The sequence below is a fragment of the Mobula hypostoma genome, chromosome 20, assembly GCF_963921235.1.
Source record: "Mobula hypostoma chromosome 20, sMobHyp1.1, whole genome shotgun sequence".
NCBI lineage: Eukaryota > Metazoa > Chordata > Chondrichthyes > Myliobatiformes > Myliobatidae > Mobula > Mobula hypostoma.
Genome location: NC_086116.1, coordinates 33091509 through 33222622, shown reverse-complemented (window position 1 = coordinate 33222622; position 131114 = coordinate 33091509). Strand labels below are relative to the sequence as shown.

Below are 131114 nucleotides of genomic sequence, written 5' to 3'. Positions count from 1 at the left end.
TAACATGAAATACTTAACTTTTATCAAGAGACTTATTGCAAAGAAGAAATTCCTGTTGCATTTGGTCTGGATTCACAAGGAATGTTACAAGGAAAACATTGCTTTATAAAATCACATCACATCTGATTACGAAGGAGGAATTTTCCTCAGTGTGTGTCACGTAAAAAAGCTGCAAATAGATTTATGAGAAAGTCTGCAGATGCTGGAAATCCAGAGTAACACACACAAAATGCTGGAGGAACTCGGCAGGTCAGGCGGCGTCTCTGTAAATGAATAAACAATCGACGCGGTAAGCCGAGACCTTTCTTCAGGACTGGAAAGGAAGGGGAAAGACGCCAGAATAAAAAATGCAGTGGTGGGAGGAGGATAGCTAGAAGGTGATAGGTGAAGCCAGGTGGGTGGGAAAGGTCAAGAGCAAGAGAAGAAAGTATCTGATGGGAGAAGAGAGTGGACCATAGGAGAAAGGGAAGAAGGAGGAGGGGCACCAGGGGGAGGTGAGAAGAGGCAAGAGGTCAGAGTGGGCAATAAAAGAAGAGCGGAGGGAAAGGGACAATTTTTTTTTACCGGAAAGGGAGATCAATATTCATGTCATCAGGTTGGAGGCTACCCAGACGGAATATAACCCTGGAGGGTGGCCTCATCTTGGCACAAGAGGAAGCTACGGACTGACATGTCGGAATGGAACTGGGACTCAGAATTAAAATGTTCGGCTGCATTTGAAATATATTCATTGTGAGCAAACTGATCATTTAATTGTGCCTACAGTGGAGAGAATCTTTTTCCCAGCCAGATCAATACTCAGAAGCTTCCAGACTGAGTGTGATAAGTGGCTACTTCATTGTGCTGCTGATTTGCATGATTACTGTGTCGGGCCTGCAATGACTATCTCATTGAATGATTGCATGTTTGCCTCAGTGATGAAGTAATATTGCAAAGTGCAAATACCAGTCAAAGCCAGCCTGTCCCATATGAAGGCAGGGTGTACTTTTAGATACTGGTGTTGCATGAACAGGTGAAAGCTATCTGCAGGCATTCTGGAATCTGGCATGAAAATGAGGGCAAAGAGAGCATTTAACATGTTGACTTTCATCAATGGAGACATGATGCCTTCATATAAAATTTTGGTTAGGCTGTAGTTGGAGTATTGCAATCAGTCCCATTACAGAAAGGAATTAGATCAGGGGTTTTCAACCTGGGGTCCACGGACCACTCAGTTAATGGTAAGGGTTCCTGGCATAGCAAAAGTTTGGGAACCCATGATAAGCTTTAGAAAGGGTTCAGAAACGGTTTGCTAGGATGCTGTCTGGATTAGAAAGTATTAGCTATAAAGAGAGGTGAAACAGACTTGGGCTGTATTCTCTTCAACTTCAGAGGCTGAGTGGAGACCTGACAGAAGTTTAAAAATTATGAGAGATTGAGACATAACACGTTCTTTCTCTCACTCTCCTTTTTCTCCCTCTGTCCCTCTGAATATACCCCTTGCCCATCTGGGTCCCCCCCCACTTGTCTTTCTTCCCGGACCTCCTGTCCCATGATCCTCTCGTATCCCTTTTGCCTATCACCTGTCCAGCTCTTGGCTCCATCCCTCCCCCTCCTGTCTTCTCCTATCATTTTGGATCTCCCCCTCCCCCTCCCACTTTCAAATCCCTTACTCACTCTTCCTTCAGTTAGTCCTGACGAAGGGTCTCGGCCTGAAACGTCGACTGCACCTCTTCCTACAGATGCTGCCTGGCCTGCTGCGTTCACCAAATACCGGAGGATTTTAGATCTTGAGCAGGGAATGGAAGGATATTTTTCAGAGACCTTTTAGCACAAGTGGTCTAAAAGCTTCTGTAGACAGAGATCCAGGTACTTACAGTTAATGCTGTGAAGCTATCTTCCTGAGTACACAAACCTTCCAACTATTAACACATCGGCTATGTGCTAAGTGAGAACATTCATCCGGTCTGCAAGCTCTCTTGAACGAAACAACTTAGCCAGGTTTTCTAGTTTGAAATAAGTCAAATTAAATAGCCTATGGCCTTACATTATACCTCTTGAGTAATAATCCCAGGTGCTATGGAGCCAGCAAGTCTGTGCTAGAATAAGTGTTTGTTTGCAAAGCTGCCCTTCAAATTCAAACCAATCACTACTTGCCAGTTACATTAAGAAATGAAGACTGGCTCCTGTTTACAATAAGAAAGTAAACAGCGAATATGAGTTAGAAGTTTAACATATCAAAGTCAACACTCTGGTCTTTAGAAATGTCAGCTGTTGTGTTTAGAAAGCTGAGCTTGGTAAAAAGAAATGGTCCTTGCTCTGGACAGTGAATATCCATCACATAGAGACATCTTCATGTCGCAATGAGCTGAAATCCATCACGCCACTTCTCAATGTGAGCATTAAATTTACGGTGTAGTACAGATAAGGTGGCTCTAAATTTCAGACAAAGAGATAGCACCTCTAATGGATACCTATGGGAAAGGTTCATTGATCAGATAAGAAATAAGAACTATGGGACTGGGCAGGACAATGAAGTTGAGCCAAAAGATCGGAGAAGCAATGATCTTACAGAATGCCAGATCAATCACATTTCTTCTGCCACCTATACTTTGTAGTTGTGTTCTTGCCAATGATGAGAGTTGAAAATCTGCCCTAATCCAACCTCCTTGTTGTTTCATTTTCATTTTGCAACCTTATGTGTCAGGTTTTAATTGTTGCAGACCTTTAGGATGTGTGAGCAGAACAGGGGTGTTAATATCATATGTTCATAGCATAGTAGTTTGGAAAATGTCAGAATCAAAATATGGCAGGCAAGTTTGTAAATCACAAAGAGAGGATAGTTTAAGTTCAAGTTTAATTGTCTTTCAACTATGCATGAATACACCCAAATGAAACAACGCTACTCCAGGGCCAAGGTACAAAACACAGTACCAACAGCCATACACAGCACAAGGTACATATAGCACATATAAGATAGCAGTAAATATAGAGTCACTTAAAAAATATATGTAGCCCAAGTTTCTGAGTGACATGTCCTGTAAATTGATGGTGTTGTGGGCAAGAACAAGCAGTTCTCAGCAGTTCACAGATGAATGTCAGCATGCAGCTTGTCTTCCACTGAATGAACAGTAGAGGGCAGCACTGACAAGAGGGGGCCATTTCCCAATCCAGTGTGAATGCCAGGCCATACTGCCTCTGATTTCTCCCTTCCTGGACTGCTGCAATAGGCAAGCTCGTGGCGTGAGGCCCAGTACTCACTTCAACCAAGGCGACGCAGCTCCCGCACCATCAGTCTCACCAATAAATCAGTGAACCGGACTTGCAGTGTTTTACATTACCAATGTCCAACAGGGTCTTGCAATTGCAAGAAAAACATCCAAGACAATCACTTGCTGTTAGACTGCACACCGCCTTTGTGCATCAACTCAGATGCCTCTCTGAAGCAGGAAGTAACACGGTCCACAACAAGTCCAGCTCCTCCATTATCAAGCAACTTGCTGATGGGGTGAGCCTGCAGTACTTAAAGTTCTTAATGTCTAGCATTGGCTTGCAATCATAAAAAGATGTTTAAAAAAGACAAAAACACCTTTGGTTGGTTCCAAAGAGGCCACTGCGGCCAAGTATGCTGCCATCTTGCCAGAAGTTTAAGGCACCTTCGTGTTAAATCTTCATGAACCACAAGAGTCATCTCATGTACATTCTGGAACTTGGTTGGAGGGCTTTGGGAGAATAATAACCATCCTCTCATTTCTGCATGAATAATAATTGGAAGGTTTATTCTTGGAAAGAAAATGTTAGTGAAAAAGGCACAGGAAGATACAAAGGCAACAACTTCCCTTTCAACAGCTTGAAAATATTGCATCATAATTATTTCTACTTGGAATTAATTGGTCAGATGTCCAAATGAAAGTATGTGTGGAATTCCAAAAAGTTATGGTAATCAGGATGGTAGGTGGGTGGGGCTTTACCCTTGTAGCCATGTTATATTAAATTTTGTAATACATTGAATGAATATCTGAACAGTTCAAAATGACAATTTAACTCTTTGTGAGCTCACAGCATAAAGAGCATCTCTACAAGGTAAACATGGTAGGTCTGTTAATGTCTAATGTTTGTTGATAGCAACTGCATTCTTTCAGTCTCAGGCACCATTAACATGAGGATGTCTGTTAATGACTAAATGTCTGTTGGTTATTTTGAGAGCTAGGTTGGTGGATTCTTTCTTAGTGTCTGTCAAACCAGCTTGACGGTTTTTTTCTATTGCACTCAGGCTTATCACTTATATGTAATATTAATGTCCTTTTGTAACTAAAGGAATGTTAAATGCAAAAGACTGGTGTACTGATGGATAAGGAGTGACCATTAAGGTGTCTAATTGATTAGTAAGGGTATGCTGAACACTGTTAATGAACATGAGCTGCTTGAATGAAAAATAAACAGGCTGAGTTAATGGCATGAGAATAGAAGATTAAAAAGTTTGTCTATCTCTGTGTGTCCCTCTATGCTTGTGGAATTCATATTTATTGGGGTGGGGTACCTTCCCCCGTTCGTTGGACTTCATCTAGATTGGGAATTGCGATCGGTGTCTGGGACCAGGGGTGTTTCACGAGTGAGTCAGAATTCAGCGTTCCCCTGACAACAGCAACAATCAAGTGGTGACTAAGAATCATGAGCCCTGAAACCTTTGTGGAAATCTTTGCTACTTATTATGTAATATTTTGTGTGCTTTATTTGTGCTTTCTATTTTAAGATAATAAATTAGGATTGAGTTACTTTGCTGTGCTTGTATGCATGTTACCTCATCTCCTGGATGCTCAAATTGGTTTGGGTTTAACCAGCCCAGCCCATTACAGCAGCCAGTGTCAGAGGGCAATGAAAAGATAACCCATTGGTTCTGGAGGTAACTTTATTCACACGATGTAGCTGGGACTTTTAGGATTGAGGTGTATCTGCCCTGAATCACTCCAATTCAAAGAGACCAAGATTATGCCATTCTCCCAGGTACACTACCAACAAGGATTGTAAAAGTGGGTCTACTTCATCTTGGCCAACAGAGCAGTAACTGGAATAAACCAAAATCTATAGGACAGAATATTGCAAGGGCCCCTCCCTAGAAGATGTCTCAGTTAAAACAATTGTCTGGTGAAGCTAAAGGTTCACATGTGAAATACTAAATTGAGATCTGCTATTTGTGGTTGATGTGACAGGTGATACCAAATGGTGTCCCATTTGGAATCAAGGAAATGTGTGGAGAAATGAGTGCTTTAATTTCCCAGGAGTTTAATGTGGCAGAGGTTGTCCATCCAGTGACAAGGGCAGGACTATAAAGATTTAAAGATTCAAAGTACATTTTTTTATCGAAGTATGTACACAGTATACAACTCTGAGATTTGTCTTCCCACCGACAGCCACGAAACAAAGGAACACCATGGAACCTGTTCAAAGAAAACATCAAACACCCAACGTACAAGAAAAAAGAACAAATCATGCAAACGGCAAAAAATGGGCAAATAACGCACAGAATGTTAAACATCGAACTGTAGACTCCTTGAAAGTTCCGGAATGATCAGTTCAATTTAGCGCTGTGTTGTTCGTTGACTTCGAGCCGCAGATCCAGTCCACCCCGATCAAAATAGTAATAAAAAAAAGTTAACCAGAAACAGATATAACATGAACTGCAGAGTCCTCTCGAAATGAGTCCAATCCACAAACCGTGCTGATCAAACCTTAAGATTAGTATTTGTGTAGTACCACAACTGCGAGCTTTATCACCAAAATGCCTACAACTGGCCGTGCAGTGCTGACATAGCTGCCAAACTCAGAAGCCCATGTGCAGGCTCAGTAAGTACACCGAATGCAAGTGGAGTGTGAAAGAGAAACAATTTTCAAGTCAAGAACCTTTCATCAGGGACGGCAGAGTGGGGCAGCGGTTAGTGCTGCTGTCTCACAGCTCATATGACCCAGATTCAACTCTGACCTCCGTGACATGTGATTTTCCCTGGGAGTGGGGTACACCTTTGGAAAGTGCCATGAAAATGGAGTACCCAGAAGAAACCCATACAGTCGAAGGGAGAACATGCAAACTCCTTGTATCTCACTGCAGAGTTCTTTACTGCTTAAGGCAAAAGTGCTATTCACTGATTTTCTCCAGGTCTTCTGTCAACTCAGTCAGATTCAGGGTGCCTCGCTGTGACCAGTTCACAGACTTGTCTTTCTGTTGTTGGGGTTCCCCTGGTCTGTAATCCAATTCTGTCTGGTCTCACTGTGGTGGTTAATTCCTAGGGGCAATGGCAGGGAGTTATTATCAAATTAGCAATGGCCAAGCACAGAACATCATAGAAGGGTTGTCCTCCTTCACCCTCAGTGACCTGAATGACAGGTTCAGGGAGATATCTCCTGTAAATATACAGGTTGATTCAGATAATGTCTCACACTTAATATTTGTTATTATATATAGTTCAGAGTTCAAAGTAAATTTATTATCAAAGTACATATATGTCACCATATACAAACCTGAGATTTATTTTCTTGCGGGCATACTCAATAAATCTATAGAATAATAACTATAACAGACTCAATGAAAGACTACCCAGTTTGGGAATTCAACCAGAGTGCAGAAAACAACTGTGAAAATACAAAAGGAAAGAAATAATAATAATAAATAAACAATAAATATTGAGAACATTAGATGAAGAGACCTTGAAAGTGAATCCATTGGCTGTGGGAACATTTCAATAATGGGGCGAGTAAAGTTATCCCCTCTGGTTCAAGAGCCTGATGGTTGAGGGGTAGTAACTGTTCCTGAACCTGGTGGTGTGGTCCTGAGGCTCCTGTACCTTCTTCCTGATGGCAGCAGTGAGAAGAGAGCATGACCTGGGTGGTGGGGGTGCCTGATGATGGATGCTGTTTTCCTGCAACAGTTCTCCATGTAGATCTGCTCAATGGTGGCGAAGGCTTTACTTGTGATGGACTGGGCCGTATCCATCACTTTTTGTAGGATATTCTGTTCAAGAGCTTTGTTGTTTCCATACCAGCCTGTGATGCAGCCAGTCAATACACTCTCCACCACACATCTATAGAAATTTGTCAAAGTTTTAGATGTCATGCTGAATCTTCGTGATCTCCTAAGGAAGTAAAGGTGCTGCCATGTAATTGTCTTTGTAATTTTCTTCATAATTGTCCTGGGCCTAGGACAAGTCCTCCGAAATGATAACACCAAGGAATTTAATTTAATCTCCACTTCTGATCCACCGATGAGGACCGTCTCATGGACCTCTGGTTTCTTCCTCCTGAAGTCAATAACCAGTTCGTTGGTCTTGCTGAACTAGGATATATGCATGTGTGTAAAGGCAACAGCTAGCAGATATAGACCTCGTAAGATTGTCTACCTGAAATCACTGACTGAAATCGGGATCTGCATATCCTCGAAGGGCTAAACCACAAACTAATATCAAAATGAACCACAAAACCAAAAACGTCTCTGTAGAAAACCCTGATCACCTTTCTTTTAGATGCTCCCTCCAGCTTGAATGTCCTTATATACTGGATGATTGAGGCCTTGGGCAAGGTCCAAAGCTGCTAAACTGTGGAATTCCATACTCATATCTATAAGAGATCCAGACTCAGTTGACACTTTTAAACATCAACTCAAAACCTATTTATTTAAAGTTCAAAGTAAATTTATTATCAAAGTACATATATGTCACCAAATACAACCATGAGATTCATTGTCTTGCAAGCAATCTCAACAGAGGATACTCATGGAACCTTGCTTTTAACTAACATCTTTTTTTAAATTTCCATGATTTTTAAAATTTTAATTTTAATATTTTTAAATATTTGTGCTTGAACGGAAAGCCTACAAAAAGTCATGGATACGGCCCAGTCCATCACGGGTAAAGCCCTCCCAACCATTGAGCACATCTACATGAAACACTGTGGTTTCTTGCAAGCCTGAGGACTAAAGAGCAGTCACTACCCCTCAACCATCAAGCTCTTGAACAAAAGGGAATAACTTCACTCACAAAGTAATCTGCAGATGCTGAGGTCAAAGCAACACTCACAACACTCTGGAGGAACTCAGCAGGTCGGGCAGCATCCATGGAAACGATGAGTTGACGTTTCTGGTCGGAACCCTTCGTCAGGACTGTAGAGGGAAGGGGCAGAGGCCCTATAAAGAAGGTGGGGGGAGGGTGGGAAGAAGGCTGGTAGGTTCCAGGTGAAAAACCAGTAAGGGGAAAGATAAAGGGGTGGGGGAGGGGAAGCAGGGAGGTGATAGGCAGGAAAAGTGAAGAAGGAATAGGGAAAAACACAATGGGCAATAGAAGGAGGCAGAACCATGAGGGAGGTGATAGGCAGCTGGGGGAGGGGGCAGAGTGACATAGGGATAGAGATATGTCCATACATGGCCTCCTCCACTGCCATGATGAGGCTAAACTCAGGTGGGAGGAGCAACACCTCATATACCATCTAGGTAGTCTCCAGCCCCTTGGCATGAACATAGCGTTCTCCAGCTTCCGGTAATTTCCTCCCCCTCCCTTCCTCTATCCCTATGTCACTCTGCCCCCTCCCCCAGCTGCCTATCACCTCCCTCATGGTTCCGCCTCCTTCTACTACCCATTGTGTTTCCCCTATTCCTTCTTCACCCTTCCTGCCTATCACCTCCCTGCTTCCCTTCCCCCACCCCTTTATCTTTCCCCTTACTGGTTTTTCACCCGGAACCTACCAGCCTTCTTCCCACTCTCCACCCACCTTCTTTATAGGGCCTCTGCCCCTTCCCTCTACAGTCCTGATGAAGGGTTCCGACCCGAAACGTTGACTCATCGTTTCCACAGATGCTGCCCGACCTGCTGAGTTCCTCCAGCGTGTTGTGAGAATAACTTCACTCAACTTCATTTACCCCATCATTGAATCACTTTCAAGGACGTTTCATCTCATGTTCTCAATACTTATTGCTATTATTTATATTTGCATTTGCTCAAATTGTTGTGTTCTGCACTCTGATTGAACACCCTAGTCAAGCTGTTTCTCATTGATTCTGTTTTGGTTACTATTCTATAGATTTGTGTGGGCACGTGGCCAAGTGGTTAAGGCATTGGACTAGCTACCTGAAGGTCGTGAGTTCGAACCCCAGCCGAGGGAACTTGTTGTGTCCTTGAGCAAGGCACTTAATCACACATTGCTCTGGACGACACTAATGCCCTTCCCTTGGACAACATTGGTGGCGTGGAGAGGGGAGACTTGCAGCACAGGCAACTGCTGGTCTTCCATACAACCTTGCCCAGGCCTGCGCCCTGGAGAGTGAAGACTTTCCAGGCACAGATCCATGGTCTCGCAAGACTAATGGATGCCTTTCTATGTGTATGCCCACAAAGAAACGGTTGTATATAGTGATATATATGTACTTTGATAATAGATTTATTTTGAACTTTGAACTTGTATTCCATTGTAAAGCACTTTGAACTAAATTATCTGAATGAAAATTGCTCTATAAATAACATTGTTATTATTAATTAACTATATTAATAAACTATTCTCAGAGAACTGAGTTTCATTCTGAAATGACTTCAAAGAAGTACACTTGATTTTTAAAAAATTATGTAAGAATAAGATTTGCTTACATGGATGGATTATTAAAACTGGAATATGGAACTTGAGTATATATTACGCAGGTGGAGTATAGATAGTACCCATTTCAAAGGGTTAACCCAGGAATCAATCTACTAACGAGTGTGGTGGGTGAAATCCAATGCAAACATTTCACATTGAACTTGATGTTTTGTTAACTCTGTGCAAAATGACTACTGAAAAATCAAACTGCTTCGAAGGAACCTCCTTAATTGTAACAGAGTTCAAAGAGGAATTCCCTTGTGTTTATTTTAATTCGATCGGATCAAGGATAATTTTCCTCCAACATTGATCCCTCTCCCTGGATGTTATCTGACAGGGAAATGGAAGAGCGAGGCACATGGCTCTGGAGAAATTACAAGTTTGATAAGCCAACTGGCATTTTTTCTGTCCTTGGTTTTTTATGTGCTTGTAAAATTAAATACATGGTGCAAATTAAAGCTAATAAACAGACAACTGCTGTTTCCTTCAATGCATTGCAAATTTAAATGACTGTAATGCATTCAAAAGTTGAAAATATTTTAAAATACATATGATGACAGTATTCCAACTCTTACCATTCACTGCTAATTGACTGTGAACTGAGGAAACAGAAAAAAGTCAACAACGTTCTGACGCAGTAAAGATGTCAAATTTCCTCCTCTAAAGAGTATTAGTGAATCTCATGAGTTTTACAGAGATCAGATAGTTTCATGCTTGTCAATATTAATACTAGTTTACTTTTTCTGCTAGCTCCCAAATGACTAATTTGAATTTAAAATCCCCATGTGCTGTGGTAGTTTCAAAATCAAATCACTGGATCAATGCTGTTGTTCTCTGAATGCTAGCCCAGCAACATGATCAGTACATTACTATAGTCCTCTTCAACTGCAGCAGCATTGCTAAAGTGCCATAATAGTACTCTAATGCTGAAAATTTTCACCTCAGAATCAAAATTCCTTGTGCTCTACTGCGAGTAACCGGGCTCTCAGTGTGTCTGCTGCAAAGATCTTCCACTTCCAAAACATCTCCACCTTCAAAAGGTGATGCCTCTGAAAGATGGCATCTGTCATTCACGACTGCCATCATTCAGGACACCACCTTTTCTCATTGCTTCCACGACTGACAAACCCCATCTGCCTGAAGCGATTGGTTTTACGCCGCCAGTAATCTACCTTTGCCCCTTCTCCTGTCAGTAGAAATGGTTCTGTCGAGCTTAGCAACTAAGCCACACGTGAAGGCCAGGACCTGGACTTGTTTATCAGAGGCTATTTGAGACACACACAATTGAGAGCATTTAATAGGTAGTGGGAGTTTATCCCCACTACCCCCCTTGGCTATAACAACCTTAAGGAACCTGGATTATATATGTACTGATTTATCTCAGGACTTCAGAGAGTTGTCGATAGCGTAGAAGACTGGCAAAGAACACTGCACGATATGGATCAGTTGCAGCTAGGGGCAGAGAAATGGCAGATGGAGTTTAACCCAGATAAGTGCGAGGTATTGCACCTTGGTAGGACAAGCGCAAGAGAGACAGTAAACTGTTAAGGGCAAGATACTTAGCAATATTGCTGAGCAGAGAGATCTTGGGATCCAAGTTTAAAGCTCCTTGAAAGTGGCTAGACAGGTCGATAGGTTGTTGAGAAGACTTATGGAATGCTTGCTTTTATTAGTTGAGGCACTGAGTTCAAAAGTCATAAAGTTATGTTACAACTTTATAAAACTCTGGTAAACCTCTTTTTCACCATCTCCAAAGCCTCAACATTTTTCCTAGTGTGAGACAACCGGAACTGTATGCAATACTCCAGATATAACCGAACCAGAATTTATAAAATTGCAACCTAACTGGTGATAGGCTGGATAAACTTGGGTTGTCTTCTCTGCTGCACTGGAGGCTGAGGGGAGATTTGATAGAGGTTTATAAGATCATGAGAGTGGACAGAGAGTATCTGTTTCCCAGGGTTGAAATGTCTAATACTAATGGGCTCTGAACGTGAAAGTGGGTGGGTTCAAAGGGGATGTGAGATGTACTGTAGCTTTTGTCCTCAGAAGGTGGTGGATGCTTGGAATGCACTGCCTGATATGGTGGTAGAGGCAAATACATTAGAGGCTTTTAAGAGATGTTTGGATAGGCACATGAATGGAAGGATATAAACATAGTGTAGGTAGGAGGGATTAACATTTGGGTGTTTTTTTGATGTGTTTTTTAGCTGGTTTGATACTACATTGTGGGCCGAATGGCCTGTTCCTATACTATACTGTTCTATGATCTATGTTGACCAAGAAAAATCCCCATTGAAACTGTGATCTGAGGTCTAGTTGAGTACTTTTCCACTGACAAATTGTCAACGTATCTGATGTGGTTACCTCATTCCTGTTGGTGCTTCAACAGCATAGAACACCCACTAGTTCCAGGGATGTTTCAGGTCATTTCCAAACAGATTAACGTTTGCCCATGACCTCTCATATGGCAAGACTGCAAAAAACTCAAGTTGCTTACAAATGTCACCTTGACTGGGTATTTTTACAATTGTTGCTGCTGCATTCAGCTGATGGTATTGGGCTCTTTGAAACTAATTGAAGTTTTATGATGCTTAGTCATGTTGAAATACCAACAGGACTGGAGTAGTCGCAATAGATACATTAACAACTGGTGAATGGGAATTTACATAATGGGACCTCATAACATAGTTTCAATGGGGATTTTTCTTGGTCAAATTCCTGAAGCTATGAAACACTGAGCATTAATTTTTGGAGATGGCAGTCCCTTATGTCTTTTAGTCTTCACTAAATTTCAAAGAAGTCCTGAAAAATCCAAATCACGAATGGAAATAACAGACCCAAAAGTTTAGAGAAGTTAAATAGTTGGCACTTCTGTAAAAATGCATTCATGTTTTGGCACCTTTCTCCCACCAACTCCCATGTCACCAACAAGTGCGGGGTAATGGTTGATGGGGTCGTCATGAGAGCCTGACCTGGGTGATGGGGGTCTCTGATGATGGATGCTGCTTTCCTGCGATGGTTCATGTAGATGTGCTCACTGGTGGGAAGGGCTTTACCCATGATGGACTGGGCCGTATCCACTACTTTTTGTAGGATCTTCCGTTCAAGAGCAAGATTTCATAAGTATTATTGAGACTCTATAGTTTAAATATAATTCATCTAGTTGTTATTTTAGTTAATTTGTAAATGTTTTAGTGGTGTTGGCTTATGCTGCGCTAGTGGAGCTGAGGGAGGAGATGTATCGGCAGGTGTAGCACTTTGGACGCTTGCCGGGAAGGAGATGGTGGGAAGGGACGAATGGACAAGGAAATCGCAGAGGGAGCGATCCCCGTGGGAATCGTGTAGGGAGGGGGTGGAGGTAGAAATATGTTTGATGGCAGGATCCCTTCGGAGGTGGCGGAGAATGGTGTGTTGGATGGGGGGGACTGATGGGGTGGTAGGTGAGGACAAGAGGAACTCTACTGAGGCGGCGGGAGGAGGGGGTGAGCGCGGATGTTCGGAAATACAGGAGATGCGGTGAGGGCTGCATCAATGGTGGAGGAAGAGAAACCCCGTTTCCTTGAAGAAGGAGGACATCTCTGATGTCCTGGAAAGTAAAACCGCATACTGGGAACATACACGGCGGAGAATGAAGGAACTGAGAAAAGGGAATCTCGAGTTTATTAAATGCAACACCTTTTTTTTTCAGTCGCTGGCTTGTAGTGACGGGCTATTTCCATTAGAGGGCAGCCTGCGATCCAGCTGCTGATGTTTACACAAACCTATTGAAACACCTCCTCACTGCTAATATTGATCAGCCACGTGATTTAAAAAAGTTCAAAGATTTTTTTTAAGGAAGCAATTGCATGTCACAGTGCGAGTACGCGAGGGAGCAGTTGCAATCCGAACAAAGGAGGGTGCCCCAGGGGTATACCAGGTCGAGCTGCGTTCATTCATAGTCAATGAAGGCAGCCCATTCAATACATTCAGACCAGCCTTGAAGTGAATGGCGGAGGAGAGAGCGTCTGGAACTTACTGTGCAGGAACCTCCAGCCTTGGTGTTTCTGGTTTTGGGACATCGGCGTGAGATCCGAAGTTTGATGCGATGGCGACGAGGAAAGGATTCTCCCAGCAGGAGATAAACAAAACGGTGTGGGAAGTGTTGGACCGATACACGGATCTGAATCCCGTGGGCTCAGGAGCGTATGGCACCGTTTGGTAAGTCGGTTTCGCTTCGTCCCGATCTTTTCCCTAGGATTAGATATTGCTGAAACTTGTTACTGGCAGGTCTGTTCCTTCCAAGGGTTTATATAAACGAAACGCGGATGCTGGCTCAGCACGTTAAAAGTTTCTAGTGATGAGGGGTATTTGCAACCTGTAAGCGGGTTTACACGCTTCCGGGTTTTCAGGAAACCCAGCGTTTACCTTTGTCTCCTGTTCCACCGCTTCAAGTTCTGATGCAGGGAACCTTCAGATTTACCTTCTGCCCACTGTGATTCTGGCCAACAGCTCAGCCATTGACAAGCGAACCGGAGGCAAGGTGGCGATCAAGAAACTGTACCGGCCCTTTCAGTCCGAGCTCTTCGCAAAACGGGCTTACCGGGAATTGCGGCTGCTGAAGCACATGAAACACGAGAATGTGAGTGAATTGTTTCCCTCTCCCAGAGAAAAGAATCCAAACTCATTGAGATTACAGCCCTTTATAATAGATTTTAGGGCCAAAGATTTCAGGATGTTTTTGTGTTAATCAGGGAGTGTCACTACGCTGTCATTCTCTCGATCGGAAACCGACGCCTTTACTAATCCTGGTTTCTGGAGGTTTCGCTTCCACTCTGCTTTCGCTTTTGTAGATGGTTGTGCCTGTTACGTGAATGGAGCCTTGGCTTGGAGCAGGAGAAAGGCGGGCGTCATTAGAAAATCACTGAGGATGCTCAGCCCGCCTTTTTCATTCAAGATCAACGTTCAACTTCATCCTCTGCAGCCTCCATTTCAAAGTTCAAAGTAAACGTATTGCTCAAGTTTGCCACCATGCCCTGCTCTGCGACGGGTTGGCTTGCGGGCAATACAGAAAGGCGGGCAGACAACCAATGTGCAAAAGAAGGCAAAGTGCAAATACAAAAATAGACAAAGCAAATAATGCCGAGAACGAGTTGCAGAGAGAGCCCTGTGAGTCCAAAGCTTGTGGGATCAGTTCGATGTTGGCGTGAGTGAAGTTATCCACCCTGGTTCAGGCTGTAGGGGAAATAACTATTCCTGAACCTAGTGATGTGGGGACCTGAGGCTCCTGTGCACCATTTATCTTTATTTATTTACTTATTTATCTGTCTATTTATTAATTTACTCTCTTACTTATATACCTATATATAGGCCTTTCTGGCCCTTTGAGCTGTGCTGCCCAGCAATCCCCCGATTTAATCCTAGCCTAACCACAGGACAATTTACATTGACCAATTAACCTACCGACTAGTACACCTTTGGACTGTGGGAGGAAACCGCAGCGGTGGGGAAGAAACCCTGGTGGCCTGTACTGTAAAGTGTTGTGCTAGCCAGTAAGCTCCTATACTTTCTTCCTGATAGCAGCAGCGAGATGAGAGGGTGGACTGGGTGGCGGGAGTCCCGGATGACGGATGCTTCTTTCTGGCGGCAGCGCTCCTTGTAAATGTGCTTAATGGTGGGAAGGGCCTTTCCTGTGATGGGCTCCTCTGTATCCATTACTTTTTGTAGGATTTTCTGTTAAGTAATTCCATAAATTTCCACACCTTTGGTTTATCTTGAAATCCCCCCCATATGGTGACACCTCATGTGGAGAAGGTGTGAATATCAGACATAACGTACAGCACAGAAACAGGCCCTTTGGCCCATCTAGTCCATGCCAGAACTGAGAATGCTAGAAACAGCCCCGGCCATGTCAGTGGAAAGAGAGACGTTTAATATTTCAGGTGGAAGCCGTTTACTCGGCGTCAGGCCCTGCTAGCATCACAGTGTAATTAACAGAATGCCTGCTTATCTTGTTAACCTTTTAATTTGCACCTTTGTAGCAGTAAATGGTTATAGCTGCACAGTGGTTTCACATAATCTGCCCACTCTCTGGGTTTCAGTTGCTTAAACTGCGTGATCTTCCTGGCTGGAACATGAATTTTCTTTTTGATAGGAAAGGTTTAGAGCAGAGGTTCCCATCCCGGGGTCCACAGACCCCTTTCTTAATGGCATCAAAACCTGATTTAGCAGGATATGGGCCAAATGCAGGTTAATGGAATCAGTTTGGGAGGGTAACTTGATTAGAATCAGAATCAGGTTTAATATCACTGTCATGAAATTTGTTAACTTAATGACAGCAGTACAATGCAGTCCATGATAATACAGAAAAAATAAGTAAATTATTTACAGTAAGTATGTGTATGTATGTATGTGTGTGTGTGTATATATATATATATATATAGTATGTGTGTGTGTGTGTATATATATATATATATATATATAGTATGTGTGTGTGTGTGTATATATATATATATATATATATAGTATGTGTGTGTGTGTGTAAATATATACAGTGGCATGAAAAAGTTTGGGCACCCCTGGTCAAAATTTCTGTTACTGTGAATAGTTAAGTGAGTAGAAGATGAACTGATCTCCAAAAGTCATAAAGTTAAAGATGAAACATTCTTTTCAATATTTTAAGCAAGATTAGTGTATTATTTTTGTTTTGTACAGTTTTAGAGTGAAAAAAAGGGAACGAGCACCATGCAAAAGTTTGGGCACCCCAAGAGATTTGAGCTCTCAGATAACTTTTACCAAGGTCTCAGACCTTAATTAGCTTGTTAGGGCTATGGCTTGTTCACAGTCATCGTTAGGAAAGGCCAGGTGATGCAAATTTCAAAGCTTTATAAATACCCTGACTCCTCAAACTTTGTCCCAACAATCAGCAGCCATGGGCTCCTCTAAGCAGCTGCCTAGCACTCTGAAAATTAAAATAAATGATGCCCATAAAGCAGGAGAAGGCTATAAGAAGATAGCAAAGCGTTTTCAGGTAGCTGTTTCCTCAGTTCGTAATGTAATTAAGAAATGGCAGTTAACAGGAATGGTGGAGGTTAAGTTGAGGTCTATGAGAAAACTGCTCATAGGATTGCTAGAAAGGCAAATCAAAACCCCCGTTTGACTGCAAAGGGCCTTCAGGAAGATTTGGCAGACTCTAGAGTGGTGGTGCACTGTTCTACTGTGCAGCAACACCTGCACAAATATGATCTTCATGGAAGAGTCATCAGAAGAAAACCTTTCCTGCATCCTCACCACAAAATTCAGCATCAGAAGTTTGCAAGGGAATATCTAAATAAGCCTGATGCATTTTGGAAACAAGTCCTATGGACTGATGAATTTAAAATAGAACTTTTTGGCGGCAATGAGCAAAGGTATGTTTGGAGAAAAAAGGGTGCAGAAATTCATGAAAAGAACACCTCTCCAACTGTTAAGCATGGGGGTAGATCAATCATACTTTGGGCTTGTGTTGCAGCCAGTGGCACAGGGAACATTTCTCTGGTAGAGGGAAGAATTAATTCAATTAAATACCAGCAAATTCTAGGAGCAAACATCACACCATCTGTAAAAAAGCTGAAGATGAAAAGAGGATGGCTTCTATAACAGGATAATGATCCTAAACACACCTCAAAATCCACAATGGACTACCTCAAGAGGCGCAAGCTAAAGGTTTTACCATGGCCCTCACAGACCCCCAACCTAAACATCATCGAAAATCTGTGGATAGACCTCAAAAGAGCAGTGCATGCAAGATGGCCCAAGAACCTCACAGAGCTAAAAGCCTTTTGCAAGTAAGAGTGGGCGAAAATCCTCCAAACAAGAATTGAAAGACTCTTAGCTGGCTACAGAAAGCGTTTACAAGCTGTGATACTTGCCAGAGGGGGTGTTACTAAGTACTGACCATGCAGGGTGCCCAAACTTTTGCTTCAGGCCCTTTTCCTTTTTTGTTATTTTGAAACTGTAAAAGATGGAAATAAAAAAGTAATCTTGCTTAAAATATTAAAGAAATGTGTCATTTTTAACTTTATGCCTTTTGGAGATCAGGTCATCTTTTATTCGCTTAGCTATTCACAGTAACAGAAATTTTGACCAGGGGTGCCGGGACATTTGCATGCCACTGTGTGTGTGTGTATATATATATATATATGTATGTATGTATGTATGTATGTATGTATATATACATATATACTGTTTGCTTAGAAGTTTGACTGCTCCAACTACACCAGCTGAAATGAGCGTTGCTGATATTATGAAAGTAATACAGGAACATTTAGAGCCAAATCCTTTGTTGATTGCAGAACACTTTAGGTTTCATATGTGGAATCAAAAGGAAAGGGAATCCATTTCAACTGAACTGAAGAGATTGTCTGAGCATTGCCATTTCAGTGATGGGTTTAATGATGCAATGAGAGATTGTTTAGTTTGTGAAATCTTACAAGAAAGCATTCAAGAATGGTTCATAACTGAAGCACTAACATTTAAAAGAGTAATTGAAATACTGTAGCTGTATCAATAGAAACAGCAGACACAGTTAGGAATGAAAGAGCATGAACAAAATTGCAATGTTTAAACAGGAACCAACCTGGCTGATCAAATTGTGTTACCATTGCAGCAGGGGCTCACATACACCAAACCAATGCAGGTTCAAAGGTGAAACTTGCAGAAAATGCAACAAAGTAAGACAGATACAAGGAGCTGTACAGGGAAGAGAAAAAGATAAAATGTCAGGTTGCGGTTTCAAAAAGGGCACTAATCTGCATGCTGTTGATGAAAAATCTGATAACCATGAGAGTGATTCAGGACTGGGTGGCCTTGAGATTAACATTTGTGAAAACTAGTAATAGGCAAGCAATATGGCTTACACCAGAAGTGAATGGCAAACTAATTAAAATGCAATTGGGCACTGGCTCGGCTGCTTCAGTCATTTTACAAAATGATTTGAACAGCATTTCAAAGATATTGAACTGAAGCTTGCAGATATCCAACTAAGAATTTAACTGGGAGAAAATATAACTCCTGTGGGAATGATATTCATAACTCTGAGATTCAACAACCAACAAGCCACATTGGGCTTGTATGTGGTAAAAACAGGACGGCCAGCATTGTGGGGACATGATTGGCTGAGAAAACTACAACTTGATTGGAAATTCATTCGCCATTTGCATGCCACGTCCTCTGAAATAGAGCCAACTGAAAGAGAATTAAGAACGACACTGGATGTGCCACAGCAGTGTTCAAGGATGGCACTGGAAAATACAAACATATTAAAGGTAAAATTGTGTTAAATTAAAATGCCTCAACCAAGTTTTACAAAGCCCATCCAATTCCTTATACCATACACGATAAGGTAGACAGTGAGCTGGATTGCATGGCGGCTGAAGGAATTCTTTCCAAGGTTGGGTGGAGTCCATGAGCAATGTCAGTGGTCCCAGTAGCCAAGAGGAATGGGATTGTCAGGATTTGTGGTAATTTCAAGGTCAGCATCGACCCAGTACTGAATGTAGTTCAATACCCTCTGCCTAGAATCTTTACAAACCTGACTGGAGGAAAATACTTCAGCAAAGTGGAATTGGCTGACGGATGGAGATGGAACAAGAGTCCAAAGTGTTTCTCAACATAAACACTCAGAAAGGGCTTTATCGCTATGATAGGTTTATTTTGGGAGTAGCATCTGCGCCTGCGCTCTGGCAGAAAGCTATGAACCAGGTGTTGCAAGGCAGCCCAGGCACCAGTGTTACCTGGATGACATCATTGTTACTGGTAAGGATGACAAGGAACATCTCCAAAATCTCAAAATAATGCTAAAATTATTCGAAGATTAAGGGCTTGGAGCTTGACACAAGAAGTGCAAATTCTATCAACCAAGCATCACTTACTGTGGTCACACCATGGATACACAAAGATTACACAAGTGTGCTGAGAAAATTCAAACAGTAGTGGATGCCCCAAGGCCAAAGGACGTGTCACAGTTTTGGTCCTTTTAGGATTTGTCGATTACCATAACAGGTTACTGCCAAACCTGGCTACTGCATTCCACCCCTCCAACACACTACTACGGATCAGGAAGAAATGGCAATAGACAAAGCAGTGTGAGGTGGCTTTCAAAAAAACAAAGACCCATATCATCCAATGAAACTTTCCTGTGACACCTTGCCTTATGGTATAGGTGAAGTCATGTCACTTGTTACAAGTGATACAAGTGAACGTCCCATACCCTTTGCATCACGTTCTCTTGCCACTGCAGAGAAAAATTACACACGGGTTGACAGAGAGGCCTTGAATCTGTTTGGGATTTCCACCAGTACTTGTAGGGAGAGAACTTACTCTCATTCCTGATCATCAATCACTGGTGTCCATTTTCAATCCACAGAGGAATGTTCCATTAAGAGCAGCAGCATGAATGTAGAGATGGGCTCTGTTTCTTGGAGGACACAATCACAAGATCGAATTCAAGAGGACATCTAATCATGGAAGTGCTGTTGGATTGTCCCGTTTATCCTTGGGAAAGGAATTACGCGAAAATTTAGAAAACAGGACACCCCCCTTGACGTATTCTCCCTAATGCAAGTCGAAAGTCTCCCTATCATGGCAGAGGTGAACCAAAGGGAACCCAGAAAAGACCCCTCACTGTCTCAGGTCTATATGGCCATGGAGAATGGCCGGAATGTGCAGCAGAAATTCCAGTTCCCCAATTTTTACCAGGGTCAGGGTGAACCTGCCCTTGACAGTGTTTGCCCTATGTAGAGATTGAGAGTTGTTGTACCATCCAAGCTGAGAGAGATACGAGTGTTGGAGGAGCTACATGCCGGTCATCTTGGCGTGATCGAAACAAAAGCATTTGCTCGAAGCTTTGGCTGATGGCCCAAGGTAGACCAGCAGATCGGGCAGCTTGCCATGCACCATTCGGGATGCCAACATGTCCAGAACCAAGGTGTCCAGAGCTGTCAGAACCACCTCCTGCAGACTCGGAGTCAAGTCCTAGAACCACCACAGAGGAGACTCCAGAATCTGAGATAGTTTCACAACCATATGTGCGCGCCTCGCTTGAAGTAAAAACAAAGTTGGACATATTATTCCCGGCTCCGTGTTTTTATTTCAATTCACTTTTCGTTTTGGAGTTATAAAACATAAGTTTCTTCTTATTTAGCAACACATGAAAATGCATGCAGGAGCTCAGCAAGTCAGACAGCAGCTATGGAGGGGAATAAACAGTCAAGGTGTTGGGCTAGGGCACTTCATCATGAAGTCATTTCGTGTGTGTTGCTTAAGGTTTCCAGCACCTGCAGAACCTCTTGTGCTTGTGATTCTTCTCAGTTATCACAATTTGCCTGTGGTTCAGCGTTCTACTTATCCTACGTATTCGTGGGATATATTAAGTTGTCTTTTGTACACTGGATGAATGCGCAGGTTGGTTATTGGATTTGTATAAAACACTGGGTCATGTCATCTGCAGAAATTCTCTGATGACTCAGCAATAATTGGGTACATAAAAGGAGGAAGGGAGGATGAATACAGGGCTCTGGTGGAGGACTTTGTCAAATGGTGCAAGCTGAATCATCTGCAGCTCAACATCAGTAAGACAAAGAAGATGGTGATGGACTTTAGGAAGACCAAGCCTGCACTGCTCCCTGTTACTATTGATGGTGAGGACATGGATGTGGTGAGGACCTACAAGTACCTGTGGTGCACTGGATGATAGATTTGAGTGGAACACCAACACAGAGGCTGTGTACAAGGAGGGCCAGAGTCGCCTCCACTTCCTGAGGAGACGGAGGTCCTTTGGAGTATGCAGGACTCTCCTTCACAAGTTCTACCAGTTTGTTGTTGCCAGTACAATCTTTGATGAGTGTGCTGGGGCAACAGCATCAACGCGGGCTCAATAAACTGATTAGAAAGGCTGGCTCCGTAATAGGAGTCAAACTGAGCGGACTGGAGTTTGTGGTAGAACAAAGGACCCTACTGAAAGTCCTGGCAATTCCGGACAACGTTTCTCACCCTCTGCATGCCGCCGTGACTGAACAGAGGAGCTTACTTTTAGTAATAGACAAAGACAACTACACTGCTCCAAAGAGCGCAAAATGAGGTCATTTTTACCCTCGGCCATTAGGCTCTATAATGAGTCAACCAATAGCCGGGGAAGTGATGACCCCTTCCTACTAGACTGTTTGAAGTAACTTATTTTTTATTCTTTCTTACTTCTCTTCTAATATTTGTATATCTGTGCACTTGTAATGCTATTGTGACACTAATTTCATAGAAACATAGAAAACCTACAGCACAATACAGGCCCTTCAGCCCACAATGCTGTGCCGAACATGTACTTACTTCAGAAATTACCGAGGGTTGCCCATAGCCCTCTATTTTTCTAAGCTCTATGTACCTATCCAGGAGTCTCTTAAAAGACCCCATCATATCCGCCTGCACCATTGTTGCCGGCGGCCCATTCCACGCACTCACCACTCTCTGCGTAAAAAAACTCACCCCTGACATCTCTTCTGTACCTACTTCCAAGCACCTTAAAACTGTGCCCTCTCATGTTAGCCATTTCAGCCCTGGGAAAAAGCCTCTGACTATCCACACCATCAATGCCTCTTATCATGTTATGCACCTCTATCAGGTCACCTCTCATCCTCCGTCGCTCCAAGGAGAAAAGGCCGAGTTCACTCAATCTATTCTCATAAGGCATGCTCCCCAATCTAGAAAACATACTCGTAAATCCCCTCTGCATCCTTTCTGTAGTTTACACATCCTTCCTGTAGTGAGGTGACCGGAACCGAGTACAGTACTCCAAGTGGGGTCTTACCAGAGTCCTATATAGCTGCAACATTGCCTATCGGCTCTCGAACTCAATCCCACGATTGATGAAGGCCAATGCACCGTATGCCTTCTTAACCACATAGGCAACCTGCGCAGCAGCTTTGAGTGTCCTATGGACTCAGATCCCAAGATCCCTCTGATCCTCCACACTGCCAAGAGTCTTACCATTAATACAATATTCTGCCATCATATTTGACCTACCAAAATGAACAACCTCACACTTATCTGGGTTGAACTCCATCTGCCACTTCTCAGCCCAGTTTTGCATCCTATCAATGTCCCACTGTAACCTCTGGCAGCCCTCCACACTATCCACAACACCCCCAACCTTTGTGTCGTCAGCAAACTTACTAACCCATCCCTCCAGTTTTGCATCCAGGTAAGTTATAAAAATTACGTAGAGAAGGGGTTCCAGAACAGACCCCTGAGGCACAGCACTGGTCACCCACCTCCATGCAGAATATGACTGGTAGTCATGAACCTTGGGCCTCAGGCTGTTGGCAGCCACACAGCCATAAGGCTGCAGGGCTAGCAGAGGTGAGCACGGGCATTGCGTTGGATCGGGTGCTCTCCAGCCCTGTAATTCCATGTCATTTACTGTTCCCGTAATACTTCCAGATTACTCTTGCACTTTGCGTCAGTAAGGTTTACAATACAGCTGTGTATAACGCCAGTGCAGTAAAATTAATCATAATTCAAGAACCATATCATGGTAGCGTAGTGTTTCACCACGGTCGTGTAGCAGTTAGCGTGATGCTGTGGCAGCTCGAGGTGTCGGAGTTCGGAGCTCAATTTGGCGTCCTCCGTAAGGAATCTGTCTAGATCCTCCCCATGGAATATGTGGTGTTTTCTCCAGTCCTCTGGTTTCCTCCCACAGTCCAAAGATGTACCAGAAGAGTTAATTGGTCATTGAAAATTGTTTCGTGATTAAGTTAGGGCTAAATCAGGGTTGTTGGGTGATGCTGGGCAGTGCGGCTCGAAGGACCATGAGGGCCTATTCTACCTTGTATCTAATGTTCCCTCTAATCTTTAGTAGTCAGTGTGTGCAAAAATCTTATGTTGTGCAAATTTTTTTCCTGTGACAAAAGCATGTGCGCACTGAATGCACACATGGCCCAGTTTATGTAGGTTTACAAACTATTTGCCATAAAACTGCACAGAATAACAACAAAATAACATACATATTTAAGTCACTCAGTTATTAACACAATACTCAGCTGTCTGGGAGTTGAACATACTTTTCCATATGTTCATTAATGTGTTGAACTGAATGTAAAGAGTTATTCATTCTAACACACTGTCGATAAGAACTTTGTTCTCCACTGGGTTTGATCGTTTTCACTCTCGCTCATCTGCACTCAACCGTAACATGCGTAGCACTCCTGTAACGAGTTATGACGGGTTCTGTTGTCTGAGTTTTTGTACACTGTCCAAATGCGATTTACTTGCCAAGTCAAGTTTCCAAATATCATCCCACTTCTTTCCACTAGCAAATTCTCCAGCAACTTTCGCATCACGACAATACAAACAAATAACTCCATTTTCTGAATCATACATAAATATTTCTCGTAGCTGAACGTTCATGACTTCATGAGCTTTCGGTGTAGCAGTTTCTACTGTTCTGTTAAGCCATTCAACTTTAAACAAATTTGCAGTTCTTTTGCGCTTCACGCCTTTCGCTTCTTTTGAATTTGACATAGTGAATCAATATTTTTTTCAATAAAAACTTAGTAAGCTACCTACAGGATTTGAAACAGATCTTTGTAAACTTTACGATATGAACACTGTCCGCCAAAGATGGCTGCCGCCGTGATGCAGCTGTACAAACCGGAACAGGAAAGGTGAGGTGACGTAAATTAGTGACGTGCATTGTGGTATTTGAAAAACCGACCAACTAGTTAACAGAAACATTTAGCTAAAAGATTATTTTCAATAAGTATAATTATTAATTACTACATTATTTTAGGTAACTAACCTTTTGTGCGCACATTAATTTCCTTTGTGCACTGGTTGAAAAACGTTTGTGCGCGCACATACACACAGCTTAGAGGAAACATAGCTTGTATCTCTAAATAATTAATAAATAAATACATATTGAGTTGCCTCAACCTTCAACCTAAAGTGCATCAATAGACTATTAATCAGTTATTCATACTCTGAACCCCCACAGAGTGAATATGGGTAATTTCTTAAGCTAGAAATTGTTGCTGGGTTCAACTATGCCTGGTAACTTTGAATTGTGTGTCGATCTTTCTAAGTGATAACTAAAATTCATTTTTGACAATCTAAGAACCGTTTTCAGTGAAGGAAGCTTCTATGATGATATAGTAACAATCAATGAACCTAATCTGAACCAAGCCATTGGGGCCATGTGGGTATTGAAGTCATTTTATAAAGACAGTGCAGTTTCTTTGTTCTGTCCCACGTTAGGGTAACAGTGTTCAACATCCAGACACTGTTACCATAGTAACACACCAGTGTTGCTCCAGGCTGTTCCCACACTTGGTGCTCACATGCCCACAGTGACATACAGTTTTAAACAATGACCACGTTTGCTGTATTCATGTGAAATGCACCTTGTCAACAATATTTCTCGGATAAGTATTTTCACTATTTTGTATTTATTTAGAGATACAGAGTGTCACAGGCCCTTCTGGCCCCATGGGCCAACACCACCAAGCAATCCATCTAATTTCAATCCTAGCCTAATCACAGGACGATGTACAATGACCAATTAGCGTACTGAACAGTACTGTCTTTGGACTGTGGGAGGAAATTGGAGCACTCGGAGGAAGGCCGTGCGAACATGGGAAGAACGTAGAAACTTTCTTTCAAAGGATGCTGGCATTGAGCTCCAAACTTGGACGCCCAGATCTGTAATAGCATTGCGCTGACCTTTATGCTACCGTGGTGCCCCTTGTTCATTCGCCTCATACATGGGTTTCATTTCTTTTACATATTAATGTGATTTCAAACAAATTAATTATGCATATTATTTCCTTTGATAGCGCAGCTTGCATTAATTATTTATCTGACAGCCAGTTTCAACTGACATTACATGAACTTGTGTGCTAACTGTTATATTTAGTAACCACAAAACATGAAACTAATTCAAAGAAAAACATGGGAGTCCAGGAATGCAGGTCGAAACTCCATCTTTACTTTAAGTGAGGCACGCACATTATCACAATTAATGTATTTTACATATAACCTGCAGTTAATTATTTAAATGAACAAGAATAGTACATTAAATTATATATATATATAGTTACTTGCGTGGGTTCCATCTCTATACATGTACATATATGTACATATGAGGGGTAATTGATTAAGTTCGTGGCCTAAGGTAGAAGGAGTTGACTTTAGAAAACCTAGCACATTTATTTTTCAACATAGTCCCCTCCTACATGTACACACTTACTCCAGCGGTTGTGAAGCATAGGGATACCTCCTTTGTAGAAGTCGGCATCTTGGACCTCCAGAAAGTGGTCCACAGCAGGGGTGATTAATAAGTTCATGGCCTAAGGTAGAAGGAGATGAGTTATACAGCTCTTGATAGATGCACATGCAGTTCAACTCTTTGAGTGATTATGCAGAAAGTTTGAAGTTAATAACAAGTTAATAACTTGAAGTTGGACCACTTTCTGGAGGTCCAAGACGCTGACTTCTACAAAGAAGGGATCCGTATGCTCCACGATCGCTGGACTAAGTGTGTAAATGTAGGAGGGGACTATGTTGAAAAATAAATGTGCTAGGTTTTCTAAAATTGACTCCTTCTACCTCAGGCCAATAACTTATCAATCACTGTGTGTGTGTGTGTGTGTGTGTGTGTGTGTGTGTATGCATGTATATATATAAATTCTTTGAGGAAATAACAGGCAGGATAGACTAGGAAAGTTAGTGGATGTTGTTTATTTGGATTTTCAGAAGGCCTTTGACAAGGTGCCACACATGAGGCTGCTGAGCAAGTTAAGAGCTCGTGGTATTACAGAAGAGGTAGTAGTATGGATAGAAGACTGGCTGACTGTCAGGAGGCAAAGAGTGGGAATAAAGAGAGTCTCTTATGATTAGTTGTCAGTGACAAGTGATGTGCTACAGGGGTTGGTGTTGGGGCCATTTTCACATTATATGTCAATGATTTGGATGAAGGAATTGATTGGCTTGAGGCCAGGTTTGTGGATGAGGAAGCAGGGTGTCTTCAGAAGGACTAGAGAGGTTGGGGGAATGGGCAAAGAAGTGGCAGATGGAATACAGTGTCAGGAAGTGCATGGTCATGCACTTTGGTAGAAGGAATAAAGACGTGGAATATTTTCTAAATGGGGAGAAAATTCGTAATGTAGAGGGCTGGTGAGGAAGGCAAATGCAATATTAGCATGCATTTCAGGAGGACTAGAATGTAAAAGTAAGGAAGAAATGCTGAGGCTTTATAAGGCATTGGTCAGACAGTCTATTTAAAATGGAGGTTGATAGACTCTTCAGAAATCAGGTTGTTAAAGGTTACAGGGAGTGGTAGAATGGAGTTGAGAGGGTAATAAATCAGGCATGATGGAATGGCGGAGCAGACTCAATGGGCCGAATAACAACTTGTACTTGGCAAAAACAGAAACTCGTCTCTACAGGCAGATGAAGATGTTCGAGAAATTAAATGGCTACCAACCACTTCCAAACAGAGGTGACTTCATCTGTAGGTGGTCTGTGATCAAAAACATTGAGGGAAAAGATGTGTTTTCACTGGCATAGGAGTAGTCCCAGAAGATTGGCGGATGGCAAATGGATTGAAATCAGAATCAGGTTAAATATCACCGGCATATGTCGTGAAATTTGTTGTCTTTGTGGCAGTAGTATGGTGCAATATATAATAATAAAAACAGAATTACATACATAAAAAATATATATAGTTAAATTAAACAAGTAGTGCAAAACGAGTGGTGAGGTAGTGTTCATGGGTTGAAAGTCCATTCAGAAATCTAATGGTAGAGGGGAAGAAGCTGTTCCTGAATCATTGAGTGTGAGCCTCTTCCCTGATGGTAGCAATGAGAAGAGAGCATGTGCTGGGTGATGGGGGTCCTTAATGACGGATGCCACCTTCTTGAGGCAATGTTCTTTGAAAAAGTCCTGGATGTTATAGAGGCTAGTGTTATTCCTTTGTTCAAGAAAAGTATTAGAGATAACCCTGGGAATTACAGACCAGTGAATCTCATGTCAGTGGTGGGCAAACTATTGGAGAGGATTTGTAGAGGCAGAACTTATGAGCATTTCTTGAAGCATAGTTTGATTAGGGATAGTCAGCATGGCTTTGTGAGGGGCAGGTCATGCCTCACAAGCTTGATTGAATTCTTTGAGGAAGTGACAAAAACAAACTGACGGTAGAGCAGTGGATGTGGTGCGGATAAATTTTAGTAAGGCATTGACAAGTTTCCCAATGGTAGGCTCATTCGGGATATCAGGAGGCACGGAATCCAGGCTTACATAGATTCAGAACTGGCTTGCCCACAGAAGACAGAGGGTGGTAGTAGATGGAGTGTATTCTGCCTGGGGATCAGTGACCAATGGTGTCCTGCAGGCATCTCTTCTGGGATCCCTGCTCCTTGTGATCTTTGTAACTAACTTGGAAGAGGAACTGTAAGTGTGGGTTAGTAAATTTGCAGCTGACATGTATTTTGGTGCGTTGTGTAGAAAGTTGCTGTAGGTTACAACAGGACATTGACAGGATGCAGAGCTGGGCTGAGAAGTGGTAGATGGAGTTCAACCCAGAAAAATGCAAAGTCAAATTTGAAGGCAGAGCACAGGGCTAATGGCAGGATTCTCAGCAGTGGGAAGGAACAGATGGATCTCGGGGTTAATATCCATAGCTCTTCCAAGTTGCCACACAAGTTGATAGGTTGGTTAAGAAGGCAATATGGTGTGTTGGCCTTAATTAGTCAGGGGATGAGGTTCGAGAGTCATGAGGTAATGTTGCAGCTATATTGTTAATTCGTTACAAGCCGTGTCGTATGATGTGGTTGATCAGGGTCTTTCGTCTTTGTTCATGACTATGATTGTTCTTGGCAAATTTTTCTACAGAAGTGGTTTGCCATTGCCTTCCGGGCAGTGTCTTTACAAGATGGGTGACCCCAGCCATTACCAATACACTTCAGAGATTGTCTGCCTGGTGTCAGTTGGTGCATAACCAGGACTTGTGATACATATCAGCTGTTCATATGACCATCCACCACCTGCTCCCATGGCTTCACATGACCCTGATCGGCGGAGTGGGGGAGTGCTCGGCAGGTTCTACACCTTGCCCAAAGGTGACCTATAGACTAGCGGAGGGAAGGAGCACCTTGCACCTCCTTTGGTAGAGATGAATCTCCACCCTGCCACCCATGCAGCTTTATAAATGTGTTACTTTTAAAAGTTATGTTAAAAGCCAATGAACAGTTATTGTTGCTTCTGTAGAAGTAGGGTTCAGTGGGAACTGAAGTTTCAAAGGCTATAAACCTAAGGGCAGTGCACAGAATTGAGAGTAATTCAAAACACACCGTTTGTAAGGACAAGGTCATGTAAACTCTAAAATATTTTAATAGTGCTCTTCAACGATATATTTATTGTAGAACTCTTTACTTTGATAACAATGAGCACTTAAGTATAAATAACTTCAATTGTAAATTCTGATTATCACTATTATTGACAGTCACTGATACTAATGCAGATTTACATTGATATATTAAATTACAGGTACCACCACTACCACTAGTTTAGAATATTTCTGTACTATATTGATGGATTGCTTCAACGACTTAAAGAGCACAATTACATCTCTTTCTGGTTACTGCTCCACTTTAATATTTAATGTTGTTGATATGCGGCTGTTGGTGCTGATTTCATTCAGTGGCTTTTTTCATGATTGGGCAAGGAAATGTTTATCCATTCGCTTTGCATTTTGTGAGCTTCCTAGCTAAAGGGCAAGAAGAGAGTGTAATTTGGATCGAAGCTGTTGAGATATTTCAGGATTCAGAAAACTGACTTGGCCACTATACAACAGGAATTCTGCAGATGCTGGAAATTCAAGCAACACACATCAAAGTGGCTGGTGAACGCAGCAGGCCAGGTAAAAATCACCTGTCCAGCTCTTGGCTCCATCCCTCCCCCTCCTGTCTTCTCCTATCATTTTGGATCTCCCCCTCCCCCTCCCACTTTCAAATCTCTTACTAACTCTTCCTTCAGTTAGTCCTGACGAAGGGTCTCGGCCTGAAACGTCGACTATACCTCTTCCTAGAGATGCTGCCTGGCCTGCTGCGTTCACCAGCAACTTTGATGTGTGTGGCCACTATACAGTTCTGGTGCTAATCTGAATTGCAACTTGCATAGTGATTCCTTGGTGCGGTATACAAGATGTCTATGAAAGATTCATCTTGTTCTGTGCTGTATAATAACCAAGCTACTATACCTTAATAATATGTCCAAGATCAACAGATATACAACTAAACTCAACAATACTCTCTTTAAAATCCTTCATGTATTGTCTCCTACTTCCCTGACCCAATCTCTTCAATTTGGGACAAAGAAATGGTGGATGAACTTAATAAGTTCCTTGCATCAGTCTTCACTGTTGAAGACACTGGGTGTGTGCCTGAGGTCTGTGAGTGTCAGGGAGCAGGAGTGAGTGCCATTGCTATTACAAAGGAAAAAGTGCTAGGCAAACTGAAAGGTCTTAAGGTGAATAAGTCACCTGGACCAGGTGGACTACATCCCAGAGTTCTAAAAGAAGTCGCTGAAGAAATGGCAGATGCATTGGTTATGATCTTTCAAGAATCACTTGATATTGACATGGTTCCGGAGGTTTGGAAAATTGCAAATGTCATTCCACTCTTTAAGAAGGGAGAAAGACAAAAAGAAAGGAAATATAGGTCAGTTAACCTAACCTCAGTGGTTGGGAAAGAGTTGGAGTCTGTTATTAAGGATGAGGTTTCGAGATACTAAGAGACTTGGAGACTTATGATAAAATAAGCCAAAGTCAGCATAGTTGCTGTAAAAGGAAATCTTGCCTGACAAATCTTTTAGAGTTCTTTGAGGAAGTAACAAGCAGGGTGGACAAAGGAGAGGCAGTGGATGTCATTTACTTGGATTTTCAGAAGGTGTTTGATAAGGTGGCACGCATGAGGCTGTTTAACAAGATAAAATCCCATGGCATTACAGGAAAGATACTGGTATGGATAGAGGAATGGCTGACAGGCAGGAGGCAGTGAGTGGGGATAAAAGGGGCCTTTTCTGGTTGGCTGCCAGTGACCAGTGGTGTTCCTCAGGAGTCAGTGTTGGGACTGCTACTTTTCACATTGTTTGTCAATGATTTAGAAAACAGAATTGATGGCTTTGTGGCAAATATACGGATGACACAAAGATAGGCAGAGGGGTAGGTAGTGCTGAGGAAGCAAAGGAATTGTAGAAGGACTTAGACAAATTGGAAGAATGGATGAAAAGTGGCAGATGGAATACAATGTTGGGAAATGTATGATAATGCATTTTGGTAAAAGGAACAAATGTGCAGAATGTTATCCAAATTGGGAGAAAATTCAAACATCAGAGGTGCAAAGGGACTTAGGAGTCCTTGTGCAAGACTCCCAGAAGGTTAATTTACAGGTCGAGTCTGTGGTAAAGAAGGCAAATGCAATGTTGGCATTCATATCAAGGGGAATAGAATATAAAAGCAAGGAGATAATGCTGAGGCTTTATAAGACACTAGTCAGGCCGCACTTCAGTATTGTCAACATCCCGACAACCCCAATTTAACCCTAACCTAATCATAGGACAATTTACAATGACCAGTTAACCTATCCGCTGTATCCTTAGGTTGTGGGAGGAAACCAGAGTACCCGGAGGAAACTCACACATTCCATGGGAAGGATATACAGAGACTCCTTACAGAAGATTCTGAGATTGAACTCTGAACTCTGATGGCCCAAGCTGTAATAGCGTTACGCTAACCGCTACACCACCGTAGGTCCTAAAACTCACCCTTTAATGTGCATTCTTTATAAAAAAAAACTATGTTTAGACATGCAGGCAAATAGTTGTCAATAACTTATTTTGGTCAAGTTCCCAATATATCAAACGTGCAAGATCATAGGCTAAATGGCCTGTTCAATCCTGCACTGTTCTAAATTTTGTATATTGTCAATGTTTGGAAACTTAAGGAGATCCAAGAGCAAAATTATTCCCTGAAATTTGGTTGTGGTTTGAAAATCCTTTCCCTGTTGCTTTCATGGAAATTTGATGGCTAAAAATATTGTGAACATTGTTAAGGAAGGTACATCATGGATTGTATCAATGCCAAAAGACATGGTAACAAAGTTGGTCCAATCTGCCCATCGAGTCTATACTGCCATTCCATCATGGCTGATTCATTATCCCTCTAAATCGCATTCTCTTGCCTTCTCCCCGTAACCTTTGACACTCGGACTAATCAAGAACCTATCAACCTTCGCTTTAAATATACCCAGTGACTTGGCCTCCACAGCCATCTGTGGCAATGACTTTCACTGGCTAAAGAAATTCCTCCTCATCTAAGTTCTAAATGGGCATCCCTCTATTCTGAGGCTGTGCCCTCTGGTTCCAGATTCCCCAACTATAGGAAACACCCTCTCCACATCCACCGTATCTAGGCCTTTCAATATTCGATAGGTTTCAGTGAGATCCCCTCATTCTTCTAAACTCCAGTGAGTACAGGCCCAGAGCCATCAAATGCTGGTCATATATTAACCCTTTCATTCCTCGGGATCATACTCACGATTCGTCTCTGGACCCTGTCAAGTTTTGACAGACCAAATGTAATAGTTTGGGGTTTGCCTATTGAATCTGACAAAAAAAACTGATAAAAATTCAGCCTTTTAAAATAAGTTGTTAAACACTGCCACTGGTTGAATTGCCTTTCAGTGTCAAAGTAAATAATTCAATTTTCCCATTACTGTGCATTCAATTTATTGTTCAGCTTGTTCGGAATGCTTCACTTTAGGTTTTGGTTTTTTTCTGTGAAGTATGCAGTAAGAGAGAATGCAGATATCCAGAAATGTAAATTACATTTGTGTTCTGCTGGTTATTGATTAAAGTTGCAGTCTTCAGAGACATTTACAATTTCTTTCTTTGTTCTCGATGGGAAAGCGTTCAGTTGATATGGCTGTCAGGCTGCTCCACCGCACAACTCATCGGCTTGGCATCCGTTCAATAAGTGCTTACAAAGAGGAACTGGCAAAATGCAATGTAGGGACAGGATCCTGTTGAACTGGACTAGGTCACTACCTTTCCTGTCCCAAAAGTATGTCAGATCAGAATTGGAATCAGGTTATATATAGAATATAGAACACAGAACTTAGAAAACCTACAGCACAATACAGGCCCTTCGGCCCACAAAGCTGTGCCAAATATGTACTTACCTTAGAAATTACCTAGGGTTACCCATAGCCCTCTATTTTTCTAAGCTCCATGTACCTGTCCTGGAATCTCTTAACAGACCCTATTGTCTCTGAAGACTCTTAAGAGACACTATTGTATCCACCTCCACCATCATCGCTGGCAACCCATTAATTGCACTCACCACTCTCTGCGTAAAAAACTTACCCCTGACATCTCCTCTGTACCTACTTCCAAGCACCATAAAATTGTGCCTTCTCATGTTAGCAATCTCATCCCTGGGAAAAAGCCTCTGACTATCCAGACCATCAATGCCTCTCATCATCTTATGCACCTCTATCAGGTCACCTCTCATCCTCCGTCACTCCAAGGAGAAAAGGCCAAGTTCACTCAACCTATTCTCAAAAGGCATGTTCCCCAATCCAGGCAACATCCTTGTAAATCTCCCCTGCACTCTTTCTATGGTTTTCACGTCCTTCCTATAGTGAGGCGACCAGAACTGAGCACAGCACTCCTTGTGAGGTCTGACCAGGGTCCTATATAGCTGCAACATTACCTCTCAGCTCCTAAACTCAATCCCACGGTTGATGAAGGCCAATGCACTGTATGTCTTCTTAACCACAGAGTCAACCTGCGCATCAGCTTTCAGTGTCCTATTGACTCAGATCCCAAGATCCCTCTGATCCTCCACACTGCCAAGAGTCTTACCATTAATACTATATTCTGTCATCAAATTTGACCTACCGAAATGAACCACCTCACACTTATCTGGGTTGAACTCCATCCGCCACTTCTCAGCCCAGTTTTGCATCATATCGATGTCCCGCTGTAACCTCTGACAACCCTCCACACTATCCACAACACCCCCAACCTTTGTGTCATTAGCAAATTTACTAACCCATCTCTCTACTTCCTCATCCAGGTCAATTATAAAAATCACAAAGAGTAAGGGTCCCAGAACAGATTCCTGAGGCACATACATGGTCACCGATCTCCATGCAGAATATGACCCGTCAACAACCACTCTTTGCCTTCTGTGGGCAAGCCAATTCTGGATCCACAAAGCAATGTCCTCTTGGATCCCATGCCTCCTTACTTTCTCAATAAGCCTTGCATGGGGTACTTTATCAAATGCCTTGCTGAAATCCATATACACTACATCTACTGCTCTATCTTCATCAATGTGTTTAGTCACATCCTCAAAAAATTCAATCAGGCTCGTAAGGCATGACCTGCCTTTGACAAAGCCATGCTGACTATTCCTAGTGATATTGTACCTCTCCAAATGTTCATAAATCCTGCCTCTCAGGATCTTTTCCATCAACTTACCAACCACTGAAGTAAAACTCACTGGTCTATAATTTCCTGGGCTATCTCTACTCCCTTTCTTGTGTAAGGGAACAACATCTGCAACCCTCCAATCCCCCAGAACCTCTCCTGTCCCTATTGATAATGCAAAGATCATCACCAGAGGCACAGCAATCTCCTCCCTCGCCTCCCGTAGTAGCCTGGGGTACATCTCGCCTGGTCCTGGTGACTTATCCAACTTAATGCTTTCCAAAACTCCAGCACATCCTCTTTCTTAATATCTAAATGCTCAAGCTTTTCAGTCCGCCGTAAGTCATCCCTACAATCGCCAAGATCCTTTTCCGTGGTGAATACTGACGCAAAGTACTCATTAAGTACCTCTGCTATCTCCTCCGGTTCCATACATATTTTTTCACTGTCACACTTGATTGGTCCTATTCTCTCACATCTTATCCTCTTGCTCTTCACATGCTTGTAGAATGCCTTGGGGATTTCCTTAATCCTGCTGAGGCCTTCTCATGACCCCTTCCGGCTCTCCTAATTTCATTCTTAAGCTCCTTCCTGCTAGCCTTATAATCTTCTAGATCTCTATCATTACCTAGTTTTTTGAACCTTTCGTAAACTTTTCTTTTCTTCTTGACTAGATTTTAAACAGCCTTTGTACACCACAGTTCCTGTACCCTACTATCCTTTCCCTGTCTCATTGGAACGTACCTATGCAGAACTCCACGCAAATATCCCTTGAACATTTGCCACATTTCTGCCGTACATTTCCCCGTGAACATCTGTTCCCAATTTATGCTTCCAAGTTCCTGCCTAATAGCCTCATATTTCCCCTTACTCCAATTAAATGCTTTCCTAACTTGTCTGTTCCTATCCCTCTCCAACGCTATGGTAAAGGAGATAGAATTATGATCACTATCTCCAAAATGCTCTCCCACTGAGAGACCTGACATTTGATCAGGTTAATTTCCCAATACCAGATCAAGTACAGCTTCTCCTCTTGTAGGCTTATCTGCATATTATGTCAAGAAACCTTCCTGAACACACCTAACAAACTCCACCCCATCTAAACCCCTTGCTCTAGGGAGATGCCAATCGATATTAGGGAAATTAAAATCTCCCACCACAACAACCCTGTTATTATTACACCTTTCCAGAATCTGTCTCCCTGTCTGCTCCTTGATGTCCCTGTCACTATTGGGTGGTCTATAAAAAACACCCAGTAGAGTTATTGACCCCTTCCTAACTTCCACCCACAGAAACTGAGTAGACAATCCCTCCATGACTTCCTCCTTTTCTGCAGCTGTGCCACTATCTCTGATTAACAGTGCCACGCCCCCACCTCTTTTGCCTCCCTCCCTGTCCTTTCTGAAACATCTAAAGCCTGGCACTTGAAGTAACTATTCCTGCCCCTGTGCCAACGAATTCTCTGTAATGGCCACAACATCATAGCTCCAAGTACTGATCCACGCTCTAAGATCATCCGCTTTGTTCATAATACTCCTTGCATTAAAATAGACGCATCTCAAACCATCAGTCTGAGCGCATCCCTTCTCTATCATCTGCCTATACTCCCTCTCACACTGTCTACAAGCTTTCTCTATTTGTGAACCACCTCTTCCACCGTCTGTTCAGTTCAGTTCCCACCCCTTAGCAATTCTAGTTTAAACGCTCCCCAATAGCCTTGGCAAACCTCCCTGCCAGGATATTGGTTCCCCCTAGGATTCAAGTGTAACCCGTCTTTTTTGTACAGGTCACTTCTGCCCCAATAGAGGTCTCAATGATCCAGAAATCTGAATCCCTGCCCCCTGCTCCAATCCTCAGCCAGGCATTTATCCTCCCCCTCATTCTATTCACTTCAACATATATCTGTTGTAGAATGTGTTGTTTTGCGGAGGCAGTACATTACAGCACATAATAAATTACGGTAAGTATAAATATAAATTTTTAATTAAATAAGTAGTGTAAAAGAGAGGGAAAAGTGGTGAGGTAGTGTTCACGGGTTCAATGTCCATTCAGAAATTGGATGGCAGAGGGGGAGAAGCCGTTCCTGAATCGTTGAGTGTGTGGTTTCGGGCTTCTGTACCTCCTCCCTGATGATAGCAATGAGGAGAGAGCAATTTGAGGCATTGCCTTTTGGTATTGTGCTGGATGCTGGGGAGGCTGGTGCCCATGATGGAGCTGGCTGAGTTTACAATTTTCTGCAGCTTTTTCCGATCCTGTGCAGTTCCCACCCCCCCCCCCACACACACCAGACTGTGATGCAATCAGCTGGAACGTTCTCCAGGGTACATCTGTATTATATACAGTCTTGTGCAAAAGTCTTAAGCACCCTAGATTTTTCATACGGTTTCAGATGGTGTGGCCTCCACGGAGCCCTGATCCCAACATCATCGAGGCTGTCTGGGATTACCTGGAGAGACAGAAACAAGTGAGACAGTCAAAGCCTGCAGTAGAACTTTGGCAACTTCTCCAAGATGCTTGGAACGACCAACGAGCCAATTTTCTATTAAGACTGCATGACGGTGTACCTAAGAGAATTGATGCAGTTTTAAAGGCAAGGGGTGGTCGCACCAAATATTGATTAGTTTTTTTAATTGTTTACTGCTCTTCATAGTAATTGTTTTGATATTTCAAAACTATTCATTTCATTATTTTTGAAAGCATCTTCACTTTACAGATTTTTTTACATGTGCCTCAGACTTTTGCACGAAGTATATAGGTATAAATATACGATACTGTGAAAGTTAGGCACATATATATAATTAGGATGCCTAAGACTTAGGTAATTGTATTGTACTGTACTGCTACAAACAAATTTCATGACATATGTATAGGCATCCGTTAGTCTCGTGAAACCATGGATTTGTGCCTTGGAAGGTTTCCAGGGCGCAGGCCTGGGCAAGGTTGTATGGAAGACCAGCAGTTGAGCCCATGATGCAAGTCTCCCCTCTCCACGCCACCGATGTTGTCCAAGGGAAGCGCATTAGGACCCATACAGCTTGGCACCGGTGTTGTCGCAGAGCAATGTGTGGTTAAGTGCCTTGCTCAAAGACACACACACTGCCTCAGCCAAGGCTCGAACCAGCGACCTTCAGATCACTAGACGAACGTCTTAACCACTTGGCCACGCGCCAACACATGACATATGTGAGTGATGATAAACCTGATTCTGATATGGGACTGAGAGTGGGAAGGGGGCAGGGAGAGGGGAGAGAGCGGGAAGTACCAGAGATATTCTGTAAAGATCAATAAACCAATTGTTTGGAATCAAATGACCTTGCTGTGTGTCTGCACCTGCGCCACCCACTCCGTCTCTGGCGCTCCTTCTCTCCCACCTGTCACACACCCCTCCTGTGGTGCTCCACACTCGCCATTCCCAACATCCTTCGACCTCCAGATTTACAACCTCACTCTCCGCTCCACATTGACAAATACAGTTTTGTGCAAAAGTCTTAGGGACCCGAGCCATACACATGTGCCTAAATCTTTTGCACAGTGCTACATATGTAAGTCATGGTACATCAGTGAACATGGTAAAGAAAATCAAGAGTACATTTAATTCTACTACTCTAATACACTAACGTGATCCTCTGTTTTATTGATCTTGCATGATGTGGTATTGTGACCAGTCTCAAATACCTGCCAACTTTACAGTCTGTGCAAGTGATGGGAGCAGTCAGGAGACAGTCAGTTAGGTAGCTCCTTTATTCGACAGCTTATAACATTTCTAAACCAGGATATCTTCTTCCAACCAATTTCCATTAATCACTGACTGTAGTGGGAGTTAATAGCGTCATTCCTATGCCATTCATTTAAGCCACGCCCACATGGGAGGAGTTCCCATACTGTACAAGCAGGGTTATCAATAAAGTTCAGTTGAATACCCTGCATGCTGGCATCCTGGTGTGCTCTGCACCATCCCTCAGTAATGAACACAACCCTGATGAGATATGATTTGGGAGACCCAACTGTGAATAAGTTTGGGCCATGGGATATACAGTACCCCTGAACAGCAAACCCCCATGCTCCCAATCCCAGATAAGAACTACTTATTTTTAAATGTTGCCCTAAACAGTGCTACCTTGGGCGGTGGGGGGTGGGGTGGGGTGGCCTCTTCCACAGAAGTCAATGGAAAAGACGCAGGCAGAGTTTTAAAACAGGCTGCTATTTCACAATAGGCATTTCTTGGCTTAAGAAAAAGGACATACATCATGTTCAATAAATCTTTGCAAATCAAAAATGCTGAACAAAAAGTATTAGGAGCATTTTGCTACATTGCATTTCTTTTGTACGGATAATGGCAGTCTGTTCATTATAATCAATCATAACTTTGTAAATCAATAACACAAGAGATTCTGCAGATGCTCGAAATCTAGAACAACACACTCAAAATGCTGGAGGAACTCAGCAGGTCGGTTATCCTCGATGGAAATGAATAAGCAGTCGGTGTTTTGGGCCGAGACCCTTCTTCAGGAGTGAAAAGGAAAGGGGAAATCGCCAGAATAAAAAGGTGGGGGGAGGAGAAGGAGGATAGCGAGAATTTGATAGGTGAAGCCAGCCAGGTGGGAAAGGTAAAGGGATGGAGAAGGAATCTGATAGGAGAGCAGAGAGGACCAAGGGAGAAAGGGAAGAAGGAGGGACACAAGGAGAGGTGATAGGCAGGTGAGGAGAAGAGGTAAGAGGCCAGAGTGGGGAATAGAAGAAGAAAGACGAGGGAGGAAAATTTCTTTTTTACCGGAAGGAACAAAAGGCATGCATGTGCACTCCAAAGGGCCAATAGTATAATTGTGAAAATACACAAGAAGACTATCCATTAATCAAGAAATTTCTGCCTCTTTGAAAGTCAAAGTGCAAATTATTATCATCTGCACAAGTACATGCACACATCAAGTATAACGGAAAACTTTTTTGCAGCAGCATCACGGACACATAGCATCAGATAGGCAGCATTCACAGGAAAAAGCAAAGTATGCATACAATACTGTACTAAAGTCTGAGGCACATTTACAGTATATAACTATGTGACCTAAGACTTTTGCACAGTACTGCAGTAATTTTTTGCCTTTATCAAAAGAAAAATGTTTTACACTAACTGTGCCAGAGCCGTGTTCTTCCTACACTGTTGTACGGGTCAGAATGCTGGCGCCTGACAGAGAATGAATTTGTCAAGCTGTTGTCATTCCACACCATGCCTCTGTAAGATCCTCCATGTTTTATGGCCAAGAAAAATCTCCAACCACACCCTACTTCTTCAGTGTCATCAAGAGGACATAGCCACAGTCATCGTGAGGAAACGTTGGAGATAGATTGGGCACATGAAGAGAGAGAGTCCAACTCCTTCTTGTCGTAAACGTAAGCGGTGTAATGGGCAGTAACTAACAGTTTTATGTATCAGAAAAAGAACCCAGAATATCTAAAATACTATATATCTTTCTTTTCTGCCAGCAGACTAATATATTCAAACTACGGTTTGCATTTCTGATTTAGACATGCCAAGTGGCCAAGTGGTTAAGGCATTCGACTAGCTACCTGAAGGTCGTGAGTTTGAGCCCCATCCGAGGCAGCATGTTGTGTCCTTGAGCAAGGCACTTAATCACACATTGCTCTGCGACGACACTGGTGCCAAGCTGTATCGGCCCTTGCCCTCCCCTTGGACAACATCGGTGTCGTGGAGAGGGGAGACTTGTAGCATGGACAACTGCTGGTCTTCCATACAACCTTGCCCAGGCCTGCGCCCTGGAGAGTGAAGACTTTCCAGGCGCAGATCCATGGTCTCGCAAGACTAACGGATGCCTTATTTCATTGTATCTTATTGCACGTCAATCAAATACTTCTTGTTTATTAACAGAAACCACCAGGTTCAGGAATAGTTACTACTCCTCAACCATCAGTCTCTCAAACAAAAGGGGGTAACTTCGCTCAACTTCATTTGCCCCATCATTGAAATGTTCCCATGACCCATGGGCTCAATTTCAAGGACACATAATTTCATGTCCTCGCTATTTATTGCTTATTTATTTGTATTTCTGTTTCTTCCTTTTGCATTTGCAGTTTGTTGTCTTCTGCACTCTGGTTGAACGCCCTAGCTGGATGGTCTTTCATTGATTCTGTTAAAGTTACTATTCTATAGATTTGTTCAGTATGCCCACAAGAAAATGAAACCCAGGGTTATATATGGTGACATATATGTACTTTGATAATAAAAATTTACTTTGAACTTTGAGAAGCATTTTGGTGAGCCCCTTTAGGAGCCACAAAAGTAAAAGTAGTTCAGATATTAAATAATTCTAAAAAATGAAAATAATAACTCATGATTTGTTTTTATTTTCTATCCTTTCCAGCTGTATGGGTAATAATCATAAATCAAGTGTAAAACTATTATGTTTTCTTTTCCCTAGGTTATTGGGCTGTTGGATGTTTTTACACCAGATCTGTCTTTGGAGAAATTTCATGATCTGTAAGTTTTTAATTCCATAATTTGTTTGGAAATAACAATATTATCTGTTGTCAACACAATGTAGAAGACATAGATACACATGTAAAATGAAGTTTCTTACACCAAAGACCATCTGTCCAGGTACCATATCTGATGAGGACTTTGGTGACCATGGTTTTCCATATACAGGTTTCCTCTGCCATCCGAAGGTAGAGCGTTCCTATGAAACGGTTCGTAAGCCGAAATGTTGTAAAGCGAAGAAGCAATTACCATTAATTTATATGGGAAAAATTCGTGAGCATTCGCAGACCCAAAAATAACCTACCAAATCATGCCAAATAACACATAAAACCTAAAATAACAGTAACATATTATAAAGCAGGAATGATATGACGAATACACAGCCTATATAAAGTAGAAATACTTTTCCACAATCATTGCCGCACTGTACTCCATAGCGAAAATCTCACACAAGCACTCTCGGCAGAAACACGGCGCAAGCGTTCTCCAGTAACCTTTAAGCTATGAAGCTGCCAAATCATACCAAATAACACGTAAAAATACACAGCCGATATAAAGTAGAAATAATGTATATACAGTGTAGTATCAATTACCGGAATTGGGACTGCGCCGAGCACACTGATGACGGTGTGTTAGGCTGAGTCATCGCAGGTTGGGGTGGAGCAGTGGCCCCCACCCTCCGGGCAGCGACCCGATCCTGGTCCGCGAAGAATGCAGGGGTACAGTGGTAGCTGGGATGCACCCAGCACATCTTTAAGAAAAAAGCCGAAGCAAACAAGCTAATTAATTAGGTGCCACCCGGCACATAAATGTTGGCGCAGATCAGAGGCGACGCGATCGGGCAATCATCTCTGATCTGGGCCGACATTTACGTGCCAGGCGGCACCTAATTAATTAGCTTGTTTATTTTGGCTTTTTTTAAAAAAGATGTGCTGGGTGTGTCCCGGCTACCGCTGCATTCTTTGCGGATCGGTATCTGTCCGCAGTTCGGGGGTTGGGGTGGTGGGACACTAAGGTGTCGTCTGTTTCCATCAGGGCAGGCAGGTCATCTTCTTCTATGTCTGCCTGCCTCGATGTCGAAGGTCGAGGTTCGTCGTCTGCTGTGGCTGATGTGGAAAGCTTGCTTGACTGCTTAGCCTCGCGCATTTTTCTATCATACAGTTCTTTGTAAGCACCCAAACCATCCTGCAAATATGCTCTAAACTGACATACCCTTTTGCAGTGAAAATCTCACGCAGTTGCCTCATGTTCAGTTCCTAGACAACTTCACTTTCGGTCCATTCACTACTACATTCGGTTTCAATTGTTATCCTTTCCTCTTCCAATTGCATCAGCTCTTCATCTATCAGTTCTTGGTCATGGGATGCCAAAACCTCTTCAACATCATCTTCGTCAGCTTCCACAAGCCAAACTCACTTAGTCCTTACTTCGTTCACCACAATCAAAACGCTTAATTATGTCTAGTTCTACACTAAGTGTAACACCCTTACGAGCTCTTTCAAGCTTTTCCGATACCTTAGAACTCATCTTGCTAACGGCTGCTCACAGGCACGTGTTTACGCATTGCCGGCGAGAATGCAGTGCCGAATCTCGGGGGAGGAGTGGCTGTTCGGGGCCTGCGCTGCTTTTTATCACACGCTACTTTTTTATCGCGCCCTGCTTTTTTTCGTAACAGTGAAAACACCTTCTGTTAGCGAAAACAGGTCACTAATGTAGGTCTTTCATAACAGTGAGGTTTCGTAAAGCGAACATTCGAAAAGCGGGGGACACCTGCAGATCTATCCTTTGTTTTTTGGATGACTTCCATTTCCTCGATGTGTAGCCACCTGGCTATGATTTTGATGTACATAAGCCGAGGTCTTCCTCTAGGTTTACTCCCCTCAATCTTTCCAGAGAGTATGAGTTTTTCTAGTTCATCTTTCCGCATAATGTGTCCGAGGAATCTGACTTTCTCTTATTGTTGGTATGAGTGATCGAACTGCTTGGGCTCTTCTGAGAACTTCTTCATTTGATGTGTGCGGTCCATGATATTTTTAACATTCTCCTGTAGAACCATAATTCAGCTGTTTCTAGTCTCTTTTCCATTGCTGGAGAAATGGTCCGGTATTCACTTCCATAAGTCAGGATAGAATAAATATAGCACTGCAGTATTCTGTGTTTAGTGTACGTGCTCATCTTTCTGTCTGTTAATATGGTCTTCATTTTTTGGAAAACTTCTTTCACCATTGCTATTCTGTATTTGATATCTGTGTCGTACCTGCCATTACTTGTTATTAGGCTGCCAAGATATCTGAATTTGTTGACTTGTTTGATGTTTGTATTTCCGATCTTGATCACACATTGTGGGATGTTTGTCTTTCTGGAGATGACCATGCTTTCTGTCTTCTTGGTATTGATTGAGAGGCCTCTGCGATTACTTTCTGCTGCCACTATAGTGAGTAGGTCTTGAAGGTTTGTTTCTGAGTCAGCTATTAGTACGATGTCATCAGCATATCTGATGTTATTTATATTATGGCCTCCAATTGTGAATCCTTTCATGTCTTTGATACTTCTCAAGATATTTTCACTATACAGGTTGAATAAGTCTGGTGAAGACACAACCTTGCCTGACTCCTCTCATGATATTCACATACTCACTCATTTCTCCTTCTATTCCGATGGATGCTGTCTGGTCCCAGTATAAGTTTCATAAGAAACGTATATCTTTCCCATCTATGTCAAGATCTTGAAGCATTTCCAGAAGATCTTGCTGTCTGACAGTGTCAAAAGCTTTTGTATAGTCAATGAAACATAAGTAGATGTCTTTTGTACCTGGATGGCTCGTTCACAGATCATCCATAGCATGAAAATTGCATTTCTGGTTCCAGTGTTTTCCACAAAGCCGCATTGTCCTTTACGGATTTCTGGTTTTATACAGCGTCTTGCTCTTATCATGATTACTCTGAGAATAATTTTTGCCACGTGGCTCATTAGACTTATTGTACGATGTAACTCACATTCTGTTGCTCCCTCTTTCTTTGGAAGTGTGATGAACACTGATTTACTTAAATCATCAGGTATCTCCCCATGATCATAGATTTCATTTGCTATTTCTGTTATTTTCTCTATTCCAAAATCTTCTAAGGCCAGTATCATTTCAACCGCGATGTTGTCTGGACCAGTTGCTCTGTTATGTTTTGTTTTATTTTATTTATGGCTGCTCGAATTTCTGATTTTAGAATGCTAGGTCCTTCAAGATTCTTCTTTATGTTCGGCTTTTCTCCTCTTTAGTCTTCAAAAAGTTCTTTTATACTGTCCATCTGTTTAGGATTTCCTCTTTGTTCATAATTAAGCTGCCATCTTTTGCCTTGATGCAATCACTTGCTGAGCAAGGTAATTTCCCCGTTAGTTCTTTAATCTTATTGTGCATCAACTTTGTTCCAGGGTTATGGGTTTGTAGCATTTCTATCTCTGAGCATTTCTCATTTAGCCATCTGTCTTTAGCTTCTCTGCATTTTCTTTTTATTGTCTTATCAAGTTGTTTGTATTCTTCACTGTCTCTTAGTTTGATTGTCTGTTTTTGTTGCATCAATTGTATTATATCTTCAGTTATCCATTTCTTCTTACTTTTCCATTCTTTTCGTGGGATGGTTTCTTTTGCAGCTTCAACCACGGATTCCTTCAGTATGTCCCAGGAAGATTTGCCTCCTTCATCCTGCAGCAATTGAAAATGGTTTTTCACCTTGATTGTGTATTCTGTTTTCAGATGAGGGTTGTTTTGTAGTTGTTGATAATCCAGTGGTTCTGATCTTTTTGGTTTCTTTAATTTTCTCATCTTTATTTTCATTTTGCAAATGACTGGTATGTGGTCGCTTCCACAGTCTGCTCCAGGGTAGCTTTTAGATTGAGTTATCTAGTTTTAACAAAGACTAAACAGTGAATTTCAGGATATTTTTCATCTTTAATGAAAATGTATGCCCAGGACAGCCAACATTTTCTATCCTTAACCAGCATCACACTGGACTTCATTGCTAGACACAGTTTTTTAAATCAATTGAAATGCAGCAGGCTTACAAACATGTAGTGATGGGGTGGCAGAGGATTTGATCATCTATGTCAGGGGTTCCCAACCTTTTTTAAGCCATGAAGCCTTGCCATTAACGAAGGGGTCCATTGACCACAGGTTGGGAACCCCTAATATGTAGCTTAATGTCAAAATCCCTTGTTCCCTGTTTGTGCACATTGTTTTGATCTTAGTGAGAGTGGTAATTAAGGTATTACATTTGGCCATAGCACCCTGAGCTCATGAAATCCAACATTCCTACTTTTGAGTCTTACACCAGGGGAGACATTGAGAAGCAGGGAAGAGATGGTCAGGTGGACCAGTCACACTTACTATCAAGCTTTACAAAACAAAGTTGTCACTTGACAAATTGTAGAGGTAGATGTATTGGGGAGGAGACATGTCTATACCAAAGGAGGTGTGGGGCACTCCTTCCCTCCGCTAGCCTGCAGGTCACCCTTGGGCAAGGTGTAGCACCTGCTTAGACCCCCGATCAGGGTCACGTGAAGCCATGGGAGCAGGTGGTGGATGGTCGTATGAGCAGCTGGCACATATCACAAGTCCTGGTTAAGCGACCACTGACACCAGGCAGACAATCTCTGAAGAGCATTGATAATGGCTGGAGTCACCCATCTTGTAAAGGCACTGCCCAGAAGGCAATGGCAAACCACTTGTGTAGAAAAAGTTGCCAAGTTATGGAAAGACCATGATCGCCCACGTCATACGACATGGCACACAATGAATGAACAAAAAGGCTGGAAGTCTACCAAGCCGAGGCAGAAAAAAGTGCAAAACTATTGTGAAGACAATTCCACACCAAGCTTTAAATTGTTTTAAATCAAGAAGAATCAATGAAGTCATGTTTGTTTTAAATCAAGGACAATGGGACTGAAATCCTTTATTTACTTTACTGTTGGGAGAACAATGGGACGGCATCAGCTACCTGCACTCCATCCTGTCCACACCCTGTTGGACTGGGCAGGGCCTGAGCAGAAATCTGCATACAGAGGTGGGGCCAGGAATGTGGTGCTCAGTAATTGTTGAGGTCCCTGTCTCTGGTCACAGTCAGGGCAAATCTTAGCAGGGCTGAGCTTATTGGGCAAAATCATTATTTCCAAATCTACAGGAGGTGTAAGTATTTCACTTCAGTAGGAACAACCAGGGTAGGTCTTACACGGTGAATGGTAGGGCACTGAGGAGTGCGGTAGAACAAAAGGATCTGGGAATGCAGGTCCATAATTCATTGAAAGCGGCACCGCAAGAAGATAGGGTCGCAAAGAAAGCTTTTGGTAGATTGGATTTCATAAATTAAAGTATTGAGTACAGGAGATGGGATGTTGTGTTGAAGCTCTATAAGACATTGAGTTCTGATTTGGAGCCTTGTCCTACAGGAACCTACCTACAGGAAAGATGTAAATAAAGTTGAAAGAGGGCAAAGAAAATTTACAAGGATGTTGCTGGGTCTGGAGGACCTGAACTATAAGGAAGGATTGAATAGGTTAGGACTTTATTCCTTTGGAAAGTAGAAGATTGAGAGCAGACTTAATAGAGGTATACAAAATTATGAGGGGTATAGATAGGGTAAATGCAAGCAGGCTTTTTGCACTGAGGTTGGGGTTAAGGGGAACGTGAGGGAAAATTTATTTTCTTAGAGGGTTGTGAGCATGTGGAACAAGTTACTGGCACAAGCATGCTTGATTTCAAAGCTTAAGGGAAGTTTGGATAGGTACGTTGATGGTGGAGGTATGGAGGGATATGGCCCCGGTGCAGGTCGATGGTAATAGACAATTTAAAGGGTTTGGCACAGACTAGATGGGTCAAAAGGCCTGTTTCTGTTCTACGACTCTATGACTAACCCTCTGGAAATGATCAGACTGGAAATCCCTCACTCAGCCAACCCTTTTAGCTATCGTGGATCATTTGGGATAGATGGAAACCTGGGATGTGGCAGATTCCAGAAATTACTGTCAGTTTCATCTTTGAAATCAATTTTCACTGACATCTTCGCCATTAAGTTAACTCCAAAGGTTATCCACAATTTCCGAGCCCTCGTGGACAAGCTTAGTCTATTTCGATTATTCTCTCCATCGCGTATTTAAAGTGAGCTTAGAAAAAGCAGTGGCACCAATATTTGTTGGAGGAGTAGATCCTGCATCAGGGTCTGGTATGGGGTGTGGGTCTACTGCACAGGATCGAAAGAAGCTGCAGAAAGTTGTGAACTCAGCTTCATTATGGGCACTAGACTGCATAGCTTCCAGGACATCTTCAAAGGTCGATGCCTCAAAGAGATGGCATCCATTATTAAGGACCCCCATCACCCGGGACATGCCCTCTTCTCATTGCTACCATTAGGGAGGAGGCACAGGAGCCTGAAGGCACACACTCAATGATTTGTGTTGGGTTGAGTTACTCAACGATCTTGGCAATTTAGTTGCAAACGTTTCATCACAACATTGCGCTGTTGATTGTGCTGTGCCCTCCGAATGCTTGGCCTTTATATACTTTTCAATCAGCTGATTGGATGTCACTTTGGAAACTCAATTGTGATGTAGAGAGGAAATCTCATCACTGATTGGTTGTGTGGCCAAATCTGTGCGCTGTGGTCTGGAATTTTGCCCGCATCAGCTCATAAATAGGATTGAGGTCTCGGTATTTACTTACAGAACTGTTTGCGGAAATTCTAGGAATTCTCTTGCGTGCTGCGTGTTCGTTCACTTGCTCCACAACTTTCAGTGATGCCCAGTCGAATTATTTCCTATATGCACATAAATACTCACTGTATTTCATAGTTTTTTAGTATTATGTATTGGAATGTTCTGCTGCTGCAAAAGCTACAAATTTCACGACATATGCTTTTGCTATAAAATCTAATTCCGATTCTGTCCCTTCACTCTTTCGGACAGTGAAAGTCTGGACAACCAGCATGTTAAATTGCTCTGACTAATTAATGTGGTTGTGGTGGCCTTGGACTTTCTTGGTTTGTGCCATTAGTAACACTTATGCAATGCTGGAGGAACTCAGCAGGTCAGGCAGCATTAAGGAGCCACTGTTTCAGATCGGCCTGAAACATCAACTGTTCAGATGCTGCCTGACCTGCTGAGTTCCTTCAGCATTCTGTGTCTGCAGCTCCATGTTTACAACATGATCAATTTCACTCGTATCAATAATGCTTACTCCACTTAGACACAGCTTAAGGACAATTTACTATTTATCATTAACTTTTGGGTGCTGGGGTGGGGATACGCCTCTACCAAAGGAGGTGAAGGTTGCTCCTTCCCTCCGCCATCCTGCAGGTCACCCTTGGGCAAGGTGTAGCACCTGGTTGTCCCTGTCCCACCCCTCCCGATCATGGTCACGTGAAGCCATGGAAGCAGGTGGTGGATGGTCAGATGAGCAGCTGGTGCACATCACAAGTCCTGGTTACGGGTCCTGATACCAGGCAGACAGTCTTTGAAGTCTCTGATAATGGCTGCGGTCACCCGTCTTGTAAAGACACTGCCCAGAAGAATGCAATGGCAAACAATTTCTGTAGAAAAATTTGCCAAGTACAATCAAGGTCATGAGACCGTGATTGCCTATGTAACATGACACGGCACATAACAAATGAATGAACATTAGCTTTTGGTATTATTGTTTCTTCTTTTCGATGTTTACTTGACTGTTGATGTACAATACTGATCACATCTTGGAAATTTGCCTCCAAGGTCTGTTTTGGAATCCTTCTGCTCACGTTTGCAAAGGTTGTCAGTTGTGGCAGTGCATTTCATCCCATTCATGAGAAAATTATGAAAATATAATCTCCATAGAAAATTGCCAGAAAACAATAAGAGTTTTTGAAAGTTCACAGTATTAAACAATATTATGTGTATTTAAAAACTCAAATAACAAAGGCTATTTGATGTATTTATCAGGGGACCCAGGGGCAACTTTTTCATGCAGAGTGAGTACATGGATTGAGTTCCAGAGGAGGTGACTGAGGAATGTACAGTGAGGAGTTTCCAGGGAATGCAGAAATTGGAACGAGCTGGGTAGGCACTGTGTCAGCATGGGCTTGTTGGGTCGTAGAACCAGGATCTGTGTTGTATTGCTCTACAATCCTTTGACTTACATTACTAGGCAAAAACTTTGCAGACATTCCATGTATATATAGAAACATAGAAACATAGAAAATAGGTGCAGGAGTAGGCCATTGGGCCCTTCGAGCCTGCACCGCCATTTATTATGATCATGGCTGATCATCCAACTCAGAACCCCGCCCCAGCGTTCCCTCCATACCCCCTGACCCCCGTAGCCACAAGGGCCATATCTCTTATGTTTAAGGAGATGCTGCACTTAATTCCCTCATCCAAGTCATAAATATATATTGTAAACAACTGGGGTCCCAGCACTGAGCCTTGCGGTACCCCACTAGTCACCGCCTGCCATTCTGAAAAGGTCCCGTTTATTCCCACTCTCTGCTTCCTGTCATATGATACATAAGGTGTCTAAGACTTTTGCACAGTACTGTAGTAATTTTATGTATTGCACTGTACTGCTGCCACAAAAAAAAACAAATTTCATGACTATGTGAGTGATGATAAACCTGATTCTGATATGGGTCTCTGTTGTGGACTGAGAGTGGGAAGGGGGCAGGGAGAAGGGGATCATGGTTGGGAAAAGGGGAAGGGAGAGAGTAGAGAGCGGGAAGCACTAGAGAGACATTCTGTAATGATCAATAACCCAATTGTTTGGAATCAAATGACCTTGCCTGGTGTCTCAGGGCTGGGTGTGTCTGCAGCTACACCACTCCCCACCCTGGCATTCCTTCTCTGCCACCTGTCCCAACCCCTCTTGTGGCACTCCACCCTCCCCATTCCCAATATCCTTTAACATGAGGAATTCTGCAGATGCTGGAAATTCAAGCAACACACATCAAAGTTGCTGGTGAATGCAGCAGGCCAGGCAGCATCTCTAGGAAGAGGTACAGTCGACGTTTCGGGCCGAGACCCTTCATCAGGACTAACCCAATATCCTTTGCTCCTGCCAAATTTACAAATCCACTCTCCACGCCACATTGACAAATACAGTATTGTACAAAAGTCTTAGGCACCCTAGCGATATATATGTAGCCTTTTGGTAGCACCACACCCAAGATTTTATATCCTGTTAATCAAGGAATGACACACTTGCCTTGGAGTATTATGATGAAGGTTGATGAAACTGAATCCTAGGATGAGTGAGATATCCTATGAGAAGTTACTGAGTAGGCTGGCCCTACATTCTCTAGAAGAATGGGAGTGTTTTCATTCATAAAATTTGTAGGGGCTTTGTTAGAGTAAGTGCTGGCAGGTGAGCTCAGACTTGGAGTTCATGGCTTCAGGATAAGGATTTGTCCATTTCACTCTGGCAACTGTAATATTAAGATTTTTTGAACCAGCTTGTCTATTGAATACTCAGCTATTGAAATGATGAGGGTTCCCGATCATCATCAGGGACCCCCACCACCCAGGGCATGCTCTCTTCTTGTTGCTGCCATCAGGACAAAGGTACAGGAGTCTCAGGACTCACACAACCCCAGTTGTTTACAATATATATTAATGACTTGGATGAGGGAATTAAATGCAACATCTCCAAGTTTGCGGATGACACGAAGCTGGGTGGCAGTGTTAGCAGTGAGGAGGATGCTAAGAGGATGCAGGGTGACTTGGATAGGTTGGGTGAGTGGGCAAATTCATGGCAGATGAAATTTAATGTGGATAAATGTGAAGTTATCCACTTTGGTGGCAAAAATAGGAAAACAGATTATTATCTGAATGGTGGCTGATTAGGAAAAGGGGAGGTGCAACGAGACCTGGGTGTCATTATACACCAGTCATTGAAAGTGGGCATGCAGGTACAGCAGGCGGTGAAAAAGGCGAATGGTATGCTGGCATTTATAGCGAGAGGATTCGAGTACAGGAGCAGGGAGGTACTACTGCAGTTGTACAAGGCCTTGGTGAGACCACACCTGGAGTATTGTGTGCAGTTTTGGTCCCCTAATCTGAGGAAAGACATCTTTGCCATAGAGGGAGTACAAAGAAGGTTCACCAGATTGATTCCTGGGATGGCAGGACTTTCATATGAAGAAAGACTGGATGAACTGGGCTTGTACACGTTGGAATTTAGAAGATTGAGGGGGGATCTGATTGAAACGTATAAGATCCTAAAGGGATTGGACAGGCTAGATGCAGGAAGATTGTTCCCGATGTTGGGGAAGTCCAGAACGAGGGGCCACAATTTGAGGGTAGAGGGGAAGCCTTTTAGCACCGAGATTAGGAAAAACTTCTTCACACAGAGAGTGGTGAATCTGTGGAATTCTCTGCCACAGGAAACTGTTGAGGCCAGTTCATTGGCTATATTTAAGAGGGAGTTAGATATGGCCCTTGTGGCTACGGGGGTCAGGGGGTATGGAGGGAAGGCTGGGGCGGGGTTCTGAGTTGGATGATCAGCCATGATCATAATAAATGGCGGTGCAGGCTCGAAGGGCCGAATGGCCTACTCCTGCACCTATTTTCTATGTTTCTATGACCCAGGTTCAGGGACAGATATTCCCCCTCAACCATCAGGCTCTTGAACCAAAGAGGGTAGCTTCACTTGCCCCATCATTGCAACCAATGGACTCACTTTCAAGGACCCTTCATCTCAAGAACTCAGTATTATTTATTTATTTATTTATTTATTCTGTCTTTCTTTCTTTTTGTAATTGCAGTTTGTTGTCTTCTGTAAACCAGTTGAACACCCAGCTGGGCAGACTTCCATTGATTCTACTGTGGTTATTTTTCTGTCATGGATTTGTTGAGTATGCCCACAAGAAAATGAATCTTGGTGTTGTATACGGTGACATATGTGTACTTTGACAGTAAAATTACTTTGAACTTTATTGAAGGACACCTTCAAATGACAATGCCTCAAAAAGGCGGCATCCATCATTAAGGGCCCCCATCACCCGGGACATACCCTTTTCTGATGGCTACCATCAAGGTGGTGGTACAGGAGTCTGAAGACACACACTCAATGATTCAGGAACAGTTTCTTCCCCCTCTGCCATCGGATTTCTGAATGGACACTGAACCCGTGTAGACTACCTTAATATACATTTTCCCCACGTTTTTGCACTAATTATTTGATTTAATTTACTTTTTTTATATATACTTATTGTAATTTATAGTTTTATTATTATGTATTACAATGTACTGCTGCCAGATTTCATGACATCCAGAATGCCAGTGACGTTGAACCTGGTTCTGATTCTGTTGGTTATGTACAAGGTTAAGGACGGGTTTCTGAACTCATGAATTCAGTTGTACAGAAACTGAACGGCAAAAGAATTAGTGTAACAGTTGAATGGCAGAGCACCTCAAATGGCATCACGGCTTATTCCTTTTCCTATTTCTTATGTTCTCAGAGTAGCTGGGGTTTGAGAGGTCAGACAGTGTGATTTGCAAGTAGCACATTATGTTAACGTTATCGCTTTATCTTTGAACATATCCTTTGGTTCAGCAATAGTTCCTTTATAAACCACAGCAGAGCTCTTTCAAGGTTCTCACATAATTTGTTAACAAAATTTAACTGAGAGTCTCAAAAACTTTCTCTGTGCCAAGTTCTAGGCGTTACTTTGCTGTTACAATGCAATTGGAGGCGATTCAACCACTTAGTACATGGCAGCTCCCAGCAAAACAATCCCGTCTAACTGCCTATCTCATCCCCCAAGTGATCCTCCTCTTTTCCTTTCTCCCATGGTCCACTTTCCTCTCCTATAAGCCTTTCACCTTTCCCACCCATCTGGCTTCACCCATCACCTTCTAGCTTTCCTCCTTCCCATCCCCCCCATCCTTTTTATTCTAGCTTCTTCCCCTTTCCATTCCAGTCCTGATGAATGATCTTGGCCTGAAATGTCGTCTGTTCACTCTTTTCCATAGATGTTGCCTGACCTGCTGAGTTCTTCCAGCATTTTGTGTGTGTTACTTGGATTTCCAGCATCTACAGAATTTATTGTGCTTATCAATGCTTTTTCCCCTGTTATTTCTGTGCATTCCTGTCACTTATTCTCTCTCATATGATCATCAAACTCTACTTCCTCCATGCTTTTGATTCTTTTACCACTTGTTTTTCAATAACACATTTCTAAAAATTCCTTTAAAATGCTATGAGATTGGTTAGCATCAGTTCAAACATCACATTAGTGGCTCTGTGGTGTAACACTGCTGTCTTTTGGAAACGGCAGGTATGAGGGGTCAAACTTCCCATGGCTTCCGAGCTCTAATACAGTCAAATGACTCTACAGGCTGTGGGGTGTGGTTGGATGTAACTCTACCATGGGCACCACGATAGCATAGCAGACAACGCAACACGATTACAGCTCGGGACGTTGAATTTCAGAGTTCAGTCCTGCCGTCCTCTGTAAGAAGTCTATATGTCAGAGGTTGTTGTCCATGTAGGTACCAATGACATTGGTAGGAAGAGTGATGAAGTTCTGCAATGTGAGTTCGGGGAGTTAGGTGCTGATTTAAAGGACAGGACCTCCAGGGTTGTGATCTCAGGATTGCTACCAATGCCACATGCTAATGAGATCAGAAATAGGAGGATCATACAGTTTAACATGTGGCTAAGCAGTTGGTGTGGGAGGGAGGGCATCAGATTTTTGGATCATTGGGCTCTCTTCCAGGGGAGATGGGACCTGTACAGAGGAGACGGTTTGCACCTGAACTGAAGAGGGATTAATATCCTAACAGCAAGGTTACTACTGTAAGTGTACTGCAAGTGTGGGGGGGAGGGGGTTAAATTTGAGTTGCAGCGGGATGAGTGTCAGAACGGATAGTGGAGAGATTGTGGAGACAGATATCGTTATGATCTCAAACAAAGTCAGGTATTAAAAGATTGAGCAAGGTGTGACTAGTGTCCTGAGCTGCATATATTTCAATGTTAGATGAGCTCAGGGCATGGATCAACGCCTGGAATTATGATACTGTAGCCATTAGTGAGACTAATTAGGACCCCACACACCCCTCATACAAACTCTTCTCCCTTCGGCCATCTGGCAAAAGGCACCGAAGTATTCAGGCTCTCACGACCAGACTATGTAACAGTTTCTTCCCCCCAAGCCATCACACTCAATACCCAGAGCCTGGACTGACACCAACCTACTGCCCTCTACTGTGCATGTTGTCTTGTTTATTATTTATTGTAATGCCTGAACTGTTTTGTGCACATAATGCAGTCCTGGGTAGGTCTGTAGTCTAGTGTAGTTTTTGTGTTGTTTTACGTAGTTCAGTGTAGTTTTTGTATTGTTCATGTAGCACCATGGTCCTGAAAAACATGGTCTCGTTATTACTGTGTACTGTACCAGCAGTTATGGTCGAAATGACAATAAAAAGTGACTCGACTTGACTTGGATGCAGGAGGGGCAGGACTGGCAGCTCAATATTGTGGGGTTCCATTGTTTTAGAAGTGACAGAGTGGGAGGGATTAAAGGGGGGGGTGGTGTTGCAAGTCAGGGAAAATGTCATGGCAGTGCTCAGTCAGGGCAGACTGGAGAACTCAACTAGTGAGGTGTTCTGGCTGGAAATGCAGAATAAGAAAGGTATGACCACATTCATGAAGCTGTATTACAGACCACCCCACAGTCTGTGGAATTTAGAGGAACAAATTTGTGGAGATTGAAGACTGATGAAAGAAACATAAGGTTGATATAGTGACACACATCAAAGTTGCTGGTGAACGCAGCAGGCCAGGCAGCATCTCTAGGAAGAGGTGCAGTCGACGTTTCAGGCCGAAACCCAAGGCCTGAAACGTCGACTGCACCTCTTCCTAGAGATGCTGCCTGGCCTGCTGCGTTCACCAGCAACTTTGATGTGTGTTGCTTGAATTTCCAGCATCTGCAGAATTCCTGTTGTTTAGGTTGATATAGTGGGTGATTTTAAATTTCCACATATTGACTGGGACTTCCATACTATAAATGGACTAGATGGGATAGAGTTTGTCAAATGTGTTCAGGATAGTTTCCTTTATCAGTGATGCACTATCAATTACTCCAAAAGACTGGAAGTAGAGTAAATACTAAAAGGCTTTTATTAACAGTGTAAGGCGTTTCTTTTTTTTTGTCACTGTGTAGTCTAATTAAAATGGCTTCTTTGTTATGTTATAATTGAAGGGGCTTCTTTGTTATGTTAACTGCTGAGAAAGTCCTTCCCGCTAGCAGTTTGTTTTGGATTATCTATTGATAAGAAGACGAATGAACCAATTGCAATAGTTGTTATGCTTTTGGTGTGTCTGTAAGATATTGCATGCGTGGGGTTTTGGGGAAGAAGGCGGGAGAGAGAGACAGAGGATGGACCAGGTGCTCTGAGTCCACTAATGGGGTCGGACCCCGAGTCGGGTGTTCGGCGAGGAGAGGAGACAGAGACGGACTCGTGTGGAGCGTCTGGTCGACCACTGTTGTTGGTCCCAGGTGGCCCATCGAGGTGGTCCAAGGGGTCACAGGGTGAAGAAGAAGGGTCCTGAGCTCCAACTGTTTGTGCACGAAGAGATTGAACTTTGACAAGTGTGGCGCCTTTTATTTTCCTTTTATATTTTATTCTCTATTAATTATATAGTTCCAGTAATATCTATAAACTGTAAACCATTTAATCGTATCTGGTGTATTGTTTGTTATTTGGGCGGGGCGGGGTACATCACACAGCATCCACACAAACTAATTACCCAGTTTGGTGGGGCTGAGGGCTGTTTCCCTAGACGACAGCGAGCTGAGCGACCCTGAGGTTGGCCGGGGGGCTACACACAGTAAAATGGACCAATGTCCATGCTGAATATCTGTCCTGGACTGAGGGAGGAGCGGTGACACAATCACCTTTATTCAGGGGTCTGTGGGGAGAGCACTTACTCTGACAAATCCCCTATGAATTTTATTCAATGAAATGAAAACACTCTCACTCTGCTACAGAGAGTAGGCCCAGCCTACTCGGTAACTTCTCATAGGATAACTCACTCATCCCAGGATTCAGCTTCATCAACCTTCATCGTAATGGAGCATTATAATGATTGTGCAATACCTGTTCTCCTGTTGGGGAATGAGACGGGGCAGATGACCGAAGTTGGTGTAGGGGAACATTTTGCATCTAGTGATCATAATGCCACAAGTTTCGAAGTAAATATAGAAAAGGATAGGTCTGGTCCGTGGGTTGAGAAAGGCCAGTTTTGACGGTATCAGACAGGATCTGGCAAGTGTGGACTGCGACAGGCTGTTTTCTGGCAAAGGTGTACTTGGTAAATGGGAGGCCTTCAAAAGTGAGATTTTGAGAGTACTAAGCTTGTATGTGCCTGTCAGAATAAAAGGTAAACATAACAGGTTTAAGGAGCCTTGGATTTGAGAGTGTAGAACAACCTGCCAGCGCAAGTGGTGCATGCGAGCTGGATTCCAACATTTAAGAGAAGTTTGGATGGGGAGGGATTTAGAGGACTATGATCCCCATGCAGGTTGATGGGACTAAGCATCTTAAACAGGTCAGCATGGGCTAGATGGGCCGAAGGGCCTGCTTCTGTGCTGTAGTTTACTGTAACTCTATGTCCTTCCCGTGGAATGTGTGTCTTTCTTCCAGGTGCTCCAGTTTCCTCCCACCATTCAAAGATGTACCAAATAGGTCAATGTAAGTTGTCCTGTGATTAGGTTAGCATTAAATCAGGGTTGTCAGGGATTGGTGGGACAGCAGGGCTTGACGAGCCGGAAGGGCCTAATCTGCACTGTAATGCTAAATAAATAAATAAATAAATAAATACATTTTTGGACTGAGTAATACTAAAAGAAGGAAGGGAATAAACAGATTATTTCAGACCAATAAACCTGATGCCAACAGTGGGGAAGATATTAGAATCTATTATTAAAAATGCATTAACAGATCACTTTTGGGAAATCGACAAAGTCAGCATAGGATTACGAAAAAAAATCATAAGAATGTAACAAGCAGAAGCGATAAGGAAGAAACAGGGAACATGGTGTGCTTAGACCTTCTGAAAGCTACCAAAAGCTGTCAAGACTTTAGTGAACTGATTGAAACATAGAAAACCTACAGCACAAAACAGGCCCTTCAGCCCACAAAGCTGTGCCGAACATGGCCCTACCTTAGAAATTACCCATAGCCCTCTATTTTTCTGAGCTCCATGTACCTATCCAGGAGACTCTTAAAAGACCCCATTGTTTCCGCCCCCACCACCATCGCCAGCAGTCCATTCCACGCACTCACCACTCTCTGTGTAAAAAACTTACCCCTGGTATCTTTGTACCTACATCCAAGCACCTTAAAACTGTGCCCTCTCACGCTAGCCATTTCAGCCCTCGGAAATAACTTCTGACTATCCACACAATCAATGCCTCTCATCATCTTATACACTTCTATCAGATCACTTCTCAACCTCCGTCGCTCCAAGGAGTAAAGGCCAAGTTCACTCAATCTATTCTCATAAGCCATGCTCCCCAATCCAGGCAACATCCTTGTAAATCTCCTCTGCATCCTTTCTATGGCTTCCACGTCCTTCCTGTAGTAAGGCGACCAGAACTGAGCACAGTACTCCAAGTGGGGTCTGACCAGGGTCCCATATAGCTGCAACATTACCTCTCAGCTCCTAAACTCAATCCCATGATCGATGAAGGCCAACGCACCTTATGCTTTCTTAACTACAGAGTCAACCTGCACAGAAGCTTTGAGTGTCCTATGTGCTCAGACCCTGAGGTCCCTCTGATCCTCCACACTGCCAAGAGTTTTACCATTAATACTATGTTCTGCCATCATATTTGACTTACCAAAATGAAGCACCTCACACTTATCTGGGTTGAACTCCACCTGCCACTTCTCAGCCCAGTTTTGCATCTTATCAATGTCCCGCTGTAATCTCTGACAGCCCTCCACACTATCCACAACACCTCCAACATGTGTGTCATCAGCAAACTTACTAACCCATCCCTCCACTTCTTCATCCAGGTCATTTATAAAAATCACCAAGAGTAGGGGTCCCAGAACAGATCCCTGAAGCACGCCACTGGTGACCGACCTCCATGCAGAATATGACCCGTCTACAACCACTGTTTGCTTTCTGTGGGCAAGCCAGTTCTGGATCCATAAAGCAATATCCTTTTGGATCCCATGCCTCCTTACTTTCTCGATAAACCTTACATGGGGTACCTTGTCAAATGCCTTGCTGAAATCTATATACACTACATCTACTACTCTACCTTCATCAATGTGTTTAGTCACATCCTCAAAAAATTCAATCAGGCTCATAAGGCACGACCTGCCTTTGACAAAGCCATGCTGACTATTCCTAATCATATTATGCCCCTCTAAATATTCATAAATCCAGCCTCTCAGGATCTTCTCCATCAAATTACCTCTTACAAAGCGAAATCAAGTGACATAGGTGACAACAGGACTTCCCTTTCAGATAAGCTCAATGCTTTCTATGCACATTTTGACCGTCAAAACGTGGAGGAAACATCATGAACGCCCACAGCCCCTGATGACCCTGTGATTTCAGGCTCTGAGGCCTACGTGAGAGCATCCTTCAGGAGGGTGAGCCCACAGAAAGCATCCGGCCCAGATGGAGTACCTGGCCGAGTACTAAAGACCTGTGCTGGAGCGCTCACTGAGATCTTTAACCTCTCTCTTCGGCAGTCTGAGGTACCCACCTACTTCAAGCGGTTTCGATCATACTGGTGCCCAAGAAGAATGTGGCAATATGCCTTAATGACTATTAGCCAATTGCACTTACGTCTACAGTGATGAAGGGTTTTGAGAGGTTGTTGATGAACCAAATCAACTCCTGGCTGAGAAGTGACTTGGATCCAGTCCAGTTTGCCTGCTGGCACAACAGGTCCACAGCAAATGCCATTTCATTGGCTCTTCACTCAACCATGGAACGCCTGGACAGCAAAGATGCATACACCAGGGTGCTCTTTATCGACTACAGCTCGGCATTCAGTACCATGTTCCACTCAAAACTAATCAATAAGCTTCAAAACCTTGGCCTGAGGTACACCTTGTACTTGATTCTCAGTTTCCTCACTTGTAGACCCTAGTCAGTTGGGATTGGCAACAACATCTCCTCCACAATCTCCATCAGCACAGGTGCACCACAAGGCTGTGTGCTAGCTCCAATGCCATATTTAAGTTTGCAGACAACAGCCTTGTCATAGGTCCAGTCAAAGGTAGTGACGAGTCAGCATAACGGAGGGAGATTGAAAATCTGTCTGAGTGGTGCCACAGCAACAACCTCTCACTCAATGTCAGCAAGACCAAGGAGCTGATTATTGACTTCAGGAGGAGGAAACCAGAGGTCCATGAGCCAGTCCTTATCAGAGAATCAGAAGTGGAAAGGGTTAGCAACTTTAAATTCTTCAGTGTTATTATTTCAGAGGACCTGTCCTGGGCCCAGTACTAAGAAAGCGTGGCATTGCCTCTATTTTCTTAGAAGTTTGTGAAGATTCGGAGTGACATCTAAAACTTTGACAAACTTCCATAGAGGTGTGATGGAGGGTACATTGACTGGTTATATCACAGCCAAACACCAATGCCCTTGAACAGAAAATCCTACAAAAAGTAGTTGATATGGCCCAGTCCATTACAGGTAAAGTGCTCCCCACTATTGAGCACATCTACATGGAATGGTGTTGCAGGAAAGCAGCATCCATCATCAAAGACCCCCACCATTCTGGTCATGCTCCCTTCTTGCTGCTGCTATCAATACTCAGGACTCACACCACCAGGTTCAGGAACAGTCAATACCGCTCACCCATCCTGGCTCTTGAACCAGAGGGGATAACTTCACTTACCCCATCATTGAACTGTTCCCACAATCTACGGACTCACTTTCAAGGACCCTTCATCACATATTCTTGATATTTATTGTTTATTTATTTATTTATTTTTCTTTTTGTATTTGCGCCATTTATTGTCTTTTGCACACTGGTTGTTTGCCCTGTTGGTGCGGTCTCTCATTGATTCTATTATGGTTATTGGAATTATTGAATATACCTGCAAGAAAATGGATCTCAGTGTTGTGTATGGTGACATATTTGTACTTTGATAATAAATTTACCCTGAACTTTGAACTTTGAGATAGGATGCTTTCCTATTTTGGAAGATTTGTTAAGGGTTGATGTGAACATTCAAAAGTATTTAAAGGTTCACTTACTATCAAATTATACAACTCTGAGGTCTTTCTTCTCCAGATAGCCATGAAACCAAGAAAAAAAAGAATGGCAACACAGTCGTCAACTCCCAAACCGCATCCCCCCTGTACAAAACGCAACAAGAACATCGGCACCAAAATACCCCTCTCCTGCACAAAAAAATGAACAAAAATGTGACAAGAACATCGACCCCCTGACTCCCCTCCCCTGCACAAAACGTCACAAGAACATCGACCCCCCCCCGCTCAATCCCCCTCCCATGCACAGAAAAAAAACAAGAAAGAACAGGCGAAAAGTACAGAATATAAAAAACAATTAGATTGAAAAAAAGTCCATAGACTATTGTCCAAATCCATATCTATATCCAAAATGCAGAAAACCCCGGTAATATCCTCCTGGTACAGCAGCAGGCTTGCCAAATTTCTTGAGCCTCCTGAGGAGGTAGAGGCGTTGGTGAGCTTTCTTGACTATGAAATCCATGTAGAACACAGGCCATAGGTGATGTTCGCTCCTAGGAATTTGCAGCTGTCAACTCTCAAGCTAAACACAGTTGATGTAGACAGAATCATGCACACTGTCCGCACTGTCCCCCTTCCTGAAATCAATGACCAGCTCTTCTGTTTCGCTGATATTGAGGTTGTTGTCATGACACTATGTTGCTAGGCTCTCTAACTTCCTACCTTCCTGGCTCACCCCTATTTGAGATACAACCCAATACCTCAAAAAAAAACATGTTACTGCTAAATGAAAGCAATTTACATAATTTTGAGGCTTCCGTTGGTCAGGGCCGAGCACAGACATTATGTCCCGGCTGTCCACGTGACAGGCAAGCCACTACACAAGCCAGGGGACATCAGGTTTCTGAATGGACATTGAACCCATGAATACCTCACTACTTGTTTTAAATTATTGCATTACTAATTTAACTATCTAGTATATATACTTCACTCCCCACTAACATCTTAACTACATTCTACAGAGGCGTGGTTGAGAGTGTGCTGACCTTTTGCATCATAACCTGGTACTCCAGCTGCAGTGCTGTCGACGTAAAAGTCTTGCAGAGGGTGGTTAGGGGAGCAGAGAAGGTTATTAGGGTCTCCCTACCTTCTGTCCAAGACCTCTTTCAGAGTCCATGCCTCCAGAAGTCACGGTACATCATTAAAGACCCCTCACACCCTCTCCATGAACTGTTTGTTCTTCTGCCATCAGGCAAACGTTACAGGAGCATCAAAACTAAAACCACAAGGCTACTAAACAGCTTCCTCCCACAGGCAGTCAGACTGCTAAATAGCTGCTCTACCTGACTCTGCTGTGGACACTTTTAACTTGCACTGGACACTTATAACTGATTTTAACTGACATGTGGCTGTTGTGTTTTACTATTTATTGTTATGTTTATTATTTAGTGTTGCGTTTGTTATGTTATGATTGCACTGCCTCTGAGAAATACTGTCTCATTCTGCCCTGCAGAGTTGATGTATGGTTAGAATAACAATAAAGTTTTTTGAATCTTGAATCTTGAATCTTAACTGTAATTCACTTTTTTCCTGTATTATTATGCATTGCATTGTACTGCTGCCACAAAGACAACAGATTTCACAAATTTGCCACTGATAGTAAACCTGAATCTGATTCTGACTGTGCATGCTGCTGCCCATGTATCAGTCTCCCCCCTCCGCTCAACTGACGGATCCAAAGGAACGGCAGAGACCTGTACAATTTGGGACCAGTCATGTCACAGGAGTTGCTAATCAGCGTTGAACTCAACGTTGAACTGCCTTAGGGACTCCAGCTCCGGAACTTTCCTCGGGGTTCACTCCCGAAGCCTTCCCCACGAGTGAGTATAGCCGTAAGGCAGCGGAGGTTTGAGATCAGAGACTTCCTTCTGCTAGAAGACCTGCCAACTGTGCCTGATGTGTCCCATCTGCCCGAAGCGACTGGTTTTAAGTCACCAGTATCCTGCCTTTTCCCCTCCTCCTGTCAGTAGAAATGGTTCCACCAGGTTTAGAAGCTAAGCCACATGTGAAGGCCAGGAGCTGGACTTTGTTGTCAGAGGCTATTTGAGGCACACACCATTGGGAGCACTTAATAGGCAGTGGGAGCTTATCCACAATAACTCCACCCGGCTACAACAATCTTGAGGAACCTGGATAATTTTGCATTATTTTGCATATTGTGAATGTGCAAGATCTTATCCAGCTGCGGTGAGCAAATTATTTAACTTATGCAAATTTGACTTTTTTTGTTCACTCATGTAGAGGCTCACTATCCTACCAAGTTTCCATTAAAAAAATATATTTAAAAACACATGTGGAATCGGCCCTACGGCCCATTGGGCCACACCGTGTTGAACCCCCAACAAACCAGTTAACCCTAACCCAATCACAGGACAATCTTCAGTGACCAGTTAACCTACCCAGTACGTCTTTGGACTGTGGGAGGAAACTCGAGCACCCGGAGAGCAGCATGCATTCCACAGGGACGTCCGTCCATACAGAGACTGACACTGGGATTGAACTCTGGACTCTGATGCCTTGAGCAGGAATAGCATGGCGCTAACCACTACACTATCATGGCGCCAAGTTTCAATCAAAATAATTCCTACAGCCTTATGCCTCATAATTTAAATTGGCCCTTACAATGTAAATGAATCGCTACCTCCAGGTGATGCCTAACACTAACGGAGGAAAGTCTCTGAAGGGTTTAAGATTCAAGATTCATTTATTATTAAAGAACGTATAAATTATACAACCTTGAGATTTGCTTGCTCACAGGTAGCCACAAAGCAAAAAGCCCAAAAGAACCCAATTAGAGAAAAAAAGAGTAAGAATAAAAATAAAAGACCAACACTCGATGCGTAAGACAAAGAAAAAAAGATTCATGCAAACAATTGAAATGAACAACAATACTCTGAACCAAAACTTAATCTTTAGATCCGAACACTGAAGCAGCCCAGAGTTGGCTGAAAGCCTCGCTAATCAGTTCATCATATTAGTGGGCATGGAGCACAGCAGCCAGGGCAGTCTTCGTAGCCTCTGCACCATGGAGATGACTACAGCAGAGAAACAAGCGAAATTGGCTTTCTTCCTGACTGACATCCTGTCCTTTCAGTCCATCTGGGCCGGTGCTTAAATTGACCCAATGATGGAACAGCGAAAGGCTCCAGCGCCCTGGAGAGAGGTGTGAAGATCACGGAGGGCGAGTGAAATTGGCTCTCAACTCCAATTTGGGCCTGTGTTTAAATTGTCTAAACAGCGCATTGTCCCTTCCACTAGGACCCAGGCACTACTGCTGTGAAAGGCCCTGGGCCTAGACCACGCTGCCCAGTGACTCACTCCAGGTCCAGATTCTGTCGCCCAGCCCGAGCTCTTCAGAGCAGCTTGGCACCCAGAGTGATCCAACCTCACTCATGGGCCAGTTGAACGAGTACCAAATGTTCTCTGCCCAGGCCCCGACTTCTCCTTTTGGCGCCCAGATCAATCCAAATTCACTCCTGGGACAGTTGTACAGGCATTGGACCTCCATCCAGAATGATTCTGCCACACATTATCTCTTCTCATCCCTCAAATCCGCCTCGCCATTGCTCACCCCTTCGCTGTTTGTGTTGATAATTTAACACAATTTACCTCAGAAAAGGTATTTTTAGTGATTTTTAGCTTTTTGATGACCAGAAGCTATCATACACGTTCGCTAGCACCATCTTAACTTGAAGTTCCAGAAAACAACAGGATTTCTGATAGAATTAAAAACTCCATTCTACACACGTAACCAAAATCTTCTGTCTGCATCTTTATCTCTATCGCACTATCCCGGGCACTCCATTCTCGAGATCTAAGTCTCCCTAGCCTTTACCCTTAGGTAAGTGTTAATGAAGCCATCTGGTGTTGCTCTCTTCCAAAGTAATTAATAGGCAGCACATCGAACTACGAGTCAAAACAAGTCACATAGACGCTGAACAGACATGAATTTGACAGCTGGAGAATTAAAATTTGTTTAATTAAGTAGTCTGTGAAAAAGACAGCCTCATGAACGAAAACCACAAAACCACCTGCTCATTGATGTCCTTTAAGGACTCACGTCTGCCAGTCTTACCTTTGTCCTGGTGATAACTCCAAATTCTCAACAGCGTTAACTGGCTTCCAAAGGGTGTCAGTAATCCACGTAGTTCAAAGGGAAAGGTAAAGTCGAGTCTATAGTCATCTGCACAAGTACATCAAAGTTCAAAGTAAATTTATTATCAAAGTACATATATGTTACCATATACAACCCTAGGATTCATTTTCTTGCGGGCATACTCAATAAATCCGTGATAGAATAATAACCACAACAGAATCAATGAAAGACGGCACCAACTGGCTGTTTAACCAGTGTGTAAAAGACAACAAACTGCAAATACAAAAATAAAGAAATAATTGTAATAATAAATAAATAAGCAATAAATATCGAGAACATGAGATGAAGAGTCCTTGAATGTGAGTCCATTGGTTTTGGGACCATTTCAGTGATGGGGCAAGTGAACTTGTCCCCTCTGGTTCAAGAGCCTGATGGTTGAGGGGTGTTAGAGTGAGTTTTTTTTTGGGTAGATGATTTGTTTACACTTAAATGACTTTGGCCACCAGACTTCTATTTGACAAAATACTGTGGATTGAGTCCACAACAATGCGCTTCCTAAAAAGGTGTGAATACCAGAAGCTTCTGATGCTGTAGTTTGACCTGATGCCGTAGTTTGACCTGATGCTGTAGTTTGACCAGATGCTGTAGTTTGACCTGATGCTGTAGTTTGACCAGATGCTGTAGTTTGACCAGATGCTGTAGTTTGACCTGATGCTGTAGTTTGACCAGATGCTGTAGTTTGACCTGATGCTGTAGTTTCGAAGACAGTATTATTTATACATTATAAATATTAATTATTTTCTATGTTAGCATGGGAAATGCCAAATAAATGTATTGTGGACTTAACTTGCATTCCTAAAGGCTGTGGATACCAACCCAGATATGTTGGTGTTGGAAGGAAAGGATGGTGTGATATTTTGTATGTAGCTTCAATAGGAAGCATTGTCTATGCATTGTCTATAACTTTTTAAGTAGCGATTGCTTTTGTGTTTAGCATATAAATATTGAGTCCACATTGAGAGGCAGACCTTTCTGCGGAAAGTGTCTCCGTCAGTAAGATGCCTGCTGTACCTTGTTGTGTCGAATAAAGAAGCTGCTTTGTATCTACCAGTGGCTCTGTCTCTCCAGTGATTTCATCCACGGTGCAACAAGGGGTAATAACTGTTCCTGAACCTGGTGGTGAGAGTCCTAAGGCTCTTGAACCTTTTTCCCGATGGCATCAGCGAGGAGAGGGCATGTCGTGGGGGTCCCTGATGATGAATGCTGCTTTCCTGCAACAGCGTTTCATGTAGATGTGCTCAGTGGTCGGGAGGGCTTTACCGTGATGGATAGGCCTGTATCCACTACTTTTTGTAGGATTTTCCCTCCAAGGACATTGGTCTTTCTGTAGCTTCTTACATTCCTGTGCATTCAAATTCTGCCACTATCTGTAAGGAGTTTGTACGTTCTCCCCTTGACCATGTGGGTTTCCTCCAGGTGCTCTGGTTTCCTCCCACAGTCCAAAGACATACGGGTTAGTAGGTTACCATACCAAACCATGATACAACCAGGGCAATAACAATGGCAACAAATATTGCTCTTACCAGTAATGCCCACGTCCCTGAACCAACAGATGAAAAATACAATCAAGAGGAAATCTGCAGATGCTGGAAATCTAAGCTACACACACAAAATGCTGGAGGAACTCAACAGGCCAGGCAGCATCTGTGGAAAAGAGTAAACAGTCGATGCTTTGGGCCGAGACCCGTCTGCAGGACTCGTGTCCATTGCAGGCGGTGCAGAGAGAATCCCGAAGTGTGGAAGTGACTGGCCTGGCGACGCCAGGTACCTCCTCATGGCAGAAAGCATGGTGTGCAGGACGCAGTGGGAGAAGCAGCCAATTGAATGTGAGTTCCTGAGGTCCTCAGAGGGACCGAATCGAGAGGCTTGAAAACGGTTCAGGAAGCGATGTGGCACAAGATGGCGGCAAAGACATGTTCCCAGGAAGGACATGTGGCTGCAGTAGCGGGTCTGGGTGAGCACGTGGTCCAAGAGTTGGAGGGCAGCGGAGATCACAGAGGGGGAGCAGTAAGAGAGGGTTTCACTGAACTCCCGTCGAAGAGAAGATTTAAACTTCAGGGCAGGCATCCCTGGAAGAGATTTCACAGTGTAGTAATCAAATCACGAACAAAAGAAAATCGGCAGATGCTGGAAATCCAAGCAACGGACTCAAAATGCTGGAGGAACTCAGCAGGCCAGTTCTTACTACAATCAATTGAAACACCTTGATTGCACACAGGTTTATATATAACTAGGACTTCTCAAATGAATTGGTTGCACCAGTGATGATTTGGTGTGTCATATTAAAGTGGGTGAATACTTTTGGAACAATTATTTTGTGTTTTATATTTGTAGTTAACTTAGATCACTTTGTAGAGATCTGTTTTCGCTTTAATACGAAAGAGTCTTTTTCTGTTGATCATTGTCAAAAAAGAAACAAATTAAATCCATAGTGATTCAATGTTGTAAAACAATAAAACATGAAAACTTCTAGGAGGGAGTGAATACATTTTACTGGCACTGTATGTCATGCTTTTTTATAGCTCTTTTATTGTGGCACCAATACAATGCAATACAGAAAATTACTACAGTACTGTGCAAAAGTCTTGGCCACCCTAGCTATATGCATACTGTATATGTGTGCTGAGGACTTTAGCACAGTACTGTGTTTGTCACATGGAACTGAGAGCGAGTTTGTAAATCTGGTGGGAGCAAATGATGTTGGGAATGGTGAGAGTAGAGTGCCATGGGAGGGGTGTGAGATAGGTGGCAGAGAAGGAGCCCTAGGGATGGGGGGCGGTGCAGGTACAGACACACCCAGGCCTGACACACCAGGCAAATTCATTTGATTCCAAACAATTGGTGTATTGATCACTACAGAATGTCTCTCTGGTGCTTCCCATTCCATCCCCTCTCCCTTCCCCTTTACCCAAATATAGTTCCCCTCTCCCTGCCCCCTTCCCACTCTCAGTCCTCAATAGAGACCCGTATCAGAATCAGGTTTATCGTCACTCACATATGTCAAGAAATTTGTTTTTTTTTGTGGCAGCAGTACAGTGCATTACATGAAATTACTACAGTACTGTGCAAAAGTCTTAGGCTCCCTAACTATATACATGTACCTAAGACTTTTGCACAGTACGGTATATCCAGAAATGTAAATTACATTTGTGTTCTGTTGATTATTAATTAAAATTGCAAACCATGTAGGCATTTACAATTTCTTTCTTTGTTCTCGATGGGAAAGCGTTCAGTTGATATGGCTGTCAGGCTGCTCCACCGCACAACTCATCGGCTTGGCATCCGTTCAATAAGTGCTTACAAAGAGGAACTGGCAAAATGCAATGTAGGGACAGGATCCTGTTGAACTGGACTAGGTCACTTCCTTTTATCACCATCATTATGCGCTGTGTCATATGACGTGGGTGATCATGGCCTACGACCTTGATTATTCTTGGCAAGTGTTTCTACAGAAGTGATTTGCCGTTGCCTTCTTCTGGGCAGTGTCTTTACAAGACAAGTGACTCCAGCCATTATCAATATTCTTCTGCCTGGTATCAGTGGTCGCATAACCAGGACTTGTGACATGCACCAGCTGCTCATATGACCTGCTCCCATGGCTTCACGTGACCCTGATCGGGAGGGGTGGGGATCTAAACAAGTGCTACAGCTTGCCCAAGGCTAGCAGAGGGAAGGAGTGCCTTATAATTAAATAGCAGTACAAAAGCAGGGGGAAAATACTGAGGTAGTGTTCATGGGTTCATTGTCCATTCAGACATCTGATGGTAGAGGGGAAGAAGCTGTTCCTGAATTGCTGAGTGTGTGTCTTCAGGCTCCTGTACCTCCTCCCTCATGGTAGCAATGAGAAGAGGGCATGTCCTGGGTGATGGAGGTCCTTAATGATGGATGCCACCTCTGGGCTACTGAGTCATGGAAAGAAAAACATGTAGATTCATAAAATAGGATTTTAGAATCTTTTTCCAAGGCAAAGGAATCTAAAACTAGAGGGCAGACATTTAATTAAGAGGGGAGGTAATTAAAGAAGATCTGAGGGGTAAGTTTTTCACATGGTTGGTGTTAGTCATCTGGAAGGAATGGCTGGAGAAACCAGCAGAGGCAGAGATTTTTTTAAAACAAAGTAAACTTTATTCATAATAAATTACTTACACGAATAAACTGTTCCATGCCTTTTTCATTCTTTACATACATGGTCAATGCTTTCTGTACAGTTCTATTACATTCAAACACATTAATAGCTCTGTTGTAGCACATGGAGTGTTTGACGATCTTTTTTATAAAAGGGTTCTTTATTTTGTGGCTGCCTGCAAGAAGGTGAATCCCAAGGTTGTGTAGTGCATACATACATTGATAATAAATGTACTTCCGGCTTTGAACTTTGTTGCCACTCACGTGGCCCTCTGGGGTGGGATAATCGAGGGGCTTCCTACCCCAGCCAGCCCCTCCCTCTCTAGTAGGAGAAGAACCCCTCACTGTGGTCCTTCCCCAACGAGCCCTTGCCGTGTCATTGCAGAACACCAACCTTCAGTGTGTGTCCCAGCACATCCCCCTGCAGCCTGCAGTCAGATCATTACAACTAGCTAAGGCAATTAGATAGGAAAAGCTGAGGGAGAGACGGGCCTAACGTGGACAAGTGGATTTAGTGTAGGTGGGCACCACAGCCAGCGTGAGCGAAGTGGGCCAAGAGGTCCCATTTTTGTGTTAGAGTGTGATCCGATGATCTTTCTAGGAAAAAAAGTGAAGCAAAAGTGGTACATAGATGGGGTGGAGGTACACAGGCTGCTTTGCAAAACAGAAGACTCAGAAAGTCTGGGATAATAATTCTATCAGGTTATATTGGATGCATACAAACGATCCAAGGATAATTGAAGAAGGACTCTGCAATCAATTTTCTGACATGTGAAAGCGCTGAGGGGGGTTATAGTGGGAGGTTTTCATAAACCAGTTGTTCATGGACAAACAGCATTTCTGGCAGGGTGTCAGGTGGGCAGGCAGGATGGCTCTGAGTCACACTTATTTAGAGATATCCTGTGGACTAGGCTCTTCTGGTCCTTCGAGCCACACCGCCCAGCAACCCCCAACAATCCCGATTTAACCCAGACCTAATCACGGGACAGTTTACAATGACCAATTCACCTACCCGGTACGTCTTTGGATTTTGGGAAGAAACTGGAGGACCCGGAGAAAACCCACACCTTCCACGGGGAAGACATACAGGGACTCCCCACAGAGGACGCTAGGATTGAACTCCAAACTCCAATGTCCAGAGTTCTAATAGTGTCGCGCTAACTGCTATACTACTCTGGCGTATTGGCCAGAAATTGCCCTCAGGAAATGAGTGTATGATCTTGACATCATTGATATCCTTTTGGAGTCAGCCCCGACATAGACCACAGTTGATGATCCCTATCTGACTGGGCTGCATTGTTCCCTCTAAGCTGTGCAGATGCGCAACCATGCAGTAACTGAAATGCTCCCGTGCACATAGCCTTTGTTGCCACGCAGTGGTGGAATTTTCTTTTATGTAATGTTAATGTAATCTTGGAATTATGGTAATATAATTTTGAAATATATGTTAATATAATTGTGAAATACCCTGTAATTAATTGTGTTAATGAATATAATCTATAAGTTTTCTAAATAATAAACATACCACAACCTTTACTTTGAAACATTTTAGAGCTTCAATGTATTTATACAGTCCTGCCAAAGGGTTTCGGCCTGAAACATCGACTGTATTCTTTTCTTAGATGCTATCTGGCCTGCTGAGTTCCTCCAGCATTTTGTGTGTGTTGCTGGGATTTCCAGCATCCACAGATTTTCTCTAGTATGTGATGTATTTATACTATCTGTGCTTCAAGTTACTACTCTGTTAGAATTGTAACAATAAAAATAGAATGGAATTTGGTAGCTTTTTGTTAATAAACCGCCAGCACGCTGAGCACCAACGCTATAATAGGCATTTACAAAACAAGTATTTAAAGTGGCCATGCAGTTTTCAAGCCATGTAAAAAGTTCCTGCTGAGAGCAATGGTCGGTCCATACAGTTATAAAAAAATGAGATGGAACGTTACTGGGCTGGCCTTAAATGGTCTGCTCAGCAAAGTACAAATTACTCATTGGGATTGCAGAGGGCATCAGATGAGGTGCTTCCAGTGACTTGAAAAAATATTCAATGGGCTGAGTGGCCTATTTCTGCTTCTACAGTACTTTGCAAATATCTTCGGCGCACACACACACGCACACGCACACACACACACACACACACACACACACATATATATGGTGTATATATACGGTTGAATATTTTTTCAAGTCACTGGAAGCACCTCATCTGATGCCCTCTGCAATCCCAATGAGTAATTTGTACTTTGCTGAGCAGACCATTTAAGGCCAGCCCAGTAACGTTCCCTCTCATTTTTTTATAACTGTATGGACCAACCATTGCTCTCAGCAGGAACTTTTTACATGGCTTGAAAACTGCATGGCCACTTTAAATACTTGTTTTGTAAATGCCTATTATAGCGTTGGTGCTCAGCGTGCTGGCGGTTTATTAACAAAAAGCTACCAAATTCCATTCTATTTTTATTGTTACAATTCTAACAGAGTAGTAACTTGAAGCACAGATAGTATAAATACATCACATACGAGAGAAAATCTGTGGATGCTGGAAATCTAAGACTTTCGCACAGTACTGTATTTGTCAACGTGGAGCGGAAATCAAGTTTGTAAATTAGATTAGATTAGATTAGATTATGAGGACACTCAGTCCTCGTTTTTTTGTCATTTAGAAATGCATGCATTAAAAAATGATACAATGATACAATTCCAGTACGATATCACAGAAACACAAGACAGACCAAGACTAAAACTGACAAAAAACACATAATTATAACAATGCAAAGCAATACCGTAATTTGATAAGAGCAGACCATAGGCACGGTAAAAAAAAGTCTCAAAGTCCTGATAGCCCCAGCATCTCACGCAGACGGTTGAAGGGAGAAACTCTCCCTGCCATGAGCTTCCAGCGCCGCAAACTTGCCGATGCAGCATCCTGGAAGCACCCGACCACAGTCCGACTCTGAGTCCGTCCGAAAACTTCGAGCCTCCGACCAGCCCTCTGACACCAAGCACCGAGCACAATCTCTGCCGAGCGCTTCGACCCCAGCCGCGGCCGCCGAGCAACAGGCAAAGCCAAGGATTCGGGGCCTTCCCCTCTGGAGATCTCGGATCACACAGTAGCGGTGGCAGCGAAACAGGCATTTCAGAAGTTTCACCAGGTGTTCCTCCGTGCTCTCACGTCTGCCTCCATCAAATCAGAATTGTGCACAGCCTCCTACTTGACAGGTAACAGCTATTCATCACCGGAGAGGTCGTGCGCGCTGCGTTGAGCCGCCATCTTCTCCTCCTGCCGACTATCTGCCGGGAGCAACAGATATTGGAAGAGGCAAAGGTGGAACATCACAGGAGGGGTGTGGGACAGGTGGCAGAGAAGGAGTGCCAGGCACAGGTGCAGACACACCCAGCCCTGGGACACCTAGCAAGGTCTATTGATTTATTGGTTTAATGATCATTACAGAATATCTTGCTGGTTCTTCCCGCATCCCGCATCCTTGCCTCTCCCTTCCCCTTTTCCCAACCATGATTCCCTGCCCCCTTCCCACTCCCAGTCCACAATAGAGACCCATATCAGAATCAGGTTTATCATCACTCACATATGTCATTGTTTATTTTTGCGGCAGCAGTTCAGTGCAATGCATAAAATTACTACAGTACTGTGCAAACGTATTCGACACCCTGGCTAGATATATGTGCCTAAGACTTTTGCACAGTACTGTATGTCTTATGGTCTTATGATTTGGATAAATACCAGAATCATTAGATTATCTATTGATTATTGCATCCTGTACGAGTGTTTTACACATTGGGCTTGATTCTGTTTAATGCAAAATTACCCTCAACTGTAAAGTTAACATTCTTATCAAATTTTATCCTGTGAGATACAATAATATTATTAAAACAAAACAAGTTATTTTCTGTCAAGTAAATATGCTGGCGATAAATTAATAAAATGAAAGTTTGATCCATCAAAAATTGACTCACAAACAATGAATCTGTATTGAACTCTGAATTAGAAAGCTTTGAAAAAATAGAATTGATATGACATGTTTCGAAATTTCAATTTCCTGCACATTAGCTCCATTTTTAGAAGTTTCTTTTACACCTAAAGTCTCCCAGTCTAAAGCAACTACTTAATTTATCCCGTGCTGTGACTAGGACAGAGGCTCCCAACCATTTTTATGCGATGGACCCCTACCTGCCATTAAACAAGGGTTCAGTGGACCCTTGGTTGGGAACCGCTGGACTGGGACATGGCTCGGGGAGAAAAGACCCCTTGAGCTCCTCAGATATTGATACTCAAAACCTGACAGTGGTTGGGTACAGGAACCCCTGACCTATTTGTTGCAGTTAATTGAAACCGCTCAAAGACTAAACACGGGAGTTGACACTGTATGACGCACCTTCCACAATAACAAAGTTCCAAAGTTGAAGAAAGTACATTGGATTTGTTATTAAGAAACCAACAAAGGTGAAAATCTTATAACGATATAATGGTACTAAGTGATCAAAGAGCAAAGTTAGCGATCTTAAGCATTAGCATAATAAAGAAATTAACATTCTTAATAGTGGTCTCAAGCTAAAATTAGCACTCAGCAAAATATATCGTCCCTGGCTCTCATTCTCAACTTGACTAAACTGAACTAGAAACAAAGCATGAATCAGAATCAGGTTTAATATCACCGGCATGTATCATGAAATTTGTTGTCTTTGTGGCAGCAGAACAATGCGGTACATAATAATAATAAAATGTGAATTACAGTAAGTATATTAATATTAAATAGTTAAATTAAATAAGGAGTGCAAAAAATATAAATGGAAAGTGTAGTGAGATAGTGTTCATGGGTTTTTGGGTGTGTAACTATGCTAATTCGCTTCCATCAGGCCCCAACACACGAGACAAATTACCCATGATAAACATGCAACACAAAATACAATACAGAAGGACAGAAAATAGATACATGGTTCCTACACTGTTTTATATTGATGCTACGTTTATAATTTTATTTTGCTTGGCAGATACTTGGTCATGCCGTTTATGGGAACAGACCTCAGCAAACTAATGAAACATGAGAGACTGACTGAAGATCGGATTCAGTTTCTGGTATACCAAGTCTTAAAAGGCTTAAAGGTCAGTTTCCACCTTTATCATTCGAACTACATAAATGTAAGAGTAACTTGTAATTTGTTTTAAAATGATTAGTTTAAAGTACTCAGTATATCTTCAGTACAGTGCAAAATGCCTTAGACACACACACACACACACACACACATATATATATACACTATATACACACACACACACATACACACACACACACACACACACACACACACACATATATATATATATACACACATATACATAGCTTAGGTGCTTAAGGTTTTTTCACAGTCCTGTATTTATCAATGAGAGTGAGTTTGTAAATCTGGTGGGAGCAAAGCATGTTGGGAATGGTGAGGGAGGACATGGGATTGTTGGCAGAGAAGAAGTGCCGGTGGGGGGGGATGGCTAGACACGCCCCCCCCGCCCCCCCCCCACAGGTGCAGACACACCCAGCCCTGAGACACCAGGTAAGGTCATTTGATCCCAAACAATTCATTTATTGATCATTACAGAATGTCTCTCCTCCCTCCCCACCCTCAGCCCGCAATAGAAACCCATATCAGAATCAGGTTTATCATCACTCACATATGTCATGAAATTTGTCTTTTTCATTGTGGTAGTAGAATAGTGCAATACACAAAATTACTACAGTACTGTGGAAAAATGTTAGGCACCCCAGCTATATGTATGTGCCTAAGACTTTTGCAAAGTAATGTAGATAGTTGGTTGGGACAGTAATTATCATCTAATGGTCTGGTTCTAGTACTTTACCAAATGACTTGGTAGTTTGAATCATGTGAAGTTTTCCTTTTTCAACAAGATACAATTAAAGAGTAATCAGCAAAAAGCATGTGTCAGAATAAATCTGATTTGTTTAGTGTTCTAGGAATGAGTGGACAAAGTATTTATTACCCTGAGCAGGGTCTTGAATCAACCATAGCAGTGCCTAGAACAGAAGGACTTCAGAATGTGTTTAATTACAGCGAAGCAACACCCCAATTTAATTCTTCTCCAGCCTTTTACTTTTCCCGCACACCTCGCTTCACCTGGCACCTCCCAGCTTCTCCTCCTTCCTCTCCCTCCGCCTGACGTCTTCCCCTTCCTTTCGGTGATGTTTATTCTTTTGCATAGAGGATGCCTGATCTGCTGAGTTCTTCCAGCATTTTGTGTGTGTTGCACTTTAATTTAAATACTCCCATCCTTGTGTTCAGAATCTGTATTGTGATAGTCACCTGCAATCTTCCATATGAACTGTGTTCTTCCAGACCCAGCACCTCAAAAAAATTGATTTTAACCCCCCCCCCCCAATCCTGGTAGCAATGCCTTCTGCTGCGAAGCACATCAATAGCATTTCTTACCTAAATTTCTCTGCTTCCTTCTCTTGGCGTTGTGTCAAATTTTATTTTATAACACAATACCAGCACCAGCCTAACCGCTATCAAGGACATATGTAGAGAAAGGTTCTGGGAAAGGACCAGTAACATCATGATGGATCTCACCCAACCCACTCATGGACTGTTTGTGCCACTGCTGTCCGGGGGCAGCTACGTAGCATCCACACCAGGACCATCAGACTCAAAAACAGCTGCTTTAACCCAAGCAGTAAGACTGATCAACACCTCCACCCACTAATTTCTTCTTTTTTTTTTAATTTTATTTTTATTTGGATAAGGAATTCACAAATATCATGTACTTTTTTCACACATATAACCTTTTCCATTTTTTTATATGTATAAAACTACAATTATTTATACATTCTTAAGTACACATTGAGATGATATAAAAGGAAAATAAACACTTAAATAGATAATTATGTACTGTGGTAAATCTAACCTATTAGGCTAAGTAATGGTATTAGTTGTTAAGAAAAATGGTAATAATAGTTTCCATATAACCCTTCTGGACCATTTCCACTGGTCCAAAATGTTGTATATAAGCCTATGTAACAACCATTGTAGGTGTTTATATCCTAATTTGTTCGTGCTTGCTCCTGCCCGCAGACATAATTATCCAATCCCTATGTACTTATTTACTTAATTTTTTCATTTTTTTATCCCTTTCCCAAATCCTTCCCTTTACTAGTGTTACTTCTCTATTTTCCAAAAGAAAACAAAAAAAAAAGACATTTAGGCTAGGGGTGCTTACGTTAGCAATATTACTGTGTTGATGAGAAGAGCAGTATAAATCATTAGGAGAGTCATCTAAAGTCTGCTCGCATTGGGATTATATATTCAATCCATTTATTCCAGATTTGATAAAAATTTTTCTTTTTGAATTCTCAGGGAGTAAGTCAACTTTTCCATTTTAAATATTTCCAAGATAATTTCGTACCAATCTTCTAATGTAGGTGGTATTGGATTTAGCCATTTTCTAGTGATTGATTTCTTACTTGCCGCTAAGAGGGCCTGCAGCAACTTTATATCTTCCTTCTGTTCAAGAAACAATACATGCCCCAAATAGAGCGTCTCAAAGTTCAGAGGTATCTGGGACCTAAGTACCTTAACTAATGTTCTATGAATACCTTCCCAATATAGACTTAATTTAGGGCAATCCCAGAAAATATGAAAATGATTTGCCTCCTTGGAGCCGCACCTTCTCCAACACATCACATTTGTATCTTTATATTTTTCCTGATATGGGGTCTTGAAGTATCTTATAATGTTTTTCCAACAATGTTCTCTCTAAGTCAAAGAATTAGTCAAGGACCATTGAAAGCTGCAGATTTTCCCCCAAGCCTCCTCTGAAAGTACCAACCCCGCTTCTTTCTCCCACTTCTCTTTAATATACAGTGTATTTACATTTTTAGCATGGGAGAGTGCATTATATAATCGAGAAACTGATTTACTAGGTATTGAACTGCAAGCCGAATTCAGAATCTTGAAAAATTCTAATTCTACTGTTGATAGGTCTGTATATTTACAACTCTGGTTAACATAGTTTCGTACTTGAAGGTACCTAAAAAAGTCATTATGTTCTAGGCCATGTTTGTCCTGCAGGATTTGGAAACTTTGTAATACTTTTTTATCTATAAATGAGAGGTAGGTTGTAAGACCTTTCTTTATCCATAGCTCAAATCTTTTATCTCCTCTGTTGGGAAGGAATTCGGTATCTATGCACATCATTTAAAGCATTTTAACATGTTATTAATTCCACATGAATTAACCACCTTCTGCCATACTTTTAATGTAAGATTTATCCAACTGTTTTTAAATTTTTCCAACTGGGCCATCAATCCTTTGTCAGCTATTGAGGCCTGTAGAGGAAAACTGTCAACTAATCCAAATTCTATTTCCTTCCATCTAGCCTTATATTCCCTATTACACCAATATAACAGAAGGGTTATCTGTGAGGCATAAAAATAATTTCTCAGGCAAGGAAGAACCATACCTCCTCCTTCCTTCCCTAACTGTAAGGTGTTATATCGAATTCTAGGTTTCTTTCCTTGCCAAATGAAGCAGGAAATCCATTTGTCCCATTCCCTGAATTGATTATCATCCACCTCCACTGGTAAAGTACGGAAAAGATACATAACCGAGGAAGAATATTCATTTTTATAGTATTTATCCTTGAATTTAAACTTAAAAAGGGGATAAGATTCCATCTATGCATATCTGCTTTTATCTCTGAGATTAATGGCCCATAATTTACCTGTGACAGTGTTGAAAGATCCTTCGGCAGGGTTATTCCTAAATATTTTAATGATTTAGCTTCCCACTTAAGATCGTACGTATCCTGCAATTTTTTGGATGGTGTATAATTTAGGGACATAACCTGCGTTTTCTTTACATTTATTTTATAACCTGATATTTTCCCAAAGTCATCCAACAGTGTAAACAATCCTATAAATGATTTTTCTGGTTCACTCAGATAGACCAAAACATCATCTGCGAATAACGCCATTTTCTGTTCAATCCCTGCCACCTTGATACCTTTTACGATTTCGCTCTGTCTTATTAGTTGGGCAAGCGGTTCAATATATAGCGCAAAAAGGAGAGGAGAAATTGGGCATCCCTGTCTAGTGCCTCTCTCTAAGATGAAGGAGTCAGAGAGGTCCCCATTTATCTTAATTCTGGCTGTAGGGCTGTCATATAGAGTCTGAATTACTTTAATAAACTTTTCTTGAAAGCCCACCCACTAATTTCACCACTACTTTATTATTTCCTGTCAGTCATTTTAAGTACAACACAGTGTCACTTCATGGACATACAATCAATCTATAGTACTGTGCAAAAGTCTTAGGCACATATAAAAAGCTAGGGTGCCTAAAACTTTTGCACAGTACTGCATTCATCAATGTGGAGCAGAGAGTGGGTTTAAGAACCCATACCACCAGGTTCAGGAACAGTTTTTACCTCTCAGCAATCAGGCTCTTAAACCAAAGGTGATAACTCCGCACATCTTCACTTGCCCCCATCATTGAAATGTTTCCACAACCTATGCGCTCACTTTCAAGTACTTGTCATCTCATGTCCTCGATACTTATTGCTTATTTATTCATTTTTTTTTAGTATTTGCATAATTTGTTGTTTTTTGCACACTGGTAAAACACCCAAGTTGGTGTGGTCTTTCTTTGATTCTGTTATGGTTATTATTGCATGGATTTTTGAGTATACCTACAAGAAGATAAATCTCAGTGTTTATTGTGGTGACATATATGTACTTCGTTAATAAATTTACTGTGAACTTTTGAACTTTGATTCAGCTAGAAAGGGAGCAGAAAAAATTTACAAGGATGTTGCCTGGATTGGAGAACTTGACCTACCAAGAGAAATTTGATAGGCTGGGTCTGTTTTTTCTAGGGCATAGTGACATGATAGAGGTATTTAATACTATTAAAATCGACATGATGGATATCTACAGTCTGTTTCCCATGGTAGGGGTGTTTTAAACCTGGAGATCATAGGTTTAAGGTGAGAGGGAGGAGGTGTAAACAGGATCTAAGTGGTAACATTCTTTCACACAACAATCTGGAACGAACCACCAGAGGCAGCGATGAGGGCAGGAACAGTAACAACTTTTAAGATGCACCTTGACAGGTATTTGAATGAGCAAAGCATAGAAGGGTAAGCAAGCAAATGTGATTAGTATAGATAGGCATGATAAGGCCATATGACTATAAGACACAGGAGCAACATAGGCCATTCAGTCCATCGAGTCTTCCACTATTCTATTATTCTATCATGGATAATTCTTTATCCCTCTCAATCCCATTTTCCTGCCATCTCCCTGACTAATCAAGAACCTGTGACCCTCCGATTTGGGGGTCTGATGCCCTTGTTGACATTTTCTGGGTGGGTGATATGTTAGTTTTTGTGCGAGGGAGGAGTTGGGGATTTGGGTCCTGATGTTCTTCTCGGTGTTTTTTCCTTGTGGGCGATCTGTTCGTTTTTTTGTGCGCGAGGGAGGGGTTGGGGGTTTGATGTTCTCGTTGCTTTTTCCCCATTGTGGGCGATATGTTAGTTTTTGTGCTGGGGGGTTGGGTGTTTGGGGTTTACAAGTAGACATCCATGGCTTTTTGGTATTTCATGGCTATCTGGAAAAGACGAATCTCAGAGATGTATTCTGCATGCATACTTAGATAGTAAAATGAACCTGTGAACCTTTAAATATAATCAATGGCTTGGCTTCCACAGTCGTCTGGGCAATAAATCTCATAGATTCACTATCCTCTGGCTAAAGAGATTCCTGATCACCTCTGTTCTAAAGGGAAAACTCTATAGACCGAGGCTGTGCCCTTTGGCCCGAGACTTTCCCCCACTATAGGAAGTATCTTCCCACATCCACTTTAACCAGACGTTTCAATATTTGGTAGGATTCAATAAGATTCCCCCTCATTCTTCTAAACTCCAGCAAGTTCTGGCCCAGAGCCATTAAACACTGCTCATACGTTAAACCTTTCATTGCTGGATTCATCCTCATGAATCACCTCTGGACCCTCTCTAATGCTAGCACATCTTTTCCTATGTAAGGCACCCTTATCTGAGAGTTTCTTAGATGATGGTTGGTATAGGCAGATGGTGAGCTGAAGGGTCTGTTTCCAAGCTGTAAAACTCTTTGACTCTATTGCCTTTGCACTTTCATGTCCATCCACCATCGCAAAGTCTGCCTCCTGAAGCCACTGGCTTAATGGATCAGAAAGTTTCTTGCACAGTGAGTTGTTCTACTGTCTAAAAAGTGGGTACACATTCAGATAAGAGGCAAGCAGACTTTCTGCCCATCTAATTAATCCTGGAAATCCCCAGGATTTTCACATTCTAATATGATGCTAATATTTCCCTCTGTAATTCCTGCCATATCTTTTTGAGGCTTTACGTTACTGTGACTAGGAATTGTTATCAAATATAAATAGTCTCTTATCAAGAACTAGAACTTTTCCTAAAGATACTTTGAACTTGTAGGCCTCCATTGGTCACGTTTAACTATGGATGTTGCGTCCTAGTTGTTTAGATATGCAAGCCAGGGCAGTGTGATATGGAGAGTAAGCTGTTACCCATGTAGTTGGCTCCCCCTCTCCACACAGCTGATGGACCCAAAGGAACGGCAGAGACCAATACAGTTGGCACCAGCAGAATCGCAGATGTTGCCAGTCAGCGTTGAACTCAACATAGGACTACCTTAGATATTCCAGCTCCAGATTTATCCCTCGGGGTTTACTCCCAAAGCCTTCTCAGTGAGTGGGTATAGTCACAAGGCAGCGGAGATCTGAGATCAGAGTTTTCCTTCTCCTAGATGAGCTGCCAACCACAGCTGATGAGCCCCACCTGCCCAAAGTGACTGGTTTTAAGGCACCAGTAACCTTCTGTTGTCCCTTCCCCTGTCAGTAGAAATGGTTCTGCCAGACTTAGTGGCTAAACCACGCATGAAGGCCAGGTGCTGGACTTGGTCGTCAGAGACTATTTGACACGCACATCATTGGGAGCATCTAATAAGTGGTGGGAGCTTGTCCCCATTACCACCCCTGACTATAACAACCTATACAATATATACAATACATTTGAAAATAATGCATTAGTTTGCAGCTCCCTCACAAATTCTTGTCATAAGTTCTAATGAACGTGTTAGATGAGCTAATGTGTAAAATGAATTCTGTCTACAAAATATATAAAATCTTGGTAAATTAAGGTACGTGAATCAGTTTTAGTAAACACTGATTACTTATTTCAGAAAAGACGAAATCTCTAATTGGAATAAGTGTGTCTTTTCTTTATTTTAAAGTACACTTTTTTTTTAACAGTACATCCACTCTGCCGGGATCATCCACAGGGTAAGCCATTCTGTCGTATTTCATGTTCTGATATAACAGAGTGAGTTCATTGTTCATAATTGTATATCTTTATACATACATTACAGCAAGTAATGTGTGAAGGTGGGGGGAGGAGGCTTCAGGGCTTTGATGTTTCTGTCATTCATTCTATGGGGTCTCTTGTTTCGTGGATGTCTATGAAGAGTACGAATTTCAGGTTGTATCCTGTATACATTCTCTGAGATTAAATGAACATTTGAAGTAATGAAACTTGTCGAAGTATCATGTTTGGTAAAATACACAAGATCACTAGATCACTGCTACAAATCTGACAATCTGGGTTGCATTACAAACTTTGCAATATGTGAGCATAAAGAGTTAAGCTCCTTCTCTCAGGTTCTCTAAAGCACCACTGGAGCCCTAATGAGTTGCGGGGAAAACTTACCATTTACTGAATCGCACACTAACGAAAGTCCATATCTCAGACATGTCCCAGTTATGTGCAGGAGCCATAGAACTGCATTCTGTTAGCTGATCTAATGTGTAAATTCTTTCCACAAAATATATCAAGTATAGAGAAAGTAAAGTACCCAAAGATAGTTTTAGCTAATAAGTTTCATAAATTTAGTAGTGTCTTTCACACTGTGGCTTATTGCTAGTTTAGAATTTACAGTCAGGAAAACCCAGCGATGCTTTTACCTTCTGAGGAGGATGAAGAGTGCTGGAACTTGCACATCTATACTCACATCATTCTACCGATGCACAGTTGAGAGTATCCTCACAAGCTGCATCACTGCTTGGTACGGAAACTGCAGCGGAGAGAAAGGCTCCACAACAGGGTAGTCAAAGCTGCCCAATGCGTCACCAGTGCCAGCCTACCCACTATCAGGGACATATCTTCAGAAAGGTGCCTGAAAAGGACCAATAACATCATGAAGGATCCCACCTACCCTGCTCATGGACTGTTTGTCCCACTCCCATCAGGGAGGAAGCTATGAGGCATTCACGCCAGGACCACCAGACTCAAAAACAGTCACTTTCCCTAAGTAGTAAGGCTGATCAACACCTCCACCCACTAACTCCACCGTTATTTTATTAGTTCCTCTGTGTCACATTAAGACTAGTGTCACTTTATGGACATATAATCAATCTATGTGTATAAGCTATCTTATGTATTTATATTTATTATGTGTTTTATTATTATTATTATTGTGTTCTTTGTCTTGTGTGGGTTTTTTTGTGGTACATCAGATTTGGAGTAACAATTATTTTGTTTTTCTTACATTTCTGTACAGGATATGACATTAAACAATTTTCAATCTTGAATACAGAGGTATAGATTTAACTTGCAGGGATTGTATTACAACGTATTTTCTTTGAAGGAGTAAGTTGGTGCTTAAGACATGATTTTCTTCAAAGGTTCAAAAGTGCAATTTAATGTCAGAGAAATGTATACAATATACATCCTGAAATGCTTTTTCTTCACAACCATCCACAAAAACAGAGGAGAGCCCCAAAGAATGAACAACAGTTAAATGTTAGAACCCCAGCGAGCGGGGAGACATAACAAACAACTCGCTGGTTTACGATGTTAAAAGTCTGTTACGTCGTTTTTTTCAAGCTCCGTGCCCGAAGATCGCAAAGATCCCGGTCTCCAGGCACACAGCAGATATCCCAACTCCCCTGACGACACACGGGTCTCCTGTCGTGACACCAACCCTTGATCTTCCCGTCTCCAGAACCCTGAGATCTTAGGCTTCCGAATTCGATTATTAGGCCGAGCCTTTGGTGTGCCGAACAATGCCCAGTTGTGGAACCCTGGGAGTGGGTCCCATTCCCACAAAGAACCGAAGTCAGCATTGAACTCCAGGTCAGGGTCTTCAAAACAATCCCGAAAGGGAAAAATAAAGATATTAAAGATGGAAATTGACAGAAGAGCAATTTGCTTTAATCTGGATTAAATGGACTCACATTAAATGAGCCCAGGGAAATTTTACTCAATGTCAGTAAAGTTTGACATTTGCTAGATTCGTTGTATTTGTTACCAGCAGTGTTGCATCCAGAGGTGCCAAGGAAGATCACTTTCAAGGGGGCTTTGGAGGCAGCAGCACCACCTCATTCACTTTACAGCCATTCTCCAAGATATAAAGCCCACCCAACAGTGTGGTCTTTTGTTGACACACCACAGAGCCTCCAATGTGATGATAAGGGCCAAGTGTTTCATAAAGATCCAAAGCTCCTATTTTTGTTGGACAGAATGGCCAATCAGCACCTGCCTGAAAGTTGTTCCGTTGTCATGTTTGCTTTGGTATTAAAAATAAGGGATTCTGCAGATGCTGGAAATCCAGAGTGACACACACAAGATGCTGGAGGAACTGAGCAGGTCAGGCCACATCCATGGAAATGAATAAACAGTCGACGTTTTCGGCCGAGACCTCTCTTCAGGACTGAGAGAAAGGGGGAGGACGCCAGAATAAAAAGGTGGGGGGAGTGGGAGGAGGTTGGCTGGATGGTGATCAGTGAAGCCAGGTGGGTGGGAAAGGTAAAGAGCTGGAGTGGAAGGAATCTGATAGGAGAGGAGAGTGGACCATAGGAGAAAGGGAAGGGGGAATGGCATCAGGGGTTGGTGAAGGGAAGAGATAAGAGATTGTATTATCAGTAATGAGATGCTGACTAAATTAAAAACTGAGGCTGTGGGTTTTTACATCTAGGAAAATGGTTGCCAAAAATTAATATTGCAAACACATAAAAGTACCAGCCATCATTCTTGCATCTGAAACAATGAAACTATTTGAAACTTGTTATTTGAGAACAATCTGAACAGAAACCAAGCAGTTAATAGTCTATAGTATACTTGTTTTAAAATACCTGACTCAAAATGTCAGTTTCTGGTTATGTGTAGTTATTGGAATAGCCCTCAAAACTGTTCCAGATCTTTAATCTGGACCTCGCTGTAAAAATCCTACACATTTTTCAATATGGTGCTCAAAGTAATCTATCTTTGCAAATGTTGATTGAGGAATAAGTATTAGCCAGGCCTCAGGTATATTTCACCTGTTTTGGAACTAATGCTGTGGGATTTTTAATGCCCATTTGAGGGAGTAGACTGGGTTTTGCCTTTGCATCTCGCACAGAAGACGTCATTCCAATAGCAAAAGACTCCCTTTCTACTGAACTAGGATGTCACTAAATATTTGTGCTCACCTCTGAAGTGGAGTTTGAGCCATTATCTCCATGATTATGAGAAGAGTGCACTGCCTAGAGAGCTAAGAGTCTCTGCCCAAAATGTCAACTGTTTATTCCTCTCCATAGATGCTGCCTGACCTGCTGAGTTCCTCTAGCATTTTGTGTGTGTTGCTTATATTTCCAGCATCATGAATTTATGCAACTTTGAGATTTGTCTGCTTACAGGCAGCCACAAAGCAAGAAACCTGAAAGGACCCAATTTTTAAAAAAGGCAAACACCCAATGCGCAGAGAGAGAAAACAAAACACAAATTGCACAAACAGTAAAAGCAAGCAAAGGCATTCAGAACTAATTTGAGTCCATAGATCCGAATCCCCAGAGCAGCTGGAGTAGGCCCAAAGCCTACTTCTGGTTGAAAATCTACATCCCAGGAAAGATCTGACTCCCTGAACTAACTTGAGTGTGTATAATTGTTCTGTTATTAGGATCTTAAACCCGGGAATTTGGCAATCAACGAAGACTGCGAGTTAAAGGTAAGCTTGATATCTGATTTAAATCGGCAAAGCTGTTGGGGCAGTGAGCAGTTTAGAAAATACGGTAGTTCAGAAGAATCTAGCTGACTTTGAAGAAGATTAAGGAACACACATCAAAGTTGCTGGTGAACGCAGCAGGCCAAGCAGCATCTATAGGAAGAGGCGCAGTCGACGTTTCAGGCCGAGACCCTTCGTCAGGACTAACTGAAGGAAGAGTGAGTAAGGGATTTACTCTTCCTTCAGTTAGTCCTGACGAAGGGTCTCGGCCTGAAACGTCGACTGCGCCTCTTCCTATAGATGCTGCTTGGCCTGCTGCGTTCACCAGCAACTTTGATGTGTGTTGCTTGAATTTCCAGCATCTGCAGAATTCCTGTTGTTTGAAGAAGATTAACTTGCATTTACTAAGTTCTCTGGAATTTAGAACGATGAGGTGATGTAGGGTCCATGTTGAAAAGATGCAATGTCAAGGTGAAGAGTTTAATGTAGTCTCTGAATGTTGGGGGAATAGAGAAGGACCGAGTTGAGAGAAAGGTTATGATCCAGAGGGTTGTGCAAGTTTGAATCTCTGTATCTAGATACTTGTTGATTGTTAGTCATTCTAGGCTGGCATTGATAAATTTTGGACAGCAAGGACATACAGTGCCATGTAAAAGTATTCAGCCCCCAACCCTTTGTTCTCATAATTGAGTATTACAACCAGCGATTTTGATCAATTTAACTGAGAATTTTTATTTGTGAATCACATGTTCCTTTTTTTCACAGTGGATCCCAAAAAAGAGGGAAAATTGTAAAACATGAAAACTAGAAATTCAAAAGCTGAAATGTCAGCACTTTAGAAGTTTCACCCTTTTTGCTCAGCACTTAGTCGAACCAGCTCTCGCAGTTATTACAGGCTGTAGTCTTTTTAAATGCATCTCTATTAGCTTTGCACAATGTGACGGGGCAAGATTTGCCCATTCCTCCTTGCAACATTGCCCCAGCTGTGCCAGGTTAGTTGGGGAGCGGCAATGGACAGCAATCTGGAGGTCTTGCTGGAGATAATTGATCAGTTTAAGGTCAGGGCTCTGACTGGGCCACTCAAGGACATCAAGTTTCTTCATTTGAAGCAATCTTGTTGCTCCCCAGCAGCGTGCATTGGGTTGTTGTCCTGCTGAAAGGTGCAGAATTAGATTTACACTACACGTACCGCTTAGTGTTGAGGCCAAAAAGTTCCACTTCAGTCTCATCCGACCACAAGACCTTCTTTTTTCATCATTACAGTATCTTCTAAGTGATGCTTTGCAAAGCCTTTACAGGCAAGGAAATGCTTTTCTTTTAGCCAGGGCTTCATCCTTGCCACTCTGCCATAAATACCCTTTTGGTGCAAGGCCTTTGAGATTGTGGAGGCGTGAACATCATCTCCATTTGCAGCCGCTGACTTCTGCACATCACTCAGAGTGATGTCACAGCAGCCTCTCTTACAACTAACATCCTCCTCCTGCAACTAAGTTTAGAGGGGCAGTGTGGCTGTGGGTTCATATGTTTTCCACCTTTTCATGATAGACTGCACTGAGCTCTGAGGTCTATTTGGTACCTTTGAGATGATTTTGTACCCTTCCCCTGATTTGTGCTTCTCTATTATCATTTCTCTGACTTGTCTTGAATACTCTTTTGACTTTGTTCTGGTTTGGTCTGTTGAAAATCTACCATACTGTTGGACCAAACAGAGAGAGTGTGTATCTATTTAGGCGGTCCTCCAATCTTCTACTTCAATAAACTGGGTGAGTTGGAAAAGTAATATGCAGTATTGCACCTGAGGAAAGTTAGCATAGCAGTAATGAAGGGGATAAATACTTTTTCCAGTCACACAATTTTGGTTTTTTATTTTTCGTAAATTGTTGCCAGATTTTGGAACTTCTCTTTTGATTTTACATGATGCACAGTGTTTTGTAGATAAGCTCAAAAGTCAACATATTTCAAATTTAGAAAATGACACAGTAAAATGTGAATTTAGTTGCAGAAGCTGAATACTTGTTCAAGGCACTGTAAAAGGAAACCGAGGTAATGGACGAGGTACAGATCACCAGAATGAGAGAGCAGGCTACAGAAATTGTATTGCTAGTTCCTACATGTTTTTCTGTGTTGTTTTTAAATCTGTCGTTTTCCAAATTTGGTACCTGGCTTGCTATCTTTAATCACTACGTCTGCAATGGCTGTATCTCTCTCTCTCTCTGTTTGAAACTCTTTCCCTGCAGATCAAATCATTACACACTGCATTGAGCTAGAATAAGGTAAAAAAATAACAATGCAGAATCAAAAGTGAAGACTACTGAGAAAGTGCAGGGGAGCAAAATGAGGTAGATTGTGATGTCAAGAGTCTGTCTTATCGTACAAGTTTCATCTGGCTGTATTCATGTAGGGTTCGATGACAATTAAAGTTGAACCCGAACTTGAAGAGGTCTATTTAGGAATCTGATAACAGCGGGATAGAAGTTGTCCTTGAGCCTGGTTGTTCATCCTTTCAAGGTTTGTATCTTCTGCCTGATGGGAGAGGGAAGAAGAGAGAGTGTCTGGGGTGGGTGCAGTCTTTGACTATACTGCATAGACAGAATGCATAGAGGGGAGGCTGGTTCCTGTGATGTGCTGATGTCTTGCGGTCACGCGCAGAGCAGTCGCCGTACCAAGTCATTATGCATTCAGACAGGATCCTGTATGGAGCACAGATATAAATTGGTAAAAGTCAACGGGATCATGCTAAATTTCTTCAGCCTCCTGAGGAAGTAGAGGCACTGGTGAGCTTTTGTGGCCACGACATCTACATAGTTGAACCAGTTCCAGTTACTGGTGATGTTTACACCTAAGAACTTGAAGCTTCTAAACTTGTCAACCTCAACAACACTGATCTATACAGGGACACATGCCCTGCCCCTTTCCTGAGCAGCTCTTTTGTTTTACTGATGTTGTGGGAAAGGTTGTCGTCATGACAACTTATCATTAAGCTCTCTATCTCTTATCTATACTCTGACTCATTGTTATTTCAGAAACGTCCCACTCAGTTCAAGTTTAATTGTCATTCAACCATACATGAATGCCCATGAATACAGCCAAACGAAACAGCGATACTCTGGAGCCAAGGTACAAAACATAGTACCAACAGTCACACACAGCACAAGGCACATATAACACAAATAAGATGGCATTAAAACAGGGGTCCCCCAACTTTTTTGCACCGCGGGCCAGTTTAATATTGACAATGTTCTTGCGGACCGGCTGAACGGGGGGGTGGGGTGGAGGGTTGTTCAAGTAGGGTTAAACTCACTTCAACATGTCATTTACAGTTAGGGTTGCCAACTTTCTCACTCCCAAATAAGGGACAAAAGTGGCTGTCAAATCCTGGGACACTTTACCCCAGGAAAGACTACCATGACCATGAAGCCTTGCGCGGGTACATGTGTGCGCATGTGTGTACGTGCCAATTTTTTCCCCACAAATCGGTTTTGCCTTCATAGAAAACCATAGAACCACAGAAACTACAGCACAGAAACAGGCCCTTTGGCCCTTCTTGGCTGTGCCGAACCATTTCTGCCTAGTCCCACTGACCTGCACACGGACCATATCCCTCCATACACCTCCCATCCATGTATCTGTCCAATTTATTCTTAAATGTTAAAAAAGAACCCGCATTTACCACCTCGTCTGGCAGCTCATTCCATACTCCCACCACTCTCTATGTGAAGAAGCCCCCCCCAATGTTCCCTTTAAACTTTTCCCCCCTCACCCTTAATCCATGTCCTCTGGTTTTTTTCTCCCCTTGCCTCAGTGGAAAAAGCCTGCTTGCATTCACTCTATCTATACCCATCATAATTTTATATACCTCTATCAAATCTCCCCTCATTCTTCTACGCTCCAGGGAATAAAGTCCTAACCTATTCAACCTTTCTCTGTAACTGAGTTTCTCAAGTCCCAGCAACATCCTTGTAAACCTTCTCTGCACTCTTTCAACCTTATTTATATCCTTCCTGTAATTTGGTGACCAAAACTGAACACAATACTCCAGTTTCGGCCTCACCAATGCCTTATACAACCTCATCATAACATTCCAGCTCTTATACTCAATACTTCGATTAATAAAGGCCAATGTACCAAAAGCTCTCTTTACGACCCTATCTACCTGTGACGACACTTTTAGGGAATTTTGTATCTGTATTCCCAGATCCCTCTGTTCCACTGCACTCCTCAGTGCCTTACCATTAACCCTGTATGTTCTACGTTGGTTTGTCCTTCCAACGTGCAATACCTCACACTTGTCAGTATTAAACTCCATCTGCCATTTTTCAGCCCATTTTTCCAGCTGGTCCAAGTCCCTCTGCAGGCTCTGAAAACCTTCCTCACTGTCTACTACACCTCCAATCTTTGTATCATCAGCAAACTTGCTGATCCAATTTACCACATTATCATCCAGATCATTGATATAGATGACAAATAACAATGGACCCAGCACTGATCCCTGTGGCACACCACTAGTCACAGGCCTCCACTCAGAGAAGCAATTTTCTACCACCACTCTCTGGCTTCTTCCATCGAACCAATGTCCAATCCAATTTACCACCTCTCCATGTATACCTGGCGACTGAATTTTCCTAACTAACCTCCCATGCGGGACCTTGTCAAAGGCCTTCATCTTCCCAACTATACTGTACATACATTATTTCTACTTTATATAGGCTGTGTATTTATCATATCATTCCTGCTTTTACTATATGTTAGTGTTATTTATTTTTGGTTTTATGTGTTATTTAGTATGATTTGTTAGGTTATTTTTTGGGTCTGGGAACGCTCAAAAATTTTTCCCATATAAATTAACTGTAATTGCTTCTTCACCTCACACCATTTCAGCACGAAAGGTTTTATAGGAACGCTCTACCTTAGTGGGGGAAATACGGGACAAACCAATTTAGCCCAATATACAGGATGTCCCTGCAAATACAGGACAGTTGGCAACCCTCTGTTCAAGTTCAACAGTGCGTGACAGGGAATGAGGATAGCTGCAGCTGACTCATATCGTTTCCTCACGGCCCAGTAGCACATGCTTTGCGGCCCGGTACCGGTCTGCGGCTCGGTGGTTGGGGACCACTGCATTTAGATACAGTCGCACAAAAAAGATATTCCATGTCCCTGAGTCCATGAATGTTGCAGCAGTCTGCAGTCAAACACAACACAGCTTGTCTCCTGCCAAGTGAACACCAGAGGGCAGCACTGACACCATGCCACACTGACTCGGATGCCTCTCTCGGCAAACAGACGACACTGTGGCTTGAGGCCCAGTCCTTGCTACAACCGAGGCCATGCAGGTGGTATCATCTGCAAATTTGTAGATGAAGTTAGAGCAGAATCTGGCTATGCAGTCATGAGTGTACAGGGAGTAGAGTAAAGGGTTGAAGATGCAAACTAGGGGAGCACCAGTGTTTAAAATAATCATGTCAGAGGTGTTGTGGCCTATCCTTACTGATTGTGGTCTGCTGGTGAGGAAGTCAAGGATACAGTTGCAGAGGGGAGTGTTGATTCCCAGGGTCTGGAATTAGGTGATGAGTTTTCCTGGAATTATGGCACTGAAGTCAGAGCTGCAGTCTGACGTAAGTGTGTTTAGCGTCCAGATGCTCCAAAGATGAGTGTAGGGTGTGTAAGCTGGCAGGAATTACTCTGGGGACGAATTAGTAAGAAGCATTTTACTGAATTAATTTGAGTCTCTTTTGTCTCGTGCTTTGTCAGCAGGCCAGTTAATTTCTTTCAAATTAATTAATGCCTTTAATAAGTCATAAACAGAATGTTGATACTGGGTGCTTTCAGCTAAAACAATTCGTCTTTTTTTAGCCTCAGTTATATCCAACTGCACTAGCCTCTGGGTTTTAGACACTCTGATTCTCCAGTGTATGGATATTGGCGCTGTCCCTTTAGAGATTCTGTGCCATCTGCTAATTGGTGGCCACGTTTTGGTGCCCAAGGTTTGTATATTTAAAGAGAAACTGAACTCAGATTTGGTGCTCGATCGTCAGCTCAACATTGGTTCTGTCTGCAATTGTGTTTAGGGTTTCTGTCTCATTTGGATTCTCATCTAGTCTCATCAGGTTCTTGTCTAGCATCCAGTCAAGAACCCTGTTCTCATCTCAGTCTCTAAATCGTGTCTTGATTCTAGTCTCGGATACTCCAGCACCTGGGTCCTTACCATCCTTGCCTAAGCCTCACATTGCACATACATTCTCGAGATAGGATTGTGTATTTCATTCTTTTGATTCCTGATATTTTTCTCAATGTCTATTCGTATTCTGCTCTCATTGAATCATTTCTTGCTATTTGTTTTCTCTATAAACTAAATATTCTGAAAATTGGTTTACAATTGGCACGTAAAGATTGCTTAACTTGATGCTCCTGTTCCATCTGTGGAATGCTAGGTTTAGCTCCAAGGCAGAGCAAAATGGGACACCTTCTTCCAAGAAACTCACTCCCCACCCCTTTACGTCAGCAGCACAGCAGCGGGAACCGTACTCAGTTTCAAACTCCTGGGAGCACACATCACACACAACCTTTCCTATACAGTCAAGAAAGCTCATCAACACCTCTAATTCCTGAGGAGGCTGAAGGGAGCTGGACTTTGCACATCTGTACTCACGTCATTCTACAGATGCGCAGTAGAGAGCATCCTAACAAGCTGCATCAGAATCAGGTTTGTTATCACCGGCATGTGACGTGAAATTTGTTAACTTAGCAGCAGCAGTTCAATGCAATACATAATATAGGAGAAGAAGAAGAAGAAGAAGAAATATGTAAAATAAAATAATAATGATAAATAAATACATTAATTAATTTACGGTATATGTATATTGAATAGATTAAAAATCGTGCAAAAAAGCAGAACTAATATATATTAAAAAAGTAAGGAAGTGTTCAAGGGCTCAATGTCCATTTAGGAATCGGATGGCAGAGGGGAAGAAGCTGTTCCTGAATCGCTGAGTGTGTGCCTTCAGGCTTCTGTACCTCCAACCTGATGATAACAGTGAGAAAAGGGCATGCCCTGGGTGCTGGAGGTCCTTAATAATGGACACTGCCTTTCTGAGACACCACTCCTTGAAGATGTCTTAGGTACTTTGTAGGCTAGTACCCAAGATGGAGCCCTCTGCAGCTTCTTTTGGTCCTCTGCAGTAGCCCCTCCATACCAGACAGTGATGCAGCCTGTCAGAATGCTCTCCACAGTACATCTATAGAAGTTTTTTAGTGTATTTGTTGATATATCAAATCTCTTCAAACTCCTAATGAAGTATAGTCGCTGTCTTGCCTTCTTTATAACTCCATCGATATGTTGGGACCAGGTTAGGTCCTCAGAGATCCTGACACCTAGGAACTTGAAACTGCGTAGTACAAAAACGACTCTGTGGCGGACAGGAAGGCTCACAACAGGATAGCCAAAACCTGTCCCATGCATCACCACACCAGCCTTCCTGCAGTCAAGGACACATATATATACAGAAAGGTTCAGAAGAGGGCCAGTAACATCATGAAGGATCTCAGCAACCCTGCTCATGGACTGTTTGTCCCACTCCCATCAGGGCTCACGTAGCATCCATGCCAGGACCACCAGACTCAAAAACAGTTATTTCCCCTCAGCAGTAAGGCTGTTCAACAGAATCAGAATCAGGTTTAATATAACCTCCATATGTTGTGAAATTTGTTAACTTAGCGGCAGCAGTACAATGCAATACACGATAAATATAGGAAAAAATGAATTACTGTAAGTATATATGTATATTAAATAGTTATTTTAAAATAGACGTGCAAAAACAGAAATAATAGAGTAGTGAGCTAGTGTTCATGGGTTCAATGTCCATTCAGAAATTGGATGGCAGAGGGGAAGAAGCTGTTCCTGAATCGCTGAGTGTGTGCCTCCTTCCTGACAGTAACAGAAGAGGGCATTCTTTATAGCTACGTCGATATGTTGCATCCAGGTTAGATCCTTAGAGATCTTGACACCCAGAAACTTGAAATTGCTCACTCTCTCCATTTCTGATCCCTCTATGAGAATTGGTTTGTGTTCCCTCATCTTACCCTTTCTGAAATCCACAATCAGCTCTTTGGTCTTGCTGACATTGAGTGCCAGGTTGGTGCTCCGACACCACTCAACTAACTGATACATCTCGCTTTTGTGCGCCCTCTCATCTCTGTCTGAGATCCTACCAACAATGGCTGATTCGTCAGCAGATTTATAGATGGTATTTGAGCCACACAGTCGTGGGTATAGAGAGAGGAGAGCAGTGGGCTAAGCACACACTGAGGTGCGCCAGTGTTGATCGTCACTGAGGAGGATATATTATCACCAATCCACACAGATTGTGGTCTTCTGGTCAGGAAGTTGAGGATCCAATTGCAGAGGGAGGTACAGAGGTCCAGGTTCTGTAGCTTATTGATCAGGGCTGTGGGAATGATGGTGTTAAACGCTGCGCTGTAGTCAATACAGCCTTCAGTCACTAACTCCACCACTAATTTATTTCCCATCAGTCATCTTATGTACAGCCAGGCATCACCTTATGGACATACAATCAATCTGTGTATATAAGCTATCTTATGTATTTATATTTACGCTGTGATTTTTATCATTGTTGTGTTCTTAATCTTATTGCGTGTGTGTGTGTTTTTTTTTGTGCTGCATTGGGTCCAGAGTAACAATTATTTGATTCTCCTTTACACTTGTTTACTGGGAAAGACATCAAACAATCTTGAACTAATTGTTTTCACCTTCTGCTTGTGAATTCAGTGCATCTGTTCATGACATAGAGAGGGATGTGTTTAATTTGGGGCTTGCTCAGAGCTCATCACTTTATTTTGTAGATCCTGGACTTTGGATTGGCAAGACACGCTGATCAGGAGATGACTGGTTACGTGGTTACCAGATGGTACCGTGCCCCAGAGGTCATACTTAACTGGATGCATTATACTCAAACAGGTAATCTGAGCTAATTGTTATTGAGCAGTCCCTCAGGGTGGAGGTGGATTTCTTGGCCCTCCTGATACCGAGGTCACATATGTGGGACCCACTTTATATGAAACGTGTACAAAGGGATTCCTTACGTGATGGCAGGGGGTGGTTTCTGAGATGTTGTCTCCTTCACCAGACACTGGACAGCCGTGGACTAGGAATTCACAAGTCAATCAGGGTGTAGTTTTATTTAAGGAGTTTTTAACAGCATCCTCTCTCAACCTCTTGATCCCTGCCCCTGACATATTATAGGATGGAGACACTACTTTGCATGTTGGTGTCAGGAAAGCAAAAAATATGGCCTGCCTAAATTACCCAAAGGAATGTAACTCGGGCTGGGAACGTTAGCCTGGGAAAGGCACTCCCATGTGTGTTCGATGCTGGTCTGGGAGAGGGACACTGACAGTGTTCGATGCTGGTCTGGGAGAGGGACACAGTGTTCAATGCCGGTCTGGGAGAGGGACACTGATGTGTGTTCAATGCCGGTCTGGGAGAGGGACACTGACAGTGTTCAATGCCGGTCTGGGAGAGGGACACTGATGTGTGTTCGATGCTGGTCTGAGAGAGGGACACTGACAGTGTTCGATGCCGGTCTGGGAGAGGGACACTGACAGTGTTCGATGCTGGTCTGAGAGAGGGACACTGACAGTGTTCGATGCTGGTCTGGGAGAGGGACACTGACAGTGTTCGATGCCGGTCTGGGAGAGGGACACTGATGTGTGTTCGATGCCGGTCTGGGAGAGGGACACTGACAGTGTTCGATGCTGGTCTGGGAAAGGGACACTGACAGTGTTCGATGCTGGTCTGGGAGAGGGACACTGACGTGTGTTCGATGCCGGTCTGGGAGAGGGACACTGACAGTGTTCGATGCCGGTCTGGGAGAGGGACACTGATGTGTGTTCAATGCCGGTCTGGGAGAGGGACACTGATGTGTGTTCAATGCCGGTCTGGGAGAGGGACACTGACAGTGTTCAATGCCGGTCTGGGAGAGGGACACTGACAGTGTTCGATGCCGGTCTGGGAGAGGGACACTGATGTGTGTTCGATGCCGGTCTGGGAGAGGGACACTGACAGTGTTCGATGCTGGTCTGGGAGAGGGACACTGATGTGTGTTCGATGCTGGTCTGGGAGAGGGACACTGACAGTGTTCGATGCTGGTCTGGGAGAGGGACACTGATGTGTGTTCGATGCTGGTCTGGGAGAGGGACACTGATGTGTGTTCGATGCCGGTCTGGGAGAGGGACACTGACAGTGTTCAATGCCGGTCTGGGAGAGGGACACTGACAGTGTTCGATGCTGGTCTGGGAGAGGGACACTGATGTGTGTTCGATGCTGGTCTGGGAGAGGGACACTGACAGTGTTCGATGCCGGTCTGGGAGAGGGACACTGATGTGTGTTCAATGCCGGTCTGGGAGAGGGACACTGATGTGTGTTCAATGCCGGTCTGGGAGAGGGACACTGACAGTGTTCGATGCTGGTCTGGGAGAGGGACACTGATGTGTGTTCGATGCCGGTCTGGGAGAGGGACACTGATGTGTGTTCAATGCCGGTCTGGGAGAGGGACACTGATGTGTGTTCGATGCTGGTCTGGGAGAGGGACACTGACAGTGTTCGATGCTGGTCTGGGAGAGGGACACTGATGTGTGTTCGATGCCGGTCTGGGAGAGGGACACTGATGTGTGTTCAATGCCGGTCTGGGAGAGGGACACTGACAGTGTTCAATGCCGGTCTGGGAGAGGGACACTGACAGTGTTCGATGCCAGTCTGGGAGAGGGACACTGACAGTGTTCGATGCCGGTCTGGGAGAGGGACACTGATGTGTGTTCGATGCTGGTCTGGGAGAGGGACACTGATGTGTGTTCGATGCTGGTCTGGGAGAGGGACACTGACAGTGTTCGATGCTGGTCTGGGAGAGGGACACTGACAGTGTTCGATGCCGGTCTGGGAGAGGGACACTGATGTGTGTTCGATGCTGGTCTGGGAGAGGGACACTGACAGTGTTCGATGCTGGTCTGGGAGAGGGACACTGACAGTGTTCAATGCCGGTCTGGGAGAGGGACACTGATGTGTGTTCGATGCTGGTCTGGGAGAGGGACACTGACAGTGTTCGATGCCGGTCTGGGAGAGGGACACTGATGTGTGTTCAATGCCGGTCTGGGAGAGGGACACTGACAGTGTTCAATGCCGGTCTGGGAGAGGGACACTGACAGTGTTCAATGCTGGTCTGGGAGAGGGACACTGACAATGTTCGATGCTGGTCTGGGAGAGGGACACTGATGTGTGTTCGATGCCGGTCTGGGAGAGGGACACTGACAGTGTTCGATGCTGGTCTGGGAGAGGGACACTGACAGTGTTCAATGCCGGTCTGGGAGAGGGACACTGACAGTGTTCAATGCCGGTCTGGGAGAGGGACACTGATGTGTGTTCAATGCCGGTCTGGGAGAGGGACACTGACAGTGTTCGATGCTGGTCTGGGAGAGGGACACTGATGTGTGTTCAATGCCGGTCTGGGAGAGGGACACTGACAGTGTTCGATGCCGGTCTGGGAGAGGGACACTGATGTGTGTTCGATGCCGGTCTGGGAGAGGGACACTGACAGTGTTCGATGCTGGTTTGGGAGAGGGACACTGACAGTGTTCGATGCCGGTCTGGGAGAGGGACACTGATGTGTGTTCGATGCCGGTCTGGGAGAGGGACACTGACAGTGTTCAATGCCGGTCTGGGAGAGGGACACTGATGTGTGTTCGATGCCGGTCTGGGAGAGGGACACTGACAGTGTTCGATGCCGGTCTGGGAGAGGTACACTGATGTATGTTCGATGCTGGTCTGGGAGAGGGACACTGACAGTGTTCGATGCTGGTCTGGGAGAGGGACACTGACAATGTTCGATGCTGGTCTGGGAGAGGGACACTGATGTGTGTTCGATGCCGGTCTGGGAGAGGGACACTGATGTGTGTTCGATGCTGGTCTGGGAGAGGGACACTGACAGTGTTCAATGCCGGTCTGGGAGAGGGACACTGACAGTGTTCGATGCTGGTCTGGGAGAGGGACACTGACAATGTTCGATGCTGGTCTGGGAGAGGGACACTGATGTGTGTTCGATGCCGGTCTGGGAGAGGGACACTGATGTGTGTTCGATGCTGGTCTGGGAGAGGGACACTGATGTGTGTTCGATGCTGGTCTGGGAGAGGGACACTGACAGTGTTTGATGCTGGTCTGGGAGAGGGACACTGATGTGTGTTCGATGCCGGTCTGGGAGAGGGACACTGACAGTGTTCAATGCCGGTCTGGGAGAGGGACACTGACAGTGTTTGATGCTGGTCTGGGAGAGGGACACTGATGTGTGTTCGATGCCGGTCTGGGAGAGGGACACTGATGTGTGTTCGATGCCGGTCTGGGAGAGGGACACTGATGTGTGTTCGATGCTGGTCTGGGAGAGGGACACTGACAGTGTTCAATGCCGGTCTGGGAGAGGGACACTGACAGTGTTCGATGCTGGTCTGGGAGAGGGACACTGACAGTGTTCGATGCTGGTCTGGGAGAGGGACACTGATGTGTGTTCGATGCTGGTCTGGGAGAGGGACACTGACAGTGTTCGATGCCGGTCTGGGAGAGGGACACTGACAGTGTTCGATGCTGGTCTGGGAGAGGGACACTGACAATGTTCGATGCCGGTCTGGGAGAGGGACACTGATGTGTGTTCGATGCCGGTCTGGGAGAGGGACACTGATGTGTGTTCGATGCTGGTCTGGGAGAGGGACACTGATGTGTGTTCGATGCCGGTCTGGGAGAGGGACACTGACAATGTTCGATGCTGGTCTGGGAGAGGGACACTGACAGTGTTTGATGCTGGTCTGGGAGAGGGACACTGATGTGTGTTCGATGCCGGTCTGGGAGAGGGACACTGACAGTGTTCAATGCCGGTCTGGGAGAGGGACACTGACAGTGTTCGATGCCGGTCTGGGAGAGGGACACTGACAGTGTTCAATGCTGGTCTGGGAGAGGGACACTGACAGTGTTCAATGCCGGTCTGGGAGAGGGACACTGACAGTGTTCGATGCTGGTCTGGGAGAGGGACACTGATGTGTGTTCGATGCCGGTCTGGGAGAGGGACACTGATGTGTGTTCGATGCTGGTCTGGGAGAGGGACACTGACAGTGTTTGATGCTGGTCTGGGAGAGGGACACTGATGTATGTTCGATACTGGTCTGGGAGAGGGACACTGATGTGTGTTCACTTATCCTGGCAATGGACGTGGAGGCGTTGATAGAGACAAAGTGCAGGCAACAGAGCAGTGTAGTGGTTAGCGCAACACTGTTACAGCTTGGGATGTCGTTCGAAGTTAATTCTGCTCTCCTCTGTAAGGGGTGTGTACACCTCCCTATGGAATGCATGGGTTTTCTCCAGGGGCTCTGATTTCCTCCCACAGTTCCAAAGGTACTGGTTAGGTTAGTTGGTCTTTGTAAATTGTCCCGTAAATCGGGGTTGTGGGTTGTTGCTGGTTAGGGCCTATTCCATGCTGTATCTATAGATAAATAGACAGAGAGAAAGAAAAAGAAAATGAAAATGAAAATGAAAATCTCTGGTAGTTTGAATGTTTGCTGTTGGTAGTTTGCAGACATGTAATGTAATTTCATATGCTCCACCTGACTGATGGAAGAGAGGATGAAAATGGTGTTAAGGGATGTAAAAGAAATGTCTTATTTCACTTTTTGAGTAGTTTATGAGCTGCCTTTGCTGAAGGTGCCTGCACTGTGTCTGACCCTTGGCTACGACTCACTGCACACAATAGGGTGAGTTGCCACGAGTCAGACTCTGAAGGGAGATTACCCCTTGGGTGGGCAGAAACAATCCAGAGTTACAGCCCCGTGGTCCTGAGAGTAATTATGAGACAAGTGCATTGAGAGACTTCATCACAGGGCAGCCAATCTCTCCTTGTCAGAGAGAGCAGGTACGTGCGAGACTGGATGAGCGACTGGCACGTCAGAATGTCGTGACAACTGTCAATAAGTAGATCTGTGTGTTTAGCCCTTGCGTACTTACTCATCATATTAATCATCTTGTCATTATGTCATGTTTCCAAAACTGCACACTGTTGATTGTTAATGTCAGAATTACAAATTACGTATGTTTCTTTTTGCAGTGGATATCTGGTCTGTTGGCTGCATTATGGCAGAGATGATTACAACTCGGCCTCTTTTTAAAGGCATCGATCGTATCCTTTGCCACTATCCCGACTAATTACTAAAAAATGACTGAGCATATGTCAGGGAAATAATTAGAGTTTGGAGCTTGAAGTTTATCATAGGTGGCTGTTGTTTTTTTTTTCTTAATCCACTTAAAATATCAAGTTTCTACATGACTAAAGTGTTGCCTGCCTGGATAGCATAAGAATTATAAACTCTAGTTTAATTGGAAGCACTTGCTTTAAGGCTGGACTCCACCCCTTTCAGTACAGGTCGAGGAACCCTTACCTGAAATGCTTGAGGCCAGGAGAGTTTTGGATTTTAGATTAGATTAGATTATGAGGACACTCAGTCCTCGTTTATTGTCATTTAGAAATGCATGCATTAAAAAATGATACAATGTTCCTCCAGAATGATATCACAAGAAAACACAGGACAAACCAAGACTAAAACTGAAAAAATCACATAATTATAACATATAGTTACAACAGTGCAAAGCAATACCATAATTTGATAAAGAGCAGACCATGGGCACGGTAAAAAAAAGTCTCAAAGTCCTGATAGACTCATCATCTCATGCAGGCGGCAGAAGGGAGGAACTCTCCCTGCCATGAACCTCCAAGCGCCGCCAACTTGCCGATGCAGCACCATTGGAAGCACCCGACCGCAGCCGACTCTGAGTCCGTCCGAAAACTTTGAGCCTCTGTCCAGCTCCTCTAACACAGCCTCTCCGAGCACCATCTCTCCCAAGCGCTTCGACCCCGCCCTGGTCACCGAGCAACATGCAAAGCCGAGGACTCGGGGCCTTCTTCTCCGGAGATTCTGGACCACACAATAGCAGCAGCAGCGAAGCAGGCATTTCAGAAGTTTCACCAGGTGTTCCTCCGTGCTCTCACGTCCGTCTCCATGGCACCCTACTTGACAAATAACAGACATCACCACCGGAGTGGCCGCTGTGAGCTGCGTCGCGCCACCATCTTCTCCTCCTGGAATATTTTGGAATATATAATGAGATGGCTTGGGATCACCAATATCCCTGACTCTGAATTTATGTGCTACCAGTAAGCAGTTTTTGTCTTACACTTGTTCATCACACATATGTACTGATGCAGCTGTTCAGAGTGTTAGACTTATATCAGCAACGATCTTGGCAAATTCATCAACCAATTTCTTTGCCACTTCATCATCTTTATCATCACAAATCTTTTAAAAATTAATGCCGTACATTTTTTCTTAAATTTCTGCAACCAGCCTGCTGAATATTCACAATTACCTTCGACTTTCAGTTCGTTCTGACAGATCTTTGCTTGTTTCATGAACAGCATACCGTTAGACGGCATATGTTCACTCCATCACTGACGAATCCACTCTTTCAGTACACGATCCAGAGTGTTTTTTCATTAACTTCTGTTCATTACATATGCGAGGTCACTTACAACATCTGTGGTGTGCAGAGACCAGTGCATCGCCTGAGAACCTTCCCAGCGCCGTGTGGAAATTTCCATTTGTGACGTCATGTCAGCACTCAAAAAATTTTGGATTTCTGAATCTTGGATAAGGGGTACTCAACCTGGGTCAGCAAGTTCTGACTCCACATTCCAGTAAATCTGACTGGGAAAACACCTCAGGTGACATACGTCCGCAAGTTGCCACACTGTACCATCCCTTGCCTTCGAAGCAGCTGCCAACCTGAATTTAAAAGCTCAATTTTAAATCTGGTTATTCATTTCACAGAAATAACTTTCACTGCAGATTCATTTTGTTTAAAAGATAACTTTGCATCTTCGTTTTTTTAACTGATTCAAAGTTCAGAGTGAATTTATTATCAAATTACATATATGCCACCATATACAGCTCTGAAATTCATTTTCTTGTGAGCAATCACAGTAAAAACACAATGAATCAATGAAAGACCACACCCAAAGGGACAGACAGATCACCAATGTGAAAAGACAAGAAGCCATGCAATTACAAAATAAATATTTTGTCAATGACAGCTGTTATAAATTCAAAGTAAATTTATTATTAAAGTACAGATATATCTCCTATGCAAACATGAGATTTGTCTTCTTGTGGGCACTGTCAGTAAATCCAAGATGCATAATGAAAGACTACGCAACAGGATGGACAACAACCAGCGTGCAAAAGACAACCAATTGCAAATACAAGAAGAAAGAGAAAAAAAGAGAATTATTATTATAATAAAAACTAGGATAGTCCAAAAGTTCCTAGTAATTGAGAAATAAGTGTGCTTGGCTATACCCGTACCTCAGCTTGAGCTGAGAAAGAAATTAATAATAATAATAATAATAGATATAGCCATTCCAAGCACACATAACATACAGAGATCAATGTAAAAACACCAGAAATATGCTGAATTAAAAGAGGAAATTTAAAAACTTTGGAACATGAGCAGGGTATACATTGTCCTGATGGTGAATGACACAACTGGTATCATCCACTACACCACAGCATTAAACAATTGGGGCTACACAGCAATATCTATGTAAATCTTCAGGAAGCCACAATGCTAAACACCAATAGAATAGTCTGAAGGTCCCTAGCAACTGAGAAATGAGTGTGGTTTGCTATACCAGTACCTCAGGTTTTACCAGCTTGAACTGAGAAAAAATGTTTTAAATTTTTTATAATAATAAGCAATAAATATGGAGAACATGAGTGGAAGAGTCCATAGGGTGCAGGAATATTTCAATGATGGAACAAGTGAAGTTGAATGAAGTTATCCCCACTGGTTCAAGATTCTGATGGTTGAGGGGTATTAACTGTTCTGAACTTGTTTCCAAGTGTCTCTGACTACACTGCACAAAAAATTGTTTTCGGAAGTGTTGCTTCCTCAGAACTTTTGTTTTGTTTATGATAGACTGCTCAAAGCTGAACACAAATATAATTTCAGACTACTTATATCACATAAGAATTTGGAGGAACAAGAAATTAACTTTTATTGAATATAATGTGTTTAATTGATGCTGGTGCTTTGCAATAGTTCAACTAATCTAAAAATGTTTTGTTGATGATTTTCATTTGTGTTTAATGTCTGAGGCTTCTCGCTTAAGTGTCCAACAATAATCAGCCAGCTTCACTGGATTCCAGTTGCCCTGATACCGTTTTTCCAAAATGGCCTGATGAAATCTTTCACCATGCTCGTCACTGACAGCGCCGAGATTTGCAGTGGAGAAATCTAAATGGGAATGCAGAAAATGATCTTTAGTGACATGTTGCACTGCTTGGTTTTGTGTGCTTGAAGCATGTTGTCAACCAGCCGCACATAGTTTGATGCTCTATAGTTGTCAAGAAAATTTTCAACAACATCCTTGAATGCCTTCCATGCGATTTTCTCTGGTCCCACTAGGAGTTCTTCGAATTAGCTGTTATTGATCACCCGTTTGATTTGTGGACCAACAGCAATACCTTCCTTAATCTTGGAATCAGTTATTCTGACTGAAGGAACAAATATAGGCGAGTTAAAAAAAATGATGGGAAATTACAAGGCGATTTTCAATATCAGCAGCCCAAATTCCATAAGATATACCCAAAAGGATTCAGGAAGCAAAATTGTTGTTGTCCAGTGTTACCAGGGGCATTTAAAAACAGTGAAAGAGCCTTCTCACAGCACAAGGAAGCAGAAGTCATTGGGACAGTTCTGCAGTCTAGTCTGCTCACCGTCTACTGCGCCAAATGGAAGGGTGGCTAAGGCTGCACTTGCATTACATTGGAGCTGCATGGATGCTAAAATTGACCCAGCCATGGGACTAGAGTGGGTTGCGACCACAAGGCCTGGGTCTTCTATGGCCCAAGATCTTAAACTGGTAGTTGATGTCTGGTACTCACCAGAATCTGATGGGGCCACAAAATCCATTTACAGGAATTGCAGTTCAGGGGATTTGTTCAACTGTTGTCTCCTAAGTGGTACATTAAATATGATTCTTAACTCACGCTCTATAGATCTAGATCAACTGACAGAAATCATGAAAATAACAGGTACACCGACTCAAGACTTTGTTCAGAAGCTGCAAAGTCAGGATGTAAGCAGAATATTTAAAACCTACAAAAAAAAAGACAAATAGAACGAGTTAACTCTTTAATGCAACTCACACGAAACGCTGGAGGACCTCAGTAAATCAGGCAGCATCTACGGAAATGAATAAACAATTGACATTTCCAGCCGAGATCCTCCACCATTTTGTGCGTGTTGTTTTGGATTTCCAGTATCGGCAGACTTTCTCGAGTTTATGATTTACTCTTTAATGCTAATTTTAGACTAAGATCCTCATGAATATTCTTAGCATGTTGCCATGGTGAACTATTTCTTCCAGGACCTTTTGCTGCCCGGCCATTCAACAGTCCAAAGGAAACTGGCATTTATTTACAAGAGTCATAATCAGGTTTAATATCACTGGTATATGTCGTGAAATTGTTGTTTTGTGGCAATACATTGCAATACATAATAATTAAAAAATGAATTGCAGTTAAATATATATATAATAATTAAATTAAATACGTAGTACAAACGTAGTGAGGTAATGTTCATGGATTCAATGTTCATTCAGAAATCTGATGGCAGAGGGGTAGAAGCTGTTCCTGAATCATTGAGTGTGTGCCTTCAGGGTTCTGTACCTCCTCCCTGATGGTAGCAATGAGAACAAGGCATGACCTGGGTGATGGGGGTCTTAATGATGGATGGTGCCTTTTTGAAGCATCGTTCCTTGAAGATGTTCTGGATCTGGGGAGGCTAGTGCCCATGATGGAGCTGACTGAGTTTACAACTCTCTGCAGCTTACTTTGATCCTGTGCAGTGACACCAGCCCACCAGACGGTGATGCAGCCAGTCAGAATGCTCTCCACAGTACATCTGTAGAAATTTGCAAGTGTCCTCACAGTAATGGCAATGACAGAAGAAGAAATAGTGTAAATACAGATATCATTTGAGTGAAGCTTCATCATTCAGGCTCTTGAGTCTGCAACTAGATCAAAGTTAAAGTTCAACCTTAATTAAAACAATAGAAAAGGAATTGTATGAGGTAGATCCAGGCATGCCAAATGCCAATGAGTTAATCGCTACTTGCCAATTTTTCGGTACATTCTGCTATTTTAATAATATATTTATTCAGATACAGTGTGGAACATGCCCTTCAGCCCTTCGAGTCACGCCACCCAGCAATCCCCCAGTTTAACCCGAGTCGCCTTACAGTGAAAGCCGGGATTAACATAGAAACATAGAAAATAGGTGCAGGAGTAGGCCATTTGGCCCTTCGAGCCTGCACCGCCATTCAGTATGATCATGGCTGATCATCCAACTCAGAACCCTGTACCTGCTTTCTCTCCATACCCCCGATCCCTTTAGTCACAAGGGCCATATCTAACTCCCTCTTAAATATAGCCAATGAACTGGCCTCAACTGTTTCCTGTGGCAGAGAATTCCACAGATTCACCACTCTCTGTGTGAAGAAGTTTTTCCTCATTTCGGTCCTAAAAGGCTTCCCCTTTATCCTTAAACTGTGACCCCTCGTTTTGGACTTCCCCAACATCGGGAACAATCTTCCTGCATCTAGCCTGTCCAATCCCTTTAGAATTTTTGAAATCCAATCTCCAACACCCTGAGCTGTTTTAGCGTTGTGTTACTGTTAAGCTACCTTGGCGCCCATAATTGGTACAAGCTTTCTAGGTAGCTCAGAAATCGTCGGTAAAATACAGCACTGGATCATTTTAAAGGGCTGTTTCATATCCAATTATACATTTAATTACTAGTGTATTTCCTCTTTGGCTGCTTTAGGTCATGATGTATTTTGCCTGTACTTACTAAGTAGCGGGTGCCACGGTAGTGTAGAGGTTAGCTCAACACTTTCACATCTCGGGGTGTTCCGGAGCTTGGAGTTCAATTCCAGCATCACCTGTAAGGAGTCTGCAGTACATCCTCCTTCCAGAATACATGGGTTTCCTCCAGGTGCTCTGGTTTCCTCCTACAGTCCAAAAGTTGTACTGGTTAGGAGGTTAATTGGTCATTGTAAATTGCCCTGTGATTAGGCTAAGGTTAAATCAGCGGTTGCTGGGTGATGTGCCTCTAACGGCTGGTAGGGCCTGTTCCACTCTGCATCTTTAATAAAAATTAAAAAATAAATTCGCCTCACTGCAGGAAGGCTGTGGAAACCATAGAAAGGGTGCAGAGGAGACTTACAAGGATGTTGCCTGGATTGGGCTGCATGCCTTATGAAAACAGGTTGAGCGAACTCGGCCTATTTTCCTTGGAGCGACGGAGGATGAGAGGTGACCTGATAGAGGTGTATAAGATGATGAGGGGCATTGATCGTGTGGATAGTCAGAGGCTTTTTCCCAGGGCTAAAATGGCTAACATGAGAGGGCACAGTTTTAAGGTGCTTGGAAGTAAGTACAGAGGAGATGTCAGGGTTAAGTTTTTTTATGTAGAGAGTGGGTGCATGGAATGGGCTGCCGGCAACGGTGGTGGAGGCAGATACAATAGGGTCTTTTAAGAGACTCCTAGACAGGTAAGTGGAGCTTAGAAAAATAAAGGGCTATAGGTAACCTTAGGTAATTTCTAAGGTAAGGATATGTTCAGCACAGCATTGTGGGCCGAAGGGCCTGTATTATGCTGTAGGTTTTCTATGTTTCTAAATAAAATACTGTTTTCCTGCTGTAGTCACAGATTTACAGTACAGCCCATTTTAATGAACTCAAACCAGTCCAGAAACCAATATATTTAAATGTATTTTAAAATATTTTGAAAATGAGAACATCAACTCATAGGGATATATATATTTTGAATGTGAACACTATTCCAAAGTCATTCCACACATTTCAGATAATGCTTAGTTTCAGATGACTAGTTCTCTAAACGTCAGGGGGTGACACGTACTTGAAATGAGATGAAAAGGCATATTTTATGGACTGAATTATTAATTTTCTGGCTTTTTTTAAACTCTGTAGAACAATGTTGAGAGCTTAGTGCAAGTTTCTCTCGGTGGTACCACACCAAATCAACAGACGCTTATTTATATATTTAGAGGTAGAGTGCGGAATAAGCCCCTCTGCCCTTCGACCCCAATTTAACCCCCATCTAGCCATATCAGGACAATTTACAATGACCTGGTACCCCGTCTTTGTACTGTGGCAGGAAACTGGAGGACCCAAAGAAACCTCCTGCCAGGCTTGAGCCTGTCACCCAGGCTGTCAGAGAACTGCTGAGGAAATATGGTGATGTTTTTAGGATAGAAGTTGTACAAAACTGCTCTAAAGTGTATGTGCAAAGCCCAAGACATGATTTGAAGTCTTACCCAGGTGCCCAGTGTTTTAGCTACGTTAAGAAGTTCTCTGCCCGTTTATTCTGTTACTCTTTTATGGACCTGTGTACCTCAGAATGGCTGTTACCCTTTCTGACATTATGAACACTTGGGTCTTCCTGAGGTGTTGCAACATACTCAAATGTGGACACTGTGTGATTTCCGACCAAACACAACTTTACCTTCACCTTCCACTCTCCGCTTTCTGCAGGGATTGTTCCCTCTGTGATTCCCTTGCCCATTCACCCCTCTCCACTAATCTCCCTCCTGGCACATACCCCTGCAAGTGACAGAAATGCTGCACCTGTCCATTTACCTCCTCTCTCACCTCCATTCAGGGCCCCAGATAGTCCTTCCAGGTCAGGCAACACTTCACCTGTGAATCTGCTAAGGTCATCTATTGTGTCTGGTGCTCTTGATGCAGCCTCCTCTGCCCTGGTGAGACCCATCGTAAAATGGGGGAGTGCTTCACTGAGCACCTCCGCTCCATCTGCCAAGGGCGGAATTTCTCGATGGCCAGCCATTTTAATTCCTATCGCCATTCCCACTCCATCATGTTGGTCAATGGCCTCCTCTTTTGCCACAATGAGGCCACTCCCAGAGTGGAGGACAAACACCTTATATTCCATGTGGTGGCCTCCAACTTGATGTCATGAATATCAATTTCTCTTTCAGGTAAAAAAATACCCCACCCCTCCCCTTTTCTGTTCCCCACTCGGCCTCTTACCTCTTCTCCTGCCTATCACTTGCCCCTGGGTCCCCTCCTCTTTCCCAATCTCCTATAGTCCATTGTCTCCTATCAGATTCCTTCCTCTCCAACCCTTTACCTTTCACCACAACCTGGCTTCACCAATTACCTTCTAACTAGTCCTCCTTTCCCTCCCCCACCTTTTTTATTCTGGCATCCTCCCCCTTCCTTTCCAGTCCCGAAGAAGGGTCTCTGCCTGAAATGCAACAGTTTATTCATTTCCATAGATGCTGCCTGAGCTGCTGAGTTCCTCCAGCATTTTGCGTGTGTAATGTGTGATTCCCTGCAGTTTTGCGACCACCTTCTGTGTAACAAAGGGAAATCATGCACTTTCAAACATTTATAGTCTATTTTCATTGTAAAAATGTTGTTGCATTAGGTTCAAATGAGTATTGATGCTGTTCTATTTGGCCCTAAAATCTGAAATTTCTGAATGTATGTTGTAATTTCCTGATAAATAATGCATTGTGAATGCTCAATTTAAAAAAGGTTGCCTATTTATATTTTAATCTCTAACTTAATCTTGCATGTATGCTCCAATTTTTAAGAGCTCTCTTTATCATAGGCTTTTTTTTTGTTTCATATCTGTTGGGTGGCAGTGTGGAGATGCATCTCTTCCAAAGGAGGTGTAAGGCACTTCTTCACCCATTCGACTGCAGGTCCCCCTGGGCAGGGTGCAGCTTAGACCCCCCGATCCGGGTCATGTGAAGCCCTCAGAGCAGGTGGTGGATGGTTGTATCAGCAGCTGGTACACATCACAAGTCCTGGTTATGCGACCACTGACACCAGGTAGACAATAGACAAACTCTGAAGAGTATTGCTAATGGCTGGGGACACCTCCCAGAAGAAGGCAATGGTAAACCACTTCTGTAGAAAAAATTGCCAAGAACAATCATGGTCATGGATAGATTGTGAACGCCCATATGATACGACACAGCACATAACATTATGATAAATATTATTTTTAGTTTAATCAGCTGCTGGACACCAAAAAGTATTTTAATTGATGTTTATTGACTGCAAAATTGAGATATTTCTGTGTAGGCCACTTTCCAGTGAATTTTGGATTTTGCATCAGTGAAGCAGATCGGCAAAAGTAGTTTTAAGCCAGATTCATGGCCCTGATTAAAAGAATTGAGCAGATTTGCGGATTTGAATCATGGCTTTATTGTTGGGGGACTCTATATAAATTCTGATTATGTTCCACCAGTTCAGGAGCAGCAAGCATTGAAACCGAATTATTTTGCCAACTTTCAGAATGTAAAGATAGGTATTTACAGCACCGTGCAAAGTCTTAGACATATAGATAGATAGGTAGATAGATAGATAGCTATGGTGCCTAAGAATTTGCACAACACTGTCGCAATTTAATGTATTGCACTGTATTGCTGCCGTAAAAAAAATTCATGATATATGTGAGTGATGATAAACCTGATTCTGATATGGGTCTCTATTGTGGACTGAGAGTGGGAGGGGGGCAGGGAGAGGAGAATTATGGTTGGGAAAAGGGAAAGGAGAGGGGAGGGAACAGGAAGCTGGAGAGACATTCTGTAATGATCAATAAACTGATGGTTAGGAATCAAATTACCTAGCCTGGTGTCTCAGGGCTGGGTGTGTCTGCATCTGCACCACCCCCTCCCCCAGCACTCCTTCCCTGCCACCCGGCCCACACCCCTCTCATGGCACTCCATCCTCGCTCTCTGCTCCACGTTAACAAATACAGTACTGTGAAAAAGTATTAGGTACTTTAGCGATATACTGTACAGTGTATGTGCTTAAGACTTTTGCACAGTACTGTACAGTGTAAAAAGAGGTGGAAGGTGGACATTCAGCCATGGAATAGACAAGTCTAGAAGTAACAGAAGAAGAAATGAATATAGTAACATACAAATCAGGTGCGGAGGCAGACAATTTAGCTGCTCAAGCTAAATTACGTACTGATGTGATTGTACCTTTAGCTCTGCATTCCCATCTACCTCTAGTAATCTTTCCTTCTTTTCCCATCGAGAATCAGTGTCTGCCTCAAAAATGTTCAAAGACTCTTTTCTCACTGTGCTTTGTGTTCCGCATGACCTCTGATCAAAAAATTATCTCATCTTGGCCATAAACGGGTGACCCCTTATTTTTCACACAGTGAAACCCAATTCTGGATTCTCACAAAAGAGGAAACATTTAATCAAGTTAGCTCACACTTTTCTAAGCTCCAGTCTACCTTGTGCAATCTCTCCTCAGAAGCTTTCCGCCCAATGCAGACAATTATCTAATTATAAAATTACCTTGGGTTAACTATAATTAAAAAGCTGACATTGTTTATTGATGAAACAAACATATTTGGGAGTCTTAGGTAACTATTAAATACTTAAATTCTACCAATGAATTGGATGTGTTGAACTGGACAATGATGATTTCCTATTTTTGTTCTCTGCAGGCTAAAAATTACATCAAAAGCTTGCCGAGGGTCCCAAAGAAAGATTTTAAAGCGGTGTTTGCAAATGTAAATCAAGTGGGTAAGAAACACCTTTCATAAGTCAGTTGCCTGGGAGTGACGTAGCATCTGTCACAGCACATAAATGAATCGTGTGCACTGGAGCAGCAAATTTTTAATTGAGGGATGCCCAAAGATTCTTTCCTGTGTTTGTCACTGGGTGAAGCCAGTCTTAGGGGGTAAGCAAGGATCATAAAGGAGAAGTGGGCTGGGGACATGAAGTCATAGAGCTGCTGGTGTTTCAGCCAACATGGTCTCCCTGCCCGTCATAGCTATCTCCATATCACATTTACTCTCAATTTGTCCAGAACCTCCTGAGGCCCTCCACTAGTCAGGGTCAATCAAGGACGTTGCGTCCCAGCTGCCTATGTGATACTCAAGCCAGGGCAGTGCGATACAGAGAGCAAGTTGTTGGACATGCAGCAGGATCCACCTCTCCACGCAGCTGATGAGTCCAAAGGATCGGCAGGGACCGATAGAGTCCGCAACCAGTGGCGTTGCAGGACTTGCCGGTCAGCATTGAACTCAATAAAGGACTGCCCTAAGGACTCCAGTCTGGATTTTTCCATGTGGCTTGCTCTTGAAGCCTCCCCCATGAGTGGGAATAGCTGCAAGGAAATAGAGGTTTGAGATCAGAGTTTTCCTTCTCCTAGATGAGCTGCCAACCACGGCTGACAAGCCCCGTCTGCCCTAAGCGACTGGCTTTAAAGCACCTGTAACCTGCCTTTGCCCTTTGCCCTTTCTCCTGTCAGTAGAAATGTTCCGTCAGGCTAAGTAGCCAAGCCACACGTGAAGGCAAGGAGCTGGACTTGGTTGTCAGAGGCAATTTGAGACGTACACCACTGGGAGCATTTAATAGGTAGTGGGAGCTTGTCCCCACTACCTCCTCCCCACCCACCCAGCTACAACAACCTTAAGGAACCCCAGAGCCTTCTGTGCTTTGGCAATTTAAGTGTTTGACGCTGATGATCATCTGCCTATTTATAGAGTAGAATAAAAGTTGCCAGGGACCAATCGATGGTAAGGGGGGTGGGATGGGGGTAACATGCAGAATGGATGGAAGTAGTCAGGGGCCAGTTGCTAGGGATTGATGGCCACTAGGAAAAGAGCATGTGGCAGTTCAGTGCTTGTGGGGTGTGCGGCCATGAGTCCCAAATTGGAGGCAGCCAGAGGAATTAGGGGCTCCAAGGGAAAAGTGGGTGAGTACTGGACATCCTTTAAGAAACAATTAAACAATTATTTATGTAGCGATAAAGTGCAGAATGGGCCCTTCCAGCCCTTCGAGCTGTGCTGCCCAGCAAACCCCAATTTAATCCTAGTCTAAACTCGGAACAATTTACAATGACCAATTAACCTATTAACTGGTGTGTCTTTGGACTGTGGGAGGAAACCAGAGCACCCGGAGGAAATCCACGTATTCCACAGGGAGGACATACAGATTCCTCACAGAGGATGCCGGGATTGAACTCCACACTCTGATGTACCGAGCTGTAATAGCGTCGCGCTAACCATTACACTCCCGTGGTGCCCCATGAATTCTCAAGTATGTTCTAATTTCATGTTTCTGCTTGAATGGTCCATGTGCACATCTGTGAAACTCTTGGTAATAGTAAGTATTTTTGCAAGAGGACTAGACTATAAAAGCAAGGACGTAACATTGAAACTTTATCAAGCACTGGTGAGGCCTCACTTGGAGTGTTGCAAACAGCTTTGGGCCTCTTATCTTAGAAAGGTTGTGCTGAAACTGGAGAGGGTTCAAAGGAGGTTCACGAAAACAATTCCAGGATTGAATGGCTTGTCATATGAAGAGTATTTGATGGCTTTGGGCTTGTATTCACTAGAATTCTGAAGAATGAGGGGTGACTTAATTGAAACCTATCAAATGGTGAAAGGCTCTGATAGCGTGGATGTGGAGAGGATGTTTCTATGGTGGGCGAGTCTAAGACCAGAGGACACAGCCTCTGAATGAAAGACATCTTTTTTGAGTGGAGATGAGGAGGAATTTCTTTAACCAGAGAGTGGTGAGCGTGTGCAATTCTTTACTCCAGGCAGCTGTGGAGGCCAAATATTTATGTACATTTAAGGCAGAGGTTGATAGATTCTTGGTTAGTCCAGGCATGAAGGGATATGGGGAGAAGGCAGGAGATTGGGGCTGAGAGGGAAAATGGATCAGCCGTGATGAAATGGTGGAGCAGACTCGATGGGCCAATTGGCCTAATTCTGCTCCCATATCTGATGGTCTTCGGTCACCATTGTATTTGTTTGCATGTATTTGTGCCTCTTGTGTGTGGTGGACTAGTAAGCAAATTGTGGATCTCACATTGTCCATGATTTTCCATGCTGGATCATTTTTCATCGAAGTTGAATCATGAAATGCACTAATGCAATCCAGTTTCTATACAAATGTTTTCTGCTTGTGATCATATGTTGAGCTGTTCATAGCAAAATTTTTGATCTTGCTGCTCTATCCCATCAATGATGTGGAAAGGTGGAGTTGCGTCTCTGCCTAGGGAGGGGTAAGGCACTCCTTCCCTCTGCTGGCCTGCAGGTCACCCTGGGGCAGGGTGTAGCACCTGCTTAGCCACCGCCCTCCCCCGCTCTGGATCAGGGTCACCTGAAACCATGGGAGCTGGAGGAGGATGGTCGTATGGTGCATATCACCTGGTTATGTGACCACTGACACCTGGAGGACAATCTTTGAAGGGTATTGATAACGGCTGGGGTCTCCTGTCTTGTAAAGACACTGCCCAGAAGACGGCAAAGGCTAATGACTTTTGTTGAAAAATTTGCCAAGAACAGTGATGATCAAGGACCATGATCTCCTACGTTGTATGACATGGCATGTAACGATGATGATGATCCTGTCAATGAAATGAGATGCAGTTAGTTTTGAATTTGTACTCCAGGTATTGAATTTGTAACTGGGCACTTGGAAATTGAAGCCTCTCCTGTTGCTGGAGACAATGTCTAGGAGATTGGTATCCATGATCAATTCCTTTATTTTTATTTTTTAAACCAGCTTCTATAATTAGGGGTCATAGAGTTCTAGTCCACACACAAACAGGCCTTTCAGCCCAACTAGTTCATACCAGACTATTATTCTGCCTAATCCCATTGACCTGCACCTAGTGCCTATCTCTCCATATCTCTCCCCATCCACATACTTATCCAAATTTGCCTTAAATGTTGAAATCAAACCCGCATCCACCACTTCTACTGGCAACTCACTCCATACCCTCACCACCCTCTTGTATACCTCAATCATATCTCCCCTCAGTCTACTATGTTCTCGGGGATAAAGTCCAAACCTGCTTAATCTTTCTCCATAACTCAGGTCTTTTTGTCCTGATGTGTATTCTGTATTTTTGTCTCTTCTGTTCTGAGATAAGAATGGTCATGTAAATAGGATTGGAACGTGACTAAACAAGTGTAAATCAGATATGTGGTTACAAACAGATCAAATGATACACTGAATTCCACAGTTGCTTTGCCAAAGGGCTAGAGAGGAGGTGAAATTCTTGCAAAATGCCATGACACAAAACCGCCCTAAATTCCCCAGCGTTTGCCTGATCACATCCAAGGCAGCAGTGCCCAAGGCCATGTGTAGAGGAGACATGCTAATCACGTCTGTGAGTCCCCTATCCAGTCGCATCTCACACTAACAGATTAGGATGGAGCATTGCTTGCCGGTGGAAGTGAGAGAGTTAATGTGCTAGCAGAAACAAAATCAATACCTGTTCACTTATAAATTGTCCATGTGTCTCTAAAAATAACTTACCTGATGGCTCACACCAGTGATCTGCTACATCTAACGTGCTCCCTATGTGAGGTGCATGTGCGATTCTGACGGTTGAACAGAAATTATTGAAAAAAGATCTCTGCTAGGTTGTGGATGACACTGACTGGTACTTGCAAGCTGCCCACCTCTGGTGCGTGGGGATCTGACAAATTTTATACCATACAACATAAGGCAGAGACCATTCAGTCCTACCCCCTCTCACCTTCCATGCATGCCCTCTGGTATTAGACATTCGTACTCTGGGAAAAAGATACCAGTGTCTACTCTATCTCTGCCTCCCATAATCTTATAAACCTCTATCAGATCTCCCCTCAGCCGCTGCCTCTCTCGAGAAAACAACCCAAGTTTATCCAGCCTCTCATGATAGCACATGCCCTCTAAACCAGGCACCATCCTGGTAAATCTCTTCTGCACCCTCTCCAAAGCCTGAACATCCTATAGTGGGGCGACAAGATCTGTATGCAATACTCCAGATACACCTCTGAGAAACAACTACACTCAAATATCACCTACCGTATTGGGTTATTCATGCATTTGATGCACAGCGTTCTACCAGCTTCAGAATTCACTTTGTTTTATAAACTGCTGCTGATTTTATTTTTTTCTGAAAACAGCTGTCAACCTTTTGGAAATGATGCTTGTGCTTGATGCTGAGAAACGAATAACTGCTGCAGAGGCCTTGGCTCACCCGTACTTTGAGCAGTACCGAGATCCCGAGGAAGAGACGGTGGCAAAAGTATATGACAATAGTTTTGATAATGTAGACCTCACCATTGAAGAATGGAAATGTAAGAACACTTATTCAATTATCCTTTTTTTAAATCTCTGCCAGGTTGTGGATGACACTGACGGGAACTTGCACGTTGCCCACCTCTGGTGCAGATCTGACAAATTTTATAACATACAGTACTGTGCAAAAGTCTTGGGTGTCCAAGATTTTTTATACCGTTTCAGATGGTATGGCCCCCACAGAGCCCTGATCTCGACATCATCGAGGCTGTCTGTCTGAGACTGAAAGCAAGCAAGACAGCCAAAGTCTGCAGAACTGTGGCAAGTTCTCCAAGATGCCTGGAACATCCTACCAGCCAATTTTCTAATAAAACTGCATGATAGTGTACCTAAGAGAATTGATGCAGTTTTAAAAGCAAAGGGTGGTCACATGAAATATAGATTTGATTTTGATTTTTTACTGTTTACTGCTCTTTATAAATTTTTTTGATATTTAGAAACTTCTCATTGTTTTTGAAAGCATCATTGCTTTACAGAATTTTTCTTACATGTGCCTAAGACTTTTGCACAGTACTGTACGACATAGAAGGAGGCTATTCGGCCCATCATGTTTGTGCCTGTCAAAAAAAAGCTTCTCATTATAATACCCCTTTCAGCACCTGATCTATGGTTCTTCAAGTGCACATCCAGGATTTGAGCTTCTATCACTAAAGGCGCCAGGGTAGCAGAGCGGTGAACGCAATATTAATGCAGCTCAGGGCGTTCCGGAGTTCAATTCCGGTGATTTCTGTAAGGAGTCTCTGTACACCTTCCCCGTGGAATGTGTGGGTTTCCCCGCGCTCTCCAGTTTCTGCCCACAGTCCAAAGACGTACTGGGTAGATTAATCGGTTGTTGTAAATTATCCCGTGATGAGGTTAGGGTGCATTGGGTTTGTCGGGGGTTGCTGGGGCAACATGGGTCAAAGGGCAGGAGGGGCCTAATCCACACTGTTTCTCTAAGCAAATAAACTAACACTGATTCAGGCAGAAAGTTCCAAATGCCACTCTCCTCTGGTTGAAAATATTTTTCCTCATCTTCCCTTTAATCCTTTGGGACCAGAATCAAAAGTGGGTTTGAAATAACCATCTTTTGCAGCCAGCATTCTCAGACAAGCGCTGGCCACTCACATTCTTCCAAGCTGCAGATACAAAATATTTCCATGTCTCCCCGTTTTTTTATCAGCCTCTCCTGCATTTTTTCTTTACCTGTTGCCCAGAGAATTGCTCAGTAGCAGTAAACAAGCTGAATAAAATTAACTACGCATTCGACTCTGCTTCCAAAATGAACCTCCAATGAAATTAATGGACTCGAATCTCAGGAGCACATCAGAATGCTTAGCCACTACACTCCTCTTCTTGCTGCTGAATGAAGGTGGATTTCTAAGATTTTTTTTTGCAAATACCATGAATGAATTGTTATGATATTCAAAACTTTCTAAAGAAAAGGCAAATTTTGTTTAATCTGTGATTGGATTCCTTTGTTTGGTGCACTTGTGAGAATAATCAGTATTTCTTTTTTAAAAAAAGGGTTCATAGTCCAGAATGTAAGTGAGTGTGTTGGTTCACTTCTGGGGGTTGGGGGGGGCATCGAAAATCAGACACAGTTACCTTAGATTTGTTTAGAACGTTGGTTACTTAGTCCTCATTGTTGGCAGGTCCTGTTTCCGTCTTATAAAACAAAATAGGGGCCATGGGAAAGGTGCAGGAAAATGGTAAAAAGGATAAAGCGAGTGAGTAGAGCTGTCAGTAAAGAGAGGACTGAGAAGGGAAGTAAAATATCACCTACCACCCCACCAGCTTCCACACTCCAGCACATAATTCTCCATAACTCTTGCCATCTCCAACGGCATCCCACCACCAAGCACACCTTTCCCTCCCGACCCCCCACTTTCCACTTTCTGTAGGGATTGCTTCTTATATGACTTCCTCGTCCATTCATCCCTCCCCCGCTGATATCCTTCCTGGTACTTATCCTTGCAAGCAGAACAAGTGCCACACCTGCCCCTGCACCTCCTCCCTCACTACCATTCAGGGCCCTGAACAGTCCTTCCAGGTGAGTCAACACTTCACCTGTGAGTCTGTTGAGGTCATCTAGTATCCGGTGCTCCCGGTGTGGCTTCCTGTATTTCGGTGAGACCTGACCTCGGTCGGGAGATCACTTCGCCAGAAAAAGCGGGTTCTCATAGTGGCCACCCATTTCAGTTCTACTTCCCATTCCCATTCCGACCTGTCGATCCATGGCCTCCTGTACTGCTACGATGAGGCCACACTCAGGTTGGAGGAGCAACACCTTATAGTCCGTCTGGGTACCCTCCAACCTGATGGCATGAACATCAATTTCTCGAACTTCCAGTAATTGCCGCTCTCCTTCAACATTCCCCATTCCCATTTCCTCTCCCACTTTCTCTCCCACTTTATCTCCTTACCTGCCTGTCACCTCCTTCTGGTGCTCTTCCCCTTTCCTTTCTTCCATGGCCTTCTACCCTCTCCAACCAGATTCCCCCTTCTCCAACCCTGTATCTCTTTCACCAATCGACTTCCCAGATCTTTACTTCACCCCTCTCCTGGTTTCACCTATCACCTACGACCTTCCTCTCCTCCCCCCACCCTCTTACTTTGAATTCTCATCTCTTTTTGTCAGTCCTGATGAAGGGTCTTGGCCCAAAATGTTGACTGTTTTCTCTTTTCCATAGATGCTGCCTGGCCTGCTGAGTTCCTCCAGCATTTCGTGTGTATTGCTTTGATTTCCAGCATCTGCAGATTTTCTCTTATGAAAGGATTAGTTAGGATAGAAAATTAGGAGATGTTTCCATCTGCAAGAAACTAGAGTCATAGAAAAGTACAGCACAGAAACAGGCCCTTTGGCCCATCTAGTCCATGCTGAGCCATTTAAACTGCCTACTCCCATCGACCTGCACTGGGACCATAACCCTCCACACCCCTACTATCCAAACTTCTCCTGAATGTTGAAATCAAGCTTGCATGCACCACTTGTGTTGGCAGCTTGCTCCACACTCTGAGGACCCTCATGTTCCCCTTGAACTTTTCACCTTTCACCCTTAACCCATGACCTCCAGTTGTAGTCCAACGCAACTTCAGTGGAAAAGCGTGTTTGCATTTACCTTGTCTATACGCCTCATAATTCTGTATTCCTTTATCAAATCCTCTCTCAATCTTCCACATCCAAGCAACATAGTCCTGACCTATTCAATCCTTCCATATAACTCAAGTCCTCCAGACCTGGCAACATCTTTGTAAATTTTCTCTGTACTCCTTCAACTTTATTTACATCTTTCCTGTAGGCAGGTGACCAAAACGGCAGATAATACTCCAAATTAAGCCTCAAAATACCTCAAAATACTCAAAACTGCAGACAATACTCCAAATTAGGCCTCACCAATGTCTTACACAACTTCAACATAACATCCTGTCTCCTGTACTCAGTACATTGATTCATGAAGGCCAATGTGCCAAAAGCTTTCTTTACAACCCTAACTAGGAATTTCCAATATAAGACTGTCGGGATTGACCATAGGTGTTTGAGTCCCAGCTGTCTATGTGATACGTAAGCCAGGGCAATACAATATGGAGAGCAAGCCCGCCCCCCCCCCTCCCCACGCAGCTGATGAATCCAAAGGACAGCAGACACTGTTAGTCCTGACGAAGGGTCTTGGCCTGAAACGTCGACTGCGCCTCTTCCTATAGATGCTGCTTGGCCTGCTGCGTTCACCAGCAACTTTGATGTGTGTTGCTTGAATTTCCAGCATCTGCAGAATTCCTGTTGTTGACAGCAGACACTGATACAGTTTGGCACCAGTGGGATCACAAGAGATGCCAATCAGCATTGAACTCAACACAGGACTGCCTTAGGGATTCTAGCTCTGGATTTTTCCTTGGCATTTACTCCCGAAGCCTTCCCCATGATTGGGTAACAACTGCAAGACAATGGAGGTTTGAGATCAGAGTTTTCCTCCTCAGAACTGAGCTGCCAACCACGGCTGATGAGCCCCTTCTGCCCGAAGCAACTGGCTTTAAGACGCCAATGACCTGCCTTTGCCCCTTCTTCCGTTAGTAGAAATGGTTCCACCAGGGTTAATAGCTAAGCCACTCGTGAAGGCCGGGAGCTGGACGTGGTAGTCAGAGGCTATTTGTGATGCTTGCAATTGGAAGCATTTAATAGGTAGTGTGAGCTTGTCTCCATTACCCACACCCACTTTGACAACCTTAAGGAACCAGTCAGTCAGAAAGCCAGCAGTAAATTTGGTGAAGAATTCATTAACCAGAGAGTCGGGAGGATATAAAACCTGCTGCCTTTGGGGCAGAGCTGAAGTAAAGACACAGCTGCACTTAAGGGGAAACTAATTAAACATGAAAGAAGGCAGGAATAGAGTGTTAATGAGCATGGAGGCAGGAAAAATGTGTGGAGCATAATCACCTGCGGAGATTTGGTGTGATAAATGGTTTGTTAGCACTGTGCTTTCTATTTAAAGAGCAGCTGGGACATCAGGGGTCCAACCATGCTCACTCACTTCTCCAGTACGCTCGTAATTAAAGTTACTCTGAGAAAACTTGTCTTAACGAAATAAATTCAAACAGAACACCCAATCCATTGGAAAGCAGATTCTTGAAAACTTCATGCACCCTGTTCTGTGTGCTTTTCTCTGAAGCAGGGGAAACTGGGCTAAAGTTTATAAGATTATGAGGTGTATAGATCAAAATTGATAAGATTATGAGGTGTATAGATTCTGGGTGGCAGGGTGGATAATACGTCTGTACCAAAGGAGGTGTAAGATGCTCCTTCACTCCACTAGCCCGCAGGTCACCTTGGGCAAGGTGTAGCACCTGCTTACTCCCCCCCAGCCCGATCAGGGTCACGTGAAGCCTTGGGGCCAGGTGGTGGATGGTTGTATGAGCAGCTGGTACACATCACAAGTCCTGGTTATGCAACCACTGACGCCAAGTAGACAATCTCTGAAGAGTATTGATAATGACTGGGGTCACCTGTCTTGTAAAGACACTGCCCAGAAGGCAATGGCAAACCACTTCTGCAGAAAAATTTGAAAAGAACCATCATAGGACGATCACCTGCATCATATGGCACTGAAGGTGGTCACATTAATAGGCCCTTCTGAACCTTTCGGCCACATCACTCAGCAACTTCTAACACCCCTGATTTAAACCTAACCTAATCTGGTTAATGAACTCGCAAGCATGAGGAAACCTGCAGATGCTGGAATTTCAAGCAACACACATAAAAATTGCTGGTGAACGCAGCAGGCCAGGCAGCATCTCTCAGAAGAGGTATAGTCGACGTTTTGAGCCGAGACCCTTCATCAGGACTAACTGAAGGAAGAGTGAGTAAGAGATTTGAAAGTGGGAGGGGCAGGGGGAGATCTGAAATGATAGGAGAAGACAGGAGGGGGAGGGATAGAGCCGAGAGCTGGACAGGTGATAGGCAAAAGGGATACGAGAGGATCATGGGACGGGAGGTCCTGGGAGAAAGACAAGGGGGGGGAACCAGAGGATGGGCAAGGGGTATAGTCAGAGGGACAGAGGGAGAAAAACGAGAGAGAGAAAAAAATTAATAATAATAAAAATAAATAAATAACAGATGGGGTACGAAGGGGAGGTGGGGCATTAACGGAAGTTAGAGAAGTCAATGTTCATGCCGTCAGATTGGAGGCTACCCAGATGGAATATAAGGTGTTGTTCCTCCAACCTGAGTGTGGCTTCATCTTGACAGTAGAGGAGGCCGTGGATAGACATGTCAGAATGGGAATGGGACGTGGAATTAAAATGTATCACCCCAGCCGACTCACAGGTGAAGTGTGGCCTCACCTGGAAGGACTGTCTGGGGTCCTGAATGGTGGTGAGGGAGGAAGTGTAAGGGCATGTGTAGCACTTGTTCTGCTTAGTTCGCTGGTTAATGAACTCTTCACTAAATTTACTGCTGGATTTATGACTTACTGGTTCCTTAAGGTTGTCATAGCTGTTTTGGGGGGTGGGGGGTAGTAGTGAGGATAAGGTCCCACTATATAACCCGGTATGTCTTTGGAATGTGGGAAGAAACTGGAGCTCTCAGAGAAAATCCACGTATTCCACGGGGAAAACATACAGACTCCTTATAGAAGACGCCAGGACGGAACTCCAAACTCCGATGCCCCGAGCTGTAATAGCATCACACTAACTACTGTGCTATCATGTTGTATATCAATAGACTTCACATATATTAATACATACAGGCATATTGGGAAAGGAGAAAACGAAGAATTATCAAGCCCCGTGTTTCCTGATCTGGCTGCAATCACCATCGTGTGTGACCAGTCTTCCTCATCTTTTTCCCTGCTCATTGAGGCTACTTACACTTGGCTCCAATCTTTCCGATCCTGTCCATCTGTCAAATTGAGGGTAATACCAGGCAGGGTTTCTCTCCAACCACTAAACCCCCGCGTGCACACACACACACTCTATAAACCTCCAAAGTTCTATCACAGGCCTCTGCTCAAAGTCGTCTGCATTTGGGCCCTGTCAGACATGGAGACGGGTTCTGATGATGCCATGAACCCTATCTGGAAGTCAGCTCTTCATAGAGAAAGTGAGACAATCTGATTTCTTCCAAAGGAACAAATTGTAAAAGAATAGGAAACAATGTGTCTGGATAATTTGTAAAATATGATTTATTTCAAGAAATCTATTTATTGTCTCTCTAGGTCATACATATGAAGAAGTGGTTAACTTTGAGACATCAGCAGCAGTGCCAGAGTCCAAAGAAACTTCAGTGTAGCTCTGGAATCAGAATGACAGGACAAATCGGGCGAAGTATATATATTTGTGCAGCAGGGAGCTGTGAAAACATTAATTTTAGATGTTTTGTTTTTAGAATATTGAGAAAAATATGTACAGTACAGTAATTCTATGCCTATGGCCTCCATTTCAAACGCAGTGTAACTTCCAAGGTCGAACTAATAGTACTGCATATCAACATTTCCAAAAAGATGCCTTTGGAGTTATAACATATTTAAATATATTTTACATTTATAGATTAGATATGTTCCTGTTTGATAAAGTTAATTTAGAAAAAAAATCTTGTGTTTATAGCAAACTTTCCACTAACCTTTACAGTTTTGAATTTTATCCTCACTGTTTTGAACTACAGATTAGTTGGAAATAAGAGAAGTTGTGATCCCCTATTAACAGAAGGTGATTTGTAGCATATTAACCTCTTATCAATGGTTATGGGGAGTGGGGCTGAGGAGGGGGAAAGAATAGAATCAGCCATGATTGAATGGCCCCGCAGACTCAATGGGCCAATTCTGCTCCTGTCTCCTTATGGGCTTATATTTTCAGCATAGTTTTCTAAGCCTCATTTGTAAAGATACCAAATGATGTATTTACAATTTTGTTCAATTATGCTACTGTGAAGACCCGTGGAATATTTTACTACAGTATATTGTACGTTCTGTATAAATATGAGTTGTAGTTAGTAGCAGGGGATAGACAGTCCCAATTTCAGTCTCTTGCCTACTCTAGTTCCATGCTGTTTCACCTCTTACACTAGGATTCTGCAGGTACCACTGGTAAGATAATATAAAACGAGTTATTTAAATTACAACATAAAATCTGAACTATTCCAAATTCCGTTACTGGGGTTCCCAACCTGGGGTCCACAGATCCTTTGCTTAATGGTATTGGTCTGTGGCATAAAAAAGTATGGGAACCCCTGCTCTATAACAACACAGGAACATTCATTAGAAGTATAGAGTTCTACGTTAGCGTAGAGGTTAATACAACACTATTACAGTTTGGGTCTTAGGGAGTTCAGAGTTCAATTCCGATGTCCTCTGTAAGGAGTTTGTACATCTTCCCTGTGGAATACGTGGGTTTCCTCCGGGTGCTCCGGTTTCCTCCCACGGTCCAAAGGCGTACCGGTTAGTAGGCTAATTGGTCATTGTAAATCATCCTGTGATTTGTCTAGGGTTAAATGGGTGGGATACTAACACTGTATCTCAATAAATAAGATAAAATAAATAATCATCAGAGATTACATTTTCAAATCCTGCTCAAAATCCAATGATGAACTGACTTCAAGAATTTCTTTATGGTACATGCAGTACTGGCCAGATTTTACTCACTTTTCCTTTGCTTTCAATATTCCTAGTGAATAACATTCAGTCAACTCCATTTGCTAAACTGTCTTTCAAGTCCCAGTGAAATTGACAGCAAAAACCCCACTGTATGACGTTCGTGAGACTTGTATATTCCTATTGTCTTTGTATGGAGGGAGGAACATGCTTTCTGTAATGCATCTGATTCCTGTGTATACAGGGCAGGCAACTGTGTACCAAGCCAGAATACAGAATTGCTTACAAACTGTGTCTATTCTAAGCTTGGAGGTGCCCTTTAGAATTTTTTATTCAATATCGCAGTACAGTGGATTCTGGTTAACTGGGCCATTGGTTAGTCAGGACAGATGCTTATTTGGGACAACTCTTAAAGGACAAAAACTAATCAAGAAAATAGCCGTTTAATTGAGGCAGGAGACCGTTGCCGAACAGGTTCTAACTAGGGTCAGTCACGCGCACACATGTGGCCGTTAGACACTACACCATGCTTCAAGTGAATAGTGAGAGAAAATAAAACAGTTTCTCTACTTCAACAAGTTAGGAACTTCCAAGAATTTGGAGGTTTTGATAATCATTTTTAATGTTACAATGAAAATGAAGATTTGGAGAATGCAGTTGGATGAATTCCTTTGTTGATAACTATTAGCAACTAATACATAGTTCTTATAGTTCTGTAGTACCATTGGTAGTGTTCTAATTTGTTCTCTATTTCATTTAAATACATAATTTGTTCCTCAGTTTGGCTTTTTAAAATACCTTTTAAACTATTTTCATAAACTTTGACTAATTCAATGGTTCGATGGTTCCATTTAATATCAGAGAATGTATACAATATACAACCCGAAATTCTTACTCTCTGCAGACATCCTCAAAACAGAACAAAACCTTCAAAGAATGAGTGACAGAAAAAAAATGTAAGTACATTAAAGCCCCCTGCCCCCTCCCACACAAATACAGCGGCAAGTAGCGTCAATCCTCACCATCCCCCTCCCCCACTTACTCTAGCATAAAGCATCAACATTCCCACCACCCACCATGCAAGACAATAGACAATAGGTGCAGGAGTAGGCCATTCAGCCCTTCGAGCCAGCACCACCATTCACTGTGATCATGGCTGATCATCCACAATCAGTACCCTTTTCCTGCCTTCTCCCCATATCCCTTCACTCCGCTATCTTTAAGAGCTCTATCTAACTCTTTCTTGAAAGAATCCAGAGAATTGGCCTCCACTGCCTTCTGAGGCAGAGCATTCCACAGATCCACAACCCTCTGGGTGAAAAAAGTTTTTCCTCAACTCTGTTCTAAATTGTCTACCCCTTATTGTTAAACTGTGGCCTCTGGTCCAGACAGACAAGCCCCGAAAGAGAGACCATGGTCTACAGTACATCAAAAACTAGCAGTTCACGCCACATCCCAAAGACACTCTCTCTCATTAACACAAGGGAGAGACAGATATCGCTCCTTCCACAGCGAGAGGGTAGACCACAGTCACTATTTCAATGTTACAGTCAATCTGAAGTGTTGCTTTTTATTTTGAGTTCCCCGACCCAAAAATTGGCAGCAAATTCTCCCTCGCTATCGAGAGAGCAAGAGAGATCAATTAGCGAGAGCAGAGGTATCCGATAGCCACTCCCAATGCCTTCAGTGTTCCAGATCCAGCTATGCTTCAGTTCATGACACCAGAGCGGGTTCCTGTCCACTAGCCGTGCAAGTCCCCAAAGGCGCCCGACTTCAGGCTGAACCTGGACATATCGAAATGTGGTTAATCGGCAAGCTCCAAGAATGGGAACACACCGCTGTGCAGAATCACGGTTTTGTGTGGTGGTGGAGATCAAAGATCCTGACAGGACAGAAACCCAACCACCCTGAGAAGGAAAATAGAGACATTAGAAAAGGAAGAAATGAAGTGTTTTGCTGATGAGCTGGGAGAAGTCACCCTCTGGCACCATCTTTAGCCACTTAATTGGGCCAAAATATACAGGTCCTGATGTATCCCAATTAACCAGAATCCATTGTATTTGTAAGAAGCATAATAAAGAAATGGAGAAAAAGAAAGACAAAGAATAAAACAAATCATTTTTTAAATCTCAAATTAATATGCAAAAGAACAAGGATCTTTTTAACATCAGTTTCCATTCATAGTGGTTGTTTGGCAACAATTAAGACTCCCTAAACTATTAAAACTTTACTTGTATTAGACTGCCTAAGCTCCAAAGTTGAATTCATGTACATTAGTTAAATACAGCTCTATCTATTACAATGTGAAAATAACACTCACGCACAAAGTATCTCAGGCAACATCTTCCTGATTTATACATTTTTACTGGACATTTACGTCTGTCATATGTTACTGTCTGATTAACAGGCTATTAATGTGGAATGCTGTGTACAATCAATTACTTTTACTGTAAAATTCTGCCCATTCTCTTTAAAATACTTGCAAGCATACTTTTGGATATTTATTGCTATTTTGTAGTGATTTCATTACCATTTGTACTATACATCAGGCAGTATTTCATCTGGGATATCACACACCTCTAAATGTGTGATCTCCACACATTCTTTTGTCACTTTTGATACCTACACTCAAATTTACTGTTGTGTTCCTGAAAGAACACTGTGAATTGCATTTTGGTACACAATAAATTGTGAACTGTATTGAAAGTAAACTACATGAGGGAAAAATATTAGAATATCCTTTAAAAGGTTGAAATAAATCACTGTTTCTGAAAACCAGCTGTGTTAGTGTATGAAATACTTTCTAAGAAAATGTTCAGTTGCTGTAATAACATAAAACTTATTATGCTTACTGATTTACCAGTGTGGGCAGCACGGTAGTGTAGTGGCTAGCATAACGTCTTACAGTACCAGCAACCCGGGTTCAAATTCCCGCTGCTGCCTGTTAGGAGTTTGTACGTTCTCACCGTGATCACATGTTGCCTCCAGATGCTCTGGTTTCCTCGCAAAGTCCGAAGACGTACCGGTTGGCGGGTTAATTGGTCATTGTAAATTGTTCCATGATTAGGATTAAATTAGGCTAGGATTTGAATGTACTTTGATTAAATCCAAGGATTGCTGGGTGGTGCGGCTCAAAAGACCGGAAGAGTCTATGTCATGCTGCATCTCAGGAAGGCCGGTTACCTTGTCGGTAGAACGGGGGCTCCCCAGGTTACAGAAGACCTGGCGTATGGAAATTCAACTCACACTAATTCTTCCCTAAACGATTTGTTAGAAATCAGATGCCAATGTGATGGAGTACTAACAGAAGACAACGTTGTACATGAAGAAGGGGAGGATCATCTATTTCAGGCAATGGGTTTTATCTCAAGTTTGAGGGAAAATGTTTGCTCTTGATTTAGAAAAACCATCTTCTTATGGGCTGTTCTCAGAAATGAAATCTTTGCATAACTAGCTCTACTTTGATCAGAAAGACAATCCAAAATATTATTAATCTACTTAATCAATTAGTATTAACTAAAAGGAGGCAAAGATGATATGAATGAATCAGAATCTGGCTTAACATCACTGGTATATATCGTGAAACTGGGTTTATTTTGCGGCAGCAATACTTTGCAATACATTATAAGAAAGATTCTAAATTACGGTAAGAAGATCCGTATATATGAAAAGATAAAATTGAATAAGCAGTGCAAATAGAGGAAGAAATAGTGAGGCAGTGTTCACGGGTTCATCGTCAAATCAGAAATCTGATGGCGGAGGGGAAGAATCTGTTCCTGAAATGTTGAGTGGGTGTCTTCAGGCTCCTGTACCTCCTCCTTGATGGTAGCAATGAGAAGAGGAAATGTCCTAGGTGACGGGGGTCCTTACGATGGATGCCCTCTTTCTAAGGCATCGCCTTTTGAAGGTGTCCTCGATGCTGCGGAGTCAATTGCCCGTATTGGAGCTGTCTGAGTTTACAACTTCCTGTAGCTTTATCTGGTCTTGTGCAGTGCCATTGCTCCTTACCAGTTAGTATGCTCTCCACAGTATATCTGCAGAAATTAACAAGTGTCAAAGCAATTTTCCTCAAACTCCTAATGAAGTATAGCTGTTGTCATGCCTTCTTTGTAATTGCATTAGTATTTGGGGCCCAGGATAGAACCTCAGAGATGTTGACAACCGGGAGCTCCTTTCCAAATCATTCCTCAATGAGGAGTGGTGTGTGTTCCTTTGACTTCTGCTTCCTGAAATTCACAATCAATTTTGCAACACCACTCAACCAGCTGATCTGTCTTGCTCCTATATGCCTTCTCGTCACCATCTGAAATTCTGCCAACAGTAGTTGTGTCGTCGACAGATTTCTAGATGGTGTCTGAGCTGTGCCTAGCCACACAATCATGGGTGTAGAGAGTAGAGGATGCACCGCCACCAAGGCCTCAGAGCAAACAGCCATCCTTTCAAATATAATTACTCTCACTGGGGCTTTGGCAACTAACAAGAAACTTTTTTTTCTACGTTTGGCCTCTTAGATTAGGAAAGCAAAAGCTACCACTCAAGGTATTTTATGCTGTCAAGGATTGAAAATATCACTGTTAACAGAAGTTTCAACCTTGGAAAAGCAGAAATATATTTATTTCCTTCAAAGGGTAAGGTGAAGCCTGAATGATGAAACAAACTTAAAGAGGGAGCAGTGGAAAGCAGGTAAGTGCTTGGTTATAAATTTGCAGGTTTGGTTGATCAAGCCTACCCTCACTGTGTAAGGAATAAGGCACGTGTAAAATTTCAAATTCTTGATTCTGCCAACACATTCTATTTATATAGCTCCTCTAACATCCTCCAGCTATCCCAAAGTGCTTCAGAGGCAATGAAGTACCTCTTGAAGTGCAGTCACATTTGGAACTTATAAAACACAGCAGCCAATTAGCACAAAATAATCTCCCTCAAGCAATAATGTAATAATGGCCAGAAATGCTGGCTGTTGGATAAATATTGGCCAGGACTGACAGGGTGGCTCCATCTAACGCAGCAAATGGATCTGTGTTTTAGCACCTCGCAGTCAGTGCACCACTTCTTCAGCTAAGAGTTTTTGTTGAGTTCTGTGAGGACCAGGCCCCAGAGTGTACCGAAGCAACAGAATCCAATGTTTGGAGACATTGAAGTGCCGGGCCAGACTGAAAAGGTCAGGGTATCAGAGCCGGAGGCGAGAGATGGACCGGTTCAGTTCGCTGCTCCATGATGTTTACTCAGCTCTGCGCTGAACTGAGGCTGGGGCTTCGTGTCTGTGGACAGACTCTCTTTCTTGGACTTCAGTTCTGAATGCTATTTGCTGGCTTCTATTGCTTGCACAATTTTTCTTTCTCTGCACATTCGGTGCTTGAAGGTCTGTTTTTAAATGGGTTCTTTGGGGTTTCTTTGTTTACGAATCTCAAAGTTGTATAATGTATGCATACTTTGATAATAAATGTATGTTGAATTTTGAAGACAAACCTGAATATAGAAACTTCAAACTCAGAGTCAATTGTGCTAATTCACCAAAGACACTCGCAAATTTCTGCTGATGTACCATGCAGAGCATTCTAACCGGTTGCATCACCGTCTGGTATGTAGGGGCCACTGCACAGGATCGGAAAAAACTGCAGTGGGTTGTAAACTTAGCCAGCATGGACACTAGCCTCCCCAGCATCCAGGTGATACCTCTTCAAACAGTGATGCCTCAAAAAGGTGGCATCCATCATTAAGGACCCTCATCACCCAGGACCTGCCCTTTTCTCATTGCTAACATCAAGAAGCAAGTAGGTGAATGGTTATCACAGGAGGGCCCAACTTTAAATGTATGGATGGAAATTACAATGGACATGTACAAAATGGAGAAGATAACAGCATCTGTTAATCATAGTTGGAACAATTTTATTCATACTGGAAAAAATGGTTTAACTACATAACACCTTATAGGCCTGATTTCATTCTCACAAGTCAATGAATATGTTGTAAAAAAAATCACTCCCTAATCTGTACATAGTTTTCTTCTTTCGATTGTTCTTTCTTTCCTCTCCTTCCTGTAAGTGTATACCTCAGATAAATATTATGTGGAGATTTGTGACAAATATGACTATATGATCTATATGTACAGTATCTGAAATAAATCTTATGGAAATGTTTGTTTGATGATGAAATTCAATAAATAATAAATTACAAAAAAAGAAGCAGGTAGGTGAATGGTTATCACACACTCAGTGATTCAGGAACAGCTTCTTCCCTCCACCATCGGATTTCCGAATGGACAGTGAACATGACCTGACTCACTTGCAGGAATTAATTAAAATTTTTAGATATATTTCATACTGTAATTTTTTAAATTACTATGTATTGCAATAAATTGCTGTTGCAAAACAACAAATTTTCACGACATATGCCAGTGATATTAAACCTGATTCTGATTCTAGATACACCAGCAAATAGGTTTTGTTATATACATAGAGTCGTAGAAAAGTACGGCACAGAAACAGGTCCTTCGGCCCATCTAGTCCGTGCTGAACCATATACCATATATAACCATATAATAATTACAGCACGGAAACAGGCCATCTCGGCCCTTCTAGTCCATGCCGAACGCTTACTCTCACCTAGTCCCATCTACCTGTACTCAGCCCATAACCCTCCATTCCTTTCCTGTCCATATAAACTGCCTACTCCCGTTGATCTGCACTGGGACCATAGCCCTCCATATCCCTACCATCCATGTACCTATCCAAACTCCTCTTAAATGTTGCAATCAAGCTCACGTGGACTACTAGTCAAAAGCATTCATCCCACACAACACACAATGCTTACTGAATATTAGTGATTTTGCTGATGATAAGGTGCAGAACACGGAAGAATGGATGGGAGTAAAATGCTTTTTGATGGGAAGTAACTGAATATAATCCGTAGACTGTAAAATTAATTTCATTGAAGACAAACTGTTCATTTCAACTCCTGTGGAAATGGCCAGCTGATTAAAAAATAACAAATTACATTTTGAGAAGGATAACGCACAGTGACGATCTGCTGCGCTCCAATCGTCTAAGGAGCACTTGGAGTTTTGGATAGCTTTTAGAAAAGGCATGCATATTGATTGCTTATTTATTTATTATTATTATTTCTTCTTTTTTCATTTGCACAGCTTGTTGTCTTCTGCACTCCGGTTGAATGCCTGTTGGCTGGTCTTTCATTGATTCTGTTATGGTTATTATTTCGTAGATTTATTGAGTATGCCCACAAGAAAATAAATTACAGGGTTGTTTATGAAGTGGCATGGTTTACACTACCAGTGACCCAGGTTCAATTCCCGCCACTTTCTGTAAATCATAGCAGTCGATAGGGTAATTGGTCGTTGTAAATGGTCCCATGATTAGACTCGGGTTAAATTGGGGGTTGCTGGGCAGTGCAGCTGGAAAAGTCTATTCTACACTGTATCTCAATCAAATAAATAAATAAATCGATTGATAAATGCGCTTTGATAATAAAGTTACTCTGAACTTTTATTACCTGGGAAACATCTCATTTCTGAATTTAGGAATATGCAAAATAATCTTTCCCTTTACTCTCTTTTCCAAATTATTTTACAACTAATAGACTATGATAATTTCTTTCTCACTTGAAAAGAACCCCTTTATGAAGCCTTCACAATTCGTCTTTTATTTGTCCTGGGACTGTGAAATTAATTTCTGCAGTAATAGTGGATGATGCAACCAGAATAGCATTAATTGAAATAAGTAAAAAAAAAGATCAAAGAAGAATGTTACCAAATTAGATTTCAGTGCAGGAAGCTGATTAAGGTTACATCAACAACCAACGTTGTTACTAGATAATAATTTTTAAAATCTACAGTTCATTCGTGCCATGTGTGATGTGGGCGATTACGGCCTTTCCATGATCATGATAGTTCTTGGCAAATTTTCCATTGGTTTGCCACTGCCTTCTTCTGGGCAGTGTCTTGCAAGATAGGTGACCCCCCCCCCCCGCCCCAGCCATAAAATCAATACTCTTCAGAGATTGTCTGCCAGGCGCCAGGGGTCGCACAACCAGGACTTGTGACATGTGCCACATGACCATCCACCACCTGCTCCCATGGCTTCAAGTTACCCTGATTCGGCGGGAGTGGCGGGGGGGGGGGATGCTAAGTTTGAGCTATACTTGCCTAGCCATACCTAGGCTAGCGGAGGGTAGGAACAGCTTTCACCCCTTTGGCACAGATGCATTTTCATCCTGCTCCCCCTAAAAATCTGCAGTCTATCAGGATAATGGGTAGGCTGACTGATGATTTTATAGGACTAAGCTGTAACTTCTTGCAAATAGATAGCTACATCAATGCCAGGTGTCAGTAACTCCACTGTAACATCACCTGTTATTTTTCTCACATTTAATTAGAGAGGCCCTGCCACTGAATTCTGTTCAAGATACTGTTCATTTCTGACACTAAATAATACTGAAGCGCAGAGTTCAGGAAGTAAAATATGGCTTTATAGGAATTTTGTAACAAATATATTTCTGGAATGTGACTTGTTATTACACATTGCGACCATGTTCAGTTAAATCAACCATTTCAAAGTTCAAAGTACATATAGGTCACCATATATAACCTTGAGATTCAGTTTCTTCTGGACAATCACAGTAGAATCAATGAAAGACCGCACCCAACAGGACGGACAACGATCAATACGCAAAAAAAACACAAAATGTGCAAATTTAAAAAGAAAGGGAAAAGGAATAATAATAAGCCACAATACTAAACACTACTAGAATAGTCCGGAAGTTCCCAGAAATTGAGAAATAAGCGTGCTTGACTATGCTCATACCTCAGGTTTTACCAGCTTGAGCTGAGAAAAAATAATAAATATTGAGAACATGAGATGAAGAGTACTTGAACATGAGTCCAGTTCAGTGCTACAGTGAACAGCTTTCAGTTTTAGTGTCTTTGTCCACACACGATACCACAATCCCCAAGACTCTGGTCAGCCAATCAGGTAGGTGGGAATCTTCATACCAACATTTTTCTAATGGCACAACCTGGTGTGGAAGTTGTCCTGTCCAAGACCGGAAGAAGCTGCAGAAGATCGTGAACAGAGCGCAGCACATCACACAAACCAATCTTCTGTCCTTGGACTCACTTTACACCGCACGCTGTCGGAGCAGTGCTGCCGGGATAATCAAGGACATGACCCACCCAGCCAACATACTTTCCGTCCCTCTTCCCTCCGGGAGAAGGCTCAGGAGCTTGAAGACTCATAAGGCCAGATTTGGGAACAGCTTCTTTCCAACTGTAATAAGACTGCTGAACGGATCCTGACCCGGATCTGGGCCGTACCCTCCAAATATCTGGACCTACCTCTCGGTTGTTTTGCACTACCTTACTTTCCATTTTCTATTTATGATTTATAATCTAAATTTTTAATATTTACTATCGAATTGTAATCCAGGGAGGGGGAAGCACAGAATCAAATATCGCTGTGATGATTGTACACTCTAGTGTCAATTGCTTGGCAACAGTAGAGTATAAAGTACATTTGCCCTTCATTTGAGATTCTGACAGTT

At 42.9% G+C, this 131114-nt stretch overlaps 1 protein-coding gene across 1 annotated transcript; it reads left to right on the top strand.

Moving 5' to 3' along the window:
- The first annotated feature begins 13447 nt into the window (after nucleotides 1-13447).
- Nucleotides 13448-124314, top strand: mapk12a (mitogen-activated protein kinase 12a). The gene is made up of 12 exons (XM_063072623.1): nucleotides 13448-13791; nucleotides 14083-14212; nucleotides 40521-40579; nucleotides 73126-73237; nucleotides 80448-80477; nucleotides 84128-84175; nucleotides 93032-93146; nucleotides 98323-98394; nucleotides 102329-102408; nucleotides 108855-108933; nucleotides 113325-113498; nucleotides 120189-124314. The coding sequence occupies exons 1-12, from the start codon at nucleotides 13679-13681 to the stop codon at nucleotides 120260-120262; spliced, it is 1086 nt and encodes a 361-aa protein (XP_062928693.1). The 5' UTR covers nucleotides 13448-13678; the 3' UTR covers nucleotides 120263-124314.
- Nucleotides 124315-131114: the final 6800 nt, after the last annotated feature.

Bases quoted from the DNA above. Each gene is read 5' to 3' on its own strand.
- mapk12a (XM_063072623.1), top strand. From the start codon at position 13,679: ATGGCGACGAGGAAAGGATTCTCCCAGCAGGAGATAAACAAAACGGTG. The intron at 40,580-73,125 runs GTAAGTTTTTAA...TTTGCTTGGCAG, and splicing joins TTGGAGAAATTTCATGATCT to ATACTTGGTCATGCCGTTTA. The intron at 80,478-84,127 runs GTAAGCCATTCT...TTCTGTTATTAG, and splicing joins CTGCCGGGATCATCCACAGG to GATCTTAAACCCGGGAATTT.